This window comes from Eumetopias jubatus, unplaced genomic scaffold, assembly GCF_037043125.1.
Source record: "Eumetopias jubatus isolate StellerSeaLion01/CBP00866 unplaced genomic scaffold, mEumJub1_p1.0 scaffold_1, whole genome shotgun sequence".
NCBI classification, from domain to species: domain Eukaryota; kingdom Metazoa; phylum Chordata; class Mammalia; order Carnivora; family Otariidae; genus Eumetopias; species Eumetopias jubatus.
The window spans coordinates 140,472,309-140,616,487 of NW_028274807.1; the positions used below are offsets into that span (position 1 = coordinate 140,472,309).

Below are 144,179 nucleotides of genomic sequence, written 5' to 3' on the forward strand. Positions count from 1 at the left end.
ATGGGTTTGGTGTTTACAGCCCTGGTCAAGTACAGACAAAATCACAGTACTGACTCATTGTTAAATTTTTTTAATCCATTTTAAAGAGACTCTCAAAAGTAATTTTTATCTTCTATTGTCGTTTGAAATGTGGGTTAATGCTAAAAGAAGTCCCCAGAGACACACACCTCATTTGCTCATGATCTCTTGGTAATTGCAGGGTAAACACCTATGACAGAGAAAGAAATCCATGCTATGGTAAAATTACCTAACTGTCTATAATTAATCTAAATTGTACAATATAAACCCACTAACTAAATAACATGGTATTTGTGATATGGTTTTCAGATTCTCTACCCAGAAATTCTTTTTTATTCCACAGTTGCCTTAACTGTTCAGAAGATCCTTAATTGGCCTCATCTTTACTGAAGATAAAACAGAAAGTCAATTGATTCATGATGGAAAATAGCTCCAAATCCCACTAATACCTTTTTTCTTAATCACTTCGGTTGCACGTTTTTAAATACCGCACTTTATTTACTACATTTACTAATGGTTAAGAAAAAAACAGCACTTAGAAAGTAAAAACAGTAAGAGAGTTTAACATGACTCCAGTTAATTACCACTTTGGCTACATCAGGTTTATTATTTTGAAAAAGCACTAAAATAAACTGTTATAAAGCTTACCACAAAAGGAAGTTCTAACTTCCTTCTACCAACAAAAGGGAGTCCTTATTTCCTTTGATGAATGACAGTTAACCTCCATATTAGATTACAAGTTACAGATCTGTCTGTGCTCGAGTACACATTAAAGAAACAGAGACTTTCAGCCCCATAACTATCTGGCAATGCAAAATGAAAAATCATTTCTCTAAGTCCTTTACTGTAGATTTTTTTTCTCAATATTCCTTTAATAGCGGTCCTTTGAAAACGAAGTGGCTAAAATAAGATATAATTTACATAGAGAATTAAAACCAGAAATCAGACAACTGTGTTAAAATGCATTAGTTAGGTGTTAATTTCTTTATCTTGATAATTGTGCCATGGTCATGTAAGATGCTAACACTGGGGGGGGGACTTGAGTGAAGGGTAGATGCGAACTCACCGTACTATTTTTGCACCTTTTATGTAAGTCCAAAATTATTTCAGAATAAACAAAATGCATTGGCCACTTGAGCAGTTTATTTAATTAAAGTGTTGTGAGAGTAGAGATAGTGTTTCCTTTTTACAAAGAATAATTGCATTTAATCTCGCAGAGATATAGTGCTTGGGTCTTTTCAAACTGGTTGCGTTTTAGAAAACTATAATCCCTGCACAGAAAATGTCAAGTCAGATTGGTCAAATGACTGGAAAATAAAACACGCATGCACGCGCGCACACACGCGCACACACACACACACACTTTGAAAGTAAAGTGATCAAAAACTCAAGGAACTCCTATAAGAAACAAGACTTGCTTATACCTGTACCTGTTACAGCTCAAAAAGGAAGTCGGCTTCTCGAAACTGTAGACTTGATTTCATCCCTTATGTTAGATTGTGATCGCTCTTCAACGGTAAATAGGTGTGGAGCTAGCAGAACAGAAACAGCTATATGAAAAAATCTTAGAGAACATCTGATATGAGGGTTTCTAACACCTTCCAGGGCCAGGAACGGAATGTAAATGAATGACAGGCATAGAGTAGATCTAGTCAGAGCTTCAGTCAAACCTGAGAAGGCATACCTCCCTAAAGGGATTTGATTAAACTCACATTAAAAATAAAGCAAAGCAAAACAAAACTCCTGCGCGGGACAAATAAAACAGATCTACAGGTCATGGGTTGAAGATCATGATTCAGTGCCCTTCATTTAGCACAAGAGGAAACTGAGACCCAGAGAGGTAAAAGAGTATCCATGGCCACACAGCACCTTTATAAGAAGAAGGAGAACAGAGCCCACTCAGTTCACCTTCGGGATCTAAATCCTAATACAAGCTCTGGGTAGATAAGAAAGGGAGGACTTGTTGACATTGGCCCTTAGCCGAGGGCAAAGGGTGATCTAATAGCAACTGATGCTTGCATAACTTCACCTCCTGGACCCTGGGGTGCTTGCAAACATCCATTCATTCATCCTGGCTCACTCATGTGAAATAGGTAGGCGGTATATTTTCATATCACCATACAGAGGAAAACAAAGACACAGTTGCTACAGAACCTCCATTGGCAGGAATATGTCACCAGCTAAGGGCAAGTATTATCATGGCCTTGCTCCTGAGTCAGTAGACTTGACACCTTCCTTGTGCAAATTGTTTATACTTTAAACAATTTTCTATCTTACATTTAAACAAGCACTTGAAGGTACAAAGAATAAAAATTTCCATTTGTATTCTGTCTCCCACTCACTCCCATAAATATTTATTGACCATCTACTGTATGTTAGACACTTCTTTAAGAGTTTGCCCTCATTTTCCTCTGGCCAGTACTAACCCAAATTGGACTGCAGGTGCTGCTCCAAAATCAACTAAAGTATGTGGCAACAGATACCATTATAAGTTTCTTCTTTTGAAGCTCTATTCCCAAACTTATATCTTTCTTGGTAAATGGAAATAGCTGCAGATATGAATATAGTTTTTATGGATTCCCTCCACTGCCACTGCATAATGATATTTGTGATATGTCTGTGTTCATGCCTTGGTGGCTGCCGACCCAAACCTACTCAAGACATATTTTGTCATATATCTGTGTTAAAACAAATGAAATCTGAGACCCATATATTAAGTAGTGATATTGAAAAGAAAAAAAAAAAGGTCCAGATGATATGAGGGGAAAATTTATATTAACCAATCAACGAAAATAACTTAAGTAGCACACCAAATTTCTTTTTTCTCATTGACCCCAAACACAGCAAGATTACATGCTATTCTCCGTTTTTCTGTGAGAAAGGTGACAATGATATTCCTTCATTCCTTCAAAAAGCAATTACTGATCCCCTCATATATGCCAAGCACTGAGGATACTGCACTGAATAAGACATGGTCAAAAATGTCTTACCCCCAAAGTTAACCATCATGGTAATAAATCACAATAACAAATGAGTCATGGTGATAATAAATAAGTATGGACTCAGACCAACCCCCTAGACCTTCTAAGGGTGAAGAGAACACCGAGTAAACACATCGATGTTCATAACAATTGGAGGCACTACAAGAAACTAGAAGTACTTTTAAGCCATAAAATTAAATTAAGTTTCATCTAGTAACACTTCGTTTTAAGTGCATTTTATTATTTACTATGCTCTGGCTGTGCACAAGACACTTCTGGGCACTGCAAAAAGAATCTATCCATATCTCAGTGTGTGTGTGATACCATAAATGCGTAGGTTAAACAACATGAAACTACAGCTATTGGGCCTTAAAAGGGGAGGGCGGCAATTTCTTATGGTACAGGCTAATACAAGGGACTAAATAAGAATACTAGAAATGTCAAAAAGCAGAGGAAATTAACTTGCAAAGGAGATTATAAATTGAAGGAATTCGGGAGAAAAGAAGATCACTGCGGGCTGAAAAGTCATGGAAAGGCTCATGAACTGATGTGAAGAAGGTCCAGAAAAATGGGTAGGGCTTGTGAAGAACTTTCCAGGAGAGTGAATGAATAAAGAGATGGGGAGACAGCAAGTAGATGAGTTGAACTGGAGCTGAGGAATGTGGAGAGAGGTGAATGATGGTACATGAATGAGTGGCAGCCTCTAAGTCTACAGCCAACTTATGGAACAAAATAGTCACAAATAGTCTCAAAGTACAGCCCTTTGGCATGAACGTCAGAAAAAATGGCACCCTTCTCTTCCTCATACCCTTAGTTGTTTGGCCACTAAATCCTGACTGTTTTTCTACTATTTTTAATATGGTCCCTATCTACTCACTTCTTTCCACCCTCATTGCCAACACCCTCGTGTCCCTCATCACTCACCTGAACTACAGCAATCCATTCCTAAGTGGTCCCTCAACTTCCGTTTACTGTCTTTGCCCAACAACATGGAATCTGTTCTCCACACAGCAACAAAAGCACCCTTTTTATGGTACAACTCTGACCAATTAAGCCTTTGTGGGCTTCCCAATTCTTTTAGGATAACAACAAAAATTAACAGGGCCTATGAGGTGTTCCATGGGATGATACCTCTGCCATCTTCAACAGTTCCCACTCATACCTGGCCCCTGAATCCTTGCTCTGGAGTGGATTCTGCTGGATACCCCGAGATCTCTACTTCTGGACTCAAGGAACAGATTGGTATGGGAAGGTCTGGAAGACTCATCTGTCATGTCTCAACTCAAGTGTCCATTCTTTAAAGTAATTTCCACTGGCCTCCTTGACGGGGCCACAGCTTCACCAGGCACTGCCTTGCAGCTCTTAATAAAGGGGCAGATTCAAGTAATAATTCAAAAAATACACATCCGTCTCCTTTAGTTACTATAAACTCATCAGGGATAGGGATGACAGCCAGTTTGCTCATCCCCAGCATCCAGCACAGCATTGTTAGTTTATAACAAAAGAAGTATTCAACAAACGATTGCTGAATGAATGAATGGGTGAATGAATGAATGAATGAATGAAAAAATCCCAAGTGAAACATGACTGGGAAGCTCCATGTATAACTAGAGTATCACTAAGTATGGAGAATAAAGATAATGGGGGAAAACTATCAGCAAATAGTAAGTTTGCCCCAGCTGACCAGGATCCAGTTGTTACAGAATGTTGGTTTGACAAAAATCTCATAAACACAAGGAAGCCACAAAGTAAGTAAGATACTCATGTTGAATATGGACTACCTCAAGTATACAGGAACAGGACAACACCATTTCCTAAAGATGAATATTCACATTTATTTCAAGTGTAGCACATACATGCACATTCTAAGAATTTGTGGTCTCCACTGATGAGCCTTGACAGGTTTGAGAATGTGAATTCTTCTGGTTATACCACTGAGAGGTAGTCCAAAGGAGCAATGGTGATGGATGAGACCTGGTTTCCACATGTGCCCGCCACATGATCTCGGATAGTCCCAGGGTCTCTCTAATTAATAGTTCCCTCATTTACCACAAAATAGAAATAACAATATCCCCATTACAAAGTGGTAGTTGGAACTAAATAAAATAAAGCAAAACCCCTTCAGCACTGTCAACAGCTATAGAAATATAAGTAATTATTATTATGATAGCTGTTTGTAAATATTGTCATGGGTAATATTACTATTACTTCAATTTGAAGAGCCTGTCACACTCATTTTTAATCATTTGTCTATATTCACTGACTTTGATTCATTGATAACAAATCATAGACAAAAAAATGAGAAAAAAAGCTTTATTTTCAAAGTCACAAATAGTCTTGATTTTAATTTTTTTAAATCTAATATTATTCCAGGTTTACTACCATAAGCATTTTGATGTATTCATTTAATCCTCAAAATGATCCTATGTGGTGGGTAGTGTATGATCTCCAACTTACAGAACAAGGAACTGAGGCACTGAGAAGCCAAGTAACTTGGCCAAGATCCCCTATCTAGTAATAAAATAATAATAAGAGCAAATGTTTACATGGTGCTTAGCCCATGCCAGTGCCATGCTCAGTGCTTTCTATACCTTAACTCATACAAGTCTCCTAACAAATCTGGAGGCAGCTGCCATTATTGCCCCCTTTCACAGATGAGTGAATTGAGGCCCACAGAGGTTAAGCAATGTGTCCCAGGTCATACAGGTGGTAAGTGGCAGAACAGGAATTTAAAGCCAAGGAGAGCCTTCCCTGTTAATCTAATGCTATACTAACACTAACTCTCATTTATTGGTGGAATTTTTCCAGCTATCTATTCGCCTAAGTGAATTTTCTAGATAAATGTTACCACTTTAATAATCAAATATTACTTCATACACACTTTGCTGAAATTAACAATTCCAAGTCTTTCCGGAACAATACACTAAATACTGTGTAACTTTTTCCTGATGGCCCAGGGTCAATATTATGGCTGCTGTGCTCTTCTCCATTCTGCCTCTAGTTTTAATTTTAACTTTCATTAGGAGGGGTTTTAGTTTCTTTTCCAGATACGAGCCAGTCCATTGTCATTTTGTCACTGTGACTTTGCTAAGGGCTGTGAAGCTAGAACCCAGGTCAATTATAATTATCCCCAAAGGAAGATTTAATAAATCCCAAGTTGATGCCAAGTCAATGGACTTGGGTGTCTGACCTTTATTATGACTACTGAAATTTCAGCTCAGATAAGGGTAAGTCTGACCTCTGGATAAGCACAAGTAATGATGAGAAGTCATCTATTTTATGCAGTGCTTATTTTCATGGGTTTTTAAAATCATCACACACGTCACCCATATCCGAGTATGTTTAATGTTCGCCTTCCTATGGAAATAGACCAAGTCTTTCAAAAATGCAAGAATCATTTCCAAATCCAAGCCATACAACCCAAGGCAGACACTTCCTATCCCCTTACCCTGCTTTATTTTTACCTGTTTACTTGTCTCTCTCCCCCAAGAAATACAAAATGCTACATTTACATGGTACTTCCCATGGGCCCACCACAGTTCTAAGAAAGTTGTCGATATGGAGTCACGTAATAAAACAACCCCATTTCACAGGAAACTGAGATGCAAAAAAAAAAATGAAGGAACTTGCCAGAGGTCCTGTATCTGGCAGTGGGGAGCTGGCAGTTGAACCCAGACAATCTGGCTTGAGAGTCTGTGTCCTATGGACCCTGCTCTGCAATCCCTGAAAACATAAGTTCTAAAGGAACAGTGACTTTGTTTTGTTCACTGCCAAACATCCAAGTGCTCAATAAAGATTTATTAACTGTCTGAATGACCTTCTAGCTCCTCTCTGCCTATCCAAGTGCTCAAACTCAGTTCACTCTGACTTCGACCCCAAAGATGGGCTGGCTCTGACTGGCAGAGTAACATTCTGGCCCCTTCTTTCACCTACTCAAGACTTTACTGGCTATAGTTTCTTTTGACCCACCTTACCCGGCATGGTGCCCTGGACCAGTCAGATGGTCAACAAATACTCATTGAAGGAAGGAGTGTCTTACCTGTTTGGGAGCTGTTGACAATAAACAAAAGTTTGTGCTCAAGTAGGATAGTGTGATCAAATAGGAGGAAGATGTCCTAGAAATTGCACTTGAATGAATTAAAAGATTGTGATTTGTACCTTCTGTGTACCTTGGAAATTTCACAATTCTCACCTTCAGTGTGTTACTTTTTCTTTTTTGTTAAGACATTGTTAGGGTAGCTTTAGGTTTACAACAAATCTGAGAGGAAGGTACAGAGGTTTCTCATCTACCTCCTGCTCCCACACCTTCTTAGTCTCCCCTATTAACAGTATCACTCACCAAAATGGTACATTTTATACCAAGGATGAACTACAATGGTACATCATGACCAGCCAAAGTCCACAGTTTACCCTAGGGTTCACTCTTGTTGTTGTACCTTCTATGAGTTTACACAAATGTAAAACGAGATGTATCCATCACTATAATATCATATGGTATTTTCACTGCCCTAAAAATCCTCTGTTCTCTGTCTATCCATTTCTCCCCAATGCCCAACCCCTGGCAACCACTGATCTTTTTACTGTCTCCAAAATTTGCCCTTTCCAGAATGTCATATTGTTGAATTCATACAACAGGTAGCCTTTTCAGATTGGCTTCTTTCACTTAGTAATGTGCATTTAAGTTTCCTCCATGTCTTTCCATAGCCTAATAGATCATTTCTTCTTAGCACTGAATACTGTTTCACTGTCTGGTTGTATCACAGTTTATCCATTCACCTTGGTTGTTTGCAAATATTGGCAATTGTGAATAAAACTGCTACACACATCCATGTGAATATTTTGATTTTTGAACATGTGAAGATTTACGAAGTATAAGGCACTGTGGACTTGATATGAATTGTGTACATTTAGTCTTTAAGACAATCATATGAGATAAGTGCTATCATCAGTGCACTGTACAGATAAAGAAGCTTATTGGAGGCTAAGTAATTTGCCATGGGCCTCTAAACTAAAATGCTGAAGCCAGGATTCAAATCCATGTATCTGACCCCAAAGCTTTTCTCTTGCAACCTATGCTATACTCTCTGTTTCCAACTTGAAACTTATGCCATGTGATAACAACTACCATCATAATAATTACGAAAGATAGACTCTGAGTTGAAATAGTTTGCAATTACCAAGGGTCTTGAGATCGAAGTAAAACCTATAAACTCAACATTCAGATTTTATAAGTGAAAGCTTCATTGGCCAGAGATTACTTCTGACTTTTCTGGAACCAAAAAGGACATCATGAAAAGCAATGACTTCTCATTTTAGAGATTCATTCACTTAACCAGTATTTGTTGAGCCCCTATTATGGGCATGGTACTGTGAGAGATACAGCAAATGCTGAGTAAGACAAACATAGCCTCTGCCTTCACAAAAAATGTGTAGAGAAGGGAACAGAAAAGTAATGGGGCAACACAACGAGAAAGACTGGGGAGTGAGAACAGGGTTAGGGAGGGTACAACAAGTGGAGTCCATTGTAGGCAGTGTGAACAGGTTCAGTTACCACACAGGGGAGAGAATGTGACATGTTCTGGGAATGAACAAGATAGAAATGCTGATGGAAGGCCTAACTAAAGAGTTTGGAGTAGGATAATGGAGAATCTTTGCAGGAAATGAAACACCCTCATATATATATATATATATATATGGTCCTGTATCTGGCAGTGGGGAGCTGGCAGTTGAACCCAGACAATCTGGTTTGAGAGTCTGTGTCCTATGGACTCTGCTCTACAATCGACTATATATATATATATATATATATATATATATATTGGTTTTTTTTTTAAAGAAAGATCAGTCAAACTCTCACGGGGAAAATGGATTAGATAGGGCCAGACTGGAACCAGGGAACCTGGATGGGTGCTGAATTTAACCAAGGGACTGGTGGAAATTGTAATATAGTGAGAATAGAGATGGTCATGTGGAAATTGGTTTGACAGCTATTAAGAAGGTATAGGCTTGATAACTGATAGAAATGAGGAAGAGGTGGTGTCAAAGATACTGCCCAGAATGTGATTTTGGTAACTGAATGGATAGGTCTGCTCAAGATAGGGAATCCAAGGGCGAGGCAGTCTGGTGGAAATGGAGGGAGATAGCTTCTAGGGTTGCACACGTGTGGAGTTTACCAGCAGTTGGATTTGGGGGTCTGGCCCTTCGTGGAGCAGCCTAGGCTGGAGGTGGACGCTTTCCAGTCATCGGCAGACATGTGATGCGTGAAGGCATGGAAGTGGACAGCCTCACCCACGTGGTGTAGAAAAGCAGAGGGCAGTCAAAGCAGCATCTCAGAAGGGAAAGGCAGAAAAGCGACGCCCGTAAAGACTGTCATGAATGAGGCTGCAGAGGTATCGGAGAAGACTGCAAGAGACACACTCACGCTCCATGTAACCAAAATAATTCCTTCATCGACCTGAAAGGGCCATCAAACATCGTTGATGGCACCTGCCCACCATCCAGCCGCACGACACCAATCCTTCTGCTAGGACAGGCTCACAGCGACTCGCCTACCCGCGACAGCCCGCACTCTCTGCCCCTGCCCCATGGCGAGTGAAGCTGACTCCCGGAGGCTTCGGGACTGCTCCACAAGGACCTGTGGGCATCTCCTTGGAGACCTTGCCTCAAACCGCGCGCCAGCGCAGAGGAACGCCCGCTTCTGCCCGACTCACCGCGCCAGAGGGAGGGTCCCTCCTTCAGGCCAATTTCTAAATCTTCCTCCTCATCGTTTCTGCTGCTGCCACCCGCGGCTCCGGATCCGGGGGCCCCTCCCGCCAACACCCCCCCTCCCCGCTCCGAGCCCACTCCCAGTCCCCTCCACCTCGGGGACACCACTGCCTGCTGCACCGTTGGTACAATCAAATCCTGCTTTGGGCCACCAACCGGCTCTGGCTGAACCAATGCCAACACCTCTTCTTCCGCTTCGCCGGGGCGCCTCGGCCAATCAGGAACAGCCATGCTGCGGCGTACCGAGCGCCATAGCGACGGGTGACACCTGCCTCGAGGTTGCCGTAGCAACCACAGAACGCGCAGGGTATAACCCCAAGTCTGCGAGCCCGAGAAGAGGGAGGTGGTACTTAGGACTGTGCTGTGGCCAGTTCACACTGACCTAGAGCTACTAGCCTGTGGACAGGTTTCCTAAACCCTGTGGATTTTTCTGGACTTGGTGTGCTCAACTTTTAGCATTTGAAATAAAACGGATGGAAAAGAGTTGCTTCATCTTAGGGTGCTTAATTTCAAGAACAGCTATGGACTAAAAATCAATTATCTACCAAAGCAAAGATTAGTTTGAAAGGATCATCGCTACATGCTACATAGCTTTCATATACTGTGAACACATTTTGTTACTCAAGCGCACTGCATACCTCAGGCAAGGACAAGAGTGTGAAAATAAAAGTGGGCAGTCTACATCTGTACGGTTCACCTAACATAAGCAAGTCTCTTCACCTTTTGTAAAGGTCTGAAGCTTCTTGAAAAATTGAATTGCACTAAAGTCTTAAAAAGATGAGTCATTATGAAGCTTTGAAAAATGAAAAATATTCATGATCGTTTTATGCCAGACACTATTCCACAACAACTGGTAGTCATTTTTCATCCTAGTTTAGCACTGACAATGCAGGTACAGCAAATTTCCCAAGCTGCCCAGTTAGTTACTGGTGCATCTAGTAAGTGGTAGAGGCAGGGAAGAACCTACAGTTTGAATGTAGAGTCCAGTCTTAACCACACTGATGCTCCAGATTTCTTCAAGTATAGGGTTACTCAATCTCATCTTAATATTACTCAAAATGACCACCAGTGTGTCAATTAGTACAGTGACTACATCTCCCAAAACTTCATTTAAAATGCATACAATGAACCTTTCCCTGATGTTTCTGCTTTGAATAATAATGAAAAGTAGGCCCAATGGGATACCAACACTTGGGGTTGGGTAATTAAAAATATATATTCTAACCTATAAGAACAAGGTACCATTTTGGAAATGTAGAAAGGGGAAATGAATGCCACTTAGGTAAATATAACAGAAATAATTTAATCTTCAGAGAACATAAAGCCAGCAGGGTTAACATTACCGATAGGAAAACAAAAGTGAATGATGCGGAGTTGAAAAAGTATTCTCTTAAAGATATTTTAAATATTTAGCGGTGAGACAAAATGATTTCAATTAACTTCTTTTCTTCATCAGGATACTGAATGTGCTTCCCATCTTTCTCTTTCTCAACAAAATGGTAAACTAATGTTTTGGCCTTTCCTGAAGAGAAGTGAAAGTTGCATAGAAGATTTAGGATGAAGACATTTGCCTCTCAAGGAGAGGAGCACTATCCTCTCTACCCGGTAAGGGTCCATATTGTTCTGTGTAATGTGATGAAGTCCATGCCCCCCAGAAGAGTCATGTTTGCCTTAAGTTTACGGCTTATGTGGTAGGGCCCAAACTTGAAAAACCTAACACCTATCCCCTTTTTGTTTTCCAGTACCCCTTTTACTACGCTGATATGATTTCATAGACACTGTAAATCACATAGTTCAAAAGCAAAACAGAATGTCTTAACTATATAAAGAACAAATAAAAGTAATTTAAACAGGTACAAAACAGGTATAAATTTTCAGGATTAACAAGAGGACAAAATCACTTCCCCAAATTTCTAAGATACCCAGGACTAAAAAAGGGTATCTAAACACCCATGCAGGCGCGCGCGCGCGCGCACACACACACACACACACACACACACACTTTCACTAGAGGAATGAGAATGATCTTGTAGATTGGCAGCAGAAGGTTGAGTATAATTTGAAGGAAAAGCAGAACTGAAATTGAGTCTCAGAAGAACCGCAGAGAAACTGAAAGAAAGGTTTTCCAGTCAGGAATGTTCTCATTCAAAGCCTAAAGGTAGAAATGTTAAGGTTAGCCATAGAAAGAATTGATACTCAAAGAGATCAAATATGCCTTAATGAGCAAGATAAAACAAAATGAGTAAGATTTCCTTTCCTCTCACCTTCTAAAACAAAACCAAGACACTCAAAGTTCTATAAATGGGAATAATAAATTGACAAAAAACTTTTCCTAAAATAAATGTAAGAAAACTTTCAGTTGAAATTTCTAAAACTCTAAGCATCTTTCTCACTCCCAAAGGTTATCGAGTTCATGCTGGGATATCAGAAGTTGTTTCTTATTATAGGGAAAATAAAATAATGGACCAGGCTACTCTTAAAAGGCTTTAATTTAGATATCTCTTAACTATTAAAAAGTCATTGTGAAACACACAATGCTCTGTTCCACCTTCTTTTCTGTCTCCTTACTGAAGCATATGAATATTAGGAAGCAGGAAACAGAAATCACCTATTTTCCTTCATCCCCCATCCCTCTGCATAAGATAAGCAGCAATTCTAATAAAGTACAAAGTAAAGACAATATCCAACAACTAATTCAGTAGACTTTTATTGCTCTTTCAACTTCAATAACATCTCTAAAAAATAATTTTCTTCTAACAATTATGAAACAAATTTGAAAGGCAGGATCGTTCACATTATAGACTTGGTAGAGACTTGTACTTCATATAAATGAAAAATACCAGTTCCACGTTTTAAATGTTTAATTTACCTTGTATTTTATTACAAAAGAAAATATTATCATTGTAATTATAAAAGTCATAAAAATTAGAACTGTACTGTGAAATTATACCAAGCTATCAAGTACTATATAAATGAACAATAAAATTCAATTTCTATTTATTCAAACATAGTAAACATTGGAAGATAACCCCCTACAAAACAAAAACCCCCCAGATTTTTAATATTAAAGCAACAAAAGAAAAGCCACAACACAAAAATCAATCAATGCACAAAATCTGATTAAAAAACCACTAGGGTTTAACAATTACTGTAAGTCAACTGTAGAAGTCAGTATGTGCTAATTAAAGTTTAAAAATCATCTTTAGATGATTCCATTTCCAACTATATGTTTTCCTATTATCGATACTTATATTACTTTCTGGTATGTTAGAAAAGAACCAACTTTACATTAAAATTGCCAAATTTTGAATTTTGAACACTATTTTTAATTTTCAATGTCCTTAAAATCTTTAAGCTTACTTTCTAAAAAATAAATAATTGTTGGACTAAACCAAAAGACTTTTCACACATTTGTATTATATATGATAACAATGATGTAATCTACATAAATAAATTTAAAACATTAAGTTATTTAATTTAAACATTTTTGAATTACAATGTTGTATCAATGGCTTACACATCCAAAATCTGAGCACTTTAGAACAGGATTCACATGTTGAGCACATTTAAAGAACTGACGTACATGATATGATCCTTGAAAAACAGCAAGCTCTGGTGTAATACCTCAGTTTCAGAAATGATTTTACATTTTACAGAACTTTGAACCTGTCTTTGTGAAAGGAAAAACTTAGAAAGCTATTATATACATACATAAACTTGAAGTATGAGGAAGAAACAGAAATGCTTTTTGGATGGAGAAAACAAAAATTAGTAATTTTGAGTGGTGAAGAAACCTGCTTTATAAATCCATGCATTAGCACATAAATTTTGTCCCACGTTTTACAAAGACTTGGCAAATATGAACATTGAAACGCCACAGCTTTTTTCAACAACTGAAGAGATTTAAGATTTTTAACATCATTCTCTCTCTCTCTCTCTCTCTCACACACACACACACACACACACAACTAGAAAGACTGTGTGCTTCACTTCAGCATATCTAATATTTTAAGAGAATATATAATCATCCTTTTATCATAAGGAAGTTCATTGTTTCCTCAAAAGCTGCTATTTTAGAGTGAAACAGCATTCAAAAGAAAGTAAATTTCAGATGGTCAACATCAGGATTTATTATAGTCTCTGTAAACAGACATCTATAAATAAATAAAATAGGGTGGAGAGAAGAATATCCTGAGGTGGCTTTGTAGCCAGGGTATTCAGTAGCACTAAGCTCCATCCTGGAAACCAAGGCATCTAAGAAAGTGCAGGGCTGTTTATATTAATTTATTTTGTAAATGGAGTATGTACAGGTTTAATTATTTTGCACCTTGAGGTAAATCAGTATATTGCAATTACTACTGCTCATTTACACCTATTTAAGGCAACATTTAAAAATTAATATTATGTAGTAAATTTTTCACTGTCTCGCAATGAACACTATCCATGATTGTAATTGTTCAAAAATAGTGGAAAAATATCATAAACATGTAGAACAAGCAGTTAATTACTTAATAAACACGAGTTACCTTTGCTCTTCAATGGAGTAGTCATATCAGATCATTTTGTTAAGTCAAGTAGTCAAAAGAAAGCAGAAACCATTAACAATTAGAAACAGTAAAAACATTTTGAGTGCAAAGTATTTTGCAAGTCATGGTTTTTCTGGCACTGGACAATTACTATACATAATTAAAAAAAAAAAATCACAGAAACACTATGATCCCAGGTAGTTTTCAGTTTAAATTTTAAAATCCCTTCCTGTAAAATAAGCACATTTGTTAACCCTAAGATGTCCAGACACAAAGAAATGATGTGAGGAAATCCCCTTGTTCAGGTACATCAGGGGAGTTTACAAAATATAGCAGCAAATACTGGGGTCTTTGGAAATGATTATGCTGCTATGGATAATAGAAATCATTTCAATGGAAGCTCATAAAGAATAATAAGCACCGTGGGTAATACTCGATTATCAATTGCCAATAGAGTCTTAACTCTTTTCCAGGCAGTACCAAATGATGCCTGCTCTATTTTCTAAAGAAAAGTAGCTACATTTCCAACTTCTCATTTGAGGCAGCAGTCTAATCCTTTAACTAGAATCTGAAAATATGGTCTCAGATGGGGAAATTGTATCAGCCACCAAGTAGTTTAGAATGGATTAAAAACACTTCAGAATTGCTAAAATATCAGCTTTTGGCATTCCTCATGATCCTTTATAAGATCAATTGTTCATACTTTTGTACTTTAATGACAAATGATTAAAGGGAGCATTGGAATTTCATTAAAATTATCATCCTAATATTCATGTTACAATTTCGGTATTTCTGTGGCTTCTCAATACTCATTTGGTTTTTGTAAATTATCCTCTTGCCAAATCACTTTCACAACCCCATTCATCCAGTCCTACAGGCTTAACAAGAATAACATTTATTTATTTCATGTAGAGCTAAGAGTATATAAAAGATGACTAAAAAGATTAGCTAGAAGTTAAAAAGATAGCTCAGAAAAGCAGAAACTAAGTAACAAATACCAACACAAATTAGAAAGAATGCCATCAATCTGAGCTATACATAAAATGTCTAAATTCCTTTTAAAATACAAATATGGCAGTGCTTTATATCAAAGATGTAAAATCTGTCAACTGCTTTCAAAGATAATAAACCATAAATGCAAGTGAGCACCAACTATTTACATTAACAATTTAAATTATTCTGTATTTGTTACCTTTTCAAATGTTTATAATATTTAAGTATCATATCAATTAAAATAAATAAAATAGTTTAAAATGAGATCACAGATAGCAATCTATTAAATATTATCTATACCATAGAAAGAATAACAACGTAAACAAGAAAGTGAAAGGTAATTCTTTAGAATAAAGTAATACTGATCATAAACCCATTAAGAGAATTGTGACTCCTGATTACTTAGTCATATTACTTGTAATAAAAAATAATCAAGAACTTGAACCTGATATAAACTTAACCACATTTTAAGTAAAAGCAAAGGCAGAAAACAGAGTGGGCATTCTGGGGCTCTTATAAAGCATTAGGATTCTACATTAATTTCTACAAAGGCAACAAAATTTAACTATTATCACTGGCATTTTACAGCTTCTAAAATCCATAAAGTTATGACTGGTATGGCGTTAAATTATAAAAATCACCTGCAATTTCACTTGTCTATCAGAATAGAAACCTAGATGTGGAAGTTTTAAGATTTAAAATAAATTTTAAAAACAAAAAGGTCAAAACTATAGTTCTTATCTAGAAAGTTTCTATTGTTCTACCTTTACAGCCAAAAACTCTCCACTGCTTGTGAAACATGATGGACATCTGCATAAATGAAACACACATACAGAGAAGCCATGACATGTTACCCTTTCTCCCACAACACTGGCATAAAGACTCCCTGTTCTTCCCATAAGGAATGAACAGAAGTGAAGTAATATGTAAAAATTTTCAGTAACTCAATAAAAATTATAAATACATGGACAAAGTACATCACCTAAAGTTGGTATGAATTACCACTGATGAACAAATAGATTTAAAGGAAAAGTAGATTGAATGCATTTCCCCACATCTTTCTGCTGCAGAATAGAAAATTTTTTTTTCAACAGAATAAATATTAAGAACCATGTACCTCATTTCTAAGAGACCATTTCATTATATACACAGTCTCCATGGTGTTCCTAACAAACTTCAGACACTACTTCAAAAAACCCAGGAGTCACGCATAAACAGCATGACATACAATATTGTTATATATAGTGACATGAAATACACACATTATATATATATATATATATATATATCTGTATAGCTATGTATATAATTCCTCTTGGTTCAATTCTATAACGAAGTTTCAGCATCCATGTATTTCTTTGTTGGTTCATCTTCAAAATTTATTTTCACACTCACAGGTTTTTCAGGGCTATTTAAGACAAAAAATGAGAATAAATGATTTTGAAATGGACAAATATTACATTCAAAAAATGGCCAACACTTAGTATCTGTAATAAGCCTTCTGAAATGACTAAAAGGACTATTTATTAACATATGACTCGCTATTATTATTTTACTGCTTTCTTTTCCTATCAGTGAATTTGATTGGAAAGATAAATATTAAAAATTCTTAGTTTTTTTTTTAATGGATATGCTTGCCACGGAAATTCATGTTTTTCTTACAAATGAAAAGGAGTTTCTTAAAATTAGTCATTGTATTTTTAAAAATAGTTGTAGCAGGTGACATTTCACTGACAAATCCATTAAAAAAGCAATCTTTGTTAATATAGATAAGCATCAAATAATTTTCTGCAAAATATAACAGATTTACAAACTTTCCCCAAATCTGGTTCACAAATACAAAATCAAAACACATATACTCTATATTTTCAAGTTAATATCAAATACAATGATTCCATGTCCATGGATTTAAGTGACTGATTTAATTGTAACATATGAATATCTGTGTTTTGAAAAAGCTGTCAAATGTAGAAGAACACACTGTGGTTTGCTGCCTTCTCCAGATAAGACTGAAGGAAGGACCTCCAAACATTTTTTCTGTTAAATGACATAACCCAAACATTGTCTTTCTTCCCCTGTGATTTGGAATTGAGGGGCAACCTGAATGAAAGGCAGAAGTATAAAAGATACTTTTATATTACCATATAATATACAATATTATTGTAAGGTCTTTACATTTATAACTATACTAATAATTTGGGCCACAAGTGCTGACAAGGTGTGAAAAATTATTAAGAATGAAAAGAGCATCAAACTAAATTCTAGCTGCATGGAATAATCAAAGTGACGAAGAGTTAAATTTAAAAAACTTAAGATCAAAGACAGAAGAAAGGAAACAGTCCAGCTTAGAGAATCAGAAATCAAGAAATGATTAAAAAAAAAAAGGAGGCCAGGGGGTATAATAGAGATTAAGTAGGAGCAAAGCTCTAAGAAGAGGTGGGGAAGAAATGAATAAAACCTAACCAATTACTATCAAAAGACAGTGGCCAGAAAGACAATAATCCATCAGAAGCAGCTAGTGACCATTTGCCCAGAGAAGTTTCGATCTGATGTCCAAGCAGAGTATACGGACACCCAACAGTGTCTGGCACAAAGTGCACACAGAGTATTTGTGGAATATGAATGCCTGAGTGCACTACAGGATAATACCTCATTTCTCCACAGACCCAAAGAATTAAAGTACTAATGGTTATCAAACTAGAATCCCTTAGATTCAGGCCTTAAAGTCAGGGTAAAAGAAAGAAAAAATGGCTTCCTAACAAGAAATCTAAGAAAGGAGTTATGAAAATTGTTACAGAATATGTGGTCCATTATAAAACCGAATGGCGTTTATATCTATGGATTAAAAATTTCTTCCAACTATCTTTGAGTAAAATGTTAAACCTCATCTGAAGACACGGCAGGCTAAAAACAAAACAAGGAAAACAATCATGTCTGTCTTTTTTCCTGGACCATCAGAAAGCATGACTGCGGTAGTGTTTACTTAAGAGCATTTATGTAACCCCTAGTAATTATCTTTCTTATATGGTTTTGATCTTTGATATACTTATTCCATACTGCCATATGTATAATATTTATTTTTATTATAAAATGGCTCAAATTCTTTTTGGAAACAGGCAATTATGAATTTAAAAAGTAACCTATCAGCACTTATATCATTATTTCCAGTATTCAGTAAAATGATGGATAGACAGATAAAAGGAAGACGGAAAGAAGAGAAAAAGGATGGCTTTGTCAAAAGAATATAACTTATGCAAACTGAGTTACATTTAATGGTTTTATGAAATAGCTATCTATCCATAAGTCAACTGAAAATTGGCTACAGTTAGAAAATGCGTAAAGAGTTACAGCTACCTCGTGCTAGATCTGGTTACTTTGGCATTCTCAGTATTCATGGAAAGTGCCTTCCACTGTGCAGTTTTGGCCATTTCATCTGATATGTTAACAACTGAGGGATCAACACTGAAGAACAAATACACTTTTTGGTTAGTATTCAGTACTTGCAAAAGCATTAATACTGTCACTCTTAACTATATAATATTTGTCTTCATCAACTTAAAATTGAGAAAACTCTTTGTCATGCACTTAAACCAAGGTCTAGCAAAATATCAGAATTTCAGAGTTCTGTTAGAAAGGTTTCATGGGGAATTACATCCTTCTGTATAATCAAAACTAGGAGTAAGATTAATTAAATTGGCAATGAAGCCCAAAGATGATCATCTTGGCTATAAGCGTATTATTGAAATAACAAATGAATACATGAAATATAAAAACTACAGCCTCTTATATGTTAATAAAAAAATAGTAATAAAAAACAGTAATAAAAAAATACAGCCTCAAGTCAATTAGAAAACTTTGATAACTGGCACAAATTTCACTTTCATTAACTAAAGATCCAAAGTATGTAAGGAAAACTTAAGATTATGATTAAAAAAACTAGTTTTTAATAATTAAAAAAATCATTAAAAAGAATTATGGAAAAGACGACACTTTAAAAATAAAGCTCTGAAAATATCTGAACAGATAACACAAAAACAGGCTTATAAATATCACTTTCAGCTGACATTCACATTTTTAGTGTCAAAGTGTTATTCTATCAAACTTATCAAAATTCAAAATCAAAAGAACAAAATATTGTCCTTTCATTGTAAGGGATAAATGTAATCATTCCCTGTCTCTATAAAATACTACAAAATTCATTTGAGACCCCAAATCCAACAATGATAATATCCATAAATAATTTTGGGCTCAAGGTTGTCAGCCACAAGTAATATGAAAGTACTATGAAATTAATAGAAATATATCTGCAAGTCCTTTTTCTTCACCAAAGAGTAATATTTCATGCATGCAAGTGACAAATACAAATGTCAAATTAGGCGTTAGGTTCACAATGTGATGGCAGCTACATGATAAATAACTAAATGGCAGTCATTTTAGAAAGCACTAGCTTTGTTCACAATTTAAATCTAAATGTCATTTAAAATATAAGACTGCAGAGAAATGTGACATGGTCACTGCAGAATCTCTAGGAAAGGTGCTTTACTGGGTCAATTTTTTTAAAGTGCACAAAATTTGAATACCCAAATTCACAAGGGCAAAGCCTACCTACTCTATGTTTCTCTGGCTGGTTGCCAACTTCAAATAACTGAAGAGAGACATTCCTGAAGCACTTTCTAGCTTCAAACGTCCCCCTCTAAGAACTTTCCCATTAGTAGAAATTAAGACCTTTTTTTAAAGACAGTACATGTTTTGTTTTTTCCCAAAATGAAACGAGATGAAAAAAAAAAAAATCTGTCTACATTAAATCAATTACTTTCATATTTTATAGAGTTTTATAGTTTCTAAATGTTTTTCTTTATTATCTCATTTGATTTTCATGGCAAGTAATCCAAAGCTACTTAAGATTTTAAATTATGACAGATAAACAGGTCAGCCAATTGCCGGCATTCTTAATGTTCAAATTTTAAGCAAAGCAGCATTAATCTTGGCCTATGTCATCGCTTAAAAAGAAAAGTAAATATACAGATAATCATTCTTTTTGTTAAACATCAGACAGTATAAGTATACATTCCACTTAAATTTATCAAGGCCCATGTATAATCATACTGAGAAAGTGATAATGCAGGACCTACAGAAACTAGGTGGCGAATAATCTCAGCAAATTGATGAGTCACTAATAACCATCATGGTAGTTCCTATACTCTTTTTATAAGTACAACAAAGTTAATATATTAATTTGTTTAATAAACATTAATACAATCCAGCAAAGCAGAGCACTATAGCTGGGTATATTAAGATGTCTATACTTGGCATTTAAAGTATATAAGAAAGATTTGAGGGAAAGTCATGAAACGTGACACAGAGTAATACCAATGATGCAAATTAATAGTAAAAAGTATAAAGGAACATTACTTGATGAATTCATTTATCAAAACTAACCAACATGTGTAAGTCTAAATAAGACCTCTGTAAAAACTATAAAGATTAATTAAAAATGAAAAAAAACCCAAGTTAATAAATACCAACAAACCTTTTCCATTAACTGGTCAGGGAAGGAATCTATATATACATTCTAAAACTGACTTTTCTACTATCAATAGCTAATCAGAAATAGGATATGGAAATAGGAATCAGATACATGCATAAATAATATAGGTTTTTAATCTTTTAAAACTACAAAAAAGTAAACAGAAGAATTTACCACTGTCTTTAGTTCTTAAATTTATAAGTAAATCACCAAAGTCATACAAAATAAGCTATATACGGAACTCAACTTTTTCATAATATGAGGACTCACTGCCAATAGTCAAGTCACACCTTTGAACTCCAGGGCCTCTAAACATAGTCATAATTTGGAAGGTTATCAGAAAATGTACTACACTGATGCAGGCCTAATAAAGGACAGAAAGGGAAAAGCTATACCGATCTTAAGCTTCATTTAAACAGAAGGAGTGATGCAAGACAAGTAACTCTTGTCTGCTTGGCATGGAAGTTGGTTTCAGGCTCTGGTCCAAGTCCAGCTTTTTCTTCACTCCTGCCTACAAACCTGCGAGGGGAAGAACCGTGAGAACTTCCCTTTCAAATTCCTGAAGACCCCCTTTAGTTGTTGGCATTATGCCAGATACCGGTTTTGTCATCTTTTTAAAAACAGAGATCACTGCTTTTTAAAAATAGAGATCACAAAGCATTACATGGCTTATTCATGTACTTGATGTGTATAAAAATATACATTTTACAAGATAGTTTTATCTCACCTATATTTTAGGGCCTTAACTGGAATCTGTAAGAGACTTCCCCCTTCAAATGGAAGGTGCACAGTGTCATCATCAGCTTGAAGCATTCGTTCAGCTTCCTTCAGAGCACATACATGAAAAAATTACTTTTCACAGAATATTTCCAGGAGGACCAATTAATATATAAAATCTTCAAGAATTAGAAACCCAAACTGACAATATATTTAAAACATATTTGCCATGACTGAAAAATTCCTTTTACTATTATAAACACATACTGGTAGCACAAGAGAAAACAACCACTTGTAAAGGCTAAATTTTAAATGGTTATAACTTTCACTCCTTTACGTTAATCATGAATACTACATTAAAATCAATTTACATAAATTTTATTATCAAATTAGTAGTATATAATAAGAGATAAAATTTTGTGAAATCTGATGGCTTGCATTACAATACAATATAAGCAAAACCTCATTTGGATAAGGCAGGGTTTCTCAATCTCAGCAATACTGACATTTAGGGCCAAACAATTCTTTGTAGTAAGGGGCAGTCCTGTACATGCAGGATGTTTGGTAGCACCCTAGACCTCTACCCACTGGATGCCCGTCCAATTCTGACAATCAAAAATTTCTCAAACACGGAAATATGAACCCTGAGGAGAAGTGTCACCCCTGGTGGAGAACAATTTACACTGGAGACATGACCCAAAATCCTGGTATCATAATTACTGGGGACATGACAGGATGGACTGGAAGAGCTATACTCTGCTTTCTTACCACTAGAAACCCCACTATTTGTAGGTGGCAATACGCCCAGCTTTTAAAAAATAATCATTTAAAAAAAATAAAACCATTGCTAAATTTCCCAGCATTCCCTGCTACTCCATGTGGCCATGAGATACAAGTGGAACTTACTGGATGGCATTTCTGGAAAGACTTCTTAAAAAACAGGATAGCAGGGGAAAGCCCATTTTGCTTTCTCACCCCACCCCCTTCCTTCCTGCCATCTCAAATGCGAACATGAGAGCTCAAGCTCAGCATTCATCTTGACCTATTAGGTGATTCTGAGAATGGAAACTGTGTGCCGAGGCCGGGAGGACAGCAGCACGGGAGCTCCAGACAACTCTGTGGGGCCATCCCACTAGATCACTTACTCTTCTCAAGATGTCTACAGGACATCTTGTGCTTAAGCCTTCTTTACTTTTGTCTTCTGTTATATACACTGAACCTTATTCTAACTTAAAAAGAAAGTAATAAACACGTAATTTTAACCTAAGTATTTTAATAAATGAATTGCATCCTCTTTGAAAATTCACCAAAAGCTCATAAACATTTACATATATGATATAGTTTTAAAGAAAACAAAAATCTTTTAAAAATTTTGGAGGCTCAATTCAAACTACTGTTCCAGTTAGTATCCTAATTAGTCATAATTGTTGTCAAAAAGTAAACATAAAATGAGTAATTTTGCCATAAATCAGCACTAAATGATCAATCCAAACTATGAAAAAAATCCCAAGGCTTAAACCCAGTTGTCCGTAAAGTTTTAATAAATGCATTTCCATAAGTATTATGCAATATAATAAGGCATAAATTATGTTGCTTTCTCTCAAAAATTAGGGGGAAAAAGTAATTGTGAGATCTCTATTTAAACACACCACAATATTTAAAATGTGTATCTTTCTTCTTATCTTTGATTTTCAAACAATATTCTTAATGGGAAAACTGAGTAGGGTACTAAAATCAATACAATCATCTATGCTACATGTTCGGTTTCTACTTTTCATTCTTACTAATAGCATTGAGCTGGTTATTTAAAAAATATCAAATTCAGAATAAAATATTCAGGTAAATCTCTGTATACAAATTAACTAATGGTACATAATACCACATATTAAGACTAGAGTTTAATAGTACTTTTTATAAAAAGATTGAAGTCCTTTTTGTCATTATGTATATGTCAGATTATTAAAATGTACACTACAATGTGCTTATGTATTTAATGTGCTTGTGTTACCTATGCTTTACCTATGTTTTAAACACTGCTAAATTCTCTCACTGTTAAAAATAAGTACTCATGTGATACATAATTTTTAAAAGGTTATTGTTGGGTCAGGGCTTTGGAGAGGCAACTTAAGTTGGTAAAATGGGTAAGAGCCGATGTTTTGAACAAGTTACCTAATAACCTCTGCCTCAGTTTCCTTATTTGTAAACTGGAAATAAAAGAAGTACCTACACTTCATAATAATAAGGTTCTTAGGAGGACTAAAGGAGCAGATTCCTGTAAAGTGACCACGAGAGTGCCTGCTACGTGGTACGAAATATTAAACAAGTGAATAGCGTAAATTACCTCTTTCTCTTTTTTCTTTTTGTCATCTTCTTTCTTTTTCTTACTTTCTGGCATGAGATCATCAAGCCAACTAAGTTCTCTCTTTGTGAAACACAGATCCATGAGTTTGCGTACAAAGACTAATGCAAGAACCTTAAAGAAGTGGGGGAGAAACTATTAAGTAACATCTAATAGTATCAAGTCATAAATAACAAAAAAGTACTTCATGTATTTTATTTAAAAATCACTTCAGGGGCCCCTGGGTGGTACAGCTAATTAATCATTGGGATTCTAGGTTTCAGCTCAGGTCATGATCTCAGGATCATGACAATGAGCCCCATCTCGGGCTCCACGCTCAGCAAGTAGACTGTTAAAGTCTCTCTCTCTCTGCCCCTCCCTAAGTGCACACACGTGCTCTCTCTCAAATAAATTTTTTAAAAAATAAAAATCACTTCATACACCATCTTATTTCAAAGGAACTGAGTCACACATTTATCTTTCAAGCTTCCTGCTCAAAGAAAACATATAAAAGAAATGGCATTTTTAACCTCTTCCTATATAAATCCCTTGCATTCTGCATAAAATTGTAAAGCAGTTTAAGCATGGTATCTTCACAGTACAAGATTATTAATTTTTATGATGACTTTAAATTACATACATTATATAGGCAGGTATTTCTTTTTTGAGAGAGTGTGGAGGCGGGGGAAGAGGGGACAGACAGAGAATCTTAAGCGAGCTCCATCCACGCCCAGCACAGAGCCCAATGCAGGGCTCGATCTCCTGACCTGAGCGCAAATCAAGAGTAGGAGGCTCAACTGACTAAGACACCCAGGCATCCCTAAATAGATATAAATTTAAAAATCTCCTAAGCAATGCATTAGAGAACCCATTTGCCAATATTAGGTTTAGATTTTCCAATCATATATATGAAAAAGATATACCATTACTTTGTTTTCTTCTAACTGCTACTAAGGTTGAAGATATTTTCAAATGTCCATTGGCCATTTGGGTTTCTTCTGTTCTTACCATTTTCTTATTACTATCTTTTGCCTGGTTTTCAATTGCTTTTGATGATTTTTATTCATGAATTCATAAGAGTTCTGTGTAGTTCAGATAGAAGCATTTTATCTGCCTTATATGTTACAAATGCTTTCTCCCAGTTCACAATCCAATTTTACTATGTTCATATAAAACATTTAATTATCATGTGGTCAAATACATCTTTCCTTTACAGTTGGGTTTCCCTATCTTCTTTGAAAAGTTACCCTTAATCACTGGACTATATAAATATTTTTCAAAATTTTCTACTACATTTTAACATTTAAATCTTCAATTCATTTATGGTTTCTTTTTGAATATGGTATTGGTTACAGAACCAACCTTAGCTCCCATACACAGTCAAATCTTCTAAGACTATATACTAAATTTTCCCACATAGATGAATTATCACCTTTAATGAAATGATCTGTTCATGGTATTCGAGTGGTAAGTTCTCATATATTCTGATGAATTCTGGACTCACTAGTCTATTTTTCTGATTTTTGTCTGTTCCCATGCCAATTCCATACTGTGTTAGCTGCACTGATTTGACAGCAATTTTTAAATATTTAGTTATCACAACAGCATGGTATCAGCACAGGAACAATCAAGTCCCTCACCCCAGACCCAACGGGGAATTCTTAATTAGCTTTGTTTTGTTATTCCTCTGGTATTTATTATATCCTTATTTTTTTCATTAATATGCAATTTACATACAGTAAAATAGAAAAATACCATATATACAGTTTGACCCTTTTGACAAACATACATATTCATGGAACCCACATCCAAACAAGATACAGAACATTTCTACCATCCATGTTGTTTATGACTCTGGCATTTATTTTTCTCTATAAGCTTTAAAATTATCCGGTTCACACTGACAACAACCTCCCCAAATACACACAAACACACACGCAAATAAAACTCATAAAATTCATACTTGGAAGTGACATCTTTACATTACTAAGTATGCAAAACAAAGAACATGATATACATTCCTCTTTGTTCAGGTCTTAATTTTATGTACTTCAACATTATTATGGATTGAATTGTATCCCCATGAAAGGATACATTGAAATCCTAACCCCCAGTACCTCAGAATATGGCTTTATTTGGAAATAGGGTTGTTGGAGATAAAATTAAGATGAGGTCATACTGGAGTAGGGTGGGTTCCTAAAACAGTATGTCCAGTATCCTTATAAAATGGTCATATAAAGACACAGTGATACACAGAAAACTACATAAGATGGCAGTTTGGAGTTATACAGTTGCAACACAATGCCAGACTTTCAGCAAACCACCAGAAGCTAGGAAGAGGCAAAAAAGGGTTCCCTTACAGAGTACAGAGGGAGCATGGCCCCATCCACACCCTGATTTCAAAATTCTAGCATCCAAAGCTATCATTATAATAAATTTCTTTTGGTGAGCCAATGAGTTTTCTTGTAACCACCCACTCTAACAGCATTCTTACTAATTCTATTAGGGACTTTTAGTCTTTTTTCATTTGAGTCATTTGAGTTAATAGGCAAACAATCACATTATCTACAAATAATGTTATCTCTTCCTTATAACAAATACTGTATTATTCTTATATCACAGTTAGAACCTTCATATCAAATTAACAACAGTAATAGTGTACTTCCCTATATTAGAACTCAGTTACAAATTTTTATTCACAAAGACTGCAATTTTATAAGTCTTTCTGTCTTTATGTTGGTAATTCTTACTTGCTGCTAAAGTATCACAGTCTATTTAATCATGATATATTACTTGTAGAAACACTGTAAATTTCTTTATTTGTTAATATCTTAAGATTTTTTGCACTTATATTAGTGAGAAGTCACCATCGTTCTTTTGTACAACTTTATTAGGCTTTGGTATTAAGATCTTGCTAGTGTTTCATGAGAAAAAATGCAGACATTTCCATCTTTTCCTTTGGTCTAGAATAATTCAAGAAGTACTAGAATTAAATGTTCTTAAAACTCAGCTGGGCCTGTGATCCAAGGGCAGATCTTTGGCCATTTTTCCAGTCTCTTGTATGCAACTGAGTTATACATATCCATAGATTTTATATTTCTCTTTGGGTTAATTCTCAGAAATGCGTGTATAGAATGGAAATAATCCATCTCCTCTAGATCAGTGGCAGGAAAACCACAGCCCTTGGATTAAATCTGGCCCTATCTGTTTTGTATGGCCTGTGACCTAAAATAGGTTTTAAAGATGCACATTTGGAATTGATTTGACAGGGAACACTAACTTTAAACCTCAGCCTCAGCCAAGTGAAATATTATCTTAAATGAAAAAGAATTCCATTCTTCTCATTAGTAGTCTTTCATTTTAATTTTTTTATTAACATAATGTATTAATACATTTGTTTCAGGGGTACAGGTCTGTGAGAGACACCTAAAGTTCATAAGGAAAATGTATACCCTTCATTACATATATTATTCAAGAAGACTTAAAAAAGTGCAACCAAATTTTTTATTTGTAAAAATCAATAGTGAATAAACTCCTTCCAAGCTTGAGTAAAGAAGAAAAGAGCAAAATATACAAGATTAAGAAAGAGAAAAAATATGTAATCACAGCTGTGAAAGACTTGGTTAAAAATTCATCAGTCTTGTACAATTCACAGTGCTCATCATAGCACATACCCTCCCCAATGTCCATCACGCAGCCACCCCATCCCTCCCACCCCCCACCACTCCAGCAACCCTCAGTTTGTTTCCTAAGATTAAGATTCTCTCATGGTTTGTCTCCCCAAGACGAAACCGGAGTAGTCTTTCATTTTAAAAAACTGTAAAATTACTTTTTAGATTTCACCAATAAGAAATTATGGAAATTTCTCTCCTGTTATAGAAGTGCCTATATATCTTGTGACAAAGCTGAAAATATTGACTATTTGACACTTTACAGAAATAAAGTTGGTCAACCTCTACTCTAGATGTACAATATTCCTATAGATTCATGTAGTATTTTCCTAAAGCCCCTCAAATCTCTTTCACAGCTGTGATTACATATTTCTTCTCTTTCTTAATCTTGTATATTTTGCTCTCTTTTTTTCTTTACTCAAGCTTGGAAGGAGTTTATTCACTATTGATTTTTACAAATAAAAAATTTGGTTGCACTTTTTTAAGTCTTCTTGAATAATATATGTAATGAAGGGTATACATTTTCCTTATGAGCTTTAGGTGTCTCTCACCGACTTGGTTAAAAATTCTCTGCTGCAATACCTACAATGTTTTTTTTAACTCAGTTTTCAACCCAGGGATTATTTCAGCATTTAATGTCTAAATACTTCAGTTTTTTTAGTGCTTTTCATTATTCATCTGTAACTTAATTTATTTGTGATCAGGAAATGTAATTACCTGCATAATTTTTATAGCTTTTTAATTTTTAATATCTTCTTTGTGGCCAAGTACATAGCCAATGTTTATATGGAATTTACAAAAGGATGAATATTCTGTTTGCAAAATGCAATATTCTGTGGTAATTCAGTGAACCATATTGTCTTATTAATATCATCTAAAATCTTTATTATTTTTTAACTTCTAGATCTGTTAATTTCTGAGAAAGATGTATTGAAACATTCTATTAAAGAACTAAGCTGTTCCAGTTGCTTTGCTTTTTTACATCTGGTTATCACCTTTGTCCCATAAATGTCCTAAACTCTAAAGTTGTTTAAAAATACAAAACAGCATTCTATAGCCCAAGGACTAAAAAACAAACAAAAATGTAGAAAATAAAAAGCGAATTCAGTTTCTAAAGTGACTGGTTTAAGAGCTATGAAAGGGCCAATTCATATTTCAAAACACTTAAGGTGCTTAAAATGGGCTATTCCCTTTCTTAAATATAAATATTACTAATACATAGTACTAAGATACACATTAGTAACATAGTATTGAAACACACAGGAGTGTTATTAACTAGTGACAAAGTCTGAAAAAGTTAAAAAAAAAAAAAAAAAAAAAAGCCTTACCATCATGGGAAAAACTACCGCAGCAGCTGAAGCTTTTATCACCCACAAAAGAACCAGACAAGTGAGCTGAATGACTGTGAAAATATGGACCTTCCACAGAGGCACGTAACGAAGGTATATCAGATCGGGCTGATGCTTAGCAGGCATTCCAAATAATTTTATACGGTCAAAAAACTATGTATTGAATGGAAAACAAAGCAAGAAGAAGTTTTCAACAAAAGTATCATTTCTGCTACTTAGGAAATTATATACAACCTTAGCGTTTTGTGATTTAAACTCTTACTTCCTTGATATGTTCTGATAGTACAGAATATTTCAATACAGAACATCTGGACCCAAGGAGAGGAGCAAAAACCAAGGCAATCATTCTAATTGAATGCAATTAATTTAAACAGAAAACGCAAATGAGAATGTCTTAATTTGCAGGATTAAAATATGTAAATAAATTTATCTGCTATAATCAACTGCACAAGGCATTTACTTTCTTTGAGCTTGTTTTGTAATATGTACAATAAGAGAGCCACAATTTCCTAGGTTCTTTCCAACTTTAACATTATCAATTCTATAAAATAGCCTGAAGTAACAATTACTAAACTTTCACCCAATGAAAAGGAAATGATGAGCAAATTCCTTGGTCTTTTTGAACTTTAGTTCCTTCATTTATAAACCAGGAGTAAGATCTCACAAAATTGTAAACGAAAGTTGTAAAAGAAAAAGTTAAAAAAAGAAAATCAAGTGAGTTAACGAGATCACTCCTTGACCAGTGGAGGGGAGATCCAGGACTACTGAAAAAAGTAAAGATGCTGTCTCTGAGAAGCCTTGTCAGCACCAGCTGTCAGCTTTCCCTGACAGGAGGTGGCCACGTGGTGCTAACAGTGCTTTCGGAGCCCAATGTTTTACATGAAGAACTTAGTAAATTTTATCATGTTGTTTTCCAGGAATTATTATCAACAACACAAACAGAGTAGGGAAATCACTGGGTTCTAACCCTGGCTCCATTGCTTACTTGGTTAAGAACCGTCCGTAAGTCCCTCTATTTCTGTTTCCCAGGTGACAAAATTAATATTTCTTCCTTGACTGCTGTTTAACAATGTTTTGAGAATCACAGAAAATAATTTGTGTACTAGGCATTATAAACTGTATTGTACCACACAAATGGCAAGTATTAACCATTCCAGTCTTCAACATGTCCCCTTCTTACTATACTAGTCTTTATCAATAGTTACAGAATCATTGGCTTCTACTAAAAATAGGTAAGGGTGATCTCCTGATCTCCTTCATGAGCTCACTGAGGGAAAAATGTGTAATAAGCAATAATCACTTGGAAAATGTGGATTTGAAGTCATCAGTTAACCTGCCTCCCAGAGTATCAGAATTGAGAATACATCACTACGATCATAAAAACAATCTTTGCAATTTTAAAATATGTTTTAAGTTTTTCTACAAAATCATTAACTACTTAAGACTTGCCTGGATTCCTTTTAATGAGGAAACTCCCATATAAAGGAAAACACCATACAGGACAGGCATTGGAATAAACTGTAAGTAAAAGGACCACAGTTAGAACCCATGCTACTAAAACAATTCCATAGCAATAAAATACACAAAAACATAGTGAGTACCTATGGAGACATAATTAAAAGATCTTTCAGTGATGAGATCTAACTTTTCTATAAATAAGAAAAAGGCTAGTAAACAAGAGCCTCCTTGAAAAACTGTCTATCTCCTACATGTTTCTTCCTGAAACGGGAGAATGTTCAGTGGTTAAGAATGTGAGTACTACAATCAGACTGCTTGGTTTAAAATGGAAGTTAACCTCTTCTTGAGCCTTAACCTCTCTATGCCATAATTTCTGTAACAGATTGCATGAAGATTAAAGGATCTCAAATACTAAAATACTCAGAAAAGCACATAGTGCCTGCCTATCAATCAAAAGCTTTAGCCAGGAATTAAAATAAAAACAATAAAAAATTTTAAAAAGCATTAGTCATTATTATTGTTATCACTACCATATAGTAACTACTATACAACAGTACCATTTACTGATATAATAATTGAACTCCACTCCCAAAGAAAGTCCTTATTACTTTGGCAGGTAGAGGGATCCCAATTGCCTACCTACCATGCCTAGGCATCCAACAGGAAAGCCATTAGCAGGCTCCATCCACCTACTCAAAAACCACAAGCAGCACTCTCACCACCAAGAAAGAGAACTGCAAAGAAAAAAGACCTAACAGCTACAGAGGAAAACCACATTCACACTCTACTGAACAAATGAGTATGTCCTTCCTAAGAAACCTAGGAGGAAAGAGTACTACAGGAAGAGAAGAAAACAAGTTAAAAATCTAATTAAGTATCCTCATGAAATTTCAGGAGAATATTTTATCCATAAAGCAACTTCAGAATGCTAGGAAAAATAAATAATCAGAATGAAAAAAGCCTCTAGAAATTTAAAGATATAATTATCAAAATAATTAATTTTGTAATAATGATTTTGATGAGACTAAGATCAATCTAAGAAAAACAGGAAATTTTCATTAAGAGTGAGAGTACAGGATAGAAACGTGAGAACATTTCCAGAAGGTAAAATATCTGTCTACCTGAAGTTGAAGAACTATGTAACAGAGAGAAGAGAAATTAAACACTGGCCGAACACTCCCATAATCAAAGGCACACGTTTGCAGAGAACAATGGCCCACAGCGAGCGCGGCAGGGTGAACCCAAGTCCCTATCCATCCATCCACCTGAACAGCCCAGTGAAACTGCACAACACCAGGAGTAAAAAGGAAGTTTTGGTAGCTTCTAGAAATGAAGAAAATGCCTCTGAAATTACAAAAACCAAATAGGTATCAGACATTTTATTCGGACCACTGGTCTATAGGAAACAATGACTTTAAGACTCAAAGAAAAATAATTTGAACACTGAAACGTACGTCTATCCATCAGTCACACGTGAGAATAATTTGAAACATGAAAGAACTCTGAAGGTTTACCACCCATGGCACCACATATGAAAAAATTACTCTAGGAATTCCTTTAGCAATGCAAAAAAAAAAAAAAAAAATGTAAGAAAAAGGGGAAATAGTATATGCAATTCTTTTTTTAAAGTAAGGGAAGGTAATAGGTGCTAAGAAAACTTACTGGGTCCTAAGGCTTGGGCAGTTACTCTTCAGGCAGCAATAGGAGCTTAGGGAAATAGGGTATATTTCTGCCTCCACTCAGACAGATCAGACTGCTTAGTCCTCAGTGAACACATGTGTACCATCATAATACTGCTTATGTGTTCCCAGAGGGTTTACATTTTTATAATTTAACTTACAGAAAAAATGGACAGTTTAATTCTAATTATAGCACAAAATGCAAATGTTGGTAACCATTACAATAAAACTAAAAACACAGTCAACCAAAGGCAAGTGATGGAAAAAAAGACTGGCTGGTGGCCACTTTAGTGTGCTAAATCCTCATAAAACATCCGACCTTACATGACACACTCCCAAGGTATTTAGTCTCAGGACCCCTTTATGTTCCTCAAAGGTATACTGAGGACATGCTCCCCAAATACTTTTGCTTTTGTGGACTCCCAGAGGTCATCCTTAGGCTAAACTTTGAGAATCACTGTCTGGTAAAGAGACTCAGTGTAAAAATAATAAAGCAAAAAATAAAATTATAAAAATATATAAAACTATAATGGTTGCAACCACCAATACAACTTAAAAAAACAAAGAAGTTAAAGAGTTTACCTCTGGAGAGTTGTTTTTGGAAAGTAAAGGAAAATAAGGAGACTAACTTTTCATCTTAGGGCTTTCTTGATGTTCTATTTGAATTTTTCTGCCTATATACAGTCAATACTTAAAAAATTTTAAAGGCAACCTTCCTTAGTAAGGGACAATATCCCCGTAAGAGTGCACCAAATCTCTCTCCTCTCTTGTCAAGTACTTCTAACAATACACTCACCACAATGCAGTGAACATCCCTTTACCTACCTGTTTCACCAACTAGACTGCCAAGTTCTGAGAAGCAGACAATAATATATCCTATTTATTATTATTTCCTCAGTCTTAACAGCAGAGTAAGTACTCAACAAATATCTGGTGAATCAGTCAGTTGCTAGAAAGTTCATAAGATGAAGGCCAAAGAACTCTAGTATTTAACTTTTTTAGTTAATACAATAACATACATACACACTCCAAGTTTTTCCTCCAATTTATAAATGTACACAACTCTTTACTTAATAGTTTTCTTTGCAATAACTAAACCACCAAGGGAAAATATGGAGTTGAGCTCTTCCACAATGAAAAGAAAATTTCAGATTAGATACTTTGCTACATTTGCTATTATTATATCTTTTAATCACTAGATTCATTAGGATATGTATAGTAAAAACCAGATGTAACTTAAAAATATTTAACATAAAGTTTAATTTCTTGCATGCTTCATTTATATTAGCTTTTTTTTTTTTAAGAGATTACTTATTTATTTGACAGACAGAGACATAGTGAGAGAGGGAACACAAGCAGGGAAGTGGGAGAGGGAGAAGCATGCTTCCCGCCGAGCAGGGAGCCCGATGTGGGGCTCGATCCCAGGACCCTGGGACCATGACCTGAGCCAAAGACAGACGCTTAACGACTGAGCCACCCAGGCACCCCGTTTTTGTTTTCTAATGAGCGCTACTACCTTTAATTCATTTACTTGATCAGAAAGAATACATTTATTTAATTAATAGCAATTAATTTCACATTTTGGTCAAATAACTATGTCAGACATATTTCACTATTACTTCCTCTAAGATTCCTATAAAATCCTCTGGGTATATTCCTCTTTTAGATCATAACTAAGCCATGGATTAACTCCTTCCAAAACTCTATAGTCTTTACTACTCTCCTTTTACAGTATTTCTAAGATGGACACATCTAACACTGAAATGCCTCCCATATTAAACACCATATACCAGAATATTATTTTCCAAGTAAATTCCAGGAAATGAAATTAATTTTAGATATTTTCATGTTTCATTTTCATACAACCAAGTATAATTTTATGACAAAAAAGATTTTAAAATACTGCAATAAAGAGATTTTACCTTTAGTACTGAAGTCATGAACACAGACAGGCCCATTAGAATAAAAATCATTAGCCCTGTAACTCGCTGTTCACGAATTCCCAAAAACTTGGGTTGTTCCCCTGGAGCAGAACATTCAGATTCAACTTTCAAGCTGTTGACATGACTTATTGACAACACTGTTGCAGCCACAAACCATGGAAGTCCCATGATAGAGCAAACTCCCAACATAACACCAACCATGAGCAAATCAAGGTGATAGCCAGCTCCTTTCTGAAAAGTGAAAAGAACATGAATATTTATAAGTCTAAACTGTTCTTTCAGGTTAAAATTCTGTATTATTTTATAAACAGAGAAGAAATTAATTTTGATCTCACATCTTTTAATGTTCCAGTCATTATGAAAATACCTCAAACTCAAAGAAATTACAAAACCTGACACAAAATTTTAAAATTACCTTCAATTTGTGCTCCTTTCTGTTTATGATTACAGCTGTAATTTGTTGATCCATAAAGATGAGAATAGTACAAAGCAGAGCTGGAATAGCAGCTATTAATAAAGTCCACCAAGGATTTTCTCCCAATGGGCTTATGATCCAGCCCCTACTTGGATCAGTAGGCTGTTAAAAAATTAAAGATAAAAAGAAAGAAGTTTCTTCCTACTGCACCAAACTTTCGCAACATAGGCTGTGTCTATTCCAAGAAATTCCAAGGGATTAGAAAGAACTAGATTAAATCTTGGAATGGATGGTGAATTATATGCACAAGAATGCTTCCCATCCCTCGACGCAGGTCCCTTGGCCATGAAGTCAATCTTTCCAACTAGAGGTGGAATCCATTTCCTCCCCTTGGACCTAGATGTCCTTATGGTTTACTTCAGCCAACAAAATAAAGCCAAAGTGACACTGTGCGACTTCTGAGTCTTGATCTCAAGGGAACTTGCAGCTTCTCTAACCTTCCTGGAACCCTGAGATTAAGCTGTTGAGTAAGCCTGGATAAGCCTTCTTGAGGATGAGATACAATGTGGTGAGAGAGAGAAGGGAGCCAGTTACCCCAGCTGCTTCAGCCATCTGATCTGAGTTCCCAGACATGGGAATGAAGACATATTGCCCCCATCAAAGCAATGGATGACCGCAGCCACATCAAAGATCCCAAACCAGCTTAGTACCAATTGCCACCGATTTATGAACAGATAAGGGGTTGCTGTTTTACAGACTTTATGTTTGGGGAGGTTTGTTATAGACAAATAGGTAAGTGAAGCAGAGTGTCATTTCAACATGCTCCTAACCTACTTCAAATAAAGTGAGGTCAATCTACCTACTAGATCAACTCCTAAACTAAACTGCTTTGAAGATTCTACAGACTAGTTATCTTGGCAGGTTCAGTACTACCTCAGAACTGGGGCCTCAGGACCTATTTTTCCAAAGCATCTACTGACAAATATCTGGCACTTTATCAGACACAAATACATTCCAATGCTGTAACGTAAAATTTGTTTTATAACAAAAAATTTTAAAAGATCCTAGGAGTTTAATATTCTTGGGAGGGCACTGGATATATTGAAATCTAAACATGTTTTCATGACCTAAACTTCACTGTAAGCCTGTTTTTTCTTCACAAAAACATTTGTCAATACAAAAGGAACATTTAATATTTTCAAATGCAGGTATTCCAATTTTCCCACACCAATACACACTAAGCTGCTTGATATTCAAAACTGTACATGAATAAAAATATTTTATCTATACACTGCACAAGTTCTTAAGTGTTCCTTGGTTTACTTCCCCAAATATATTTTATGCCCCTTGAAATCGGTTTGCTACTTGAAAGCTAGATCAATAAATGAATAACAAAAATATATTTAGGGATGAAAATAAGGAACTGGGCCCAGGATTAAGGGAAATTACATCAATATTTTGAACCAATATTAACTTAATAGTTTCATTTGGTAAAAGACTTGTTAAAAAAAAAAAAAAGACTTTCATATAGTCATCTTTTAATGGCCAATAATCTTTAGTGGCTCAATATCTATGCTTTTAAACAAAGGTATCCAAATTTTATTATATACTTCCAGCAGCAAAACAATAAAAAATTTTTTTTAATAAAATTGAGTAAACTCAATGGCTCTATACGCATTTATATGTTAGGTTACTAATGGTTTTCCATAGTAAAATTCATATAGTAAGTATAAAGCTAAATTTTTCTTATTTTTAAATAAAAATATAAGTAGACCTTCTATATAATTTTAGTGGATCATTTTCCACCCATGCACTCTACTTTGGAGACTACTGGTTTTAAAAATAATTTTTTCCCGTGAGAAATAAAACAGACTAAAATTATATTCATTTTATTCCTTATTTCTAATCCCCTTTAAACCTTCTGTTTTTAAAAGAAGTCATATAATTTGCTATAAAGATAAACATAACCAGTGACACAAATACTCAAATATAGGAAATTCCAGAAACTATTCAAAAGCTACCAATTCCTACTTAAAAGGGAAAACAATTCTTGAATGCAAAGAGCTCTTGGATGGTCAGAAAAGTATCATTTTTCTTGTGGAAGAATATATTTGATTCTCTCCTGATTCTGCTGCAAAATGAGACATAGAGCATTCCATTTACTGTCAGATACACCACCCTACTAGAAATTTAACTAGGATCTCCTTGTTACAATTTTAAATTTAAGTTTGAGTCACTTCCTTATAAAGGAATAAAGAATGTTTCTTTTGCCTGGAAAATACATCATGAACTCCAGCTACAACAGCAGGGTCAAATTTTTTAAATGACTCCCAAGTACTTACCATGAGTATTTTCATTCATTCTCCCTGATGAGACTAACTCTGATACCTTCTTGCTTACTTCCTAAATAGGTTCACTTGTCTCTTCACATCTTGTCATCTTTTATGTATGTCAGAAAAAATATGTATATGTTCCTATAACGTTGTCTAATTTTAAAATAGTTTGGTATTCCCAAGTAACAGATAACCCAAATATTTTAATCCTTACCTCAAATTTTTCAGGAACGTGAAGTTTAGGAGATGGAACTCCTACAAGGTAGTCAATTGCAACCATTATTACTATTGTGAGAAATACAGCAAAGTCACTGATTGTCGATCGCACCTATATTAAAGGGATTATGTTAAAATAAACACAGAAAAACTAGGTGTCCTTTCCATATAATGCTCATCTGTCAGATTAAAATATGGCACTAGAAAGTGTGAGTAAGGTTTCTAAAAAGAAACACATTTCACAACTAACATACCACCATCCCATTCCTCATGGTACCATTATCTTCTTAGTATTAGTTCAGAAATGTAATATACATTTTTCACTATAAATAAGTTCTTTACAACTATTTGATATCAACTATTAACCCCAAACAATGTATTACTGTTCTGAAATAAGCCAAGGTAACAAAAACTAAAAACATGAATATTATCAGGACTCCAAAATCACACCCCAGTTACCTTGGTAGGAAAATACCGCTTGGTCTTAAATTGCTTGAGGAATGAAGACAGAAAAAATGTTGTGAAAAATAAGATGACACACCAAAACAGCACATCTGGAATATAAGGTCCATGAAGACTACAAGCTGATCCTACAAATACACCATGAAAGGTTTTACATTCCTGGGGAAAAAAGGAGAAAAAAAATAGAAAAAGGAGAGAATGAAGAAGATTCTCAGGTATCTAATAAATTACCAATGAATTCCACTGACTCAAAGATGCTAGTGATTGAAGACATGCCATTATTTTGTATTTCACTCAGAAAGAGAAAACACTGCCAAGTCAACTTTAACATATCATCCATCAACTGTAAACATATCCTGAGTTCAGAGATGTTACAGTTTGAAAAATATGTGTATCTTAAGTCACTGAACTGAAATACAGTATTTTGCCAAGTTACACCACACAGTCCTTTCCTTTTAATTCCATATTCCCTTTAGTGAATGCTTCAGAGTGAATAGCAATTCCCAAATATTTTGTACGCATTCTTGCTGGTCCACAATTTTACTATCTTTCCTTTACTTCTAAACAAGTCGCTTAAAACAAAAGCATCTGACAGAAAATTACTACTGCGTTTATTTACAATGCTGAATAAAAAATGGTATAGTGCTAAATTCAAATCAGGAATAAAAACTGGTTGGCTTTTCTGACTTAACTCAAAACCATGGGATTAAAAGCAGTAAAGCAACCATTCAAATAGTGTTCTATTTAAAAAAAAAATCGTAATCAATTATATGGCATAATGCAATTATAGAAATCTGTTGACCTAATTTTCCTTTTGGGGAAAAAATACTGAAAGGCAACCAGAGATTAACAATGATACATGCCACTAATATCATTTTTCTCTTACTTAATTCTAAAGAGACTCATTTTAACAAACACAACTCAGGTTTACCAAGAGAAAAACAGTCAAAGGTTCCATTATTCTCAATTTCTAACTGCTGAGATTAGTAAAGGTACAAATTTACAACATGGGTCACAAAAATAAAAGCTGTAACTTTAAAAAACAAAAACAAAAACATTGGGCCTTTTGAATATCAAGAAAACACACACAAAAGAATTATATCTATAATATCAAGACCTCCTATTCAACTTGAAATGAGGTTTTTTTAACAGATCACTTTCATTTGAGCACCTCTATTAACTCTACCTCTTTCATAGCAAAATTGACTTTTTAAATATAAAACAGTCAAGCATTAATCTAAGTTGATTACTGATATATAAATATGCTTTAAATCAGCAGTGTCCAACAGAACTTTCTGTGCTGATGGAAATTTCTATATCTCCACAGTCCAATGTAGCAGCCAGACGAACTGGCTGAGCTCTTGAAACATGGCTAATGCAACTGAGAACTGAACTTTTAATTAATTGTATTTAACTTAAATTTAAATAGACACATGTGGCCAATGGCTACTGTACTGGACCATACAGACTTAAATTATCAGTGAGATAAAACTGCAGATGGTACCCTTCCCATGATATATCGATACCCTTCCAATTATATGATACCCTTCCAATAATATAACTATTATCTTTAGTGAGAAAACAATGCCTTGCAATCGCTTATATGATATAAAAAGCACCAGAGAAGCTGAAGAGATCTAGGTTTTAACTGATATTGCCAGAATCACTTTATGTCTTAATCCCAAAGCCCAATCTGGGAATTGCCCTAAACAGATATTCTAGGGCCAGGACAACATTTCCCAACAGAATACAAGAATATGTGATAGTACTCAGTATACAGTAGGTGCTCATTATGTGTTTTTGTCCTGTTTCCTTTCTTAGGTGCTTAAGTTACAGTAGTCTCTACAGACAAGACTACAGAGTAGACTACTAGACCACAGTTAAAGTTCAGTTTGACATCGAGGACATTAGGAAAGCACTCATGATCTCATGTTCATGGAGCAGATAACAGATACACGGAGAGCAGGACAAATAGATGTTGGCTGTTCTGTCAACTCCAGTATATGCAACCAGAGTCCTAGCAGACACTTCCTTTGAACTTATCAACCTACATGGAATTAGAAACCAGAAGTATATTCACACTTTTTAATAATTAAATCTTGGAAGTCACATTTAGTCCATTTTTATCCCCCTTACCAGGTTCATTCTTTTCAGCCTACACTTTTTACTACATGATACATAAACACGTGGTAACTCCTGTCTGCTCAACACAACACTACACTCTGAAAATACATCATAGGTCTACTCATAAAAAGCTAAAGAACTAGGTTAATATTTGCAAAATCCTTTATTTCATCATGTACTCACAGAAACAGTGAGATTCCCCCAGAAAATATCATCTGCTGTTAAATTCTTTTCCTTCCATATTTTTAGAGTTTCATTACTAGGGTTAGGAGGTTCAACACATACACATCTGAGAAACGAGAAAAGGATAAAATTTTAAGGGTCCTGCATTTCATGTTTACATTTTATTAAATCAATCACACAGTGTGGTAGTTTTTTTTGTTGTTGTTAGATCTTATTTATTTATTTGAGAGAGAGAGAGAGAGAGAGCATGTGCTGGGGGAGGCGCAAGAAGAGAGGAAGAAGCAGACTCCCCGCCGAGCAGGGAACCCAGACATGGGGTTCGATCCAGGACTGTGAGATCAGGACCTGAGCTGAAGGCAGACGCCTAACAGACTGAGCCACCCAGGCGCCCCTGTGGTAGCTTTTAATTAAACTTTTTCCCATGCTGCAATGCATGGAGACTAGAAAGTGAAAACACATCAGAAACAATGGAATGGAACAAGATTTGGCTTATGTAAATAAAACATAACTAATAAATATCAATAGAATGGTATTTTACAGAATATCTTAATGAAACCTGTTAGATATATCCCTTGGGGGGGGGGGATACTATTCCCTTTAAAAATATGACAAGATACCACCATGTTTAGCAAGGTTACTCTCCACTAAATCTTACCTACTTAACCCCCAGGGGAGCTGCTCTTGCCTCCCCACCCACACATACACAAAACAGATTCCCCAAGAAAGCAATACTCCTACTAATGCTTTGTACTCTGACGAGCCCTACCTACTCATGCTCATCCTTTGCTGATCTTAAGATTCATCTTAAAGAAATAAATGAAACATGGTTTTTCATCAGGACAGGACTAGGAAGGTCATTAAGGAGATCAGAGAGTTCAGTTTATATCCAGAACTAGCTCACCTAAAGAAAAGCTAGAAGCATACACAAAGAAATCTCTAAATGTGAATTTAAAAAATAAAAAGAAAAATAATAAAAAAATAAAAAGAAGAAACACATAGGAATATTTCCAATTAGATTATGAGCTGTTTTGAGAACAGGCAAGGGGATGGACTTTGGATTCATTCCACGCTCTATCACTTACTAGCTGTTTGACCCAAGGCAGGTTTTAACCTCCATGAGGCTGAGTTTCTTCATACACAAAAGGGGCTATGATACGAATAATTAAGTCACACATGATATGAATTATGCAACACCACTAACACAGTGCCTGCAAATGCTCACAGGATGTCAGCTGAACGAATCATGATCACATGTAATTACTCAGTTAACCACGCTGTTCTGATTGGCACACCAGCTATAAAAGCCATGCTTCATAAAGGTCAAAGGAGTAGGGAAAGAGACAAAAACCAAGAATAACAGTTAAAAAATTAACTAGTTTAAGAGCAAAGAAGATAGCACAAAACATAATTGGCATCAGAGTGTCTCTAGTCTCCTCAAATAGGTCAATGTCTCATAGAAATTTTCATATCCCTCCCTACTCTGTCCATCAAAGTTGAGTATGCAAAGAAGGAATGGAGGGAAGGAAGAGAGCACAGGGATTTGGGGTCTGGGTAGGCAGAAGGAGGGAACTGTACCCTTGTTTGTTGGTAACCACTTTCTCCATGTACGTCGATCAAATGCAGGATCACATTTACACCAAGCATGACTGCTCAAGACAGCAAATACAGGCCCTATCTACCTAGATACATTTATTTTTAATAACCTATTTGACTTTATTGAATATATTTGCCAACCTTCTTAACTATTATAATTACTTTTCAAATCTTATTTTATTCTAGAGTCTTTTTCAATTCATGATTTTCTTATCACAAAGAAAATACTGCACCAAACAGCATATGAGTGTACTGAAATTATATTTTAAAAATTTCAAATAAAAATTATCAGACTTCAAAAATGTTAATGAAAGTGCAAAACATGAAAAACGTAAGAAATAGGAGCACCTGGGAGGCTCAGTTGGTTAAGCATCTGCCTTCGGTTCAGGTCATGATCCCAGGGTCCTGGGATCGAGCCCTGGCGCATCAGGCTCCCTGCTCAGCAGGGAGTCTGTTTCTCCCTCTCCTTCCAGCTTGTGCTCTCTCTCTCTCAAATAAATAAATAAAATCTTAAGTGTCTGTATGTATATATAGGCAATCCCAGTTATATACACACATATATAAAGAAAAAGAAAAATATAAGAAACATTACATCCTACATTCAGGATTTGGCTAAAGAATACAAGATCTAATATAATTGTCTGTTTCAAACAGATGGTGGTTAGTTACCAAACAATTGAATTTAAATTGATTCAAACAGAAGACCAAAAATACATACACTTGAATAAGCTGTTTCAGGGAATAAAAATGACTGAATTTGTTCAACTGTATTTATGTTCACTGAGTGCTCTGGTAAAATCTCATCTGTAACAAATAAGTCAACCTCCATACGGCTAGCTGGGTAGTTACAGCAAGATATACAATGAGCATCACAATGCAAAAAAAAATTCATTTTTTTGGCTCAGACATCTCTGCAAAAATACATTTTACTACTGGGGAAAACAGAAAAACTTACGAGTAGTGGGTCAGTTCATCTAAATTGTTGTGCATATTAAACGCATATATTTCTCCTAAATGAAAGAGCTTCTCCAAAGCCTCGTAGATGAATATGATGCAAATTAGAGCCGCAAAAGCCTCCTCTGTGAATCGAGTAATATAACACACAAGGCTGCTCGCATCTGTTGCAACCAAAACAATGCACAAGAAAGCAGTCCACAGACCAATACTGGTTCTTAAAGACAGATAGGAAAGCTGATAATCTCTGTTTAGGAAAAAAACGTGGACATGATAAATATACACACATGGCAATGTATATCTTTAGTTAAAATTTCATAACAGGCAATAAAAAGAGTATAAAAACATAAGATTCCTAAAAAGAGCAAATTACAGGATAACAATAATGACTAAAGAAAGCACTCTGTATGTTTCTGCTGTAACTGAAGCTAACAGAATATAATGGTTATATTTTACTTATATAAAAGATTTACAGTGAAAGTCTACCAGGCAATATATATTTCAAAAATAAAGACCTCACTCTGAAATCAGTTCTGAGGAGTAAATGACAGATGTACATTCTATAGATCAACTGGATGTGACTCTCTGAAGACCGAGAAGCTCTATGTCAACATAGTAACCATCCCCCTGTCCCCTTCACTGCCACCACCAATGCCATCCCTACCACCAGTGTCACCGCAGAAAGTGACTTCATTTTTTAAATTCAATGTCACGTAAGAAATTACTTTAAGACCACAGGGTCCAGAACTTCACTGCATTCTCTCTTAGTCTATGTAGCTAGCATGCCACACTGTAATCAGAATCAGCTTGTTCAGTGAGGAAAGAATCAGAACAAGATGAGATAGATGCATCAAATATTTAATAGGATCAAGTTGTTTCAGGCTAAAATATTCAACTACATTTGTCTCACAAAAGGAATAGTACTGACCATGTCAAATCCCAAGTCTACCAGCTACAGTACCATGCTCTGATTCCCACTGCGAACAACCCTGCCAGTGGAGACGGACACCTCAACAGACAGCTACGGTTCCTTCTGGTAAACAGGCCTGACTGATAAAGTCAGACTGAACCTCCAAGATCCACCTCTTTTTTAAATTCCTTTATAAGACCAACATACCTACTAATCAACAATTAGATTAACACCTTCTTAGTGGGTTGCAATTTGCTAGAACAAAGGATTCTTATTGCCCAAGTGATTTGTTGACCAGGACTCAAGTCCACCGATTTTATACTCAAGGTAACTGGGGTAGGAATGATGGCAGGGACCAGAGTAGGGTCAACCACACAGTAGCCCCAAAATACTGAAAATACATATATATTGATCAGATCTTCCTTTTCAGCTACTAAATACATAATGCACTTTTAACTAAGTTAATAAACAATATAATTATACACATATGTAAACACATGTGATAGGTAAATAACAATTACGTACCTGCAGAATTTAAATAAAATTTTTTCAAACACTAAAACTGGACCTGTGCTCCCCAATATTGTTAGAGGTTGCCCAGCAAACAACGAATAGGCAATCCCAGTTAATGATGCTCCAAAAAGAGACTCTATTGCACTCTGTTTAAGGAAAAAGAAATGAATAGAAGTAATACATCATAAACATATCTCTAACCTACTAAAATACATTTAAGACATCTGGAAAATAAAAATACTAATCAAGTAGTTAAAAATATAAAGCAGACACAACTTTTAAGTCAAATTTAAATTTTAAATATGGAAAATTACAAATACATTTTAAATACATAGGGAAAATTGCTTTGTTTTCATATTAAAAGTAAACTTCTATAATCAACCTTTATTCAAAACACAGCATTGTGGGAGGCCAGGAAGGAGGAGTAAATGGAAGAGAGACACAGAGATTTTAACTCTATCTATAGTATTTCATTTCTTAAGCTTGTGGGGAGTACAAAGATGATGTTTTTGTTATGTCTCAAATAGTTCACTTAAAAAAAAATAGTAAATACTCCATATGGTGTGCACAAAAAAACTTTTTCAAATAAATAAATCAGAAATTAACAAGTGATGCTGGGGCACCTGGGTGGCCCAAATGGTTAAGCGTCTGCCTTCAGCCCAGGTCATGATCCCAGGGGCCTGGGATCGAGTCCCACATCAGGCTCCTGGCTCAGTGGGGAGCCTGCTTCTCCCTCTCCCTCTCTCCCTGCTCATGCTCTCTCTCTCTCTCTCTCTCTTTTTGTCTCAAATGAATAAATAAAATCTTTAAAAAAAAATTAACAAGTGATGCTAACGTTCTCAAAATGATTTCTAAAGAGCAATTTTCCACACATTTTAAAGAAATTAATCTTATATGATGGGCTTAACCAACAGATTATCAAAAATAAAATGCTTTTATCCTAAAACAGATGGAAAATCTGTTTAAAAAACTCACAGCAACCATTAAATGAAGAAGTACCTTACTATTAAAGCTTGGTAAAAAACATAAAATAAGGAAATGAAAGACTCAGGAAAGTTTAAAACAAAACTAGTATGTCGATTCTATAGCACTGTGAATATTACCTCCTAACTGATTAGGTTATTAGACGGTAAGGGGTACAGGCTATGCCACTAGACAGAGGGGCGGGATCAGAAAGAGAAGAGCAGTTTACCATCTACAAACATCAAGGTCAACTGGAAGGCACTATCAAGAGAGGAAAAGCCCATCATTGGTAAAGGCAAGGAAAAGAAGCTTGTGAGAAACACCCCTCCTGGACCTGGGAGGCAGCACAGCAGCAGGCAAGAGCGGGCTTCAGAACCAGATTTGAGCAGGAGACCTGTTACTACTAGACGTTAAGCCATAGCCGTATCTCAGACTTTTCAAGCCCAACCTTTCTCATTTTTAAATAGGAGTGACCATAGCCAAGAGAACTTAATGAAGCCATGTTTGTGAAAATACCTAGCAAGCCTACAGGCTGCCATACCGAATGCACTCAATAAATGGCAGTAAATCTCATCATCAGCAATAACAGAATCTTCCAAAATCAAAATCACAAAAATAATAGTATGCAGTAAAAACATTACTCAACTATTACTATAAAAATAGGATCAAACTCACATATCTTTGGCAAAACAAAGTGTCCATATTAACTGCTAAGCCATTATAAAATCCTTAACTCAATTAGAATATGTATAATTTAGGAATGAATTTAAGCAGAAAAAAATGTCTAAATAGTATCCAGAGATAGAAAGCAAAAAATTCAGAAGAGAAGCAAGGAGATGGCAAATAAAAAATGCTAACGGGGGGGGGGGGGAATAGGCACAAAATTAGTTTCCCTTCCCAACATGTTGAAAAGGCAGAACCTGCCACATGAAGACCTTCCCTTCACCACTCCGCCACTCCTCTCCCAACCCCTTATTGGCACATTTCCTGGTTCCTGCACCCAGATCTATTCTTTTTCTAATTTCTCAACTGTTTTTATGTTCATCCCCAAACTGAATGGTCTCTCTCCCTAAAGAAATCACAGCCCCACCACCCTGCTTTCCCCTCACCACATTCAGAAGTTTCCACTGCACCCATGAGAAGCCCTACCAGTATCTTCCCCGCACTACACCTCTCCACTGCATGGCACTCACCACGCCATGCTCCTCATTCCTCTTTCTCAAAGCCTCTATTTTGGTTTTTGCAAGATTACATCATCCTGAATCCTCTTTTGAAGTTCTGACATTCCCGCGGCTAATCTGCGGAGCTATCTTCCTCTTCATTCTCATTCTTCCTCTAGTCCACAAACCAAAAAGTAACTTCCTACTTTTTCCCTTTCCAGTCACTATAAATTCTCTCCCTTGTTAACTTCATCTATTCCTAACCTTTATTTTTCCTCCTTACCACTCTACAAACTCTGGAACTTAAGGTTCCAATAAAGCACCTGAAAACAAATGCATCATCTCCGTATCACTTTCCTCTGTGATACTGCTATGTCTCTCTATTCCTGGTCCTTCGGCTGCTACAGCTCTTCCTGATCTCACTCACGTGTGGCACAGCACCCCGTGATGTATTACCTACGCAGACACTAGCTTATCTTTTTCCCTTCAGTTAGGATCCATCTCACACCTGTCTATGTTCCTCCGATGCCTTAAAGCACTAAGACACACACGTGGTATTAAATAGTGGGATAAGAAGGGCAGACAGCACAGGACAGCCCAAAAGCAAGCAGCAGCATCTCCGTGATGCTAACAGGTAAGACACGTCTCCAGGAGGACCAGCAGAGTTACATGTACAGTTTGAGACAGCACAGCACATAAAAGCAACTTACTAAATATAGATTCCCTGATACAATGATTGCAGAATAAGGTAAAAGAATCTAAGTAATCAAAAATAAATTGAGTTTCAAAGGAAATTTCAGTTGTCAAGTTTGTCTCATGTTCAGCTCACAAAGTATTTTAATTCAATAATTATCATTACTTAGCTTTTGGCTATTTTTTTAATCTTCTATTTGTAAAAAATGTATTTCCTCCCAAGAGTAAATACAATTAAATAAAATACACTCGAGAATTACAGATCATCTCATTTACATGTCATTAAAATGTATATAAACAAAAAGTCTTTCAAGATTTTACAAAGCACTGAATACTCTGTTATCATGCCTCCCACAATCCCTTATACAGTATTACCAAGAACAAAAAAATCATAAGAACTTTCATTTTAGTCATATCAAAATATGGATTCAGTTTTCAGTTATACTTAAAATGTTATCTACCTTCACACAAATTTAATAACAGCAAAATAAACAACACTAAAAATCCACCATTTGTCTACAACTTCCAAAGTCTAGTTGTCAAGTCAGGGCCTACCCACCAGGGGTGATGAGTTAATATTAATCACATGGCTCTAACTAATCCTATGTTGCCTTACAGGGTATCAAGTAGCCCCCGTTGATAAATTCCCCCACCCATGACCCACCCAGCATCAGTTCAATTTGTCTCCCACCACCAACCCTTCCCCACTCCCCACAACAGAGACAATACAAGCCTTTTACTCAATTTATAAAACCATTCATCCAGCAAGCCAGGATAAACTTTTTTTTCTTTGCTTTTTCGTTTTTTTCTTTTTTCTTTTTTTTTTTTTTTTTTTTTTACCTCAACTGTGCATCTTCTCCTGCTCAAATGGCTCCCCCATGTTTTCCATTGCAATTACCTTTGGGGGAAGTCTGCTTTGGGACAGGTTAATCATGCTGTGGGTAGACTCTTCAAATGAAAGTATGAATAGTGAGACAAATGCATACAGACACTTGCCTCTGAAGAGCTAAGAGCCTGGCCACTACCAATCTTTGTACTCACTATTCTGCCTTCTGTAGCTTCTCCAAGCAGCCCTCCAAAAGTGATTACAGGAGACATACAGGCACAGTATAGGAAAAGAATCGAGGCCAGGCACTGTAGACTTAATGCATCCTTGAAGTCACTCAAGAAAAAAGGTGTTTTCCTTTTGATGTCAAGTATCAAACCACCAAAAAGCCTAAATAGGTGAGATGAAACTCGTCAAACTGTACACTAGAGGATTCTAGCTAGTTCAAACTAAAACTATGGGCTACATAAAACTGCTGGTGCCTAGTGTTTCGTCAACAAAAATTAATATCCTATTTAAATCATGATATAAATTATAGAAGATACACTCATTTAGTCTAATCCACTGATAGAGGAAAGGCAGATCTCATTAAGTTAAAAGACACAAACATCTATATTTTATGGACTATATATTGAGAAGACTGCAGGCAAATGATTTTATATGAGTAAATGTAATTTCAGACACAAATGTACAAGAAAATATACAATGAAAATCAGTAAGATCTAACACTCCATTCATGAAAATGTGCATAAGCAATTCTATCTAATTATTATCTACATTATAAATCTTAAAGGCAAGTGTCAGAAATATCAGGAAGGAAATTATAAATCATAAGTCCCCAAATACCCTTTAATATGAATATACTATGTTGTGCTTAGACTCAGTCAGTAGTGAATTAAATAATTTTAATGACTTTTAAAATTAGTACTTCAATCACATAAATATTTCTTGTCCGGGAGAAAAGCCTAAAAACTACTTCAGTGCATTTAATTTGCTGAATATGTACTCAAGCTTATGGGCATTATTAATAAAACTAAGAGGCTTTAATTAGGAAGTTCAAAATCTGTATTTGCACATCAAAGCCTTACCATTTCAATGTTCGTTTTTTCTTTTTTTGGGGTTTTTGGGTTTTTTTTAGTCAGACTCTTGGATACATCTAATATAAGCTCTGTGAAGGGTAGGGACTTTTTCTTGTTCACTGCCTTTATCACCAGTGTCTAGAACACTGCCTAGGACATAGTAGGTACTCAGTAAATGCTAGTGACAAATCAGTAATTCAAAAAGGTTTTGTGACTCATAAAACATACAATCACTCCATAGAAAATACACCAAAAAATTAATCTTATGCTTTAAAATGCTTTGGATGTTTCAAGGTTTACCATTCTACCTTTTTTTAAAGTTAATACTGAAATAAATACTAAACACACATTGACAAGTGTTAAGTTACTCTATAAATAATCTGACAGCAAGGGAAATCAACTTGCAGTAAAAAAGGATAACCTAGAAAATGAAACGGCTTCATCAAATCAATAACTGATCAATAGTTTATAGGAGGCTCTGGTGAGACCATGAGATCAATGGGAGCCTGACTTGGTATTTCTCAGTCACTAACTCTATCTCAGTCTGAAGTCTGAAGAAATAACAGTAACAGCTAGTATTAGACCACCACCTTTCACACCAGGGCAGTCTTATTCTCTATGATAGTCACAGAGACTATAATAGAATGAATAAAATGTGAGTTTAAGTTTCTCTAAATTTTATCTTCAGTATGCCAGTTGTTAATTTTTCTTCTATATAGTATTCTTTAGGCATGTCATCAATACCCCTAATAATGTGTGTGTATAAAATGACTTGATTTGCTAAACAAATATTTAAGATTAAAAATCTCTTCTGTTCACAGCAACCACCAGTGGATAACAGAGTCAATATTCACATGCTTTGCTACAGTATGGAAATACCTAACATTTCTCTACTTCTACAAAATATTTTAAGACAATGTTTGCACCCAGCAATATTTCTATATTACAAATATTAACATCTTCAACAGTTTTTCTAACCAGGTTTCTAGAGCTCATTACCATGGTTTAATTATGCTTCACTGTCTAATTTTACATTATCTCAGGATACAATGCTCATTTAAGAGTTTTATGCCTAGGCACACACACAAAAAATATCAGTTACAATTCCTCTCTGTTCCCATAATTCTCTACCTTCCTATGGGGAATTTTAATAGCACTCCACAACTTCTTCAAGACCTTTCTCTATAGGTAATGCAAATTACCCTATATACTATGTAACTGCTCGATATTCTTAATGTATGATCCATATATTTTCACTTTAAATTAAAGCCTGATACACAAAATCCAAGTATATACTAGTAAAATTATTTTAAAATGCATAATTTTCCTTAACATCATACACTTACAAAATAATGCACTTTTTTAAATATGAAAAAAACACTGTGTTAAGATTAACTTCCATATATTTCCCAAAAAAAGAATTTTTATGCCTTCATCAAATCAACCCCTACTCCCCCCAAAAGACTCCCACAATGAATCAGTATTTATACCCACCGTCCAGTCCTCTGTAGCTCAGGCCCAGCATGATGATTGGCCTCTTTAGGAGTATCACTAGAGCTGGGGGCAGATCCATTGGGAAATACAGGAATCTTTCTCTTTTCCTGCATTTCACAAAAAGCACATTTTCAGAATTCTGTTTTAAAAAAGCTAAGATGGTACCCTTGAATTAGAGGGAACAGGAGACCTTATATTGATTACATATCTAATCAGTGTTCCTAGAAAAAATGATTCCTGATATAAACTTCCACTTGAAATAAACTGCACTTTAGAATAGTGTCTAATATTTGTCTCTATTAGTATTTTAAGCTTATGATTGGCTTTTTGTATTTTGTATTCTAATATCAAATATACTGTAAAACACATTCACACACCATTTCAAATTATGAATCAGCAATAGGAAAATAAATATCCAATAAAACATCTCTCCAACCAGAATATTTAAAATATTGCTCATGCTAACTAATGAAAAGTATACCTTACATTAATAAAAAAGTAAATGCCATTTTTCTTTTACCAAACTACTTCCCTGAAGACATAAGCAGTACAAGAGCTATTAAACACATTTTCATAAAAATAAATTTCCCATTAAACGTTATTACTAATTCAAGATTCTCATGATAAAAAGGATGCCCCCGCCCCCCTCACTTGAAGATAAAGGAGCTTTTAATTTGTTACATCTAGAGGTCAAAGGTTGTGTGTGACAAAGGGAGCAAGAGGAAAGGAGACTGAAAGAGAAAGACAGGAGAGAGAGAAAGGTGGGGGAGGGGTGTTCATCCTGGGTCAAAAGCTCTGGGTGACCTACAAACTTACACTACTTGCTTTATATATTCAATATTTATAGAGTAGCAAAATGTATCTATAATTTTAAGATTACCATTTGAAAATGTCAAAATTAAAACTAACTTATATCTTAGCTCAAAGGGGAAAGAGAAGAAAATTACAGAATTCCTAAAAAACAAAAATAATGGAAAATACTATATATCACATCCATGGGATACAGCAAAAGCATCATTCAAGAAAATTAAGCTCTTATATTAAGAAAAACAAAAGGATAAAAATAAATGAATTAAATATCTAACTCAGGAAATGTGAAAACAAAATTCCTGAAGTGAATAGAGTGAAATAAACAGCTAAAAGCAAAAAGTGAGTCACATAACAAAATACTTTTTTTAAAAAAAAAAGGAAAACTGAAATAAGTTGTAAAAGCTGCTCTATTTGAAAAAATATGATAAACCATTAGCTAATACTCAGCAAAATATATGACAAGGAGGCAACTTCAAACCGAGAGAAATTTTCTACATACACACACACAGACTATACTATACAATGCTATGCAAATAAACGAAAAAACTTTGATGAAATGGATAATACACAAATAATACATAATTTAAAAATGATACCAGAAAAACAGGAAATAGGTAATTTTCTAGGAAAACTTAATATTGACCCCAGAACAAAGAGAAAGCTTACACAAGCCAATCACCACACAAGAAATAAGCACATTGCTGAAGCCCACCATACAACCAAAGACTCAGGTTCAGAACATTTTACAAAGAAATTCTTCCAAACTTTTCAAACCAAATCATTCCAAGCCATTTAAAGTTTTACAAGCACAAGGAGAGGAAAATTTACAAATCTGCTTTTATGAAACAAATATAACAAAGATGTCAAAGCATGAAAACATCACGAAACACTACACTCCAATCTACTTACAGTGATGCGAACAACTCAGATAAAATATTCGACAGAGACAACCAGCACTCTGAAGCTGAATCTGGGCTTATTCTATCCACACAGAGTGTTTTCATATTATATAATCCATTAGTATGGTTCACCACAATAATCAATATATAAAATTCATACAATTATCTCCAGAGATGCTAAAAAATTTGAAAAAACTTAACATCCACTTATCTTAAAAATTTCAATGAAACAAAAATTAGGATACTTTCTTAGCATGATAAAAATGTGTATTTTGACCGCCAATGTCAGTGACTTAATGAGAGAAACTTTAAGGACATGGACTACAATTCAGAACAAATTAAGAAATGCCCATTTAGGGGCACGCCTGGATGGTTCAGTCAAGCAAGCTCTGAGTTTCAGCTCAGGTTATGGTCTCAGTGTCATGAGACTGAGCAGAGTCTGCTTGAGATTCTCTCCCTCTCCTGCCCCACCCCACTCTGCTCACATGCACACACGAGTGTTCTCTCTCTAAAATAAATAAAAAAAATTTAAAGTCAACTACCACTTCACACTACTAGAGTTTTAGTCAGTACAACTGGACAACAGAAAATGTATTAGAGCTGGAATGAGAAAAGGAGGGACAAAAATATCTGACTGCAGAGATTATGACCAAAAAACTATTACATGCAATGAAAGAACTAAGAAAGGGAGGAGGATAAAAAAGAAATATACAGCAACAAACAGCCTTCATATTTAAAAGTAACAAACTGATGATATAATGGAACAAAACCCTCATTTACAATAAAGGCAATAAAGACAAAATGCTTATGAATACACTCACCAAGAAGTGTGTAAAGCGTAGATAAGGAGAACTTTATTGCATTCCTTAAGAACACAAGAACTGACTTGAAATAGGAAAACAAGTGGGGGGAAACATACCATGTTCTTGAATGATTCAATGTTATAAAGATGTCAGTTCTCTCTCAGTTCATTTACAAATTTCATTGCCATCACAATTTTTGAAAAATCAGGTTTTATTTCTGGAAATTGAAAGCTGATTTTAAAGCTTACATAGAAAAATAAACATGAAAAGACAGCCAAGAAAATTCAGAAAAGCAAGAGTAATGGACGGATCAAGAGGGAATCTAGACCTACTGGATATTAAAATGTTAAAAGCCTCAGAAATTAAAGTGTGGAATTGGTCCATAAATAGACCAATGGAAAAGAAATTCCAGAAACAGACCTGAATGCAAATGGAAATTTAGAAAATGTAAGGCAGTAACACTTAACTTTTTAATAAATTGGAACAAAAAGGCAGCAATTTATAAAGTTGGATGCATACTCCACATAATACATCATAATAAACTCCAAAGGATCAACAAATGATTTCAATGTTAAGAAAAGGTAGGGTTTTTTTGGCGGGGGGGTCCTGGGGGGGGATGAACTAAAGATAACCAGGAATATTCAACTTCACTAATTACATAAGTGTAAATTAAAACCACTTTATAATACCTGACATAGGATAACGATACCTATCAGACTGACAAGTATCTGGAAGTCTGACAACACACTGTTAGTGAAGCTGTAGGGAAAGAGGCATTCGTTACTGTGGGAGTCCAGAACAGTGCAACCCAGTAAGAAGAGATTCTGGTAATATCTACTAAAAGTTCCCAGGTGAGCCAACAATCCAATTTCTAGGAATCTACCCTACAAATACACCTGCATAAGACTAAATTGGCATATCAATATTGTGATATGCTTTGTTAAAGCAAAACACTGAGCCCAGGAATAGCACAAACTACAGGATATCCATAAATGACACATAACAAAGCTGTGAGAAAACAAGAAATATTTCTGGTATCTTATGATCAAATCTCCAGGATATACTGTTATATGAAAAAAGCAAGGTGCAGAACAGTACATATGGTATATTAACTTTGGTAAGAAAGAGGAAGAGACAGGACTATATTCATTATTTCCTTGTACTGAATAAAAATTAGAAGGATAAACAAAAAACTAACAAATGGTCCTCTCATAGGAGGTGGGTATAGGGGTAAGAAGGTAAATGGAATAGGGTAGGAGTACACCTTCTCTGAGTGTACCTTTTTATATATAGTTGAATCATAAAAATGTTTAACCTATTCAAAAATATTTTAACTAAGAAAAAGTAATTCACAGAATTGTGTGGATTCTTACCTGAGAAGGAACACTTTTTGGTGGCTCTATGCGTATAGAAGGATCCCACTCTCCTGGAGGTAGGACAGTTACTTGATCTAAAAATTCATCAATTCCAGATAAGAGGTCATTTCTGTCTTTTGCTTTATAGGCTACATCATGAAAAATCTACAAAAAAAAAAAAAAATTGAGTAAAAGGATTTTAAAGCTGAAAGAAAATTCTACACATAGTAAATCCACTTTAGATATGATCAATAAGTCCAACACCTAAATTACAAATCTCTGCTCCAAAGACAGACAGCAGTCCTGTCAATATGCTCAGTGAAAAGGTTAAAAAACGGAAGAGAAATTATGGAGAAAAAAAACAGAAGGGGTAAAGACGAAATCCTGAGGAAAACCCAAAGAAATGATACCCTGAAATCCAGGATGGAGAAAATTTCAAAATTTCAAGAAAGTGGTCAATAATTTCAAATAAGGGGGGTGGAGGGGAGAAAAAGACCAAAAAGCATCCACTGATCCCGAAAGAAAGGTCTTAAAGATCTTACTAAAGGCAAATGGTTGAAGAGGTAATAAGATAAAACAGTACAGACAGCAAGGACAATTTTGTAAGCTTCACTATGAAAAAAAAGAAAACTATAATAAATGTTTCACAATCAGTGTCCGCTTGAAAAGGATTTGAAATTCCACTTCTAAGGGATTTTATATATTATATACTTCATAATCAGTATCTACCTCACGGGGTATTTTAATTACCTCATCTGTCATGAGAGTAGCTATTGATCTTCCAATTTCATGGTACTGTGGTGCCTTGCCTGCTGGACCCAATAACAGAAACAGAAACCTAAAGAAACATTAAAATACACAGACTTAAATATAAACAACATATACAAAAAGACCTAGGCAATCATAAAGAAATCATTCAAATGTAAACACAGAAACAACGTGCAGGCCTCTTTTCCACCCCCACACCAATCGGGGAGAAAAAGATGACACTCTACTCATAGTAAAGCAGACCACAAAACTAAGTAAGCAAAGCATTCATAATTAACTTTCTACCAAGTTATTGCTCCCCATCTTCTTTAGGGTAAAAAAGTAAAGAACTGAGTGTTTTACATTAAAAGTTCCCATTTTCTTTACCCTTCTGAATCTGAATAAACCTTTTATCTAATCTGTATTGACGAAAAAGTAAATTAGTAAATAAAGGAAATACCAATCCCATTAAATACTTGTAAGTAAGGTTTGCCTAATAAAATAGTTCAGAGTATACACAAAAAAATTCACAATCCCTCAAACTACGGCCTAGATAAAGACTCTACTGTGGTAAATAAGTCACTATGGAAGGAAAAAGAATATAACTCTACAAATTTAACATCAAACCTCATCTTATTTTTTTAATTTATTTATAAATGACTAAATAGAAAGTATTTAACTTCATACTTAGTTATATCCTCATTAACACTACAGTACACCCAAATCGGAAGTATTCATCTTCTTGTTTTATGAGAATTTAAGTGTGAATCTGTGGAATTATTTTTCTCACTTATGTTAATACTACACCATTAATGTAACCCAGGAAAGCATACTAAAAATAGGCACATATGCTCCAATCAAGTTGCAATTAATTCTTCATCTTCACTATTATAAAAATGACTTTTTTAGTATTCTTAAAATTCTTATTTACAATTCAGTTTATACAGTCAACAGCTAACAAACTGTAATTATCCTTTATAACACAACTTGCTAATTCTTATGGATATTACCCCATTTATTTTTTTATTTATGTATACTGAACAGAAAATTTTGGTCAGGTCAGAACAAAGTATTCTGCCTAATTCAGAGGCATTTTATTACATTTAATCAACCCTATGAAGTAATCATATCTTCATTTTATAAATGAAGCTTGGAAAATTTAAGTGAGGCTGGACACCCCCAGAAAAAGTGGCCCAGCAAAGATTCAACTCCATTCTGACTCCACAGAACATAAGAGATCTAAAAATGATGAGCTGTCTTTTAAACCAAAGCTCCTAAAACACCAAACCTCTTATAAAGGTATAAATGCTAAGTATTTTTTAAAAGGATGCTTTCTTTTTGTTTTTAATCCAGAAAGAAAGATAATTCTTATGCTCTACTAGTCAAAGCATTCAGTGCACTGACAATATTAACAATTAAAATACACTTTTAATACATGAAGCAAAAATGCTCCTTTTAATCAATACACAAAAATTTTTAAATTCTGGGCATGCTGAGAATGTTAATCAGAACGAAGTCTTTACCTTGTAGGAACAGGGACCTCAGTCAGCCCTGAGAGGAGAACTGCAGGAGCCAGTCTCACAAATGCAATTATAGGTCTTTCCAAAAAGTCTACCTCTCCCACCAAAACATTGGATGCCTCGGCTCCCGAAGGAATTTTTCTCATGAAATTCATATCAACCTATTGACAAATAAACAATAATTAAAATCAAATTTAGATAGTATTTGTTAAGTTTATTTAGAGGGAAACAGGAAAGAAAAACTGCTTTTAAGACTACTATTTGCTAATCAAAACCGGTGATCTCATGGATGTATAAAAACACCAAAATTCTCACACATATAAAGAATGGAGTAGACAAATACAAAAAAAAGCAAGCAAAACACATCTATCAAACAATGCTCCCAACTATTTTTTCTTTACTATTTCAGAGATCTAAATTATCAAACATACAAACTAGAGAAAATTTTCAGTGATTATAGCACTATTCATTAAAAACTATTAAGGACAAAAATATATTCACAAACTAACAATGGTTCATGAAATTATACACAGTGCTAAAAATCATTCATTTCATGATTATTTTTGTTTAATCTTAGAAATGAATTAGCCCCTTTATATTTTACATATATTTTTATAAGTCCTTTTTAATTTCAAGAGCTCTGTGTATTCCCTGGTATTCTCATTAGGTGGCAAAAAATTGTTTTTATTTTTATTTAAAACCAAAGTAAACAGCCATCATTGGTAGAGATGTAAGATAGTGCTATAAAATCAAATTTAGTAGTCTGTGTATAATTACAAAGAAAAAGTTTTAAACATAATATCAAAGTATGGGAACTTCATTTATATGCAGTTTCACACAAGTCACTAAACAACCACTTACAGGGCTATCTATTAAAAATAAAACCAGCACTTACAGCGGGCCTCTTGAGTCCCACACCCAGTGTGCCACAACTACAGTGCCAGGAGGCAGACTCCTGCCCAACAGGAGACAAGGAGGTGTACACAAGGATAGGCCAAGTAAAAAAAAGTAAAACTGTGACAGAGGAACAAAAATAAACGGCATCTGCCATGTCTAGAGGAGATCTATAATGTAAATTATATTTATCCATTTAACAAGAATAAGCTGCAGTATGGTTACTGAACACTTTTCACTCATCTGAAGTAACAGAAGTCCCAGTAAAAACATGGTAAAGTTAGAATAGAAGAATTAAAAATACTTTTATAATTTTAGAGCAAGCTCAAGCAAAGCTATCCTGCAAATCATTTACACTCCTTTTCTGCAAAATGTGATTTATAGATTTTATACCACAAAAGGATTAAGAAAAATGCATCTTACTTGAAATAGTCACATTTAATGAAAAGTCTTAAATTGGCTACAACAAGGTTAGAATAGAGTATCTTACAACTAATACTATCAAAAAGTTCTAACAGCCACACAGAATCAATTATTCAGAAGTAGTACTCATAAAGTATGCTTTAAATTCAATTGCAATTTGAACTTAAGAGTTTTTGCCCAGTTCTTTAGAAATTTCGAAATTTTCTATTTTTATTTCACCTAAATACTCATCTACCAAAATAAAAAATCACAGTTGAGATAGGTGAGTTGTGTCTAAATCCATGCCTTTACCTACCCATGGGGAAACACCGGTATGTTTCCCAGGGACATTCCAGAAAGTACTGACACCGTAAGACAGTAACTCTGGGATCTTATTACAGCCAAGAAAAGGCTGAATCACCAGTGCTGTAACATCATTCCCAGAATTAATCTTTCTGGTGGTAGTAGCTCCAGAACAAATGACTAATTCAAAAGGTACTGAAGTTTCATGATATCTATGGGTAGGTATAGATGGAAATACCATATTATTCACATATCTTTTGTCAAAATTCCTGAAACTAGTAAGATATATAGATATTCAAATGCTCTTAGACTATTACCTTTCTCATAACATTTGACCTTAAATTACATAACCCAAGTATCACATGCAGGTTTGTAAGTACCAATCTATTGAAAAATTACTATAATCAGTGCTAATAAAGTCACACTGCTAGTGATTTTCTCAGTAAGAATGATTATGAAAATTTACAGTGAATGATAGAATTACCTTGCTGAAGTCAACAGTACTATTTTCTCTGCTTCCTCCACCTCCATTACCTTTAATTTCTCCACTTTTACTATTGTCCAGGTTTCCCGGTGCAGACTGTGGAGAGGCCAAAATACCTGTATTTAAGAACCAAAATATTCCAAATTAGTAAGGAGAAAATTCACTTTGTAAACTGACTCTGCTCATATCCTGAAAGTGATCATTTGTTAAAAGCAAATGTGCAAGGTTAAAAAAAAAAAAAGGTGCCAAGTGTTAGTATCATACCAGCAAGACTAGAATAACATTTTAAGCAATAATGAAGCTGTATATTTTAACATTTAAAATAATATAACTGGAATTTACAAAACCAGTGGCCTTTTGCAAAAGGAAGGAAAAAAAAGTGAGTAGGTGAAGAACATAGAAGATGGAAGACCTGAGTCTGATTACACCACTACAAATACTCAGGGAATGCACTTTCAATGTATATAACACACATGCCAACTGCAGAGCTTAATGATGCCAAACTATACTTGGCATACTTACGTCAGTAACAATATTTATTTTCTGATAAACCCTAAATGCAACTCAGAAAATCCAAAAGCTCAATCAACTAAATGTAGGTTAAATTTATCATAATCTTCCATCATAATGATTTCCTCAAGAACTTCCTTTCTCTTGGGTAGTATTTATGTGCTACCATTATTCCTAAGAAGTACAACTTGAAAATATAATAGCGGGGTGCCTGGGTGGCTCAGGCATTAAGCATCTGCCTTCGGCTCAGGTCATGATTCCGGGGTCCTGGGATCGAGCCCCGCATCGGGCTCCCTGCCCGGCGGGAAGCCTGCTTCTCCCTCTCCTACCCCCCCTGCTTGTGTTCCCTCTCTCGCTGTGTCTCTGTCAAATAAATAAAAAATCTTTAAAAAAAAATAATAGCAATGTTTTTACAATAAAAAAAGTGTTTTATAATCAAACACATCTGTGTTGAAATTTGTATCCATATGACTTTAACTCATTCAACCTAAAAGACTAAGACAAACCCGTAAAATTAGCTTGTTTAGATTACAAATGATAGATACACATTCTATCATTAGTATGCTCATTTCAAGTGACATTCAGCAGCAATATTTCACAATAAAATAACCTAAAAATAACCTGTAGCCTATGACCAATTGTTATCACTACAAAGTTTGCAAAATGTTCGTCTCAATGTTTATAAAGTATGTAACACAGATTTCTACCATTAAATATCTCATTTTTTCAAAACACACAGGATATTCTAGTTCAAGAATATAGATTCCTATTGCCCCAAACACAGCACAAGAGAAAAGGTGCTAGGCTGAACTACAACAGACTTGACGTTTTAACTCTGCCACTCACAACAATCTAGCTACTCACAGAAATTCAAGGGGTGCCTGGATGGCTCAGTAGTTAAGCGTCTGCCTTTGGCCCAGGTCATGATCCCAGGGTCCTGGGACGGAGCCCTGCATCGGGCTCCCTGCTCCGTGGGAAGCCTGCTTCTCCCTCTCCCACTCCCCCTGCTTGTGTTCCCTCTCTCACTGTGTCTCATTCTGTCAAATAAATAAATACAATCTTTAAAAAAAAAAGAAAAGAAATTCAATTAAGCAGTTTGTGCCTAAATCCTATAAACTTTAAAGTTAATATTGGTAAAGTTCCTGAATTTTAAGCACATCAGATATATCTGATGCATCAGAGGGAATTTTCATTTTTCTAGAACACGGTATAACTAATAACTGAAACTAAGTCATTTGGGTTTACTGCTTAAACTCAATGACCAAAGACCTTTGTGATAGTCCGTTCTCTTGTTAAATACCTAACAGAGGACGTTACCATGATCCAAAAACCTAAGTGTAAAAAGCATATGTAAACTGTTGGGGCGGCTGGCTGCCTTGGTCGGTGGAGCGTGCAACTCCTGATCTTGGAGCTGTGGGTTCAAGCTCCACCGCACTGGGTGTTGGATTACTTAAAAATAAAATCTTAAAAAAAAAAAAAAAAAAAAAGGATACGCAAACTATTTAGCTCCACGCTCTGGAAGTGTTAAACAATTCTGAAATAAAAACTATGTGCTAAAACTTACCTCATTTCTCACCACCTTAGCCTAGCAGAGCAGTTACTATGAGCCTCTTCTTTGACCTTTGTCTCTAAACTTCCAGAATAGAGTCCTTTATTAAAATACATGCCCAAGTAGGGGGTAAAAAAAAAAAAAAAGGCTAACCAGTATTTTTCAGCGGCTTCCACTGACTTCCACGCAAGAAAATGAAGAGTATCATTAAGGTCTTCGTGTCAAGTGCAACTGACCATCAATAAATATACTTATAACTACTAAATGTACTCAATCCGCAGATGTATAATCAAAAGAATACATATGCAATTTCCTAGAACAGCCTCAGCCCCCAGATTTTGGAGAGAAGAGTAGAATGAAGACTCTGGGGGGAATATAAGGATTTAGTGGGAGTGGGAAGAAGAAATGATGTGGAAACTCAATACTGATAAAGTTAGAGTAGGATCTGAAGTCATTTGGCTAACTGGTCACCCAAACCTATTAGAACTGGCATGCAAAGTGTACGTTAAGAGTTTTTCACCATTATCTTCTCTATGTAGTCCTTCCCAATCTCAGCTAAGTTAAAGCTGTATCTCAATCAGTAAAGGCAGTCTCCCTGCTTGTACAATAAATCCTGGTGCTCAGAATTAAATGAGTAAATTCCCCAAAATTAAAACTATCACTAGCACAGATAACTCAGAAAGACTGTACTTCTTTGCTTTAAGAAAAAACAATGTCTGTATATATAAAATCAATACTGGGATTTAAAAATCCTACTTTGGTAAATCTATTATTTTGCCCTTAAAATTTTTCTCACAATAGCGTTATCTAGAGAAAGATAAATCGAAGATACCAGAATCTTCTGTCACTTTAAGTTTGAAAATAGTAGTTGGAGCAGTGGTGCACAAAGAGAACATTCGGGCAATATGGAGGGACATTTTTAGTTGCCACAACTAGGGAATGCTACTGGCAGCTAGTGAACAGAGGCCAGGGATGCTGTCAAAATCCTACAATGCACAGGCTAGCCCCTTATGACTACAGCCCCTTACAACTTTGGGTGTCCAGCCCAAAATGTCAACAGTGTCAAGGTTGAAAAACAGGGAGTCAGGAGATAGTTACAAATACTAAAACTAAGCTTAACTCTTTTACATGTAATTATTCTCCAAAACGTAACAGGAAACACCACTTTCTTTCTTTTTTACTTATGGTTATGCACAAATCATGATCCCATGACACAAAATCTACATTAGTCTCTCCAAAATGATGCTAAGGCCACTTTCCTCCTGTAACATAACATCAGACTTCAAGAAAACTCAACCGGGGAGGGAAAAAAAACCTCAATCAGGGTTTCTAAGTGCTTTAAGCACCAAAGGTAATTAAACCAGGGAATAACATATAGCTGTTCCTCTTATTTTAATTACATACCTTCTATAGATGTCTTCTTAAACAGTAATTATGGGCTTTTTCTTGTCTTTAGAAAGTCCCTCTCTTCCCTCCATTCTAGTTTCTTTTCTTTAAATCTCATAGCATACTTATGGCAGAGGAGAAAAAAAGCTTAATACTGTTCTTCAATTTTCAGTTAATTGCTACTTTTATCTCCTTAACAACATGGCCTAACAAGCTACTGTGAACCCATATGTCATCTCCTAGTTCCTATATAAAATTTATAATCCCTCATGGAAGCTGGTAAAACAAGAAATGTTCAGTATTACTGCTATGATATAAGTAAAAACAAATGCAAGGAATTAACTTTAAAATCACTTCTGTTTAAGGAAAAATAGTAAGTCTTGCTGGTTCTCTTTAATTAAGACTGTTGATTACTTCTGAGTAAATAATTTTAGGTATTTCTTTCTTTTTGTTCAGTTACCTCATTACCATACTATACATTTTCCATGAGGTACTAAAATCTACAGTGAAATATTATACTGTAGATTTTGCTGTGGAGAGATCTGAGTTCAATTCCTTGCTCTGGTCATTTATGGCATGATCTTAATAAGTCTTAGTTTTCGTCATTTGTAAAATAGGGATTAACATGAACCTCATCAAATTCTTAGGAAAATTATAAATATATTTGAAAAGTAATAACACTGCGTGAGGAACAAACTATAAAACAATGGACGCTATGGATATGGTCATAATTAATGTTACAATGATTTAGCCACTGTGTTTTCATTTTTTACTTCCAAAAGTATGTATTTTTTGGCAACTACAATGAGCCTTGATTAAATATACTTGGTATGTTTGGAGAAATTCAATACAGAGAAGTCTGTCATATAGTGGTAGGACCTTGAGGATCCTGTCAGAGGACTTAGGCTATCACTTACTAGTTGTATGATCCAAGGAGAAGTTACCTTAACTTTTCTGAGTTTCTGAAAATGGGTGTATCCACCTAATTCACACAAATTTTTATACACATTAAATAGGCTAATAGGCTAATAAAGATAAGCTGCCAATGAAGTGTTACATGTTATCAGTATTGTGAAGAAATGTAATAATACTTACATGATTAAAACCACTAGCTAGCACTTATATGTCACACTGATGCTTAGCTGTCAGTAAAATAGTCACTAAAGAATACTTCTTTATATGAATTGAGTGGAAAGATATACATGTTTAAACGTACATATAATTAATATATTATGAAGAAACAAAACTACTGTAATATACAACACTTAGAGGAATTATTAAACCTTTAATGCACTAAGAAACAATTTTTCTAATTCACAGACAAAAATATATCCTAGCCACAACTCTAGGATCTCTGGTCTTGAAAATTTTAAGGTCAATTTGGATTAAAGGTAGATATGGCATTAAACAGAGGACAAACTAAAGTCTATCCCAAATATACTTGTCTTAAAATAATGATGATTCCAGATAGCCATTAGAGAACTTTGATCTTCTCAGAGACAAAAGGAGGAAAAGAACATTCAATCCTATTTAAAATATACTATATTATTTGGACAAAAGCACCAAACAGTAGCTGAAAGACACATCACCTCATTGTAATTTATGTCCAATATGTATTCATTCATAGTATGAATGAAATGCACAAGAAGCCACTATTTTTTAAAAATCATGGAAAATTAAAATATTACTTATAAAAATTTCTGTTTTTCTGAACCATTCAAATGCCTTGACCTGTAAAATCTCAGTGAAAATTTTTGAAAGGGCTTTAAAGTCCTCTTTGTAGTCTTTTTATAACTTAAAAATGTTTAATACTTCTTTTCTACAATATACTATAAAGGGAAAAAAAAAAACCATGCAGAAGTCAAAACAAATTATAAGCATTATCTACATATGCTGCTAAAGCTCTGTGCTGAAAGGCATTCCACGTGCAAGTCATCCAGAGGCAGAAAGCACCACACATGGAGGATTTGAATAGTTGCCTGGAGTCATGTCAACATTTTCCTCATTCTTCTGCTCCTGGCCTTTCAGTGCTTCTAAGTCTTCCTCGGGCGGATGAATTACTACTGTGGGAATATCATCACTGGCAGGTGAAACCAGTAGTTCTGGGGCCTGAAGCTGACTCTGTTGGGAACTTCTGGAGGTCAGGCGACTGACGCTAGGGCTGGAAGGAGGGCTGTTTTGAGGGGTGGGTACTGGGGTTGTACACCTTGAGCCTGCAGGGCTTCCAGCTCTTGAAGAAGGAAGAAGATGACTGAGAAGAAGAGATAAAGGCGATTCTCCTCTCAATGAAAGGTTTGAGGCAGACAGACCTGTTCGCAAAGAGTGGCGGGAGGCTGAAAGGCCTTCCCCTGAGATAAAACAAATAAATGAAAAATGATAAAGTTCACTGCAGAAGGCAAATAGACACACACACATAACATCAATTTACAATGTAAACTGCAAGCTTTAAAGCCCAAAATTAATTTCAAATTCATGCTATCAGAGTTAGCATGGCAATCAGATGTTTAAATGTTAGAAAGGCAATGAAAAGCTGCTTAAATTATACTTAGTTCCCTGAAGGTGTATCCAGAAAACAAAACAGAAAATAAGAAACAATGCAAATGATAGATGATGGGGGGCAACATTCTGTTAGTAATTAGAATACCCAATAATGTGGCTTTTGAAAAAAACCAAATGCGAAGTTGATAAACAATAAACAGCAAATAAGAATGTACTATAAAGATCTAAGAAATAAAACCCTAAACAAAACTTACAAGCACTGATAGCTTATAACTAGTGTATTTTTCCTACACTGTACCAAGCCACTAGAGACAATTCTCTCTTACAAGAAAAGTCTACATTCTCTAATAATTCCTAACTTAAAATTGGTATCAACTCTTTTGATTAGTCAGTAGAGCATCAGCTACTGGTAGTGCTCTCAAGTAAAATTTTAAAACATAAGGCAAGTTATAGGAATTTTTTTAAAAAAGAAAAACAGTGTCAACTTGAAAGGATATTCTTCAGCTCTCTAAAGATATTAATAAATGTCCTAAAATATGCATCCATTTCTAATACAGCAGATAATATTAAATACATACAATCTAATTTAGCTAGATAATAAAGTATTTCTCACCAACAATGGCAATAATGAAGTAAGTCTAGCATATTTCAAAAGGTTGTGCATATTTATATTTCAAACACCTGGTATTCTAAGAAGTGTAGCTAAGTGGAATAACACTGATTTTAGGAAAAACATGAGCACTATGACAATCAATCCCATACGATCTAAGTTATCAAAGCCACATGCTCAAGAGATTCCAGAAATATTAAAAAGATGAACCTTAGTCCATAAACAACTACCATTTAGTTAAAACTAAAGCTATATGCAGAAAAACTGTTAAATTACAACTATAATACAAAAAAATAACATGCCCATGCTAAAATGGCACTTAAAAGAAAACAGCCATTGTCTTATGATTAAAAAGAAACAAATGGCAATCAGGGAATAGTCAGGAATCACTCCACATGAAGAATAAAGATTTAACAGGGTCTCTCTGAGTAAATGAATCATTTCAAGAAAATTGAGAATATACAGTACATGAAGATGAAAAAGACATAAAATTTGACATCGATGGCTTGATTTTAAATTGAACATAGGTCCATAAGAGATTTCTTTATTCTTAAGGTTACTTAAATACATAAAGGCATCATTTTAAAGAGATTAAGAAGAGTTTTAATGGCCAAATATTTAGAAGAAAATGGACTTAAGGATGTCACACTGAGCTGCAAAAGATGATTACTGTCCACTTTGGATATATTAAACCCCATCCCATCACCAATGGCTGTTCGTTTGTAGAATACTTAAAAGCCATACTATTAGTGCAGGGACAAAGAAGACGAGCAGAAAAACATTGTGGCCCATCATCCCTCCTCTTCACTCTAATCCTTGAGTAATGGTAGCAGCTAGAGGCAAGAAGGACCCTCATAAGCCAACTCCACCCCTTTGTACCTAGGTTTTGCAGAGCCACTGTCATTAGAGCTCTCTTTGAGAGCCAAAACAGAACCCCAGTGAGGCATTCTTCTGCTTTAAAAGGAGAAAAGGCAGAGCCTCCAGGTGCGCCAGCCTTAAAACAGTCACAGAGGTGAATGGCTACAAGAACACTGTATCCCCACATAAGCCACCGGGTCCCACATAATCCACTGCTAGACTGTGAAAGTGGAGAGCTGGAAAATGTGGGTCTGTGCCATTCTCAATGGTTTGGAAGACATCAGGGAGGTCATCCCTAGGTTAAGACCAAATCATCCATAAAAACCTTACACAAAGTGTTCAAAAAAAGGGCAGTCAAATCATCAAACCAACCGCAAAACACTTATTTATGCCCAGCAAATAAAGTATATCAGGAAAACAAACAAAAAAAATCACTATGAAAAATCTAATATACATAATAAAGGTTCAAATCCAAGACTTAGAATTTTAAAAAGATTAAACTTACGGATCATAATTTATGCCTCCTTAATCAATTATTCAAGTATTCTTGACAATAACAAAAAAGCAAGAAGTACTTCAGAATTGGATATAGTGGTAAATGTGCCATTATAACAGAGTGAATAAATTTTTTCATCTGAATGATTTCTACAGATTAACCGTAATGTTATAAAGAATGATATTTTAGAAATGATATTTTTAAGTACAAAAATAACATTATTATTTTTTTAAGAGAATAAAAGAAATAATAAGATGACCTACAGAATTATCTGGAAAAAATATCTTTCTGCCCCCAAATACTAACTGTAGTACACTGGAATGCTGTTAGAGTAGAAGTGTTAGCAAAATTGGATGCCACAACTTATCTCACCATTCCTTTCAAGCAAGTGAGGGTCAGAATGTTTCTTGCCTATATCTGCAAAAGATCGAACAAGGGGAATCCGACTGGTGAATCTTTTCTCATTCTGATGATGATGTCTCTTCAGAAGAGCTTCTCTGACATTCTCTCTTATAGACTCATCCAATTGGCCAGAGGCTATCATGTTGTCCAATACCATATCTAATGAAAGAACAATAACAGCCGTTTTTATTAAATAAACGAATACTTGGACGAATATAACATAAACCATAAACTGTACACGAAACCTTACTGAAAAATAAGATCTTTAAATAGTTCTCTAGAAAATATTATTCTCCTCTGATACTGAATAATGTATGCATAAAGATAAATATGTGCTGGAGGGGAGGTGGGTAAGGATGCGTTAACTGGGTGATGGGCATTAAGGAGGGTACTTGATGTAATGAGCACTGGGTATTATATGCAACTGATGAATCACTAATTATATCCCTGAAAGTAATAATACTCTATATGTTAACTAACTTGAATTTAAATGGCAGGGGGGGAGAGAAAGAGAAAAAAAAAGATAAATATGAACATTATCTAAGAAAAATAAGTTACATGGCGACCCCTAGTTTTTATAACTACTGTTATTTATAAAGATGCCACTATTCTAAAAAAAAAAAAAAAAAGATGCCACTGTTCTACACTAATAACCGTCCAATAGTTGAAAGTGCTTTCCTGATATGGACACAATAAATTCTATTAAACTCAATATTCAATAATATTGGCTTCCTAAGAATTGAAGGTATTTTATTGCCTCACTTCATATTTTTTGTCAAAACTATAGATGAATATTGGACTCCTTCATTCAATAATTAACTATTTACTGAGTACCTATTATATGTTGGGAATACAGAATTTAACTAAGTAGATCAAGTTTCCGCTCTCACTCCTCCAGAGGTAGAAAAACCAATGAGCAAATGAAAGGATAAAATATCATAAAGTAGGGCGCCTGGGTGGCTCAGCTGGTTAAACGACTGCCTTCAGCTCAGGTCATGACCCTGGAGTCCCGGGATCAAGTCCCACATCGGGCTTCCTGCTCAGCAGGGAGTCTGCTTCTCCCTCTGACCCTCTTCCCTCTCGTGCTTTCTATCTCTCATTCTCTCTCTCTCTCAAATAAATAAAATCTTTAAAAAAAAAGTCTTCTAAAAAAAAAATAAAATACCATAAAGTAATAAATTCTAGGAAGATGAAGATATCACGCTGTGAAGGGGGTATGGGGAATGGAGAGACTGATGTAATGCCATATGATACATTATTGTAGTGATTGGACTATTTTTAACCTATCAAATATATATAAATATTTTAAAACAGTGCCACTAATTTGAGATAAAAGAGTCAAGCTTTCAAACATTTGAGATTCCTCTGAGAGAAAACTGGAATCAACCTAACAGGTAAACTGTAACCTTAACACAACAACTACAGACTACCATACAAAGGGACCTTGGATTAGAAGATACTACATTTGTAAATAATTAAAATATTACATTGTGTCATGTGATAATTGCAAAGTCAGAGTAAACGTCTCCTAATACTCTTCAAGAAATCTGTATACTCACAGGGAACTGACTTTCATGTGAGATCCACACCTGCCTACACTTTCTAGACCCTTCCTTCTCTTCCCCCTCCTTAGAATACTTTTTCCCTGTACCACCTGCTCCTTCTTCTCATGTGTTCAAAGTCTATAAATAAGTAGTAAATAAGTAGTACATTTAATGTCCTTGTTGACCTTCCCCAGATACCTTGGTCCAGAAACTGAAGAAACAAAAAGCTCTTTTCTCTACATTTCCAGAAACAGACTGCGTATCTTTCTGATGGCACTAGTCACTTTCGTTTTGGTACTGTAGTTGTGCCTGTCTAGCTTAATCTTCTAGACTCTATTTATTTATTTATTTAGAGTTTATTTATTATCATTTTATTAAAGACATATTTATTATTTATTATTTATTTATTTATTTATTATTTATTTATTATTAATTTACAAAGACAAAAAGTACTCCTCATGCTGTCCTACAGAGGATGGAAGTTCAACACAGAGCAGTTAAGTCAATGGTCTAAAATCCCACCTCATTTTCCTTATTAAATTAAATTAAATATTACAAATTAAATATTAAAAAAGTCAAACTGCTATAACCTGCTATTTCATCTAGGGTGCTTGCTCTCATGTCCAGCATCACTGTTCCATTTAGGATACAACTTCTTAGTTCAAAAAGACTGTGCAAAGAGAGAGTTGCCACATAAGGTTTACTCCATCGGTCACCGCCATCTTCAACATCCTCTTCAAATTTCAGCCATCTGAAATGTATAACACATAAAAATATTTTGTAAATAATGAAGATTTCATTTGCTTATTTTAATATGATAAACATACACTTGTTCTTTTAAAGAAAACAAAGATCACCACTACCAACACAAAATTTGGCTACAATCATTTTTACAAATCAAGCTAATGGTCCACTCTACTCACAAGTTACAACCTCTACAGTTCCTCCTTCTATTCTAGCTGTCATAATAAGTCTACAAAGACACACTATGGAACTTCGTGATTTCCACTGCTAATCCTCTTTTAAACTGAAAATATGTAGCAGGACCTTGATTTTTGAAATTTATTTCTCTAATTAAAGACATTAAAATGTATAATTAACATAATTCCTTCTATGCTATGTTAAAGTGTAAGGATTACTTACTCTCAAAATGAATTTTGAGAATAAGGAGATAAACTAAAGCTGAAGCTTCCAGACAAGAGGAAATTCTCTTCTCATTATTTTAAAGTACCTGGTAACTCATAAATTCATTATTATTTACAATACAAGAAAAAAATCAAGAAAAGCCAACTAAATACTGAGACTCAGTATTATTACCTGGCAGTTTCTTTCCACTCATACTCTTCTCCATCTCTATAACACAGTTCATCCATTTCCGTAAAGAGATCATGCGGAATGTGCTCTTCATCATCATCTTCAGTACCAAGAATGAACTGAACTCTTTGGGATGGTGTGTCTTGACAAAAGAATTTAAATACACTCAAAAATTGCCGCAATTCATTCAAAGATAAATTCAGTTTGAAAGTGAGATGCTTTTGTTATAAATACATTCCATCAAAATTCTTTTATTAAAATACTATAAATCTGGAAGCAAACAAGGACCAACAATCCAGAAACAAAGAGTATCACAGAGAGATCACCCCACAGACAAAAAAGAACAATTATATGTTAAACAAGTGAGGGGTGCCTGGCTGGCTCAGTCAGTAGAGCATGTGACTCTTGATCTCAGGGTTGTAAGTTTGAGCCCCATATTGGGTGCAGAGATTACTTAAAAATAAAATCTTTAAAAAATAAATACATTTAAAAAACAAGTGAAACTAATCTTATAACTAACTGATGTAAAAACAAATAAAAATATGCAATATCTGAAAACATGGAACACTATTCTCAAAGATAGGACTTTTTTCTCACTAAAAATGTAAGAAAATGTAGGACAAAACAGAAATTTTAAAAATATGTAATTAATATGTAGCTAAATTCAAAACTGAAAAAGGAAATTCTCCCAACTTCCAAAAAACGATGAGAAAAAGCAATGCAAGGGGTATACAGAAACTGGCTTTTTGTACTATCACAGAGAAGCAAAACTCTGTCAGCTAAGGTTAGAGAGGCAGGACAAATCACTGTTATGAAACAGAATCCCCACACTCATGGCATCTGAATTTAAACTACTTACCTATACAGTATAGGGTCCCTAGAAAAATTAGTATAAATTCCAGTCAAACCACCTATCCTAGTGACCATACTTAGTTTGGTAGATAGCATTCTATAAAAACATTATGTGCCCTTTTATTTACATCAATTAGAGAAGCATAATGATCTACTCAGAATAGCAGACGATATCCTAAATTGGATGGATGCATCATACAGAACAGCAAAATAGTTCTAAATTACTTAATATCATCCAAGTCCACCAGTGATCCTTTCTGAAAAATGTACTGGCTCTTCCTTGGCTACCTACAGAACGTCTGTTAATTATGTGACCACTTACTATTGTACTAGGCCATCGTTTACTAGACCATGTACTATCTCTTAGTACAGGCTTTTAAGAGATTCCCATCACATTTAGTCTAAGCTGAAGTGTCTCCATCTACAAAATTAAAACAATACCCATCTTTGAAATAATGCAGAGAGGGATGAAGAAGAGGCGGTATACATACAATGGAATATTGTTCAGCCATAAAAAAGAATGAAATCTTGCCACTGGCAATGACATGGATGGAGCTAGATACAATGCTAAGCAAAATAAGTCAGTCAGAGAAAAATAAATACCATATGATTTCACTCATATGTGGAATTTAAGAAACAAAACAAATGAGGAAAGAGGAAAAAAAGAGCAAAAGACAAACCAAGAAACTGACAATTAACTACAGAGAACAAACTGATGGTTACCAAAAGGGAAGTGGGTAGCGGATGGGTAATAGGTGATGGGGATTGAGGAGTGCATTCGGTGTGATGAGCACCACGTGTTGTATGGAACTGCTAATCACTATATCATACACCTAAAACTAATATAACGCTGTATATTAAGTAACTGGAATTAAAATTAAAATTTAAAAAAATAAAATAAGTGCAGAGAGAATTAAATGAAAGCATATGTTAAGGGATTGGTGGAATGCTTAGCATAGAATTGCCACTTAATATATTACTATTTTCTTATGTTCATGTTGTAGCTATATGACCCACAGGATTCTTTCCTCTTCATCACAAAAGCATTCCTTTAGCATAGCACACAAGTGCCTACAAGTACACCTCATGTAACTTTGCTAGAATGCACACATTAGAACCCATGGTGTGGAGATGGCCATATAGGCCCGTGATGTCCTAAAAAGAATAATGACGCCTTATATGTCCACTAACTGCAATGTCCTAAGAGTCTTCCTCAGGCTGTACAGCTATTTCTTTTTGGCTCTCACCATTCGCATGTCTCAGGGCCACTTAAATCAGTGCTATCAATATTTATTATCAGATAACATTCTCTTTCCTCTACAATATGCCTTTTTTCTTTCTGATTTCCTCTTTCTATGGGCACTTCTGTATTTCTCTGCTTTCAAACAAAAGTCTGTCCTTTCACAGACAGTACTTCAAATCAGAGCACTTTTTTGCACAGATAACCAAGGAGTTCAACTTAGTGGATAAAATTTTCTAGCCAAAAAATGTCTTTAAAAATGGGAAAAAAATTAATCTCATCCAGGAGCCTAAAGATTCCAGATATTTGTTCATTCCACATATAAATAATGAAATATATAATAGAGAAAAAATACTATTATTTCAATTAGTATATTCCTTGGAGAAAAAATATTACTTCAATTACTATATTCTTCAAGGTTTATAATGTGTCTAAATTATAGCAGACATAAAATTTAAGAAAGAAAATATTCTACTTTTTTAACAAGCCTTTTCAGGAAAGAATTCTAAGGTGCTAACAAAGAACTACTGTTTTCTCTTACCATAAGAAGGAGACTCCCGTCCATCTTCTTTATCTGATTCTTTATCTTTTCTTCTTCGGTGGTGATGTTTGTGTCCACGATGCCTATGACGCCGACGACTCTCTTTACTAAATGGGACATGAACACCAATATAGACAGCTCGATGACCTAGCCAAAGGTTCAGAAACATTACTGATTTTCCAAAAAGGAAAGAATATACACAAAAGTATACCAAATTTTACTTTGATAAAAAAGAATTATATTTAGGCTCACGTAATTAACAATGCTATATTTCCTGTTCTTTTCTTTTATAGAACACTAAATAGAATGCTATGTCATGGGTTAATACCACTAACTGATAAAACAGGTTACTTATGTAAGCATTACTTTGGCAAGGCTAAAAAGGCATTCTGGGAAAGAAGAGTTTGGCCTTTCTGAAATCATACTACATAGTCATAAATTTATTCCATCTACATTTTGATGTCAACCCTAGTTAACAGAGATCCTTAAGAGATATGTTTTAATGATAATTAAATATCTTATAATCAATATTCATAAGCAGATATTTGTAAATATTTATTAATTACAGTTTTGGAAATCCCAAATCAGCAAGGTCCAAATTACTGAAAGCTACATTAAATGTAAATGATCCAAATACTCCAATTAAAGGGCATAAATTGTCAGACTGGTTGGGGAAAGCAATACAATTAGGTTATCATATGCTTCTGGAATATTAAAAAGCTACTGCTGATGTTGCATGATTCTCAATTTGTATTGTGACCAACGAAATGGTTATGAAAGGCATTCTCTGCTTTTGTCCACTAAATAAAACTTAATCAAGGAACTAGAAAGCTAGCAGCACTATGTCAAATACTGAGGCATGAACTTGATTTCTTAAATAGTTTAGGTAATGTTACTATCTAAGCTACGTGGAGTGAAAGGGGTGGTGGGCTACAGGTTTAACTAATTTGCAACTATGCAAAAGCCTCTGGCATGGAGCTGTTTTTTGCCCTTATGTCCTTTGAAAAGTAACACGCTGAAATATGAATAGTTAATGGCATTCTTTTCCTAACAAATTCCATAAGATGGTCAGAAAATAAATACCTCAAGAAACTCAAGATCTTCATCTTTAGATGAGATTTGAAAGTACAGTCAATCCTCATTATTTGTGAATTCTTTATTTTCAAATTTGCCAACTTGCCAAAATTCATTTGTAACCCCAAAATCAATACTCATGGCGATTCTGCAGTCATTTACAAATATCCAGGGCAGCAAAAAAATTTGAATTGCCCGAAACACAAATACCCAGTGAAGTTTGAAAAAGGTGACACTCTTGATTTCTTGCTTCAGTTACCAACATAGTAATTAATATCAATAAACTAAATACATTTAAACTAAAAGAGAACTAGACCTATAGATATACAATGAACTAAAATTATTTGCTTTAACATCTTCCAATACCTAGCACTCTGCCTAGTATACAGTAGGCACTAGATTAAAAAAAAAAAACTATAGAAATTAAATACCAATTATTTTTTTTAATTTTACCAGAAAATCCCAAAATTAAAAATCAATTATATAGCATGGGGGGGAGAGGATGATGGAAATGTTCTAGAATTAGAGTGGTGATGGTTGCACAACATAGTAAATATACCTTAAAAAAATTAACTATACACTTTAAAATGGTGAAATTTGTTAAATAAATTATATATCAATAAGAAAACTAAAAAAATTGTAACAAAACTCATGATATTACTACTTAATTTTAGTGAAACTATTTTCTTCTGAATATTACAGAAAAGTGGAAATTAAAGAGTCAAATTCTCATCACTGTGCACTGGGAATTACAAAGTACTCCAATTAGAACTAATGGGTTCTGGCACATAGCCCCAATGCACCAAAATAAAAATAAATTATAGGAGTTTCCAATTTAGAAAGAATAAACATGAATATGAAAATCCAAGCCTTATTGTTTATTTAGCTTTTAGTATCAACCTTAGTGTTCTTTCTTATGATTTTTTTCTTTCCTTTTTCTTTAACCTTTACTCTGTCAAAGAGCTATTCAGTCAAACTCTGAGATAAACATAATCTCTCCCTCAAACCCAATACTGAAATTTAGATATGTACCACGTACACAAAGCTAAAGGCTCTGGGGTAACAAAGGGAAGCAAAAAAACATACCCAATGCTGCTCTTCACGTTCTAGGTTGCACATATTTGAAAGGTAACATATGCTAAGTGATTTCAATTGATGAAATTATTGCTAAACATTTTAACTTCCCTAGCACCTGGAATTCACAGAATCTAACCATAACCAACTGAGGTTCCTTTCAGAAGCCCTAGGAAGCCTAGATTTTTAAAGACAATTTTAAAAGACAGGGCTTTCTTCCATCTCACAAAGTAAATATGGAGAACACTTATTTGCCTCTTCCCATCTCCTTTTTAAAGGCAACAGATTACTGCCCCTATATGGTACCAGCTTTTACAGAAGGCTTTACCTTAAAAATGTAGTTCTCAAGACCCCAAAAGTCTATCAAAACATTTGCCATGAACATCACCCTAACCAAGTGTTCAAGGTTAAATCACTAATAAGTCACACTGATATCACATGTCCTCAGATATGATACACTGAATAGAGCACACCACTTCCGTGGTATGCTTCCCAAATATCCATAATCTCAGTCTGTTCATATGATAACATAAGCAAACCCAAACTTAGAGACATTCTACAAAGTAACTAACCACTACCCTTCAAACATGTCAAGGTCATGAAAAACAAGGAAAGACTAAGAAACTGTCACAGAGGAGACTAAGGAGATGAGACAACTAAATGTACTATTGGATCCGAACTGTTCAACTGGATCCTGGAACATAACACGGACATCAATAGAAAACCGGTGAAATATGAACAAAATTTAGTCTAGTTAATACAACTGTACTGATGTTAATTAATTTCTTCATTTTCGTTACCTTTTGATGGTTATGTAAAATGTTAAAATTTTAAAAAGCTGCGTGAAGGATAACAGGAACACTCTGTGTACTATCTATGCAACTCTTCTGTAAATCAAAAATTATTTCAATCAGAAGAAAAAAAAAAAAGAGAAGAAACCATTTGCCAGGACTTCTTCCTAGTAGACTGATATATAATTCAACTGCTCCACAATTCTATGCTGATATCATAGCACTTGAAAAGGCTGATGTAACTCACCTATAAAATGAACATTTATATGACTAGTAATAACTGTGGCTTATTAGTCTGGCATTCTGAAACGTTAAAAACATATTACCTAGCCTGAAAGAAATGAAAAAAATAAAAGAATCAACTGACTTTTTAACTTTGGTTTTTTAATTTCCAAGGTAAGTAATGGCAACCACCAACGAAATCTGAAAAGCATAGATTCTAGGAGCACCTGGCTGGCTCAGTCAGTTAAGCATCCGACTCTTGATTTCAGCTCACGTCATGATCTCAGTGTCATGAGATTGAGCCCTACCGTCAGGCTCCACACTGAGCATGGAGTCTCCTTGAGATTCTCCCTCTCCCTCTGCCCCATGCCCCCAGCCCCCACTCATGCGCTCTCTCTCCAAAAAAAAAAAAAAAGCACAGATTCTAAAATCTTTGTTATATCAATACTTTCAACAAAGAGAAATCAAGGAATATCGTAACTGCAGATATGAGTATGGTTACATGGATGTTTGCTACATTATTCCTTAAAACTATATTTAGAAAAGTGTTAAACGTTCTTTCAAATCTATACTCTACCTCATAACAACAAAAAGTTTCCACAAATAGCAGGTAAAATTTAAAGCACACTAACAAACTTTCATTAGTAATTTATCCCGTTAAGCTAAGTTAAACTTACTTTCTAGTTCTTCTTTTTCAAACTTTGTGTTCACAGTTGAGCTGGTTTTGCCAAGATCCACAACAGCTTCTTCATCAGGACCCTAAAAAGAAATTATTCTCATTTACTCATGACATCAAATATACACTAAGAACCTACTAATAGGGGAATTATTTGAAATAGTCAAAAAGTAAGTAACAGATTGCCTTCCTCTCAAAGAAGCTAACTATAAGCTAACTAATTATAGCTAACTGCATTCTTTTTTAAAGTAGACTTATAGGTTTTTTTTAAACCACAAAAGACTATACAAAATTTCATGGTAGGAACTGAGGTGACAATTTTTAATTGGTCTTCTATGGAAGTTACTAAGTAATTAGTACATGTATTTACTACAACAGAAAGACAATCCAGATGAGCAATTAGAGAAAATTGGGGGTGAGGGAAACCCTTACTTATCAATATGGAATGCTTTTTTGGTTGTTCTTTGCTCTTAGGTCCCCTAATTAAAAGGAAACACTTAACTCAGCTATACTGGATTGTATTATGGTTCCACATAAAATGGTCAAAAATGAGTCTATAGACTAAACATGTAGTATCACTTCCACTTGTAAATTAACCAAGAGCCAATCAAAGTTATAAGAACTTTTTATTTCTACAAAGGAAAAGCCACGGCAAAATTTAACCTTTAAGGAGGTTCTAACTTTGAGTTGTCTAAGTCTACCTTCATAATTTTGTTCCCGTCTCCAGCTCAACAAAAAGAAATGTATTTTTGTAAAATACTCCATAGACTATTTTTAAAAGAATAAAATTTTAGCTTTACCTTCCCTTCCCAACTTCTAACTTAACTTTGAAAGGAATAGTAGTATGCTCAAGATTCTGTGGCACAGATATAAACAGATGAGCAAATTCCTTCCCTCAAAAGGCTTCAATTTGAGCTGTAGCCCATTCTGAGCCCTTGCCCAGCATGGGTCAGCTGTAGCTGTGCAAGGAAACCTCGCCAACCTTCACCATTGTTAGGAGGCCTTGCACTTTGTCCAATACAACTACCACAACGTGTCTCAACATGTGCACCCTGACTGGGTGGGCAAAGAAGACATCACCACTTCCAATTCCTCAGGAAAGTCTATTCCATTCTAAGACTAGAGAACAGTGTACAATGATCAGGCAACAGTTAACAAGGACTCTGCCATGTTCAACAAAGCCAGGTACTGGGGAGACATACTGGAGAAGACATTCAAGAGTTTGGAAAGATATACAGAGGTTCTGAGAAGAGCTGGCAATATTAAATAAGCCTATCTAACTTCAAGAGTGACACAGATCAGCTCGCACAGTCTACGCTGTATGTGCAGTATGCGGAAGAACCCAGGATACGGAACCTCATGCAGCAAATTAATCACACCAGAGAGGTCCTATCCTCTAATGCTGTCAAGGAATCAATGCAAAAGATTAATGCAAGGAAAAGAATGGCCCAGAAAGAGGCTAAAGATCTAGAAATGACCTGGAAGGAGCTGGGGGGTTTGATGAAGAAAGAGGTCGATAACCTGAAACCAGTGTTCTAAGCAGGCAAAAGGATGGGCAACAGGAAATGGACAATGTTCTGGCTCAGATGGAATCAAAGTACTACAAACCTTCCAAAGGAGGAAAGGAAAGAGCTTTCAAAAAAGAAAATAAATAATCTAATTCAATCTCTTTGAAGGTCGTTATGCTATAACTGGTACTTCTGCAGGCCACAGAGACAACTGGAGATAAGAGAATTAAATAATAAAATTATAATAGTAACATTAATTACATTAATACCCCACCGAATATTATTTTTCTAGAATACAGTTACATTTTTTATCTATCTAATTATAGTACTTTTCAAATTTTGCAAGACACATTTTCAGCCATTCCCATTTTATGGCTGGTCTTATTGTCCAGGATCTCCTCTAACACTTAGAATAATAAACCAGAAAGAACACAGCTTCTAACCAATTTCAATGTCTAAGCATAAACTGGAAGACTATTTAAGAAAGGACCAAATAGGAGGTTGCTTAAGATGCTCTATTAACGTTTCCTCCAACTTTTGATCTACAATATCATACGTTTGCGTATAGCTTTTTTCAATGTCTACAAAGTAGATTCGTATACAAATGTGCCTTGCTATCCAAATTCTGTGTCTAAATTCTCCAACCTTTAAATTCAGGAACTGAATCAATTTGATTACCTTTCTGTACAAATCCCCTGCTATCCAAACTCTATTTGCTTCCCAAAATTCAGAACCAGACACAATACGTTAAGACAATGCAGATCTCTTGATATCCAAATTTACTTTCTGAAGGTTAGATATCCAAATATATAATCAAATAGAGTTGAGTATCAAGAAGTTGTTGTATAAAACTTTTAAGGATTGGTGTTCAATTTAATAAAGAAAACGCAGAGAAGTCAAATGACTCGCTAAGGCTCCATATCTACAGGAGTGGGAAACAGACTGTGTATTTTCATATAATGGACAAAGAAAGACGAGTGACAACAATATGGGTGGTTCATCAAACTGCCTCACAACAATCAAACGCCAATAGTAATGAGGAAGGGCTAAAGCAGGAAACACAAAAATATACACGTAGACCCCTACACACACACACAAAAAAAAAAAACCCCACAAGAAAGTATAATTAGTAAGCATGTCATACTCTAAAACCTTTAGCTCTCCTCCAGTGATTTCAAGCACAGGTACAAGACAAGCAGTCTCCTACAAGACAATTATCCCAAGAAGTAGCATACTGTATATTCTAAAAAGATTAACTGCTCCCATTCTAAACTTTCATTAGCAGGAACGCTCGCTAAGATAGGAAGCAAAACAATATTTTTCTCTTACCCCTAACCAAAAAAAAAAACCCTTTTATTTCTACAGATATACTTACATGTTTAGATGTACTAACAACACTATTAGCTAACACTCAAAAACAGCTTAAGTTGGACATCTAAACATCTACCATACAAAAACCCTGCCAAAATGTGCAAAAAGTGGCATGCCGAAAACAAGCTGTCCACCAGCACATCCTCTCATGGCCCACCCAGCTTGCTCCCATTGAATCGTGTCCGTGAAGCTTTAAGTAAGTCACTTAACTTAAAGCCAAGTAGACTATTATTTTACTGTGACTGACTAGGTTTTCAATAAGAATGTTCGCACGTGTAACTGGCAGAACAAACTAAAGTTCCAATTTTAAGAGTACAAGAAACTTACAGGATTAGCACTGTATAAAGAAGGGGGGAGAGCATCTGCATTTCTCCCTTCTCTTAAAAACTTTTTGTAGCTTTTCAACAACTGTGAAACATGAATCAAAAAGGCAATCTGCTCTAAATGCAAACATTAAGTAGGCCGCACAAATTGGTCATCCTGACATATTACAAGTAATTCAACAAAGTCTGCAGGTTGCATATGACTATATATTGAAAAATCCCTTAGAACAAAGCCATCGATATTTCAAGGGGACAATTCATTTCCGAAACAAACATACTGTGCTTTAAATCCTATCATTTTAGGATAATGCCTCAGTCCATATTTCTAAATAGATGTTTATACTACATAAAGTACATTTGTGTTCTTTAAGTATATACAAAAAATGTGTTACATAGTAATAAATATTTGGAAGGCTAACCTTCAAACTAACACTGTCTCATGTTGATGATTAGGAAAGCAGTAACACAGAAACAATCAAAATACTGTTTTTTTTGTCGTTGTTGTTACAAACACATTTAACTTTAGTAATTTAAAAAGAATAAATTCAAATTTTAATCTGTTAATGTCAGTTATTTTTGTATTTGCATCTAGAAAAAACTTCATTTTTTAACTCCAAGAATATAGTGGAAAACTAAAAATAGTCAACAAAGAACAACCCCTGACATCAAAATGTTTTCATTCTTAACATCAGATGAGTAATGTAAGCCAATGTCTATTAAGCCTTCCTAAAATGAGATAATGCCAAGGCACTGAGAAAATTCAAATACATGGAAGAATAAAAAAGCACCCAAAGTATCTCAGTATAAGACTGACTCACTCTAATCTTAAAATTATTTGCCTTGGTTTGAATTTTCTGTTCCATTTCTACTTATAAAATAAGGTTACTAATCAGATTATAAGTGCTCCATAACAAAGAAGACAACAAAAAATTAGCCATATAAGATCACAAAGAAAGTTTAAATTCTCTGTGTATGAAATGACACATGTACAAGGTTATTTATTACAGCTTATAACAGGAAAAGACTGGACACAATCCAAAAGTCCCTTAACAGAGGAATGGCTATGCCAATGGAATACCAAGTTATGGACAAATGGAAAGCCTCATCAGGCTTCTACTTGAAATTACAAATCACAAATATCTATTTTATTATTTCTATGGGGAGACGCAATCATTCCAAGTTCCAAATCAGTACACACACACACACCAAAAAACACGTATGAATCACTTATTTTAGGGCTATCAAATAGTATATGGTTACTGAAATAAGGTCCAGTAGGTGCTCTGTCAAGATTCCGCATCTCCAGTCAGCATAAGGTTATCATTACTTGGGTTCCATTGCAGTTTTCTAGTGAAAACCAACAGGAGACAGCCAGAAAATCCCTCAGCATATGGTCAGTTTGCCTCTTCTTCCCCTAGATAATACCCTCATTCCCCATAAATTCAATAGTTCATGAAAGAAGTTTCATTCCCTTAAAGGACTAGGAATTAAGGAACTCATCCATTCTTTCAACAAATATTTACTGAGTACATACTATATGCCAAGCATTATTCAGGTACCAGGGATAGATCAGTGAATGAGAAACTGTAATACAATCAAATTTCCAGTTTAACAGTTAATTTACAGCTAAGTGGCTCCCCATGATAAAAAAAATCTGGAGGTAAATTAATTCTCTTTTCCATTCCTAATCTTAATGAATGAGACCTCACAGACTCACAGGTATCAAAAGGCTTTACTTTTTCAGTTCAATATCCAGAGTTTATACATACATCACACACACACACACACACACACACACACACACACACACAAAGCTTAAGTGACATAAGATTACACTGTTAGCTGGTCAAAGAACTGAAATTAAAAGCCAGGTCTCTATAGAGTCCCAGTTACGTGGGTTCTTTGCATCTGTTAAAACTTATAATCACATATTTATGTAACTACTACCTTGATATTCTTTACATACTTATATAACTACTTCTTTAACCTCTTTCTACTATCTTCCAGTAGAACAGTAAGTTCCAAGAAGAGGGGAATCATGGTCTGTTTTGCTCACCAATATATCCTAAGCATCAAACAGGATTCTTGGTAAGCTCTCTAATACTGGAATGTTGAGTATGTTTCAAAGGACAAGACTACTCAGCTAAAAATCTACCCTGGATTCACTTAAAGATTCCTTATGAACACAAAGCTCAAACATAAAAAGGTACTTAGTATTTTGAAAATGTAGTAAATCAGTTTATAAACAAAAAAGCCCATCATCAACACATGATAAAATCAAAATTCAATTCATAAGCAGGAATTCCCAGCAAAATCAAACTATCTGAAACAGACTTTATAACTACGTAACACATTTTACTAATTCTTCCCATAAGTCATTTTTCCATCTGAGACAGCAAAATCTGTGATGTGTATTTTCTTGGCCAAAAGACCAAAAATCAAACTTTAACATGTCAAAGGCATAATTTTAAGGAAAAAAAGAATGTTAAAAGATTATTTAACAATATATTCATAAATCTAGTCTTATATCCGTTTTGGACACTTGAGGTTTACAAAATTTGTTATAAAACAGCATGAGAAGATCCCTATCACAAATTAATTTCTTCATTACATAAAACATATGGCCATAGCCCAAAAGTAACACCTCCAATAAATTATGATTATAACCAAAGAGTTATCAAATACTTCAGTTTATATTCAAAACATACTTAACCATTAAAGACAAAGTGACTTCTTTCCTAATACTTTGGCCAAACGGAATTTTTAAAAGCTTCATTCAAGTAATATTAACTAATCAAAAAACCTAATTTTATAGAATAATAAAGATGCTACAAACATTGCTAACTTTACACAAGGATTTACTCTTTTCAGCATATGACTTCCACAGCCAAGGACACAGAGGATGATACTATTCTAAGCCAGTGCTAATAAGCCTGACATTACTTCAAGCTTCACTAGTAAACTGAAAAAGTCAAATCTGTTTGTAAATAAAACACAAGATCACACCCAGGTACATACAGGTAACTTCTTCTCCAGGCGAAATCTTTCCATGGTAATATATAAATGCCTTGTCTTTGACAATGTAATGCAATTAAGTCCCTTGAAGATTCCAGGGACAGTGAGTACATATCTGATTTAGGTCACTGTGCTTTGCACAGATGAACTCTCCTAAGTTGCTTTTATGGTACAGCCAATCACGGTCTTCTAAGTTACCTAATCTTCCAAGCTAATAACTACAACTTATACAGGGTCACAGAAAAAGAGACTGGGAGCATAATACACACATTTAGTAGTAATAGAACATACCAAAAGAGAAGTAGTAATAGAAAATACCAAAAGAGAAATGTAGCTACCAGTTTTCAACTGAAACTTTCTGTAACAGTGGTTCAAAAGAGAGCATACTCTAAGGATATATGGGAATGGCTACGTGACTGAGAAACAACAGATAGATAGATCTTAGAGAATAGTGAGAGTAGATAGAGGGAACTTAGAGAATAAACTGCCAGCAACATAGTTGGTTAAATCTAGCCCTTTCACTTAATTTCAGGAAGACCCAAAGATGTTTTCATCTGAAGAAAGTTTTGCCTTTTTATCATTACTCTAATATTTATACCAATTTATCACAACTATATTAATAACAAGATTAATAAATCACATTATGGTTTACAATTATTTTAACCAAAAGTATTCATATAGATAACAGCTAAAAGAGAAAAAAGAAAATGAGAAGCACTCCCCCAACTTTACAGACTCAAGATCTCTAAAAATTATGGAAGACTTCAAAGGGTCTTTGTTTATATAAGTTTAACATCTATATTTACTATATTGGAAGTAAAACTGAAAAAACTTTAAAACACTTAAATTCAATTTAAAATAAAATCATTACGTTAACAAATAGCATTTTAATAAAAAATAATCCTTTTCAAAAATAAAAAATTTAGTGAGAAAAAAGGCTTTTACATTTTTGCACATCTCTAACACCTGACTTAATAGAAGACAACTAGATTCTCGTATCTACTTCTTTAATCAAGGATATGATTTGGTTGAATCATATAAAAAATTCCTGATCCACACAATACTCTGTTGGAAAAGGGAGGAATGTTTTAATACTCTTTTCAGGTAACTGTGGATATTTTTTCTTTGATATTTCACCAAATTCAAAAAGCAGTCATTTTTTTTTTATTTTGTTTATTTTTTTTTAAGTAAGCTCTACACCCAAGGTAGAGATCAGGACCCTGAAATCGAGTCGCATGCTCTACCAACTGAGCCAGGCAGGCACCCCAAAAAGCAGTCATTTCTTAAAGATTAGTTTGCAAGTTAGAATCTAAAACCATTTCAAATGAATGCTTTTGTACATGTATACTGAAATCCATTGGTCTACCATGCACTTTGAATGGCTCTCTCACCCATTTGTAAAATATGTGTTCACTGGGTTCTAGAACTTTTCCAAACTTCACATTTCATTATACGATATAAAAAAAATGCATTTGTTAATATCATCAATAATCTCATCAGAGAAGTTCAAGTACTGAGAAACTGACAAAGTCAGGCTGGCAGATTACAAATTTTCCAAATTTCTTGTTTTATCATGAAAGCTAGATTTATTATCATTGGTAACAAATACTACTAGTTGTTTTTCTTGAAGTGGTAGGTTCACTTCATTTCTTTCTTAGGAAATATCTGCCAAATGTCAAGTCTGAATAACCAGTTTAGTCTGTAGTTACTTTCAAGTAAAAAAGCAGCTAGCTTCAGCTCATAATTCAAGCAATCACACCAGTGCTTTTACTCCAGACCATTACTGGTACTTCAGTATGTAACAGAAGTGTTTTCATGCATACTTCCTATTTTGTCATTCAGAATATTAAAGCAATGTGCACTCAAAGACTCAGATTTACTAAAACAGTTTTTACTTCTTCATCAAGGACATTCATAAGTGAAAATGTTTCATTTTTTAAACTGAGAACGCCTACCAGGGCTGTTTGGTGCCTCTGCCTTGTTTTGAGCTAAGGGACCACCAGTTTTACTCATCATTGTTTCTGTACCCTCAGATTCCACAACTGTGGAAAAGGCAAATAATGTCTTAGCACTATTATAAAAATAGTTTTGACCTTACAGATCCCCTGATCTCAGGGACTGGCAGAGGTCGAGGGATAGCACTTCTAGAACTACTGTAAAAAGCTGTGTGTTGAAAATACAGAATTAAGGAGTTCTGGGTGAGGGGTGCCTGGCTGGCTCAGTCAGTGGAGCATATGACTCTTGATCTCGGGGTTGTGAGTTTAAGCTCCACATTGGGCACAGAGCTTACTTAACCAAATTAATTAATTAATTAATTAAATAGTTGTGGGTGGATTATATTCTTTTTAGTTTCTCTATGATATTGTTTGTTCAACAAACACTTTTAAGAATGAAGACTAAAAAGTATCATTCTATTATTCTGGGTTTCTAGAAAATAAAAATACTTACTGACCACCTATTATGTGCTAAAACTATGCTAAACATGATGACATATACACATTATTATATAGTACATTTAACCTTCAGATATTTCATTTAATCCTCTCAACTCTAACTATAAAGCTCAAAGAAGTTAAATTACTTCTCCAAAGTCACAGATCTAGTAAGCAGTAGGTTTAGGACTCAAACCTAGTCTTTTTCAGTCCACGCTTTTTCCTCTACTCCAACGGTATATAAAGAAATTTAAGAAAAAAAAAATCCAACTATAGATGATTAAAACAAAATTCTAACTGAACACGAATGAATTAAATAAAATGCCTACCAAATTCATAAAAAATGTAATCTTAATTTAGGGTGCCTGGGCAGCTCAGTCGGTTAAGCGTCTGCCTTTGGCTCAGGTCATGATCTCAGGGTCCTGGGCTCCCTGCTCAGTGGGGGAGTCAGCTTCTCCCTCTGCCCCTCCCCGAGCTCATGTGCGCATACTCTCTCTCAAATAAATAAATAAAATCTTTTATAAAAATTTAAATATGTTAGTCAACAATTTTTAAAATTTTCAATACATCACACCCAAAATGAAAAGTGTCTGCAATCAGGTTCAACAGCAATTCCTACAATAACCTCTTGAAATTTACCTCCTGTAGAAAATCTTGGTACCTCCCCGCTAGTATTTAAGAGCTTAACATCCTGGTCAGCCATAGGTCTCCAGCAGTGGATTATAAAACCCTGAGCACAGGGATTTAGGTAGAAGGAAGGTAGGAAAAGGGGGTTGGGGGAGAGGGTGAGGAAAGGAAGGTTAAGAGGACCCAGGAGGGAAAGAAGGAATTAGGTACATACAAATTTTTAATTTCCTAAATTGCAAAACAAAATTAGCTCTTCATCAAAATACAAAAGATCCATTTCTCCAACATGTTACCTGTTGTGACAGTATCCTGGGCACTACTAAAACCAATATTCAAATTAAACTTTAAATATCAAGTTTACAGATTATATAGAAAGGTAAAGTTGTTTTATTCTACCATTCTCTTGATAAAATGAAAAGATATTAACTCAACATATAAGCTCCAGAATTTTAATCTGGATATTTCCTTAAAAGATTTTTCAGCAATCCTTACTTTTAAGGCAATCTATAGAGGTATGATCGACATGTAGAAAGTTGTATGTATGTAATACATACAACTCGATAAGTTTGAGGATACACACTCATAACCATCACCACCATCAAGGCCACAGACACATCTGTCACCTCCCAAAGTTTCCTCCCACCCCCCCTTAGTACTGAGTGTGTGTGTGTGTGTGTGTGTGTGTGTGTGTGTGTGTGTGTGTGTGTGTTAAGAATACTGGACTTACGCTGTCAAAAAACCTCTCAGTATATAATATAGTACTGTTAGCTGTAGGCACTATGCTGTGTAACACATCTCTAGAACTTAATTATTTTGTGTATCTGAAAGTCTGCACCCTTTGACCATCACCCCCCTCACTTCCTCCTACTTGCAGCCCCTGGCACCCATCCATTCCACTCTCTGCTCCTGATATAAGTGAGATCATACTGTATTTGTTATTCTGTATCTGGCTTATTTCATTTAGCCATACATTTACATGAATCAAAACAGCTTCCTTTATTCCCTTGTTCTCTCTGCCCCATTTTTAACCTTTTCTCCATTTCTGTAATGCAAATAGAAGTATGTATATTCTTACCAAAAAAGGTAGCCACATTACAACTCACTGTTATATACATAACTTGATTTGTTCCAAACAAAAAATATATCCTAAAGATTTTTCTGTTATTACTATATGGCAACTTCATTTGGAAATAAATTAAACAAACCTGTACATGGTAGAAGAAATCAAGACTTACACAAGGCTCCCCAAATAAGCACTCGTTCCATACCATGTCCACTCACCAGAAAGAACTACATTCTGTTTTTGTCTTGTAACTGTTCTTGGTAGCTAGAGTTGTCATCATAACTTCAAATAATATATCATTTTAGGCAGTATCTGCTTACTTTACAAGAAGAAAAATAAGGATTTTCTACACACTACCCCCGACACACACACACACACACCTTTTTCACTTACAATCTCCTTTCCATATCTCAGTTTTGAATTAGATTTTTATTTTTATATCAATTTATTTTATATCAATTACATTCTGTTCCATATTTATAATGAAGCCTTCTAAGTAAGCTGTGTCCTCTGGTTAATCCCAAAATCTTAAAATCCACGTTAAAAAAGCATTTGGAGTACTAGGATTACTTAAACACTACTTATCTAGTTCAGAATCAAGATTTATGATTGGACCATTAAAAATGTCACTAAGCCCCTGCTGCTCAGGAAACTCAAATATTACAGTCAAGTAAATCTCTTTCAATGTTAACTTAAGTATAATAAGAATACAAAGAACCTGCCCAAAAATGATAATTTACTAGATACCAAAAACAAACATATTAAAATGCAAAATACTGAAGATTCCACTATCTCTAAGATAATCTATTCCCAATAAAATCATGAAAAAAAGGGGGGTGGGGGGCATTTTGCCTAACAAACATTCCAATATACTAAAAAACCATGATAAACAAAACAGTATGGTACCAACACAGAAGCAATAACTAAATATTTTGTAAGACAAAATAGAGTCAAGAAACTGAAAGTAATTCATTTATTAAATGAAAAGACTTCTTTGGTTTTCCAGTTTGATGAAATAAAGTTGTCGACATCAAACCACGGGTAAAAAAAAAAAAAATTCTAGATGGATTAAAGATACTTAGAAGGGTAATATCTAAAATTTAAAATAGTACTTTGTATTATTGGAGTGGGGATATATTCTTAGTCAAGATGAGAAATCTAGAAGCCATAAAGAAAAAGACTGATACAGATTTATTTTACTCTACTTTAAACAAATATTTCTTTAAAGCAAAAAACATCATAAAGAGATAAGGTAGAACATAAGGAAATACAGGCAGAATGACAGACATGGCATTAAATACCTCTACTACAAGAAACTTATTGATTTAAAAAGGAAGTAAAAGGAATAGAAAAATGGACCAAAAATATGAACCAAGTAATTCCCTTAAGAGAAAATACAAATGACCAATAACCATATAAGATGGATACTCTCACTAGAGGTTTAGCAAATTTTACTCATCAGATTAGCAAAAAGAAAAAAAATTAATTAACATCTAAACTGATAAAGAAAGGGAGACACAGACACTCTCCTAATTCCCAGTGGGAATATAAATTTCTCAAAACTTTTTTGAGCATAAGCTAGCAAGAATCCATTTTTTTAATCTTTAAGGATATTCTTCGTGCAGCAGTATCACTCGAGTATCTACTCCAGAAATAAAAGCACCAAAATACAAAGATAAAGTCAAGCATGCTTACTATTCAAACTGGCAAAAACAGAAAACCACCTGAAAGTAAATAAAAAGGAACAGCTAATTACCATTACATATTAATAAGACACAAAGAATGAGACAGAACCTGGAGGTTCCACTCAATAGATACCAGTTAATATATTAAGAAAAAAGCAAATTGTAGAATTATGTTTAATATGATCATATTTTTGTTTTACAAAGGATAAAACATTTGTAATTATTTCTATGAACATAAAGTATAGGAGAATGATATACTGGTTGGTCTGTTTCAACAAAGATCACGCTTCTCTAAAGATGTTAAGTATCTATTAATTCAACATATAGTGTAAGTAATATCAAATATAATCATTAAAAAGTCACTGAAAGTGAAAAATTATCATTTTAGTCAATTCTTCAAAACTGTGATCAATTCCAAGGCACCTGGGTGGCTCAGTCCATTAAGCATCCAAATCTTGGTTTCAGCTCAGGGTATGACCTCCCTGTTGTGGGATTGAGCCCCACATCAGGCTTTGTGCTCAGTGAGGAGTCGGCTTCAGATTCCCTATCCCTCTCACCCTCTCACTCTCTCTCTCCCTCTCTCAATCTCTCAAATTAAAAAAAAAAAAAAAAAACTGTGATCAATTCATGTTTTAATAGATACAACTTTTTTTTTAAGAGTTTTTTTTATTTATTTGACAGAAAGAGAGAGACAGCGAGAGAGGGAACACAAGCAGGGGGAGAAGGAGAGGGAGAAGCAGGCTTCTCACAGAGCAGGGAACCCAATGTGGGGCTTGATCCCAGGACCCTGGGATCATGACCTGAGCCGAAGGCAGACGCTTATCGACTAAGCCACCCAGGTGCCCCTTAATAGATACAACTTTGATAACAAGGCAAGTAACATTTCAAAAGTACATTTCATGAGGTCAAAAATGGTTCAAAATTTTCAACACACTCCCATTTTTTTAAAATGAATTTGTAGGGGAGCCTGGGTGGCTCAGTTGGTTAAGCGTCCGCCATCTGCTCAGGTCATGATCCCAGTGTCCTGGGATCGAGTCCCGCATCGGGCTCCTTACTCAGTGGGGAACCTGCTTCTCCCTCTGTCTGCCCTTCCCCCTGCTTATGCTCTCTCTCTCTCTGTCTCTGACAAATAAATAAAATCTAAATAAATAAATAAATAAATTCAGGAAAAAATAATACTAAAAATTCTAATTGTGAATTTCAACCAGCCTAAGGGGAAAAAAATCTAGATATTTAAGTTTGGTGGAGAACTGTACAAGAATCAAAATGATTTTAAAAACACGTAATATCCACCAAAGTTCCCTTTACAGTCACCTTTTCAGTATGGCAGTCGTCTCCCGCCCCCCCCCCCCGCCCCTTATCAGCAGGGGATGCGTTCCAACACCTCCAATAGATGCCTGAAACCAGATAGTGCCAATCCCTACATACACTATGCTTTTCCTATACATATATAGCACTGATGAAGTTTAATTTATAAATTAGTTACAGTAAGAGATTAAAAACTCTAAACAATTGTAACAATATGCTGTAATAAGTTATATGAATGTAGTCTTTCTCTGAAAATCTTATTGTACTGTATTCGCCCTTCTTGGGATGATGTGAGATGATACAATGCCTATGTGATGAGATGAAGCAAGGTGCGTGACGCAGGCATTGAGATGTGTGTTAGGCTACTACTGACCTCCTGACAACAGTCAGGAGGAGCATCTGCCTCTAGACCTCCATCATGGAAAGCAAAACTGTTGATGGGCGGACTACTGTAGAGGAACACAACACACAACACGGGGGTAATTGCTAATGATGTAGATAATGCCGCAGACATAAAGCAAAGGACCCCGTAAAGTTTCTTTATCTGGCCAGAAAAACGTGGGGTGCAATTTTTTCCTAATTAAGAGAAAACATGTTTTAAATTCTTTAATTTAAAATTGCTACATTCTCTTATTTTCCTAAACTCTTAAAAAATAGAGGTGTGAGAAGAACAATCTCCTTTAACAATGATGGGCAGGAATTTAGCTTGTTTCTTTCTTACTACACATGGACATACACTGTGGTCATTACTAGCTTTTATGGTATCAGAGATAAAAGTAATGGATATTATTTATTAAAACTTTCTATATGCTTTACATACATTCTTTCATTTACTACCCTAAACATTTCTAGGGGTAGGTATTACTACCCCAAATATATAGAAGAAACTTAGGCTCTAAAAGGTTAAGTAATTTTCCCAAAGTCCCACAGTTCGCACTTAGGGAAGCTAATAAATCATGTCCATTTGCTTCCACGGATCATGGGCTTTTCGGGGGGCCACTTACAAACCTTATTTTTAATTCTCACAAGAACTCTGTAAGGTAACATAGCTGATCATTTTCCCATCCAGAGCCATCTGATTTCAAAGCCTATGCTCTTTCCACTAGGCTACATATCCTCCCCTAAGTTCAACTACATATCATTTTATTTGTTCTACCTATAATTTTAATTGCCTATATGCCTAATTTAGGGAATTGTTAAGTAAAATATTAAAGTACTCAGTCACAAAAACATTCACCTAATTATTTTAAAATACTACTTTAAATCTATTAGGAATTTGGTAACAGCCATAAAATAACCATCATCAAAAGCAAAAACTTTAACACAATAAATCAGCATCAAAATTATAATAAATTTATGGGGATATTATTTTACTTTGGTTTCCACAGAAAAATTTGAAGCAAAGAGCCAAGAAATGAAAAAAAAATCTGTAAAACAAAAACAGATCTCATGTTTCAGAGAGATGCATAGCCATTCCACACCTTTCACCATTGCTAAATATCATTGCTGAGTTCACCTTGCTTAATTTGGGCAACCAATTCAGTTTTCACCAAGTATCAGTCTTCATCAACATAAAAGATCGCCATCTGGTGGCGATCATTAGACATGCGGAATGTCTAATGATAATGAAGAGAACCACTCTAAATTCATGTTCTACGCAGGAAATTCTGGGCTTGAAAAAGCTTCCCCTGGAGCTGCTTTAAGAAATCTGAACATTAATTTCATTCAGATCAGAAGGTAAAGAACTACTGAGTAAATATTCCATTTATATATTAGAATATTTAAGAAATAATAGAGCTATATTTTTCATATGGGCATTTTATATGTACCACCGAACAATCAATGGGTTACAGTGAAACAGATTTACAATCATTTTTTTAAATTATTTCAAATACCTACAGCATTTCAGGAGTTTTGTTTTTAAACATATTTTGAGGAATATCTATAACTTCATGAGAATTAAACAGCTGAAGAATCTAGTTTACAAATACAGTTTACTATAAGGTAAAAACTGTTTCATCAGAAACTTTCCAGGGGTGCCTGGCTGGCCCAGTTGGTGGAGCATGTGACTCAGGATCTTGGGGTCATGAGTTCAAGCCCCACGCTGGGTGTTGAGATTACTTAAATAAATCTTAATTAAAAAAAAAAAAACTTTCCAGAAAAAAATACATCATCATAAAAAGTAGCAACTCTTCTGGAGAAAGTATCTTTTTCTTAAGATTAATACTTCACATTTAAATGCTAGGGACAAAGGAGATATAGTTCAATTTATATTTGCACTGAGAAAATATTTAGTTGTAATACTCCTAAATGTTAATTACAAAGAATTCTGCATTCTTGTAGTTCTCATTTGGACTACTGTTTAGAAAATGTATCTAAGAAATCAAAAAATATTCTGATTGGTCAGAATTAAAATGTAACTAAAACTGGTTTAAATACAGGAAAATTACCAAAGTTAAAATATAGATTAATATAGTAAACTCAGATATATTTAAACACAGGCTTCCAGTAGAAATACCTCCTCTCTCACTCCCCGCTCAGGCATTCAAAACCAGTATAGGGTAACTTCTCTAACCCCAAAATCTTCTCTCTTTTGAACCTTTTAACCTTTTTGCTCTATGATCCTTGATTCTATATAACAGATTCTACATATCAACTTGGGCACCACTGATATTTGGGGCTGGACACTTCATTATGTAGGGGGAGGTCCCATACATGGTATAATGTTCAGTAGCATATCTGGCCTCTACTTACTAGATGCCATAACATAGAAATCCCCTCTCCGCAGATGTGACAAACAAAAATGTCTCCAGGAATGCCAAATGTCCCTTAAGAGGCAAAAACACACCCCAACAAACAAACCCATTGAGGAATCACTGCTTTAGCTCCACTGGGAGCTACTACTTATTTCTTTAAGATCCTATAAAGCAAACCAACAAAATCTACCAGGTTCTTCCTCAGAAGTCATCATGAACACCCACATAGTAAAGCCCTCAACCTTTTATAAAAGCTGCATTTAGCAATGAACACTACAGGCAGAAATGCATCTTGAACTTGCATTTAAGATTAACAGTTTTACTGAAAGCTATCTGTTCTCAGTGTATTCCTACTGTAGTTTTGATATAATACTTTTAAGTAAATAAAGTCAGGATGAAAATCTTTTTACATACGCATACCTTTTTTTTTTAGAATTTATTTATTGACAGAGAGAGACACAGCAAGAGAGGGAACACAAGCAGGGGGAGTGGGAGAGGGAGAACAGGCTTCCCACGGAGTGGGGAGCCCGATGCGGGGCTCAATCCCAGGACCAAGCCACCCAGGAGCCTACATACCCATACTTTTAAGATACTGCAAAAGAAGCCCCTCAGGCCTTTCTTATTCGCCTAAACCTTCACATTTCAAAGTGGTTTTTGAAATACAGAGCACCTCCATAGTAACTCCTTCAGATCAACTGAATATACTAGAAAATCATCTTAACTTGTCCCTGTATGTATTTCACCACAAGGCAGTTATTTGGTTAATTTATTAAATTAAAATTCTTACTCTTAACCTTGCGTAGAAGGATTGAGACTACAGCCTATCAGCTTGACAGCAAAAATTAGGAGAGACTGAAGCAGATGCATGCAGAACCTAGGAGTGACATCAAGCAGCACCTCACAAAGCAGACACATGTAGGAAATGAGAAAGAGGAAGATGAGACAGAGCTGAACTCGGAAGCCACCTTTCCTCTTTCTGAAGCATGTGTGCAGCTTTTCCTGGATCCAGCAAAAACTCCATACACTTACAATAAAGATCTCTTTAACTATAGCAAGTTGAAATAGATTTCTGATCCCAGGCAAATCAAAAGGACCCTGCCTGGAATACTCAAAACAATTCTATTTGTTTTTACTTACCAAGGTAAAAGCTCCATTATAAACAGTCATAGTTTAAAAAATTAATATTAAAATGTTGCCAAATTTAATTATTATGCAGATAAACTGGCAGATCTTTACCAATTACAACATAGTTGTTGCAATTCTCTGATACTAGATCTTTTTTAAAGATTCAAGTAATATTTATCTTTCAAATGGCCCAAATTTGAATAAAATTAATACATCAGACAATTATCAAGTTCAAAAGCACATCATCTAACATTAAGTACTTTAAGCAACTTCAATTGCATTCAAGCAAACACTATGGTCATTTTATTTTGCATTCTCCCAATATTTTCCATATTTGTTCTCTAATAGGAGACACATTTTTATGGGACTAAAAATAAAGGTTCCTTCCAAGGCTAACTCACTTTATGCTTACAGAAGGCAGGGAAGTAAAGAAAAACTATTTGGGGTCATCAAGGGACTTGACAGATCAAAAACTGGGTTTGGTTCTATCTCTTCTCTCTCCCAATATTCACTAACATGATAGTAAAGCAATTTTTTAAAGGATAAGCTGACAAGTACAAAGAGAAAGAAGAACTATAGGGGTGCCTGGGTGGCTCAGCTGGGTAATCGTCCAGACTCTTGGTTTCCTCTCAGGTTGTGATCTCAGGATCTTAGGATCCAGCCCTACTTCAGGCTCCAAGGTTGGCCGGGAGTTTGCTGGAGATTCTCTCTCTCTCTCCCTCTGCCCCTCCCCTCTGCTCACATGTGCACACACACACACACACACTCTCTCTCTCTCTCTCTCTAAAATAAATAAATAAATCTTTCAAAAAAAGGAAGAAGAAACTACAACAAATGAGAAACATCATAAAATCTTTGGAAGACATAAAGTGCATGTTGCAATGATCAGTGCATTTGGAAAGTAAACAGCAACCTTAAAATAAGGAAGAAATAAAGTAGGACTCAGAAAGCAAAACCATGTTTAAATAACACTGCATAAAATTTTGTTAATTAAAACAGCTTCTAATTACTGACCTAATCCAGTAAATTATCTCCATAAATTACATTAGTATAAAATTAACACTAAATACTACTGAAAATAGTGCCTATATGTATATATGTATCTATATATACACACTCACATATATATATAATGCAATGTCAACAAGTTTACTTTGGCTAAAGATAAAACATAAATGAGTATAGATTCTAGAGTCAGACTGCCTGAATTAGAATCCCAGCTCTACTATTTACTATGCAAAACTGGGCAAATTACCTAATCTAACTGGATCTCAGTGTCCTCATCTGTAGAATTTGGACAATAATAGTATCACAACTGATAAATTATAAAAATTTAACAAGATAATGAAGGTAATGAGCTTAGAAAAGTTCCTGGTACAAACAATGTAACTTAATGTAACATTAAGTATTAGTACCATCCTACTACATGATCATCTTTACTGCTCATACTATATTAATTTCACATTTTATATTTAAGTGAAATTGAATTTATTATTTACATATTTATCACCATTCCCCAACTAATTTCAAGGCCCTTGGTTATTTTATTTATTTATTTATTTACTTATTTATAGAGAGAGAGAAAGGGTGAGGGGAAGCACACATGGGGGTGGGGAGGGAAAGAGGGAGAGAGAAAATCTTAAAACAGGCTCCATGCCCAGTTTGGAGCCCAGCATGGGGCTCAATCTCACAACCCTGAGATCATAACCTGAGCCACAATCAAGAGTTGCACATTTAACCAACTGAGCCACCCAGGAGCCCCAGAGATATAATTTTCTTTACACAGAATTTTATTAACTCTGTACACATAAAACAGATTCTTAGTGGTAAAAATGAAATATTCCTTGCTAGGTAAGTTTGATACAAGTCACATATGGCTTTTTTTTTTTTTTTTTTGCTTTCATTTGAAAACATGGATATTTTGAAAGCTAAAAACAAAACAAAAGAACTGTTTCCAGCATAGGTCAGACACATACTGTCACTTGCCTTTCCAACTGTGGTAACAGTTTCATACTCACTTGAGTCACCTCTTTATGAATTCTAGGAGACAGAGTAAGCAATCAATAAATGTAGCCAGGAAATAGTATTCAAACCTGAATCTAAGGAAATTGAGTACCAACTTTTATACCCAAGCCCTGTTCAATGCAAATGATTTTCCATTCATTTTATACAAATTTGCATCTTGGGTGCCTGGGTGGCTCAGTTGGTTAAGCAACTGCCTTGGGCTCAGGTCATGATCCTGGAGTCCCAGGATCGAGTCCCGCCCCGCATCGGGCTCCCTGCTGAGCAGGAAGTCTGCTTCTCCTTCTGACCCTCCCCCCTCTCATGCTCTACCTCATTCTCTCTCTCAAATAAATAAATATTTTTAAAAAATTTGCATCTTACTGAAAATATAGTATGCACTATGATAAATATCCAAGTTGCCCTTGCATTATCAAGAAATTCTTCATTTGAATATAAGATTTTAAATCTATCTTTTCACTACCTAAATCATTTGGATATCTATATATATTTCAGAAATTTGTATACCTATCCTTATACAGGGTACTTTGATTTGTTCTTTTATTCACTTAATCATCTAACAGATATTTATCAAGTGCCTACTATGTGCCAGGCACTGTGGAAGGAGTAGGGATATCATATGCCCCAACCCAGAGATGAGAAAGTCTAGTAGTTTCAAATAACTAAAAAAATTTGACTATGGTTGAAATGTAGAAAAGAGGGAAGAGCAGTTAAGACAGAAAAAGGTAGAGAAGGGGGAAAAGGCTAGACCTTTCAGGGCATAGATAGGTTTTATTTTTTTTCTTTCCTTTTTTTAAATTTAAATTCAAATAATTAACATATACTGTATTATTGGTTTCAGAGGTAGAGGTCAGTGATTCATGAGTCTTATATAATACCCAGTGTCATTACATCAATGCCCTCCTTAATGTCCATCAACCAGTTACCACATTCCCTCAACCCCCTCCCCTCCAGCAACCCTCAGTTTGTTTCCTATGATTAAGAGTCTCTTATCGCGGGGCGCCTGGGTGGCTCAGTTGGTTAAGCGACTGCCTTCGGCTCAGGTCATGATCCTGGAGTCCCGGGATCGAGTCCCACATCGGGCTCCCTGCTCAGCAGGAAGTCTGCTTCTCCCTCTGACCCTCTTCCTTCTCGTGCTCTCTATCTCTCATTCTCTCTCTCTCTCAAATAAATAAATAAAATCTTTAAAAAAAAAAAGAAAAAAAAAAAGAGTCTCTTATGGCTTGCCTCCCTCTCTGGTTTCATCTTATTTTTCCCTCCCTTCCCCTACGATCCTCTGTCTTCTTTCTTAAATTCCACATGAGTGAGATCATATGATAATTGTCTTTCTCTGATTGACTTATTTCGCTTAGCATAATACCCTCTAGTTCCATCCACTTTGTTGCAAATGGCAAGATCTCATTTTTGTTGATGGATGAGTAGTATTCCATTGCGTGGGTAGAACAGTAGTATTCCACTGTAAGTACAGTTTACTTACACACACACACACACATCTTCTTTATCCATTCATCTGTCGATGGACATCTGGGCTCTTTCCACAGTTTGGCTACTGTGGACATTGCTGCTATAAACATTGGAGTGCAGGTGCCCCTTCGGATCACTATATTTGTATGTAGGTAAGTTTTAGATTCACCCTGAGAGCAATGGACTTTAAAAGGGGGAGTATACTCATTAGTATGAAGATCCCCCTACCAAGGCAAAGGCAACAGTGTAGAAACTGGTGACAAAGACTGTCTCCTTTGACTGAACTTTAATCAGGCTTCTCTAAGCAGACCTGGGGTTTCCCTCTGTCCTTGTAGAATCCAGTATGAGTGAGAATCCTGATAAATCGTTAATGAAAATCCCTCATCCTTGGTGTCTAGCCACCTTAGATACCTTACCACCCTGTCCTGCTTTCCAGATTCTGCCAAGTTGGTCTAACAAGAATCGTCTTTCCTCTCAGTAATTTTCCGTCCACTGACCCCCATCCCTGCTTCTTGGATATAAATGCCTCTTGTCCTCATTAGAGTCAGAGCTGGGTCCAATCCCTCTCCTCCACTGTAGTGGTCCCTACACTAATATCCTGATGGTCTCCCTTAAATGAAGTCTGCTTTACCTTCTTTCGCAAGTGCCATTGAATAACTTTTTAACACTGGAAGCCAACTGGAAAGATACTGTATTATTCTAGGCAAAAGAAGATCAAAGGAAGTATGAAGAAAGGAGACCAATTCAGGACGCTGAATCCACTGGATTTGGGGTTTGGGCAGAGGGAGAGAAAAAGTCCTAACAATGCTCACATTTTCAAATTTGAGCCAAATAGATAGTGTGCCATTCACTGAGATAAGAAACACAGGAAGAAAAGGTTTGATAAGTCCCACATAAGACACCACAAGTTCCAGCTGAGCTATCCAAGTAGAAATAGCAGTGGATGAAGATCCTTCTGGTTTCCTCCAGTGCCTCTGTGAAGAAAGTAGCAATATTTACTAAGATTGAGGGGTGAGAGGATACATTCTGAAGAGAGCAAGAATGTTTGGTGTGCCCACTGGAGAGAATAGGAGAGAATCAGACAAGGAAGTATTTTCTGTTTGATGAGGAACCAGAGGGAAAGAAACACCAATGTATAGGGGTACCAATCTATAAAGCTGGATAACTTAATTTTCCAGCTGTTCTACGTATCTCCAACACAGTTAAACTGACTGAGAATTAGGAATTTACTGAAATATTTAATACCAAGAGACATGATGATAAATGTCCTCAAACAACAAGGCGAAGGCGGGAGATACGGGCCATGGATTCTAAACTGGACAGGAAAATGCAGGCAACAGACAAAAACAAAAATGGAAGGCAGGTTAAGTGACTGGAGGAGCCTCAAGATTCACAGAACAGGAATTACAGGAGTATACTGTTATCCGGATCACATTTACAACACTGTAAAACAGGATAAATATTCCTACGCTGGGTCCACTGAAGACTTCTCTAACAGTCATCAAAAGCTCCAAACATTGATGAGGCTTAAAAACCTGGTAAAGGAACTCCGTTCTAGAATGGCATAACTAATTTAGAGGACCTCTCATAAGATGACAGCCAAGCCTAAACACACTTAAACTCATCAAGAGCCTAAATCTCAATTATATGAAAATAATTTTCACTACAACCATCTTTACAGTTAAAAACTGAAGACACTTGTCAATAATTAAAGCCATTACTAAGGTGCTAAGATGATCCAGTGAAAAAAATGATCATTTTGTCCAATCCCTACAAAATAATTTAACTCTTTTAGGAATAATGAATCTAGGTAAGAAGTGGCTATAAGAGAGTAACTTCAGATACTTTAAAATATTTTTATTATAGAGGCACCTGGCTGGCTCAATCAGTAGAGCATGCAACTCTTGATCTCGGGGTCACTGAATTTGAGCCCCATGTTGGGGGTACAGTTTACTTAAAACAATATATATTTTATTATAAAAATAATACATGCTCTAGGTAAAAATTTCAAAAACTAATAATCTTCTGTTTACCCTTAAATTCCACCTCCAAGATATTCAGTATTAATTTTTATGTATTTTAATATTCAATATTAATGATATTCAATATTAAATCACCTTCCAATAAATACATACAAAAAATGGAATCATAAGGAACATACTTTGCTTTTCTCACTAATACTTAATCTGCAAATATACTTAAATTATAGCTTATCAGGAGCACCTGGCTGGCTCAGTTGGTGGTAGCACATGCAACTCTTGATCTCAGGGTTGTGAGTTCAAGCCCCATGTCAGGTGTAGAGATTAAGAAAAAAAATACAGCTTATCCAATAGAATCAGACTCATTCCTTCCTACATCAATAAACTACTGAACCAAATGCAATCTCCCTCAGATCTCTCTTCAAAAAAAAACCTAAGTCTATAAGGATTATACTATACAATAAACAATACTTGTCTTCTTTCAAACCTTCTCTATGTATTTACATACACATAAAACAGAAGAATTTCAGTTTAATACCATTAACGAGTCCATGCTTCTCATCTTGCTTCTTATAAAATCTCAAAGTAGCTAATGTACAGCAATAGAGAACTGATTCAATTGCTCAGGTATTAAGGTAAGATTTTCTCTATGGTGTGTTCCATGTAGGTCCTTTCCAAATGATCATCTCCTTAAAAATATTACAATATCTCAGATACTTGTGGGTCAGACTGACTAAACTGACTAAACTTTTTATTTACATATCACATACACATATATATATGTTTTGTTTTGGGTTTTTTTGCCCACAATCCTAAAGCCTTAAACAGTTGATGAGAGTTTAACATTGAACAGAGGAAAATCTGTTGGAAGTTCTTCTTCCTCATTATACCTCATTTATTATACATGGAACCAGAAGTTAAATTCTCCAATATAAAACCTTTTGATGTAGCATTAACTTAGACATCAAATAATAGTGTTTAATCTAGATATTTATTTGGATTTGTTAAAATTTTAAATGAAAAAACATTATATATGTATATATATATGTAAATATAATTCTCAAAAGAATGTAATCAAATGTTAACCTTACAGAAATGGATTTCCTATTGTCTTTTAACAGGAATCCCTGGCACTACAATAGACACAGTTCTCTGTTTACATCTATGTATGTATATGTAACAAAAGTTTCACAAAACAATTATTCACCCAAATGTATTGTTTGGTATTTTCTACTGTTACTTTACTTTGTTCTGTTTTGTTTTGTTTTTTAAGATTTTATTTATTTATTTCACAGAGAGAGAGACACAGCGAGAGAGGGAACACAAGCAGGGGGAGTGGGAGAGGGAGAAGCAGGCTTCCCGCTGGGCAGGGAGCCCGATGCGGGGCTCAATACCAGGACCCTGGGATCATGACCTGAGCCGAAGGCAGACGCTTAATGACTGAGCCACCCAGGCGCCCCAAGTTACTTTACTTTGTTAATGCTTGTGATAACCCAATAAAATTGTTTTTGCAAATCACTAATAAATCACAACAGTCTGGAAAACAGTGAGGAGAAGATGCAGGGAATGATATTTGGGGTAATCCCTCCTAAATTTTATTTAACAATACCCACTTTAAAAGCTGAACAAGCAGAGGCTAGTCAAGGTTTTAGCTTCATAACTATTTTGAATAATGGGGGACAAAGTGAAAAAGGGTAAAATCACAATCAACACCATGAGTAAAAAGTTCTGATTAAAGGTCCTAGACCTACACTCTAAAACACAAAGATCAACTTCATTTATGACAGACAACAAACTATAGCAAAAGTTGTTATCTCTGGAATAATTCAAGGCATTAAACACTAAAAAACCACTAACCAACAGGCCCAACCAAAATTAGTCTATCAGTCCTCATTTATTATGATGTATGTGCCATTCTCTTGAGGCAGATTGAAAAATAAAGCTGAAATGGTATCATTTGGGCTTTCTACAAAAATTTTTCTCAATGAACATGATTTACTTTTCTAACCAGATACCTCTACCTATTGTAGAGGCAGGAAGATGCAGCAACCCTCGATAATCTGAGATTCACTGCCAACAAATTAGAATCTCAAGCTGCCCCTATTTGAAGTTCACAACCATAACTAAGGAAGCACTAGCACTCTAAGTATAAAACAATCCCTAGTGGCCAATCCACTCAATATTCACCACTTAACCTTTTTAACCCAATTAGGAGATGATAGCAAAATAAATTAACATATAAAAATTGACTATAAATGCAATTATGTAAAACATGCAATTTGTACTTTTTAACTGTGATCTGAAACAATGAAATTTAATCTAAAACTTCTTTCCCTCAGAGAAAGGGGAACCATCTTACACTGTTGGTGGGAATGCAAGCTGGTGCAACCACTCTGGAAAACAGTATGGAGGTTCCTCAAAAAGTTGAAAATAGAGCTACCATACGACCCAGCAATTGCACTACTGGGTATTTACCCCAAGGATACAAATGTAGGGATCCGAAGGGGCACCTGCACTCCAATGTTTATAGCATCAACGTCCACAATAGCCAAACTATGGAAAGAGCCTAGATGTCCATCAGTAGATGAATGGATAAAGAAGATGTGGTAGATATACACAATGGAATACTACTCAGCCATCAACAAAAATGAAATCTTGCCATTTGCAACAACTGGATAGAACTAGAGGGTATTATGCTAAGCGAAAAAAGTCAGAGAAAGACAATTATCATATCTCACTGACACGTGGAATTTAAGAAACAAAACAGAGGATCATAAGGGAAGAGAGGAAAAAGTAAAACAAGATGAAACCAGAGAGGGAGACAAACCGTTAAGAGACCCTTAATCATAGGAAACAAACTGAGGGTTGCTGGAGGGGAGGCGGATTGGGATAACTGGGTGATGGATATTAAGGAGAAAACGTGATGTAATGAGCACTGGGTATTATATAAGACTGACGAATCACTGACCTCTACCTCTGAAACCAATAATACATTAGATGTTAATTGAACTTAAATTTTAAAAATGGAAAAAAATAAAAAATAAATTAAAAAAAAAAAACTTCTTTCCCTCACTCCCTTTATGACCTTATCCCCTGCCTCTCATTCATCGCGTCTCCACGTCTCCAAAATGAATTCTAATTCTGGAAGGGCCCATACTTTGCTATAAAATCATTATATTAAAATACTGGTTTGATTTTTAATCAGTAAAATTACATTTATTTATATCTGACCTCTATCAAAATTGTTTTTAAAACAGATCTGGGGGCAACGGGGTAGCTCAGTTAAGCATCTGCCTTCAGCTCAGGTCATGATCTCAGGGTTCTGGGATTAAGAACCACATCAAGCCTGGCATCGCATCAGGCTCCCATGGCATCAGGCTTCCTGCTCAGCCGGGAACCTGCTTCTCCCTCTCCCTCCTCTCCTCACCCCACCCCGTCCCCCAACCTTGTGCTCTTTCTCTCTAAAATAAATAAATATTTAAAAATAAAACAAAACAGATCTGAAGTAGCTTGAAAAATGGAAGAAAACATCAACCTCAAAAAAAAAAATGCAACTGACAATAAAGTCTTTATCTGACCTCCTTAAAACTGCATTACCTTAAAATTCCTACAATAATGACCTTTTGAAAGGTCATTTTTGTAATAGAATGTTAACTTAACTAATATAACCTATTAAAATTCAATGCTACAAATAATCTAAAAATTCCTATATATCTCTAAATTGTTTAATGATTCAATGGTTCAAATTAATATATAACCATTTATATATAATGAAAATATGTGTACATATATTCAGAAGCCTCACTTTATCCAATTAAATACATGGTAATTCTTGTTATTTCAGATTACAGAAAAAATAATATAAATGATAATTAAATTTAAGATGAAACTATAAATTCATAAAATTTCTGGTCATTGAGCCTTAGCAGAAGAACAATTAGGAACCATCTTAAACCTCCTCTGCCAAGCAGTGTGCTAAACTCCCCTAATACTGCAATACCCTGCAGACTGAATTCTGAAAGCCTAACAGTGACAAGAAGATACAGGAATATCTCATCAGAACAGAATTAAGCTATCTAGCAACCTCAGCTATCTGTAACAAGCCAAGAATCAGAAGACCATCTGAGGAGGTAAAATTGGTGTCACCTAGTGACATAACAGAAAACCCTTCTCCTCCCCTTTCCTGTTTAAATAACTACATGATTTCATTTGTTATCTATAACAAATCCATAACACATAAGAAATCCAATGTCAAAAGAAAATAATTAAAATAAGATTTAAAAAGACCACAACAGTCTAATACTAGTAATCAGTACTCTATTTTTAAAAGGAAAGACATATATTACATTTTAAATGTTTTGTCAAATGGTTAAATACGAAAATAATCTATGTTTTAAACTTCTAAACATTTCGTCCCTGATTCCTGACAGAGAACTCTTAAATCCCTTGGCATTTCTTGGAGGACAGCAGGATCTCTTGTTCTACTGAGGTGACTCCTAGTGGCTCCTGGATAGGGGCTGCTCATGGTTAGAAGCTTGGAATTCGGCCCTAACCCCACTCTCTGGAGAGGGGAGAGGGGCTGGAAATGGAGTTAATGACTGTCATGCCCACTCAATCAAGCCTCCATAAAACTCCCCAAGTACAAGGCCTGGAGAGCCTCCAGGCGGCCGCACCACGTGGGTGGAAGTGCTGGGACAGTGGCACTCTTAAGAGATCGATGGAAGCTCCACAACCCCTTGCCCCGTGCATCTCATCCATCTGGATGTTCATCTATGTCCTTTATCATATCCTTTCAGAATAAACTGGCAAACAGTAAATAAACGGTTTTTCTGAGGTCTGTGAGCTGCTCTAGCATATCAATCGAATCCAAGCAGGGACAGGGGAACCTCGCTTTCTAGCTGTCAGTCAGAAGGACAGGTAACAACCTGGACTGGCCATTGGCATCTAAAGGGGCAGCTGTGTGAGTTGGGGTATTTAACCTGGGGATCAGATGCTATCTCTAGATAGATAGTGCCAGAATTGAGTTAAATTGCAGGACACCCAGCTCGTGTCACAGAACTGCTTGGTAAGAGGAAACACCCCCTCCCACAGCTGTTGTCAGAAGTGTGGTGAGAGTAAAGAGAAGTCAACGTGGCAGTCATGTGAGAGTTAAGGAAAAATACAGGTAGAAGACTGAGTTTTTCCTAATACCTAACGTCTTACCACAGAGCTATCCAGAATATCTCAATGCCAGAGGATAGTCAAGACTCTATTTTCTATTTCTTTTCAATCAATATGTAGACTAATTCTTTTAGAATTTTAATTTTGTTATATGAGATATTTCATAAGAATAGAGGTTGGTTACTAACTACATGTTTCCACAGGCATATTCAGCATTTTATGCACAGTATAATCTTTTCCCTGATCCTGAAGAAGCCCTATAAGTATTATAATTTCAATTTTACAGATGAGAAAAATGAGATTCAAAGATGTTAGTTGCCCAAGGCCACCAGGTAGCAGATTACGTATGGGAACCCCGTGTGTGTGAACCCCAAGCACATACTTGTCAGGGGCTAAGATTAGGCTACTCCAAATTTTACCTTGTCCTGAAAATAAGGTTTTGGCCTTGTGGTTATTTAGTGAATTTCCTATTAACTGAATAAAAACAGTTCAATAAAATAAAATGAAAGACAAAATGAAGGCCAATTTTAGTCTGAAAGAATCCCTTATTCCTAACAAAAGGGAGACCAACCTGCCCAGATTTAAACAGGCCCACAACAGAACCTTATCCTGAGGATACTACTAATGGAACGTGCAAAAATGGATAAAGAAATTCCTCCTATTAAAAAAAGAAAGAAAGAAAGAAAGAAATTCCACCTGAACATATTATAAGGTCATCTGGGAACAATTATAAGCAAAACAAAAATAAATACAGAGTATTACTGAAAGGGCTCTACCAAGTCAGTGCACCGGCCAGTTACAGCACCCGTGCAAACACTGGTGCATGGACCAGGAAGTTAGGGAGGCAGAGTCCGGGAAGAAAGAGGGCCCATGGGCCTCAAAAATCACAAAATTAAACGCAAATGAACAAAAACCAATACACTTTTTATGTAAGTAATAATCCTAATGAATTAAGAGAAATAGCACGATTTCAAACCAATATATATGTAACAGCTGACATTGTATCTGGGGTTTGAGATCCCTCTTCTTGCCATTGGTCCTTTTATAATTGTATACATTAAAACTCGCAGATTTTCATAAAGCAAATATTACACAAGTATTAATGTATTTAGAACTTGTGAAGTATCTTAAGAGACATAAAATTTTCATTTTAATGTACTTAATATTCACTTGCTTGAAATCATATCACAGTTTTAAAAAATATTAAGTACTCTTACTCTGGGATCAATCCAGTGTATTTATTCAATATTACCCCTCAATAGAACCAAGGCAAAAAATATTCTCTTCTACTGGCAGTTACATCAAGCAAAGCAGGAGTCTTTTCCTTGATGATAACACCCCAGATAAAAGCTGTAAGATTTCTTAACTGATTATAAACAATTAACCATATTCAACTTCAAATCTTAGTTCATGATATTATCTTAATATTCATTCACTGAACAAATAGTCATTGAATGCTTTCTATGTGTTAAACCCCAGAATAGACCTAATTGAGGAATCAAAAGTGATCCAGAAAAATATATTAAATTCCTTGAATCTGGAGACAAAGAGGCAAATTTCTTTGAAATATTTAGTTTCCGCATTAGCAACAAATTCACAGAAGTTATAGTAATAAAAATTTTTAATATAAAAATACAGTTAATTATCTAAGACAAATAGAGCTTTCAAGTATCATACATGTAAAATTATCTAATGTGATTAATGTTAAATGGTACTGACAAACAGGGATCACTGACTACTCTCGGCTAATGAGAAATGGAACAAGAGGGAGAAGCAGTGATTTGTCATCAACCATGAGTTCAAATCTCAGCTTAGCCTCCTACGAATTGTATGACCTGGAAAATTTCAGAAAATTTCTCTGCCTAGGAGTTCACATCTGTAACAGGGATAATAAGTGATTAAAAGATGCCTAATAAAATGCATGCCTCAAAGAAAGCTTTCTCTAAAGAGTTAGTTACCTGTTCTTCACTTGCCCCAGAGCAAAAGACAAAATCATTAATCCTACATTAGCAATTCACAACAATATGAGAATCATGGCATTCCTCCTCCTTACCCAGCGCTCCCGTTAGAAGAGGTTTCATTAGTCCATGTGAGGTGCTGGGAAGTCTCAGAATACCACTGAGGTTTGCACTCAAATATAAATATGAAAATACTTTCAAGAGAAGATAAAAATGATTCTCTTTTCCAAATTATTGGCTTCTAAAAACCGGCTAAATAGAAATCATTTCTTAGTCTTATTTTTAATTAGTTTTAAATGTAGGAACTGACACTTCACATGGAGTCCATACAACGGGAAGAATCCATAGGTAGAGTGCTGTCTTCCCACAGTACTGCTACACTGCACATCTCTATGGAAAGCGGTCACACCACACTCAAGGTAAATGGTGCCTTCCAGAACGAAACCAGAAAACTGAGTGGTGCCCCTCCAACTGTGCCGCAGTAATCTCAACAATTAATCGTAATTAGTCTGGATGATTTCTTTTTTAACACTTACAATCCTCAATTGAAGGTAAGTATAAAAATCGAAAGGAAAATTCTAAGTTTAAGAATATATATAACCAAGCAGTTCTTTCCTATGCCTAAGGCACCTTCAGTTTCTTCCCACATCATGCCTTCTACTTACTCCTCCACAATCTAAATCCCTGGAGAGAAAGGAGTTGAAAGTGAGAGGAGGATCAGTACCATGCAAACTCAAAGCTGCCAAAGGATTCAGTAACAGAGCTAGGCATGTAGTATGTGCTTTTACTGATAAGCATGTATTAACAACTCTGCCATTCATATGGTGCCTTTTTAACACGAAAAATTAAGCAGCCGATATCATATTAAATTATACCAAGTCACTCATGAAATAGCTAGGTGTTAACCCATGACCTAAAGTAATATAAGAAACCATCCTTTCTATATTACTGAATAGATACTGTGTTTGCACAGTTCAAAAACCAAAACTACATAGAAAGGTATGTATTAAAGTTTTGCCCCCACTCCTGTCTCAATTCCTGTTCCCTCATACCTTTCATGGCAACCATTTTTTGTTGTTTTTTTGTTTTCCTTTCCTGTGCATTTATAAAAATACTAGTAAATACAAATATACATTCTTATTATCCCCTTAAAGGCACTGTATAGTGCCCTCTGTCGCTCACTTTGCCTTTTTTAATCTATTTATCCTAGAGATCTGTCCACATCAGCACAAAGAGATCTTCCCCACTCTTTTTTTATAGTAGTACCTCACTCTGTGGCTATACCACCATTTATTCAACCAGACCTTATCAGGTTGCTTCCAAAGTGTCTTCCTAAGTGATACATTTTTCAAATCTCTCCTGCTACTGTAACAAAGTGAATTATCACTATCACAGGATTTGCTTTCTTAGACCTGTATTAGGAGAGATTAGTGACCTACTGTTCATATTTTGTAAGAACCATCAGAAATTTCCATTTCACATGACTATATTCTCTCCCCATCAAAGTTTAATGTATTTATTATAGGATTTCTCAGAGCCTTTAATACACCATTATGCATTATGAATCTCTGAAAAATATAGTGTGTGACATTTCCCAAACTCAACTGGCAAAACCTGCTATAGACGAAATATTCCCCAAAACAAACCTTAGCAGATACCGGAGTTATAATATAATCATTACTGTCATCTATTTAAGCAAAGTGTAAGACTTCTATAAACTTCTAAGAAAGCCAGCTGAGCTAATTTTTAGACTAGGCATTCCTTCACTACTTTTTGGATTATAAACCCCTTTGAGATCTGAATGTAAAGCCATTTGACCCTCTCCCGGAAAGAATGCATACAAGCATAAAATTTTTCAGTTTCTGGGGATTCATGGACCACAGTCTCCATGGTCTTATCTATTTTGGAAGCAACTTTGAATAGGAGTGCTATATTATCTGTGGCAGCATTAATACTCCAAATGTTAGGACAGAACCCAGAGCTAATGAAAAAAACACAAGAGAATTCACCATGAAGTGTACCTTGATGCAAAGCAAACAAGGCACACTCAAAGGGATCATGTTTAACAATTAATGGTACCAAGCAAAGTAAATTCTACTAAATAATTGTGGGAACTGTCACGAGGGGTTGTAGTCTGATTTTTACACAGATGTCTCTCATTTTAAATAAATAAATTAGATTCTTACAGGATTAAAAAAGTTCGTCTTTAATTCATTTTGTACAATATGATCTTAACATCCAGGATTTTCAGAATGCAATACATTTCACATTAGACAGCAATATCTACCAGAAATATTTCTGTTGCAGATCTGAACGTGACAGTGTGAATGCCCAGAGGAGAAAAAAAAATTCTGGGAATTTAAAATGGAGAGCAAAAAATCCCCAAGCATGATTATAGTCCAGTAGGCAAAATGATTAGAAGTATTAAATTGAAAACGTGACAAATGCGGGGCTACCACATCCGACTTGGGATTGGTACCCTACAGAAAGGCAGAAGGGCATTCAGAGAGGGCCGGTGGGGACTGAAGCGCAGACCAGGCTCCTCTCATGGAGCCTGGTGCTAAAGTCTGAATATGCCTACAAGGGGCATCTGTTGTAATTCAGACAAACACAGTCCAGTAATACCCTTCTTCCCTCCATTCCCTGACACTTCCCCCCCAAAACCCCACCCACCCATGGCAAATATGAAAAAGTGCTACAATTGTAAAAAAGAAAGATGTTTTTCTAGATCACGACAACATCCCAGTAGCCAAACTATAATAGAATGGAAATTTCTAATTTAAATTCTTATCAAAAATTTGTTGGGGTGCCTGGGTGGCTCAGTCCGTTAAGCGACTGCCTTTGGCTCAGGTCATGATCCCAGGGTCCAGGGATGGAACCCCAAGAGGGGTTCCCTACTTAGTGGGGAGTCTGCTTCTCCCTCTACCCCTCTCCCCTGCCCCTGCTCCATGCGTGCACTCTCTCACAAATAAATAAATAAAATCTTTTTTTTTTTAATTTGTTTCCTTTTTTTTTTTTTTTTTTTTTTTTTTTTTAGAGAGAGAGGGAAAGAAAGAATCTTAAGCAGCCTCCACACCCAGCACGGAGCCAGATGGGGGGGCTCAATCTCACAACCCTGAGATCATGGCCTGAGCTGAAATCAAGAGTCAGATGCTTAACCGACTGAACCACCCAGGCACAGCTCAAAAATTTGTTTCTTAAGAGAACTTTTTTTTCTTAATGAAAACCTCTCCAAATACTACCATGGAACTCGATGGGAGGAGAGTCTACTACATATAAATTTGCTCTATTCCTGTCTTTGTTGAAAACATCAATTCCTAAGGTAAGATCTGTGTTAAGTATCTTCAGTATTTTCCAGAATAAAGAATGGTATCAAGCTGAAAACAATCTGTATATAAAAGAACATGCACCAAGCATAAAAGCACCAAGTGTTAATAATTAACATTTGCTATGGCAAATTATGAGAAAAAGAGATTATAAGTATCATGTTTTCTTTTCTCATGCTCTTATGAGAAACCAGTCCACAGTCCATTCTATAATATAAAGTACAGGCACGCTGCACACGTGAATCCGTTTTCAAAGGTATATCCAATTCCCAAGTTCCTAGTCAGGGATGACATATAACTCAACAGCTTCTCCAAATCTGGAAATCTGACAAAAAAGCAGTACAGTGCTGAACTCCAGAAAGAGAGGCCAATTCTATACTGTCCGACATGTAAACAAAATAAAAACCAATGACGCTAATCTACATATTCTCTACAAAAGAAAAACAATATTTAAAGTTATCTTTTCTATTTCATTATGAAAAGGCAGATTATGCTTTACGCTTCACTCGGATATTGTTGAAAAAAACTGTTTAGACTTATTAAAATCCAAACTATGGCTTAATAAAAATTAAAATATTTAAAAATATCTTCTTTGGAGTAAATATGAAAATCTGCGTATAATAGCCAAACTAGAACCTTTCTGCACTGGCAAATCAGCTCCCGATAAAAGTGCATATTTATGTCATGATCACATACATTATCTTCCTAAACCAAGCACTGAAGAAAAAAAAGTGTTTGGCCACTCTCAACTTACAGCAGTCATTAAAAATGTCTAGCCCATGAAGTGAAGAGTCACTAATTTAGGAAACCTAGCACTACTCCAGGCTGCTAAGTCCTGTGCCCTCAGGAAGACTGTTAACAGCAACACTAACAAACACTATCCTAACACCATGCCAAACATAGATTCCTTCATGGTTTATTATCATAATTACAAATAATCCTAAAAGTCTCCCCAAGTTATAAAATTCAATGAATATTACTCAACAAAATACATGAAGTAATTTACTAAACAAAAACAGAGGCAAATTTCATTGTAAGCTAAAATACTGAGACAGGTACCTGCTTTGTACAGGAACCAAAAATTCTCTTGGTTCCAAAGTGGGCTTAAAAGCAGCTGGGCGGGTTGCTGCACCCTTACATAGATAAACACTGACCTTTATTACTGATACATGCTTACTGCAAAATTGGAAATACCGTATCCATAAAAAGCAGATAACTATAGAAGAATGTATAGTCAGCAAGAGGAAGCTATAATATAAATCAAAAGCCACACTGTCTGTAACACTAACCCTCTGAATCATCTGTATGCTCCTTTTATGTAAATGGCCCATTTTGTCAGCTGCAGATTCTATCCACTTTAAGATCATATTTGTGGGTAAAATATAGTAAGAAAGAAGGGGAAGGAAAAAGGAAGAAAAACAACCCATTACAGGATGTTGACAAGTTTAACTACTAAGGCTTTAAAATATATGGGTTAGCACACCACATACCACTAAAATAAACCAGGTTCCTCTAACAACAGGTTACTTTGGCTTTCGATTTTAAACTACTCAAGTAACAGAAGACTAGTGTAACAAAACAGTCTAATTTTCATGCCTAAACTAAACTCTCCTAGAAGAAAACCTGTGTACTTCTCAGTTTCAATTACCAAATAAAACAATTCTTCAATCCAACTCAATTGTCCTACAGTTTCATTTGGACAGATGAGATTTCTGTCTCTCCCTTTATTACAACTCTATGGACTGTGACGCAGAGAAACCAACTAAAGGCAAAAAGGTAACTAAAATTCTGATACTGTGCCTGGGTACATATTATCTCCAGAGTTATCAATATCTAACCACAGATCCCAAAGAGTATGCTTACTTACAGACCCACCAAAAAACCTTCCACTTTGCCAATCACCACTGAATTCACACTACGTTGTTACTATCTTTTATTTATTGAATGACTACTTTTTAAAAAGTATTTCTAATGGACTCAGGAAAATGTTTAAACTGGCACTCACAAATGGAATTAGCAGGAATGCAAATACTATCACTGTGTTCACTATACATGCCAAAATAAACTCAATGAGATTAGGACTCTACCTTGTGTGCCCATATCCTCAGCGCCTGGCACCTGGGAGATAATTTAATACCCATAAAATGAATGAAATTGTAAAACAACAAAACTCATGAAACAGCCCAAAAATTTCAGTGGTAACAGAACCGTGTTAAGTAATGCACTACTGACAAGAATAAACACTTACCAAAACTTGGGAACCTTCTAAACAGTAATAGAATATTTAATACCAAAAAATAAGACTGACTGTTCAAGTCAATTCTAAGGGAGGCCTGCAATAAGTTTTTGTAGCAAAGCAAACAAAGTTGCATTTCTATAAAATTTAAATGACTTTCCTCCAATCCCAAAACCATGATCAATGAAAAGAACAGAATTTTAGAAGAAGAAACCTCAGAGCCTAAATTATGGAACAGATGGGCTTGTTTCAGAGCAATATAAACTGCCACCAATGTATTTAAAAATTTTGCATAATCACATACCCAAGATAGCATTTTATGAATATTAATTTTATTCTACTTTTTTGGCTATGCCAAGTAGTTGCCTGTTAAAGAAGATTTGACTGATGAATATCATAATCTTCCATTTTTATGACTTTTCCAGGGGAAAATTGATGAGAAAAAGTAACTATCAATGCAAACATTTCCTCTCTTCCCAGTTTTTAAGTTACAGTGTTCTGTACCGACTTAAACCAACAGTTTTCCTGTTCTCCCATTCTGTTTTTAGACTGTCTGCTGGGATAGCTTATTATATTTGATTTCTATTACTGATTCGTACATGTTTACTGTAGCCAAGTCTTATCTTCCCAAAGATTTAGGAGGTATACCCTTCCAAAGTGTTCCTCTGTCATGCCTTTAGTAAGTGCTTGATAGTTCTTTGTCATTCATTTGAATGTAAGTTCTATTAGAGCAGAGCTGGTTCTGTCTTGCTGGATACGACAAAATAGGTTCTAAGTGTTATTACAATGAATGAATGAATCACTGATCTGGAAGGCAATAGCATTACCATGCTTCTTTTGCTAGCTAAGTAGACAATATTTGAGAAGACACAGATTCCATCCAGCTTTATGAAAACCAGAATGTTCTTTAACTGCTCTGAATTGAAAATTTGCAAATAATAAATTTAAGGACAACACTGTATTTGATATACATAACAAAGAAAGTGCTAAAAAAAAAAAAAAACCCTCCAAAACGCAGCTTATTCAAATGTCACACAAAGAATTACTGAAGATTCCTCAGAATGAGTTTCCAGTATTCCACTACCATCACTGTGACCTGATCTTCCCCAAAACCACTGCTAAATGACTTCACGGTCTGGAGACTCCGTTTTCCTCCATGTTTTGAGAATTTGTAAGTGAACATACTGAAGTAATAATGAATGACTACTCTCCAGGGCCTTAACAATACTCTTTAAAAAGATTGGCCGAGGGTGGGGGGATGAGCCGGGAGTGGGTTAAAGAAAACTCTTGAATAAAAACACACAAAAAGCAATTTTCCTGTTAGTTGTGAAAGACTGGAAAATTTTCACTGCAACCATGGCTCCTTTGCTGGTCACAGAGTAAGAATTGGAAGTCGGAAAATTTAGAACACTTCCATGCCCTTTGAGTCAGGAACTACGAAGGGAGAAGAGAATCACAACTGTGGGGACACATGCATTCTACACGAAAGCAGGAAGTCAGTTTCTCGAGCATGGGCCGCCGGTCCAGCATCCTAAACGGGAACGCGGGCCTTCTAAAAGCCCACCCCACTCTCCTCGAATCCTGAAGCCAAAGCCACCGGGATACCGGCTTTTGCTAGACTGATGAAAGAAGGAGCAGCTCAGAGGACTCAAGACACTTTCCTCTTTCTACTTGGCCTGCGGCAGGAGGATACTCCCCTGGTTCTCGCCAAAAGAGGAGGAGGCGGACCAGGCAGAGTCAGCAGCGAAAAGCAGCCTTGGCCGCGAAGGCAGCTCGTCCACGCGGCCGGAGAACTCACCGAACAAAGCACACCGCGCGGACCTGATAGGGAGACGCGAAAGAAGGGAAAAGATTCACCCCAACTCTTCACCACTGCCTGAGGCTAGAAACAGGTGGAGCCGCGCTTGGAGGGAGAAAAAAGATGGGTTTTGGAGGGGCTAATCTGAACTCCAGCGCCAAGGCAACCGGAACGAAGACCCGGGCCGGGGAGACCACCCGGGAATAAGGGAGGCGAGCGCAGAGGGGAGAAAGGAAGAGATGGTCCCGCGGGGGTGCCGGGGTCTCGCCGGAGCCACGCCGAGGATGCGGGTGACTAGGATGCCCACGGCGCGCTGCCGGCGGCCCCCACTCGGGCCTCCTGGGCGCCGCCGCCGTCGCCCCCTCGCACCGGCGCCCTGGGCGGCCACACAAAGGGGATGGCGAGGAGCGCCGGCTGCGGGGCGGCGGAGGGGCTCCGGGCCCTGGACGAAGTGGCCGGACCGCGACGCCTGCCGCGCCCCCGCCTTTGTCTGCCTAGTTCCGCGCCCCCCCCCTCCCGCCGAGGGGCCCCGCCGCCCGCGGCGCCCTCACCCTGCTCGTTACCCGGGTGAGTAGCGGTCTCATCTGCTCGCCGGCCCCATCCGCCTCCATGGCCCGCCCGCCAACCCGCGGCGGCCGCTACGGAGCTGCCCCGCTCGGTCCGCCCGCCGCCGCCGCCGCCGCCGCCGCCGCCGCCGCCGAGACCCAGGCGCGCAAGGGAAAACGAACGTGCGTCCGTGAGCGAGGCGCGCGCGTGGAGAGAGCCGTGCGCGGGTCTGAGACGCGGGGCGGCGTGTGCGCGCGGCTGCTGCAGAGCTAGCTCTCGCGGGGGAGCGAGGCCGCGGCGTGGAACGTGGAGCGAGAACTGAGCGAGCGGGAGGTCTAGGAGGGGAAGGAGGAGTAAGCCGCGTAGGGCCCGGGGGCGGGGCCGCAGGCCGTGACGCGCGCGGCGCCCGGGTCCGCCCCAACACGCCCCCTCCCCGCCTCCCTCGTCACGCCCCCTGCCAGTTTGGCACGGCCAGCCTGCTCTGCGCGCCCGCCGGCCCTGCCGGGAGGCCATCCAAACAAGGGGAGGGAGTGAAGCGGGACGGGCATTGGTTCCAGCCAATCGACGGCTCGCAGATTTCCTCATGAACCACCCCCCGCCACCTCCTCAGGAAGCTCCGCCCCTCTGTGTAAAATCTTAACTGAAACAGAGCGTCTAGCAAGTTTTTTCGGGTGGGAAGTTCTCCTGAAGTTTTGAAGTGCGGTGGGGTTTACCACCGCCCCTACCTCCTAACCACGTTCTTTAGAGTGGCAGGAGAATAGGAGGATGCCACCCTTATCAAGGCCGCTCACGGGAACCCCAAAGGGACTAACGGGTCTTCCTGACTCCTGCCAAGTATTTTTTTCCTCTCAGATCAGTAGGTGTGAACCCCAGCTCTGGGCCTCTGAAAGAGGGAGTCCTCCTGACCAGGTATCCTTGTGTGCTTGTCCCTTTGACCGGGCACCACGGCGGCTCCCACACTCTTGAGTCCACCCTCAAATACCCACATCTGGAGGGCAGCTCTCAAATATCTACAGCTCTAACTGGGGATGATGATGGGACCTGCCACACAGGGTGATGGAAAGGTTAAGTGACTTTCTATCCGCAAACTTGCCTGACCCATAGCATGCTTACTATGGGCATTATTGTTAACAGGATTATCATGCGTATTTTTAAAAGATAACAAAGTTAGCTGATAAGAGCTACATCAGTGCTTTGGAGGGAAAATTTATGTTACAGCGGATCCGGAGCTCATGTCCTATCCATCTCCAATAGGATATTAGCAAAGCCCTTTGTCAGAAACTAAAGGATGCTGCAAGATTCATTCCTGGTTTGGGTCCTAGTCTCCTCTTGTTCTCAACTTCCCAGAGAGTTACTTTGAGGCTAGCACACATTATTCACTTACTTGTATAAGAGCAGATATGCTTTTAATAACAGCTACCATTTAAAGAGGGCTGCAATTAGAGACTGTGATGTTTTGCAAACATGCTTCATCTCTAATCCTCACAACACTATTATCCCCACTTTACAGATGAGGAAGCTGAGGCTCATAGAGATAACTGGCTTTAGGTCCTAGTTAGTATACCTGCTCTTTCTAGTGCACCATTCCAATGCCTCATTAAAGATAGTTGAACAACAATAAGAAAAAGGGAAGATAAGATGAAACAAGAATGAAAAGGAAAGAATATGGAGAAATAGGGGAGCCGGAATTAAAAAAAAAAAAAAAGCACGTTGTAAAGTTGTTGAAGGCATCCATCACTTGTACCCATACCATCACTCTCTAAGGTGAATATGGTTTATATTGAAGAATCAGTTCTGGACTCTCTTACAGTGTAGCCATGATAACTGTAATTAGTGTATACACAACACCCTCCATCCCCTTTCTCTGCCTTATTTTTCTGTACAGCACTTACCCTCTTATAACATTTTATATATGTTATGCTTTTTATTATGTTTATTGTCTGTACACATACCTTAACATAGTGATGTATGCTCCATGTATGTTCCATTCAAGCAGTGATTTTTTTTTTTTTTTGGTCTGCTTTGTTTGCTATTAAATTCCCAGTGCACCCAGAAGAGTCCTTTGTTTGCTATTAAATTCCTAGTGCACCCAGAAGAGCCCTTGTAAGCTCTACTTGGGTTAACTGAATGAAGTGGGGCACAAGGGGACATCCTTTAAGACCTAAGAGCATCTTGGGCGACACTGAGGATGTGGCCAAAAGTAGTAACAGGAACAAAGTAGGAGCCAAGACCCTTGAAGCCAGAGGTGAAAGAGCTAAGCAGTCAACTTCAAGAAGTTCTTAAAAATATACACTCAGAAGGGGCTCTTGAATGGCTTAGTCAGTTAAGCCACTGACTTTTGATTTCAACTCAGGTCATGATCTCAGGGTTGTGAGATCAAGCCCCGCTTGGCTCCATGCTGTGTGGAGTCTACTTGGGATTCTCTCTCTCTACCTTTTCCCCTCCCCCCTTTCAATAAAAAAAAAATCTTTAAACATGCATGAGTTTGAACAACAAATATATATACATATACATACGCAGGAGACCATGCTAGAAAAATGAGTTTCTCTTCATCCATCTTGCAAAAGAAAAAAATAAGCCCTTAGTTTATTTAATCCACATTTTTTGAGTGACTTTTGTATTGCCATGCACTTTTTCTACTCCTCACTTGATCCGAACTACTAAAAAAATAATGTAGTAAAGGTCTGAATTACAGAATTTATTACTCTCAATTGCCCACTTAATTCTGGCTTAGCCAGAGTTCATCCTAAGGTGATGTTGTAGTGAGTAAAGAAGATAATGTGTTAAAACGCTTTCATCAAATGTAAATGACTATGAAATGTTCCAAGGTGCTGAAAGGCAAATTATTATCTTAAGTATTATAAATATTCATCCAAAATGTAGCACAGGGAAATAATTGCTAAACAAATGTGAACGTGAACCTAAATTCATCACTAACAATGAATTTGTAGCACCTAAAATTAATGACATTTAGCTGTAGCCCAAGACACTTCCTGGGTTTCTGGAACAGTAGGTAATACTAGCAGAGACCTGGATACAACATCTTGGCAAGATCTTCATCCTGAAGAGCGAATAATCATCCCGCAACAGTTCTCTAAGTGCCAGGGCATATTTTGTAAAAACAAATAGCAGCTTCTGTGTCATTTTGAAAAGCGTGGAACCAACCTTTAGCAGAAGATCCTTTAACAATTATGAATCTCTTCATTGCCTCCTCTGGTCATAGCTGAAATTTAAATGTTCCCAATCATCCAATCCCATAAGGAAAACTAAACTCCTTGGTATAGTGTTTAAAAGAGCACCAGGGCAGTTGCAGTGAGAGGAAGACAAAAGGAAGATGACTGAAAAAAAATGTAGCTCTTTTGATAAATTTAAAAAACAAAACAAACAGACCTGTTCCCTGATTTCATGGAGTTCAAAATGGAAGACATCGATATACAGACAAATGACAACAATGCAATGAGTGCAGCTCTAATAGGGTCATGGGAAACTCAGTGAGAGAGAACAGAATGCCTTTTGCTAGAGGAGAAAGGGAATGAGGGCTGCCAGTTTGGGAAAAGGACAAAAGTGAAGGTGTTTGGAAAAGTTACAGAGAAATACAATAGATTTAAACTGAGTTATGAATGATAATGGTATTACTTGATCAAATTGCTAGGGGAGGGGAGGAAAGAGGTAACATTACAAGCAGAGGTAACAGCAAGATCAAGGGCACCGGAAAAAAAAAAATCAGAAACAGACTTATAAATACAAAGAACAAACTTGTAGTAGCCAGAGGGGATGGGAGAAACATGTGAAGGGGATTAAGAGGTACAAACTTCCAGTTATAAAATAAATAAGTCATGGGGATGAAAAGTACAGCATAGGGAATATAGTCAATAATATTGTAATAATATGGTCCATTAAAAAGACAAAATCCACCAGTAAATTTGCAGATTTAATTGGCCTTATTAAAGGACTCATGCATCTGGCAGCATCCCATCTAGCAAGTAGAAGGGAGGTCCGAGGAGTCATACAAAATGGAAGGTTTTTATAGGAAGGAGGGTGGGAAGAAAGCTAATAAGCAAAAGAAAAGAAAGGATGTTTTAGGCAAGATCATCTTCCCATCTGGGGAATGGCAGAGGGTCTTATTTTGAGGATTACCTCATCTTCCTGTAAGAAATGGAAGAGGGTCTATGTGACAGATTACCTCATTAACACTGCTCAGAAAATTCCTGACTGACCAGTTAAAACCACATTTCTGGGGAATACTGAAACTGCTAATTGGTGGACTCCTCTGAGTGGCTAAGCATCTGCCTTTGGCTCAGGTCATGATCCCAAGGTCCTGGGATGGAGTCCCACGTTGAGCTCCTTGCTCAGTGGGAGCCTGCTTCTCCCTCTGCCTGCCACTCCCCGTGCTTATTCGCGCTCTCTCTCTCTCTCTCTCTCTCTCTGACAAATAAATAAATAAATAATCTTAGAAGAAAGGAAGGAAGGAAGGAAGAGAAAGAGAAAGAAACTGCAATTGGGTTTGGTGACTTGGCCTGTTTAGTGACTTGTCCCGGCCCAAGTAACACCATGTTGGGCCTGTGGTTTTCTTTTTAACAGGTGACAAAAGGTAACTAACTACACTTAATCATAGTGAGCATTGTGAGCACTTAATTGTCAACTCACTATGTTGTACACTTGAAACTAATATAACATTGTATGTCAACTATACTTCAATAATAAATTTTTTTTTAAGAGATCAAGGTTATTGATCTGAAGAAACAGTGTAGCCCAGTGGTGAAGCATCCCTCCCCATCCAGGCAAACTTCCTGGGGCAGATTGCCTTTGTGCTTGTTCTTATGTTTTTGGGCAAGACTTTACCTTGCCAGCCTCATTTTTGAAACTGGAAATTGGAGATAATCATAGTATCCTCATGGGTTTGCAATGTCAAAGATTAACTGAAAACATTTAGCACAACACCTAACATATAAGACAATGAAAATACCATTTGATCCCATAATGATGGATACATGCCATTATATATTTGTCTAAACCCAAGGAATGTACACCACCCAGACTAAACTGTAATGTAATCTATGGACTTTGGGTGATTATGATGTGTCAATGTCGGTTCATCAGTTGTAACAAATGTATCACTCTGGTGGGCACTGCTGATAATAGGGGAGGCTGTGCTCGCATGGGGGCGGGGGGTACAGGGTAAATCTCTGTACCTTCCCCTCAATTCTGCTCTGAACCTAAACCAGCTTTAAAAAAAAAATAATAGTAGTCTTTAAAAAAAGGCTAAAAGAATAAAGCTTAAGTTAGTGCCATAGGAAACAAATAAAGCATTTTAATCTGCTTTCACTAATAAAAATGGTAGGTAAAGTATATGTTTAGGTACGTTCATTGATACATTTTTGGTAGGAAAAAACTGGCAATAATAGGCCAATAAAGGGGATTGGTTAAATATATTTTGGTACTCCAAATGATGAAATATAATTTAGCACCAAAAGAATGAGTTATATAAGTGTGCCAATAAGGAAAGTGTTTCGAGATATATTCTTAATATTGTTACAAAAAAACAAAAAGCAAAGTAAGTGGGTATACTATGAGGCTTTTTGTAAGAAAAAAAACCCAATTATATATTTATATCAATATCTATATCTGTTTCCTTCTGGAAACACATACAAAATTATTTGTATGTCTATTTCTGAATTATCTTATGCATGTGTGCAGAAGCAACTGCGATTATTGTACAAAGTACAATTATGTCAAAGACTGTAAGCACTATCATGATCAAATAACACAGCAAGTTAGGAAGGGCCCTGGAACTGAATTCTAGACTGACTAACACTCAGCTCATTGTTTCTTTAACAATGCTGATTTTTTCCAAGTCAGTTCAAAGTCATTGGTCACCATCTAGTTTGCTCAGGCATTAGGTGAAATACTATAATCTACCATTGAGTAACAGGTGGCAAGTGAGTACAGAATAGTATGCATTGGCACTTTGAGATGTGCCAGCGAACTTCTTTTAAAGATTATTACACACTTTGATTTAGGCAGTGTTCTTTAAAAGAGTCCATTTTGGTAACACCTATGTACACCTGGGTGTGGCTTATGTTTTAGTTGCTTTCCAAAGACTCTTTGGACTTGGGCTAGGAAAGCATTGAATGATTCTTGCTCATTTTTTTTTCTTCTCAGTACCACTCTAGATATAGTGAAATTTCAGTAAACACATACCCCTTTTATGAAAGCAATCCCTTCAAGCAGGTCCACTACTGAGACCACAATGAATTTTGAAAGAACTCAGCTGAACCAAAGGGGAAATCTAAAATTCCAAGGTCCCATCTTGAGAAACAAAGGTTTAAAAGATTTTTAGGGAGGCAGAGATGGAATCAAATTTCTTAAAAGGTTGCCATGCATTAATGGGTATGGGGTTTGTTTTTTTTTTAAGGATTTTATTTTTAAGTAATCTCTACACCCAACGTGGGGCTCAGACCTACATCCCCAAGATCAGAGTTGCACCCTCCACTGACAGAGCCAGCCGGTTACCCCATATCATGCACTAATGTTAAAATAAGCACTTGGGTTGATTTAGATCATCTTGAAATATTCATAATCATCCTATGTTATGACAATCTAAAACTGGCAGGAAAAAAAGAGACTAAGTTCTGCATGACATTGCACATGTCACTTAACGCCTCTAGACTTGTTCCCTGATCTGTAAAATGGGGATAATTGAGGCCACAATCCTTTATCCTCAGTTGCAAACACCATAAATCTCTGGAAAACTAAAGGATTTTCATAACTCATTTGACTGCAAAAACCTCACCTAAACTGACATGAAGCTGTTTACAGTCTTTCTCTCCTTATTGTGAATATCCATTTGTCTCATTACCCAGATAATGTGTCTGATAAACAGGTTGATGCCCCAGAGCCTGTTTAAGGGTATTTCGTAGCATACACAATTGGCATTATGTGATTTGTCTAAATTCTGAAAAATTCTGAAATCTAAAATATCTGGCCCTAAGGGTTTCCAATAAAGGACTGCATACCTACAATACTTGTTCCATTTATTTCAAATGTGTGGCAAAGGCCAAATAAGGCAATATATAATAAAATACTTGACAGAATGAGTGCTGTATCTTTTTTAACTATAGGGAGCCCCGGAGGTCCTACTTTCTGTAAGTTCTTCAGTACAGATGATCTCTCCTCCTGTGCTGAAGACAGCTTTGAACTTCTCCCTGTCTTACAGCTTCTCCTGTTCCACAATCATGCTGTCCCTCTCCTTAAAAGATCTCTCTTACAAACAGCTCTCTATGATTAGGGGTTCATTTCGCACCCAGGGCCTGTCTGTCTGGATATCTCTTGTAGTTCTGTAGCTTTGCCTTGTGAAACTCAGGCTGTTAATGAATTGCCAATAAGAGAGTGGAGAGAAATCAGATCCAGTGGAAATTTAAGCCCTCAGGGTGCTTCCAAGGGCTCTCTAAATATCCTGGGATCTTCTGTAATCTTTATTGCTTGAAGCCAGAAGCCAGTATATGGTAACTTGTGCGTGTCATGTGAAAGAGTACATCTACTTCTCTCATTCTCTGTCTCTCTCTCTCTCACACACACACACACACACACACACACACACACGTGCAACATAAGCCCTAATCTTATAAATTATGGTCCTAGTCAAATAAAATTATGGTTCCTTTCTTAAACAAACTGATTCATTTGGTGGAAAAAGCCAGTCCATCACATGTCACTGGGCACACTAACCCACATGACAACTCCACTTAAATATAATAATTGTGTCCTTGTACCCAGGGTCACTGAGGACTGAGAAGTGGTAACCTTTCCCTTTACTTGCTTTTCATAGCTGCGGTCCATTGAAACATTACACACAGTTGAAAGCTGAGACTGGGGACAGAAAGATGAAAAAGATATTTTACAAAGTATGAAGCTGTAAGCACTAGCATTTTATCTTTTCCTAAAGACGGTTAACCAGAAAAAGCACCAAGAATTTGGAAATGTTTCCACTGGAGGACTGAGAATATATCCCCTGCAAATGAGAATACTAGCATTATCATTTACCAATGACTCCCTAGCTGTATCTCCTCTTTAAATGCCAATTTACAATAATGTTTATAATCTGAATAGAGATCCTAGCCATGGTTCCACCCATAAGCTGCCCTTTGTATATGAAGATGGCATGACTCCTCATTGGTAATATATATTCTGTAAGACTTTGGTGCAATAACAGATGTAGGTTGATATGGCTCTTTCCACACCCTACCTATGGTACTCATTTGTGAAACTAGGTTGTCAGAGTTAGGAATACAAGTCTGGGATCACAGAACACAAGGAGGCTAATTGGTGTATCCATAAATCACATCCATTTCCTAGTGCTTATTGGTCCCAGTGGATCCATCTAGTCAGGGGTAATTTCTAGCGTCTCCCTCTAAAGACACCCTCCGGGCCTAAATTGGTACAATCTTCCTGAAAATCAATTTAGCAACATGTATTAACAATCTCAAAAAACAGCACTTCCTTCAACCCAGTAATATAACAAGGAATGTCTTAAAAGGTGAGTCACTGATATGGACATATATTTATTTATATACAATAGGGTTTATGTCAGTGTTATGTTATGAAATGTATGTATGAAAGTGAAAAATTAAAAACCATCTAAAATTGAAGCAATGAGAAAGTATTAAATAAATGTTTACATATCTTTATGATGGAATATAATGTACCCATCAAGTCATTCTAAATTTTAATGGAAAAATGCTCACTGTATCAAGTTTTCTTAAAAGATCTATATACAAAACTGACATAAAGTATAATCCTAATTATAATTACCTATCGAATGATCAGTTGAAAGTAATATATTAAAAATTAACAATAAAATGATTAACAGGAAATAGACGAAAATGCTGACAGTGGATAGGAATACGGGTGATTTTTATTTATTTTAAAGATTTATTTATTTATTTGAGAGAGCACGTGCCCACATACATGCACATGGTGGGGGGGGGGACCTGGGAAGGGCAGAGGGAGAGGGAAAGAATCTCAAGCAGACTCCCCGCAGAACGGGGAGCCCCATGCAGGGCTCCATCTCATGACCCTGAGTCCACCACCTGAGCTGAAATCGAGAGTGGGATGCTCAAAGGACTGAGCCACCCAGGTGCCTCAGGAAGACAGGTGATTTTTAAATTTTATTTTTGTTTAGGTTTCTACAAACTTCTACAATGAATAAAGTACTTTTATACTAAGAAAAGAAAGCTGTAAACATTATTTTTAAGACAAAATAGTCTACAATACTAATGGGAAATTTTACAGTGGTTTATAATAAGAATATTTGAAAGTTAAATACCACTTTAAACAAGCCAAACACAGTAGTAATAACTAAAACTAAATAGTGTGATTACGGTGTAAGAAAATTCAAGGGATGCCTGGGTGGCTCAGTCTGTTAAGTGTCTGCTTTCAGCTCAGGTCATGATCCCAGGGTTCTGGGATCAAGTCCCGCATCCAGCCGGTGAGGAGCCTGCTTCTCCCTCTGCCTGCTTCCCCTTCTGCCTGCCACAACCTCTGCTTATGCTCTCTCTCTCTGACAAATAAATAAAATCTTTAAAAAATAATAATATTCATAACTTGTTAAGATGGATCACTTCTTTCATTGAGGCCAAGTCGAAAACTCAATGGGTTTAAGGGCGCCTGGGTGGCCATTTGTTAAGCATCTGCCTTTGGCTGAGGTCACGATCTCAGGGTCCTGGGGTAGAGCCCATGTGGGGGCTCCCTGCTCAAGTGGGAAGTCTGCTTCTCCCTCTCCCTTTGCCCCTCCCCCTGCTCGTGCCCTCTCTCTCTCTCAAATAAATAGAATCTTAGAAAGAAAAAAGCTCAGTGCATTAAAGTAAAGCCTTCCATGAGGTCTGTAGAGTATGCTGTGGGGGTCCAAAAAGAGAAGAATGTTAAGTTTTTAGAGTAAATATTCTCAATGGCATCTTTTCTGGGTAAGAAAAAATATATACTTCAACAAAGAGAGAGAAAACAAAGGAGTTTCAGCAAGTCTCATGTCCAGGAAACTAAACCCAGGTCGGTAGAGCACCCATTGCCTAGCAACCTAATGACACTTTCATAAAGGTGGCATTTAGGTCCATAGGTCATCAGCATCAGCAAACACAAATTTGAAATGGAAGCTTTCTGCCAATTATTACAACAAATCTTTGAAGACCTGTCAAATAATCCTTCTTTAGAAGGAAAGCTTCTACTGCCTGGTTGGAAGCTAGGGTTTTTGTCTTTGTTTTAAATTCTCTTAGACCAGGGCTTCCCAGATTTGCTTGTTTCTAAGTATTACCTGGGGTACTTGTGAAGTATGTGGATTTCCCTAGAGATTCAGCAGGTCCAGGATGGGGCCAAGTATCCCCTAACTTTACCATAGGCCCTGGATAATTCTTCTGGCCAGCTAATTTGAGAAATATTGCCAAAAACTTTCATTTCCCTCCTAGCACTTATTGCTTGTTCTAATAATGTGCTGTCCTTACCTGTTCACTAACTCGTTTAAAGTCTGCATCTATCACCAAACAGTAAATTCCATGAGAGCGGAGATGATGTGCATTCATCCCTGCACCTCCAAGGACCAGTATGGTACCTGGCATTCATGATTAGGGGCTGAGTAGGTATTTCTTGAATCAGTCAATCAAGGAATCACAGTTTCTTTTTTTGTACCAAATAAGAGCCCAATTTAAGTCTGGGTAGTCCTCAAGATTGTAGGAAAATCCCTGCCCCTGGAAAGCACAAGGTAAATATAGAATGTATGATACCCTGGGCAGGGACCTTTTGTTACCTTAAGGAGAGTGTCCACGCAGAACTGGAATATTGCAAAAGAGGACATGCTGACTGCCAGGCACATTAAGACATCAAATTCATAAAGGAAACAAATATCCTCTCCATTCCTCCCTATCTGTCTAGTTAATATCTATTACTTAGGCAAGCGTATTGCATGCTGATCTGATATAGAAATTAAACAAACAAACAAACAATAACAACAACTCCCCGGCTCCTTTGAGGTCACTCCAGGGAGAGGTGATTCCCAAGCAGGTCAGGGGGTCCCACTTTCTCCTAATATTTAGGCTCACCAATTACTGTAAGGGTAAAGAAATGTTATAGAAATCTGGGGTCTGTAAACTCTCCCCTCAAAAACACTATTCTCTAGTTTTTAAAAGATTAAATTCCATCTGGCTCCTGAATATTAACTGGATGAAATAGGGTTTCTGTGTAGATACATAGAGTATACAATAGGGCTACCGTGGCAGTACAGCAAACCTTTGCATACCCAAGCATTGAACAAGGGTTTCTAAAATGCTCACTGAATCAATTTGTCAGGACAAAACTGATTCTGGTGAGTGAAATACACAGTTTTCCAGTTGTAGCCTATCTACTCCCCAACCTCCACCAGCCCCAGCTACACTTCCATGGAGATGCCCCCCACCCTGCCCTCACTTTGGGCCATCCTATCTATAGAAGCCTATTAACCCTTGTGCCCTGAGCTTCAGATTGTCTGAGGTCACTGTGGCTCCATTCTTCCCCAGCCATTCACACTCAAACCCATCAAAAAGGCCCCGATGAGGGACAGCAAATGAAGTGCCCATGGACCAGATCTAACCAGCCATCTGTTTTTGTAATTAAAGTTTTATTGGAAGACAGTCATGCCCATGCATTTATGTATGGTCTAAGGCTGAGTGTGGCATCACAACAGACTGGAGTAGTTGTGACGGGGATCATCTGACCCACAAAGCCTTAAATATCTACTGTCTGGCCTATTAGAGGAAAAGTTTGCCTATTCCTGGCCTAGATGTATAGGACCAGATAATAATAATTATTGTAATAAAAATCTTAATGTGGCATTTGCCATACGCTAGGTAGTATTCTAAGGTCTTTGCATATATTCATTTATTTAGACCTTACTACAATTTTACGAGGAAACTAAGGCACAAAGAGGTTAAGATAACACAGCTAATAAGGGCCAACCTACATAGGAGAGGTATTATAAAATAAATAGGTTATCATTAGGTTCTAAAACTGATGAACAAAATCGTGATTTAGGGGCTCTAATAAAGCAGTAAACAATTCATGGTAAAGGTTACAAGAACAATGTGATCATAGAAGCAGGTTATTACTAATAACCACATTCAGATCACTTGCAAATTCCTTTTGCATATGAAATTAGATGAAAAAGTATGTTTAAGAAAATTAAAAAATAGAAGTTACCTAAAACAATGTTTTCTTTTTTAAAAAAGTATTTCTTCTAGAACCTCTACATTGAAATCGTAATTTCTGCTTCAAGATAGTCACCTTGGGATACTCTTCATTTATTAAAAGTAATGTGGAATGGCCTTGAAGTTTACATTTGGAAATTATCTTCAGAATCAGTTTACGCACATAAGAAACCAAATGTTTTTAATTTATGGTTCCATAGTTATAAAGTTTATAATCCCAAGTAGTAGTATGATTATCATTTAGTTTTATGGTCCACTTTATTCACTAGATGTGGCCCCTAGTGACTTTTGCCTTCTTTAGAAAAGTGAATTCACTGCAAATCAACTCTAAGGATAAAGATTTTCCACAACCTTATCTAAATAGTTCACGGCCGCACACCAGAACCTGGCACATAGTAACTGCTAAAAAAATAATTGTTGAACAAATGAGTGACTTTCTCAAAAAGAAGTTCCAAAAATGTTTTACGAAATGACAACCCTGTTGGAAAATCTTTCTGGGTAATTGCTTGGAAAAACAAAACAAAACATGCATTTGGCTCATCAAATTTCTTTGATTCATCTATTCAACAAATATTCATTGAGAGCCAGGAGTGGGTACATAATAATCTGTGGGACCCAGTGCAAAATGAAATGCAAAATCCCTTGTTCAAAAAGCAGGAAACAAAAGTGTTTTCCTTTTTTCTGTGGCCTCCTTCTCAACCTGTCATTGTGTTTTTTATTTGCTACTCAGCGTTGTGTTCCTTTGGACAAGTGGGGACTTACAGAGAGTGCTGAGCCTTACACGGGCAGTATGACTCTGTGCTTGACTCCACATGTGGGCACAAGAATCTAACCAATACCTCCCAGTTCCTGCACCAAAGCGGGTGTGGTGGAGGGGAATGGGAGAGGAAGGGCAACAGTGGTCACTGGGTGGAGTAGGGAGCATCCCAGAGAGATGGGACCAGGGTTCCAAGCCCCTGGTGTATGCTCCATTGTTCCATTGGACTTGACTTACAAAACACAAGTCCAAAGACAATTAAAAAGTTCAAGGGGAGGGGCGCCTGACTGGCTTAGTCATTAAGTGTCTGCCTTCAGCTCAGGTCATGATACCAGGGTCCTGGGATCGAGCCCCGCATCGGGCTCCCTGCTCTACGGGAAGCCTGCTTCTCCCTCTCCCACTCTCCCTGCTTGTGTTCCCTCTCTCACTGTGTTTCTCTGTCAAATAAATAAAAATAAAATTTTAAAAAAAATAAAAAAAATAAAAAAAGTTCAAGGGGCTCCTGGCTGACTCAGTCAGTGGAGCGTGGGACTCTTGATCTCCCGGTTGTGGGTTTGAGCCCCACCTGGGGTGTATAGATTACCCCCAAAAAAAATCTGTACGGATGCCTGGGTGGCTCAGTCGGTTTAAGTGTTCAATTCTTGATTTTGGCTCAGGTCATGATGTCATGGTTGTACACAACCCCTCTACCCCTACACTGCCCATGGGCTCCAAGCTAGGTGTGGAGCCTGCTTAAGAGTCTCTCTCTCCCTCTCCCTCTGCCCCTCCTTCCCTTAAGCACTTGCCCATGTGCACTAGAGTGTGCATGCACACACTTTCTCCCTAAAACAAAACAGAACAAAATAAAATAAAATCTTTAAAAAAAAAGTTCAAGACAGTAACTGACAGGTACTAAAACCGAAACTCCTTCACAAGTGCCCATGAAGCTGGCCCTAGTAAGAACCCACTCTGTTCTGGGCAGTGAATATATGACGTGAACAGGATAAAGACTGCCTGTCCCATGGACCTTTCCATCTAACAAAGAGAACAGACAAGGAAAGAGGAAACTACCCTGCAGTGTCTAAGAGCATCAATGTGAATGAGTACTGGTAGCTTCAGAGACTACTAAGTGAGACCTAATGTAGAGAAAGAACAAAACCAGAGGTTGAGTGCAGACAGAGGAAACAGCACTTGGAGAGCAAGGGGTGGAGAGCATGAACCAGGCATTCCAGAACCTAAAGAGGTTGGCTAGAGTGGGAACACATGATTCAGGGCTGGGAAGTGGGGAGTGGGGGGCTTTCTGAGAACAATGGGGAGCCACTCTGGGGGATTAAGATAGAGAGGGACTTGATCAGAGCTGTCCTATGTGAAGTCACTCAAGTTGCAATGGGAAGAAGAAATGGACCATGTGGGAAGAAGAGAAATTCCAAAGGGCAGGAAGTTTGGTAGGGAGAGCAGTCAGGCAGGGTCAAAGGAGAAGAAGCAGAGGGCAGTTTGGAGATATGTGGGAGGCACTAGATATCCACAGGGGCTCACACTGGGATGAGAAAGACCTAGAATACAAAGACTGATGCATATAGAACTCATTTCAATATCCATCTGGTAGCTGGGATTCAAAGGTATCAAACAGAGCAGTAGGCTGAGCCTGCATCCAGCGTGCCGCTTTGGGAGGCCTAGACCAGATCAGCAGCAGGCTCTCACCACTCACTGTTCTAGAACTGTCACGCAGCACTGAGGCTTGACACTTGTTCTGGAGCCGATGATCAGCACTCATTCCACACCCTACGTTACAAAAGAACTTACTCTGCAAAGCAAATATAGTAACCCTGAGAAAATGTTATCTGAGCAATCCCATGAATGGGCCAGAGGTAAAATATAAAAGATGTTTCGGCTTCTTAAAAAAGCACAGGGTATGTGCCTATGCTTAATCCTTAGGCCTGTGCACATAGAACAGCATCAGGGGCTGGTGAATGTTGGGAAGACAGTATCCTAACACATTCAATTTGCCCTACAACTTTTTGAGTATATGAAGTGTCTACCATATTTTCGGGAGTCCGCAGCTTGTCCATCAGGTGCAATAAAAATGATTGATTGCTTCAAAAGTCATTTTGCAATCACAGAGCTGATTTGCCAAGCAGTCTGGCAAGGGCTGTAGGAGTACAAGAGATGGTCAGAGGAGCTTGCTGGACACACTGAAGTTTAGAAAGCACAGCTCTTAAGATCTCCTTCCTGACTTTGAGAAGGTTATCATTTGAGTTGGGAAAGCCGTAAGAAACCACTGAGGGTAGAATTTTAACAAATGATGAGTAACATAGTATGAAATGGAAGAGGTCTAAGATTTAATGAAAGAAGGGCTCTCAGCACCATTAATTTCTCACAGGATATCAGACCACTATTTCGTGTTGGGTTATAATTAATTGCTTCCTAGTCTTCCTTCTCTGTTGAATACCACTAAGTTCCATAAGGACTGAAACACGGCCTACTCATTTTCATCTCCCTCTCAGCATTCTGTGCATTATACATAAACCGCTTGAAGATTTGTTAAGTAGATGAATTACTCAACATCTTCCTCTTTGGCAATGTGATCCTGGCTGATTTTTTTTACAGATTAAATTTGGGTGGTGGGGAGGGGCGGATTTTCTCAGTTAAAACATGAGAGGATGTTCAGGGTCAGGATGTTTCTTGTTCTAGTCTTTATTGCGTGTATTAGGAGCCACAGAATTGCTCTTCAGCTCCCCGTGGGAGGAAAAGAGTAAGGCTGTCCCTGATCACACCACAGTAATCTGAGTCAAGGATATGAAACAAGCCCTTCAGGAAGTGAGCCGATTAAATGTTATTTCCTCAGATATGAGGTTAATAAACAAAATTTAGTTAAAGAATCAAACCACTTTAGATTCTTATGTCCCCTAAAGGGGTAGAAACAACTGAGGTCCTGTGATTAAAAATAAAAGAGGACCATGGCAAATTTTTCTCCATTTCCCCATCCCGCGGTCTTATCCTTCATGCTTTATGCACAATGTGATGTTAAAACCAGAAGAACTTTTTTCTTTCCCCTTTTGTCGGGGGGTAAATACCAGCTGGAGCTTTGTGAGCAGTGAGTAATACACCTGGCACAGGACCAAGGTAACTGCCACCTGAAAACTTTCCACTGTACTATTGTCCTCCAGCTCAGGAGTCTCAGGGTCCAAATGGATGAATGAAGGAAGCTGCCTTTGTGGGCTCTCACCCACAGGACATTTCCTACAGCATGGGCTGCCTGGTTATGTCAACTCTCACTTTCTCCCCTATGCCTAGCCCATGCCCAAATGTTTGATCTCGGAATGATTTCTTCTTCTTTCTCACCACACATTTGGGTTCTCTCTCCTCTGGCCGCAGCTTGGCACATCCTCGGAGATGGAACCCAACTTTAATAATCGTAACAAGAAAAATATATTTGGGACTGTCAATGTAGCAGAGGCCACACTGACAGGTTTCTGCACATAACCCTCAGGCTTTATTTGTAGGCTTCCAATTGTCAGTACTTTCCTCTTTGTCTCCAAGGCCATTTCCTTAAGCCCAGGGAGGCTGCTCTACCTGGCACAAAGCAGGCCTCAAGTTCAGGAGAATCCCACGACCAATAGCAGCTGGTGATTGATACCCCAGCTTCCTGGTCCCTCAGTCGAGATAATTCTAAAGTATATGCTTTATGTTTCACAGTGGGGATGAGCTCCTTACATACCTTTGATTAACTGCATTCACCATCCCTACATTATACTCCCGCTACCATACTATCATTTCCTGACACTCCCAAATAAACTAGTCCTTGAGTCTTTGTCTTGGGTCAGCTGCCAGGAACACCCAAACCAAGATGGTCAGCAGGTGCCTCCCAAAATTCTTATAATGGATTCCAAAGCCAAATATCCATAATTTTCAAATCAACCATGGGATGGTGAAAACTTGAAAATTCATAAGTAAGCCAAGACTGAAATTGGCTAAACTTAAGTTCCTTCACTCACAGCATCAATATTCCTCAAACTTGCTTCTTCGTGCTCTAAAAGTGTTCTTCTGAATGAATGACCTCTGTTGGCAAGTAGTTTAACAGAATGCATTTCCGATCAGTTTAATGTGCTTTGAAGGTTATGGTACAAGCCTCTGAATCATGATTCACAGGTGTTTGCTGGAACGATTTCTGATGTACCAAGTGACCTTAGCCATTTTAATCCCTATATTCAACTAGAATGTGCTGTGTTGTGAAATCTAGTCCGTATCTGGTACAACAGACATTTTAGTTTTTAGACTTATTTATTTTCCACCATTCTTTATTTTCCCTTTTCCCCAAATACTGATTTATTATTTTTCTTCTCTTCCCTTTTTACTCACATCTCTCCCTCCTGTCATTGTTCTTTTTAGGACAAAATGATGCAATTGCAGATGATATGCATAACACAGTGGATGCTACGTGCCCAACAGATCCCTCTTGGATCAAGGGACTCACTCCTCTGGCAGAGGGATATTGGTTGCTAATGGCTCACAACTCAGTTCCTCTTCAGGAACTGTCCTGAGCTGAAGGTTATACTCTTCCCTGGGGACAACCAGCATCCAAAAATACTCCGACCGTTTGTCTCAGTGTGAAACAATTCTGAAGAATCATTCCAGCTCCAAAGCTCTGTGTAGGACAACTGAGGCCTCTCTGCATTTACACTGTGGCTCACCTTCTCCTTTTGCTTTTCCTTCTGCTTTTCTTCCTCTTTGCAAGTGCTGTTCTCCAGAGCACCCCGTAATGAAACTTCTGTCCAAAAATGTAAGAATCACAAGAGTCTGTTTCCCAGGAACCTGGCCTCTGACACTTCCAAACAAAATTAGAAGATCAAAAGGGGTTAAAAATGTGTTCATTTAGTTGTATACTCTGCCTAGTATATATACATTTAGTTGTATACTCTGCCTAGTATATATATATATAGGATGGTGTCACAAAAACTTACAATGTGCAGTATACATTTGTATGTACTACTACTTGAAATGTATAGGAAAATAAAAGGCATGGATTTGGTTGAACCATAGAAAACAAATGTAATAGCACCTGACATATGAAAGGAGCTCAACAAATACTTCCTGAATCTTTGACTCAGCTCTTAGAATAAAATGATTTACACTTGTCTCATAATTCAGTGTTTCAAAGACTGTGTGTTTTTAATTTTAAATAACTCTGTTTTTAATAAAAATGTCCACATTCTTGGGGTGCCTGGCTCGTTCTGCCAGTAAAGCATGCAACTTTTTTTCTTTAAGATTTTATTTATTTATTTGTCAAAGAGAGAGCACAAGCAGGGGGAGCGGCAGGCAGAAGGGGAGCAGGCTTCCTACTGAACAAGGAGCCTGATGCGGGACTTGATCCCAGGACCCTGAGATCGTGACCTGAGCCGAAGGCAGATGCTTAACTGACTGAGCCATCCAGGTTCCCCAAGCATGTGACTCTTGATCTTGGGGTTGCGAGTTCAAGACCCATGTTGAAAGTAGAGATTACTTTTTTAAAAATTTAAAAATTAGAAAGAAATGTTTTAAATGTTCACATTTTATTCATTTATTTTTTTAAATTTTTTTATTTAAATTCAATTTAATCAGGGGTATAATTTAGTAATTCATCAGTTGCAGGTAACACCCAGCACTCATTATATCATGTGCCCTCCTTAATGTCCATCACCCAGTTACCTCATTCACCCACCCACCACCCCTCCAGCAACCCTCAGTTTATTACGTATAGTTAAGAATCTCTTATGGTTTTCCTCCCTGTCTGTTTTTATCTTATTTTATTTTTCCTTCCCTTCCTCTTTGTTCATCTGTTGTTTCTTCAATTCCACATATGAATGAGATCATATGATACTTGTCTTTCTCTGACTGACTTATTTCCCTTAGCATAATACCCTCTAGTTCCATCTATGTCATTGCAAATGGGAAGATTTCATTCTTTTGGATGGCTGAGTAATATTCCATTGTGTGTGTGTGTGTATATATATATATATATACACACACACATACATACATATATATATGTATATATATACATACATACGTATCACATCTTCTTTATCCATTCATCTGTTGATGGACATTTGGGCTTTTCTCATAGTTTGGCTATTGCTGCTATAAACATTGGGGTGCAGGTACCCCTTCGAATCACTATAAAATATTCACATTTTAATCTGTATACAGGTAAATAAAACAATTTAAATGATTTCTTGGGGCACCTGGCTGGCTCAGTCAGTAAAGCATATGACTCTTGATCTTGGGGTTGTAAGTTTGAGCCCCATGTTGGGTACAGGAATGACTTAAAAATAAAATCAAATAAATAAATAAATAAAATTATTTCTTTAACTGCAGAGTAAGGTGGCTTATGCTACCTGGCTGGCTGTTCATACTATACCTACATCTACTTTATGACAACTGAAAAGGCAGATGGAATGTAAATAATGTTCATTTTGTTGAAGAAGAACTTCAAAACTTAACATACCTAAAAATAACCCATCATTGTCCCTAATGGGCAGCCGCTTCCTCATCATCCTTGTAATGGAAATAATTCAGATATCCAAATGCTCCATGGGCTCTCCTCCATTAACCACGACGCAGCGTCTTCTCCTCACCCACCTCACATATCACCCCCATTCTCATTCTTGGGGGATTTATGAAAGTCTTTCCTGATAATTTTTTCCAAGCTCAGTCATATTTGGGGGTGGGAGTAGCAAGGGACAAGGTTTAAAGAGGAGATTTTGGGGGCGCCTGGGTGGCTCAGTCAGTTAAACGGCTGTCTTTGGCTCAGGTCATGATCTCAGGGTCCTGGGATGGAGCCCCACATCAGGCTCCCTGCTCAGCGGGGAGCCTGCTTCTCCTTCTCCCTCCGCTGCTCCCCCTACTTGTGCTCTCTCTCTGTCAAATAAATAAAAAAAAAAACTTTAAAAAAAATAAAAATAAAGGAGATTTTGCTACCAATAAATTAATTACAACAACAAAAAAATGGGGAAGTAAGCCAATGACAAACTAAAAATGAGAAACAGAAGGAAGAAAAGGTAAAAGGGTTATGTTTCTGAAATGGTATTTCCTGGACATCTGTTGAAGGCATTTGTTGGTGTTGCTTCCTTTAATTGCAGTCCTGCAATTGCTAGCCGCTCAAATCCCTTGTTAGTGCAGGTCATGCTAGCAGCTATAATAAATAGACCTCAAAATATATAATCCTCAAGCCTCATAAAAGCTTATTTCTTGCTCACCTAAACTGTTTCTGGGTGGTGGGTGGCTCTTGGACATGCTCAGGCCCCTTTATATTGTGTTCTGTTTTACTAGGTAGCTTCCCCCTGCCCCAAGGCCTTACCTTCATCAGCATCCTATCAATAAAGGAAGAAACAAAACAAGGAGGAGACATCTATATTTCCTAAAAGGCTTGGCTCAGTCATGGCATAAAAGATTTCCTGCACACATTCTGTTGGCTAGAATTCACAACCACAACAAACTACAGAGAAGCCTGGGAAATATGGTCCAACTATATGCTCAGGAGAAGGGGGCAGTTTATTTTTGCTGAACAGCTAACATACCCAGACACAGAGCCTTTGTGCAGCTTCAGGAAGATAAGCAAATACCAAGCTTCTCAAACCGTGCTGGGGGCGGATCTTAAAGGTGCCACCTGGCTGACTGCTAGAGCCAGGCAATGGAAGTCCACCCTTTAGCTCTCCTTGGAGCCCCTAATACTTAATATCTCACAGTAATTCTAATTTTTCAGTAACAGTTGTACCGATACACCAAAGTAGGCCCCACAGTAAAGCACTCTGTCTCTCCAAGACAGGATGGATGGCCTCTTAGGAATTGACTGAAGAATTAAGTCTGTTTTCCTCCCTCCCCCTTCCCCTTCTAATGAAGTGGTCACATTGTTTGGGAAGGTTTCTGAGATCATTATCTGGATGCCTCATCATTCTGACACCACTACTCTGGGCACTAGAATTTCAATCACCAAGTCCTGTGAAACTTAACCAGTTCATTTTCTTAACATTTTGTCAACAACAGAATCAAGTTTTTTCATAAAATAACAGTTACAAAATCACGTCTCTTGACCCACTACAGGAGAAAACAATGAATCTTCCGTTTCAACATTCAAGCCAGAGATCAGAATTTTATTTGAAGAAGATGACAACTTTGTGGCTAATGGTATTCTTTTTGTACTTACTCACTCTTCCAGATGAACGACAGAGAATAATTGGTCATTCTGAAGATGGCTTCACAAGAGAAGAGCTTACAACCGATATTGTATTTTTTTAGTTCAGAAAGGACATTCCTGAGGGAAAATGTGATCAGGTTTATATGAGTCAAATGAAGCTATCTGTGTAGGAGGCTTATGCTTTGTAGCGTAAATGGTTAACTCAGGCGTGTCTACACATACAAGAGCCAAATTATAATTAAGAACCTTCAGTGAACACCACCACACTAGATATTATCAGTGTTTACCAGTAGTGTCTGCTCATATTTACAAATCACTTTTTAATGTTCACGAAAGTATCTTACCTCAATTATTTATAACTACTCATATAGCATGGGTGGATAATCTTTTTTTTAATTACCATTTATATCCCCTAAAGCAAAATCAACCTTGTAATTAATTTAGAGTTAGTTTTCCTTAAGGAAATATTAAGCATCAAAATCACTTTCTTTTCAGCTAAGCAAAGAAAGCAAAAAAGTACATAATTCTGACAAAAATACTTTGGGGCACCTGGGTGGCTCAGTCGGCTAAGCATCCCATTCTTGATTTCAGCTCAGGTCATGACCTCAGGGTTGTGAGATCGAGCCCCGCTCCCGGCTCTGCACTGACCATGGAGCCTGCTTAAGATTCTCTCTCTCTCTGAAATAATAAATAAATTAATTAAATAAATTAAATAAATAAATAAATAAATAAATAAAACTTTAAAGTATATACTGTAGCCAGGTAAGAGGAAAGGGAACAAGGAAGAGGAGAAGAAGAAGAAAGAGGTAGAAGCAAGGGGTGGGAGACAGAGACAGAGGTGAGCTGGCAGAAAAAGGAAGATTTGAATGATCATGGAGGGAAACGAGGGGGAAAAGGCAAGAGGAGAGAACGAGAAAGAAAAACGGAGAAAAAAAGGAGTAGCAGAATGTTTTCTTGAAAGGGAAGGGGTGACATTTGGACAAAGTAAAGAACAGAACCTACCTATGAGAGAAGAGAACTGGGGAAAGTTCTTTCCCATATTGTAGCCATTATGATCAGAGCAACTCAAGGTTGAATGAAATCAAGTCCAAGGTAGGTCTGGCTGTGAGTGTTGGTTTCTTACTGGAGACTTTGTGAAGAGCCACATCTCTCCAATCAGAAAGATATTCTTACTTAAGTGATTTTTCATAATTCACTTTCTTCATGAATTTCAGATTCTTTAAAAAATTTTTTAATATTTTTAAATTTATTTTTAAAGTAAGATCTATACCCAACATGGAGCTTGAACTCATGACTCCAAGATCAAAAGTCACATGCTCTACTGACTGAGGCAGCCAGGCACCTCATAGATTCTTTTTTTTTATTGACATATAATTTATATACCATCAAATTACCTTTATTAAAGTATACAGTTCAAGGCTTTTCATAAATTTACAAGTTTATACAATCATCACCACTACTTAATTCAAGAATTTTTCGTCACCCCTAAAAGAAACTCATACACATTAGAACTAATTCCCCACACCCTCCCTCTGCCAGCCTCCGGAAACTAAAAATCTCCTTTGCCTCTTTATTAATTTGCATATTCTGGAAATTTCATATACATGGAATTGTATAATATGTAGCCATTTGTGTGTGTTGCCTTCATTTAGCATGTGTTTAAGGTAGCATCTATAATACTTCATTCCTTTTTACAGGGAAATAATACTCCATTGTATGGGTATATCACATCTCTTTGTCCATTTATCAGTTGATGGACATTTGAATTATTTCCATTTCTTAGCTATTATGATAATGTTGCTTTGAACATTTTTGTACATTTTTGTGTGACTATCTGTTTTCAATTTTCTCAAGTATATGCGTGGGAGTGGAATTGCTAATGTGACATAATAATGCTACAGTTAACCTTTTGAGGAATTACCAAACTGTTTTCCAAAGTGGCTGCACCATTTTATTCAAACCAGCAATCTGTGTTTCTCCACAACCTCATCAACAGTTGCTAATGTCCAACTTTTTGAGTATAATCATCCTGGTGGGTGTGAAGTAGTTCTCACTGGTGTTGATTTGCATTTCTCTAATGACTAATGAGTTGAGCATCTTTTCATGTGCTTAATGGTCATTTGTATATCTTCTTTGAAGAAATTTCTAACACAGCCTTTGTTCATTTTTTAATTAGGTTTTTTTTTTATGACTGAGTTTAAGTGTTCTTCAAATATTTTGGTTACCAGATCCTTGTCAGATATATGATTCGCAAATATTTTCTCCCATTCTGTGGGTTGTCTTTTCATTTCTTGATACATAAAAGCTTTTAATTTTTATTAAGTCCAATTTATTCATCTTTTCTTTGTTGGATTATGCTTTATGTGTCATATTTAAGAAACTGTTAACAGTCTAATCCAAGGTCATGAAGACTTACACCTATGCTTCCTCTAAGAGTTTTATAGATTTAGCTCTTACATTTAGGTCTTTGATCTACTTTGAGTTAATTTTTGTATATGATATGAGGTAGATGACCACATTCATTCTTTTGCATGTGGATACCAGTTGATCTAGCACCACTTGTTGAACTGGACTATTCTTTCCCCATTGAATTTCCTTGGCACCGTAGAGATTCATTCATTTCATCTAGGTTATCTCATCTAGGTTATCTCATTTGTTGACAATTGTTCACAGTATTCCCTCAAATCTTTTTTATTTCTGTAAGGTTGGTTATAACATAACCTCTTTCATTCTTGGTTTTAGTACTCTGAGTCCTGGGGCGCCTGGGTGGCTCAGTCGTTAAGCATCTGCCTTCGGCTCAGGTCATGATCCCAGGGTCCTGAGATCGAGCCCCGCATCAGGCTCCCTGCTCTGCAGGAAGCCTGCTTCTCCCTCTCCCACTCCCCCTGCTTGTGTTCCCTCTCTGGCTGTGTCTCTTTGTCAAATAAGTAAGTAAAATCTTAGTACTCTGAGTCCTTTCCCTTTTTCTGTGTCAGCCTAGCCAAATTTTTAAAATTTTGTTGATGTTTTTAATAAACCAAATTTTGGGTTTTTAAAATCTTCTTCATTGTTCTGCTATTCTCTATTTCATTTATTTCTGCTGTAATCTTTATCATTTTCCTTCTTCTGCTTGCTTTGGGTTTAGATTGTTCTTCTAGTTTCTTAAGGTAGAAGGGTAGGTTATTGATTTAATAGCTTTACTCTTTTTTAATATAAGCATTTAAACCTTTAAGTTTCCCTCTAAGCATACCATAAATCATGGTATGTTGTATTGTTTTCATTCATCTAAAATTACTCCCAATTGCCCATGTGGTTTCTCTTTCTACCCATTATTTATGAGCATATTAATTTCTAACACACTAATTTATAAATGGGAATTTCCAAAATTCCTTCTGTTACTGATTTCTAACTTCATTTCACTGTATTCAGGAAACATACTTTGTATAATTTCAATCCTTTCAAATGTTTTGAGACTCCTTTTATGACTTAATATATGGAACTATTCTGGAGAATATTCCAGGTTCACTTGAGAAGAACTGTGTTTTCAGCATTTGTGTCTTGAATCTGAAGTTTGTTGCTTGTAGGCAGAATATACTTGGAGCATTTTTTAAAAATCCATTCTACTGGGGCACCTGAATGGCTCAGTCAGTTAAATGTCCGACTTCTGATTTCAGCTCAGGTCATGATCTCAGGATCCTGAAAGTGAGCCCTGCATCAGCCTCTGTGCTGAGCATGGAGCCTGCTTAAGAGTCTCTCCCTCTCCTGCTGCCCCTCCCCCCACGCCTACACACACACACACACACACACACACACACACACACACTCTCTCTCTCTCTCTCTCTCTCTTTCTCTCTCTCTAAAAAAAAAAAAAAAGCCCATTCTACCAATCTCTGACTTAATAGGAGTTTACATTTAATGTAATTAATATTAAGGTAGGATTTACATTTGCCATTTTTCTATTTGTTTTCTAAATGTCTTATGTCTTTTTTCTCTTACTCTGTCACTGCCTTTTTTGTGTTAATGTCACATTTTTCCAATGCTAGTCTTGATCCCTGACAAATAAGAAATATCAACTACTCTGAGGTCACTCCAGCGACTAAATCTCATTTGAGATATTGATTGTTCTTCACTATTCTGATAAAACCAAATCATGAGAAAAATTTCATCTCATGGTTTAGAGTTTAGTCACTGCTTACTTGAAAAATTCAACATATTATCAATAACAATAAAATATTTTTGAAAAGTTTTGTGTCTTAAATCCTTTCATTATTCATTCACACACAAGAGCCAACTTTAAGCAATGATTTAGGCATGGGAAAACAGAATGAGATGGGCAAGGTCCTTGTCCTCATGAAGCTTGAGTTCTAGTGGGAAAGTCAATGAATAAGTGAATAAGTATATTCTAAAATATAGAGAGAGGTAAGGGCTAGGAAAAAATAAGGTAGGGGAAAAGATATAGAGATACATAGAGCAAGGGCTATTTTAGATTGGGGGAATCTGAGAAGTGCTCTCTGAGGAAGTAACATTTGAGCAGATACCTAAGTGAAAAGAGAGTTCAAGTCATAATGATCTGCTAGGGTAGTGTTTGAGGTGGAGAAAACAGCAAATGCAAAAATCATCAGGCAGAAGTGTGCTTGGCGTGACTGAGGAGCCACAAAGATTCGCATGTGCTGAAGAGGAATAAGCGAGGGAAGACTGGTGAAAAATGAAGCAGGTGAGGTAGCCAGTGATTATATATGCTCGATCTTATAGGCCTTATTCTAAGCCAGTAGAGAATTGTAAGCAAGAGAATGACATTGTTAGTTTTACATTTTAAAAGGATCACTCTGGCTTCTGTATGGAGAGTAAGTTGTAGGAGGGCATGTATGGAATTTGTAAGACCACTGTGGTGGACACACCTTAAGTTGACCTCTAATGAATGATGCTCTTGTATGGGAATCTCCCCTGAATGTATGCAGAAACTATGACTTATTTCCAATGAATAAAATATGGCAAATATGATGCCACTCTCTTGATTATGTTACATAAGACTTCATTTTAGCAGACTGGAATGTGAGAAATTCTCTCGATTATATTTAGGAAGCAAACCACCTATGGCCTATGGAGTGGGCCTTGTGTCAGGAACTATGAGAGACCTCTAGAACCTATAGGCAGTCGCCAGCCAAGAGCCAGTAAGAAGCCTGCCCTCAGTTCTATAACCACAAGGAACTGAATTTTGCCAACAATTTGTGTGAACCTGGAGGTGGATTCTTCCTTAGTTGAACATCGAGATGAGGAAAGCAACCAACACCTTGATTACAGACTGTTAGACCCTGAACAGAGTACCCAGTTAGGCTATTTCCAGACTCCTGACCCATGGAAACTGTGAGATTAAACTGTGTGTGGTTTTAAGCCACCCAGTTTGTGGTAATGTGTTACACAGCAACTGAAAACTAACACAACAAACTAAGATGTTTTCATAGTAGTCCAGGCAAGAGATTATGGTGACTTGGACCTGGCTAGTAGTCATGGGGATAGGGAGAAGTGGTCTGATTTGACATGTGTGTTGAACATAGAGTCTATACATTTTGCCAATAACATTTGACAATAGCTTGGATATGGCATGTGTGAGAAAGATAAATCCAAAATGACTACAAAACTGGCTCCATAACTACAAATACCCAACTTATAAACATGAATCAATTTCTATTTTGCCCATCTTATATATAAAATCTGGTCAATCCCTGTTGACATGCTGTAGCACCTCTTCCAGGAATGTACCTGACCCTTTTCTAAGCCAGGCTTGTTCTAACCATACTTCAAGATACCCATACTTCTACCCATCAGGCAAGAGAGTTGCTTAAATTTTTGTTCCCTTTCTTAGTCAGTTTGGGCTACTATAACAGAACTCCATAGACTGGGTGGCTTAACAACAGAAATTTATTTCTCACAGTTCCAGAGGCTCAGAACTCCAAGGTCAAGGCACTGGCAGATGTGATGTCTGGTTCATAGATAGTCTTCTTGCTATGTCCTCATATGGGAGAAGGAACAGGGAAGCTCTGTAGGGCCTCTTTTTTAAAAAGGCACTAATTCCATTCACGAGGACTCCACCTTCATGACCTAATCACCTCCCAAACACCCCACATCCAAATATCAAATCCCCGTTGGGGGATTAGATTTCAACATATGAATTTTGGGGGACACAAACATTCAGTCTATAGCCCTCCCCTAGAACATTGCTCAAAAATCTCTATGCTTTCTCATGAACTGTAATTTATGTTTATACCTCAGTCTCTTACATAAACTGGTATCTCATGTTTTTCATCTTTGTATTCTGAAAGCCTAGAACAGAGTCTGGGACATCTAGGAAATATTCAAAAGTTTGATGAATGAATAATTGCAGTTGTTCTGGAAACATGTGAAATCATCAGATTATATTTTATTGGATTCTGTCCTCTCATATCAACATAGTTCATCTCACTATATGATCAATTAAAGCAGAAAAGATGTGTACTCAGATACTACTTGTGTAATAAATAGATTGCAGTGTGATTATTTGACAGTATTAACTCCATTAATAATATTACTCATATTACATATACAGTGTCTGTATGCATTCATGTGCTTGGGCATGTATTTGTGTGAGAGAGGGAGAGACAGAGACGGAGAAAAAGGAATCTTTAAGTTGAAAATAATTTTTAAATCCAATCTGAAGTTCATATACCTTCTTCATTTATTTTTTTTCTACCCTTGTAAAAGGATGAAAGTAAGTTTTTGAAAAGACTTTGAGACTGATATTCCAACTACTCAAGAATGTGGAAAAGGGATAAGACAGATGCTGGGTCCCTTTAAAAAAGGAAAGGAATGTTCCAATATAAAAAATATGGTATTCATGGGCTACAGTTTGTTCAAACACACCGGGGTGAATTTCCAGGCTTCAATCCAATTGTATGATGCATTCAGAAGCCCTGTGCCTACTCATAAAAATGTCTCAGATCAAAGACTTTGAAAATTGTTTAGGAGCTTTAACTCTTCCGAGCACAGCAATGTTGGCCATTTCATTTGGGACTGGAAGTTCAATACTGAAGCTGATTGAAAGATTATAGTTTCTCTAATTCCAGAAAACACACACACACACACACACACACACACACACACACACACATTTCCTAAGAGGACAAGTAACCTGAAAAGATTGTTGGAAGAGCCTCTCTTGAGTCAATTCACGATTTGCCCTATAAGTGTTCATTTTCCTACTCTTATTATTCTGAAACACCCAAATTCTCCAATAAATCATACATACATAATTACTGTCACTTGGGAAACATTTTGGCAGCAAGACTTATGACCTGAAGCATGATGGAATTTTTGTCTCTCCAGTTAAAAATGATGCTCAAAGCAGCCCATTACTTTGGTTTGGTTAGAGTTATTCACAGATTGGAACCAAATCTGAAATGCCAACCCCAGAAGAAAGCCAGACCTGGAAACAACTGAAAGGGTTTTCCATGGACAAAATCAAGAAGAAGAACAAATCCAGGCTGCGCAAAAGGTTATTCAATCTAAACTTAGTTCTTAGACAAGGATGGAATATCAGCTGATAAAGACTGATATGTCCTTACCAGTATAGATTAAAGCTACCCAAGAGATAATACCAAATGAGAAGTCTCAACATTTGACCTATGTACCTTGTAAACATTCAAACAACTGTCAGTGCTGAAAATGGATAAGAATTGGAAGTTATTTTTGGAAACACATTTAGTACATTCATTAAACCCCTCATAGTTCTCTCAGTGACTCTGCTACAAAGAATGCCATTTAAAATATGCATGCTTGTGAAGGGGTGTGGAGGGGAATCAGTAGGTAAAGAAATATTTGTTTAGTGGTTACAAAACCATATTTCAGAGGCAGAAAACATACATAAGACTTTTCTTTTTGAGAAAATCATGTAACCTGCAAATTAAAATAAAAACAAAACAAAACATCCAGCAATGGAAATCAGTAACCCACCTTGGTTAGAACCAGTGAACTATGCTAAATTCTGCACAGAGTTTCCATAAAGACACTTATACACAGAAAGGAGATATTTTGAAAATTGTTTTCCTGGTGATCTAGACAGGAAACCAGGCCTATACATCACTAACACTTTATTTGCGTTTAATAACTGTTAAATTTCAAATCATTACCTTTTCAAATTGCCCAGCAATTTAAAAAATCTTTTTAAGATTTTATTTTTAAGTAATCTCTACACCCAGTGTGAGGCTCAAACTCACAACCCCAGGATCAAGAATCACATGCTCTACCGACTGAGCCAGCCAGGCACCCCCCAGCAATTATCATCTTGCCACATACATTGCTCTAATGAAACTCAAGTATCACGACCAACTTTTTTTGTTGTTTTAATTCTAAGTTTAAGATAGGTAGAACAGGATAATGGAAAGAACAATGGATTTGAACATAGAAGGTATAGGTTTGAATCTTACTAACTGTGGTATCAGGTCTCATTTTCACATCTGTAAAATAGGAATATCTTCTTACTTTTTGTGACATGGTGAAGGTAATGAGAATCTAATGGTGTCTATATAAAGATGGTAGATTAAACACATTCTTCCTAAAACCCAAATGCAACACCAATACAAATAATTTTATAAGGCATAAATCCACAATGGTGGAACAGGGAAAGAAACTATAGAAACAAAATTTTGGAGACAGGATAGACAAGGGGCAATCAAACTGGCAAACCCAAGAAAGCCGAATCTTAAACCAACAATGGGGAAATCTAGCTTACAATTTATTAAAAGTTTCAGGAATTGATGAAACCTTCTGAAGGTGTGTGTGTGTGTGTGTGTAGATAATATTGATAAAGGAGCACTGGTTGAAAGATGATGCAATTGGGTCTCTGTATCCCTCTCCCACTCCATGTGCTTGGGCAAGTTGCCCATCCCCTACCCTGGCAGATGTCTGGAAGTTTATTCTCTGGAAAGAGTAAAGCACAGGGTCGCTTCATTTGGGTAATATCACACACAGATGAGCAGACAGGGTCCATAACAAAACCCAAGAAGATAAAGTGAAAGAATTCACAGTATTCTAAGACATTCACCACTCACCTACCCAACTCTCTATGCCAGGAACATTGGCAATCAGACCTGGACCATCCTCTGAGCGGGAGACTGAAGGAGTCTTCCTTGGAGAAATTTGACCAACTTAATAGAAAAGACCCAAATATATTGACCTCAATGGTTCTCTAATTTAGAGCATCACACACACTGAGCTTCCAATCAGTTTTGGAGTCTTCCATTATTAAACGTGAATGGAAAAAAAAATCACTGACTACCAACATCCAAAGAAAATCTCTAATATAAAAAATACAGAAAATAACAGCACATGAGGGGCGGGAAAGCCACTCAGAGGAAACACACTATGAAGGAAGGAGAAAACTTCAAATTAATATCATTAATATCCTTAGATAAGAAAATATATTATACCCATGAAACATAAATGAGATGCTATTTAAGAAAGAAAACAAACAAAATTAAAAAAGCTTTTGGAAAATAATAACATTAGAGCAGAAATGAAAAACCCAATATAAGAGAAAAAGCAAAATTAAGAAAAACTCTCAGAAAGTGGAACTAAAATACAAAGATAGAA

The 144,179-nt window shown here is 36.3% G+C and overlaps 1 protein-coding gene and 1 pseudogene across 3 annotated transcripts; one reads left to right on the top strand and one right to left on the bottom strand.

Moving 5' to 3' along the window:
* Positions 1-15,495: 15,495 nt before the first annotated feature.
* SLC4A7 (solute carrier family 4 member 7) lies at positions 15,496-113,561 on the bottom strand. Of its 3 annotated transcripts, XM_028099106.2 has the most exons (26): positions 113,458-113,561; positions 75,740-75,821; positions 71,902-72,048; positions 69,272-69,410; positions 68,545-68,705; positions 66,381-66,569; positions 63,525-63,893; positions 58,101-58,216; positions 56,021-56,178; positions 54,501-54,588; positions 53,769-53,915; positions 49,884-49,990; positions 47,526-47,700; positions 43,681-43,814; positions 42,247-42,492; positions 39,699-39,804; positions 37,389-37,550; positions 36,928-37,041; positions 34,381-34,542; positions 33,945-34,196; positions 30,335-30,403; positions 28,865-29,038; positions 23,869-24,000; positions 21,538-21,635; positions 18,638-18,745; positions 15,496-16,691 (listed from the first exon to the last, which is right to left on the bottom strand). In XM_028099106.2, exons 1-26 carry the CDS (start codon positions 113,503-113,505, stop codon positions 16,610-16,612), a joined length of 3,765 nt encoding a protein of 1,254 aa, XP_027954907.1. In that variant the 5' UTR covers positions 113,506-113,561; the 3' UTR covers positions 15,496-16,609. The 3 variants fall into 3 exon arrangements, with proteins under 3 accessions (XP_027954907.1, XP_027954906.1, XP_027954904.1); XM_028099103.2 differs by lacking the exon at positions 63,525-63,893 and having other exon boundaries at positions 15,498-16,691; XM_028099105.2 differs by lacking the exons at positions 18,638-18,745; positions 63,525-63,893 and having other exon boundaries at positions 15,497-16,691.
* On the top strand, positions 76,035-77,393 carry LOC148165068 (dnaJ homolog subfamily C member 9 pseudogene; annotated as a pseudogene).
* Positions 113,562-144,179: the final 30,618 nt, after the last annotated feature.

Coding starts and splice junctions, on each gene's coding strand:
- SLC4A7 (XM_028099106.2), bottom strand. CDS start 113,505: ATGGAGGCGGATGGGGCCGGCGAGCAGATGAGACCGCTACTCACCCGG. Junction 56,179..58,100: donor GTACTGTTGACTTCAGCAAG/GTAATTCTATCA, acceptor ATTTGTCAATAG/GTTGATATGAATTTCATGAG. Junction 39,805..42,246: donor GATGAACTGACCCACTACTC/GTAAGTTTTTCT, acceptor CTCGTTTCTCAG/ATGTGTATGTGTTGAACCTC.